This window comes from Pecten maximus, chromosome 9, assembly GCF_902652985.1.
Source record: "Pecten maximus chromosome 9, xPecMax1.1, whole genome shotgun sequence".
In the NCBI taxonomy this organism is placed as follows: domain Eukaryota; kingdom Metazoa; phylum Mollusca; class Bivalvia; order Pectinida; family Pectinidae; genus Pecten; species Pecten maximus.
The window spans coordinates 17,506,543-17,650,721 of NC_047023.1; the positions used below are offsets into that span (position 1 = coordinate 17,506,543).

The 144,179-nt window shown below is 36.0% G+C and overlaps 3 protein-coding genes across 5 annotated transcripts; 1 reads left to right on the plus strand and 2 right to left on the minus strand.

Moving 5' to 3' along the window:
- Positions 1 to 1,707: 1,707 nt before the first annotated feature.
- LOC117334232 (scavenger receptor cysteine-rich type 1 protein M160-like) lies at positions 1,708 to 60,546 on the minus strand. 2 transcript variants are annotated; one of them, XM_033893727.1, is made up of 33 exons: positions 60,097 to 60,546; positions 38,894 to 39,048; positions 38,024 to 38,189; positions 35,528 to 35,863; positions 28,501 to 28,815; positions 27,483 to 27,806; positions 26,596 to 26,910; positions 26,075 to 26,227; positions 24,821 to 24,985; positions 24,284 to 24,440; positions 23,613 to 23,773; positions 21,091 to 21,417; positions 20,300 to 20,611; positions 19,575 to 19,898; positions 18,976 to 19,287; positions 18,200 to 18,517; positions 17,058 to 17,450; positions 16,312 to 16,629; positions 15,266 to 15,589; positions 14,492 to 14,794; positions 13,999 to 14,112; positions 13,099 to 13,305; positions 12,555 to 12,710; positions 11,631 to 11,804; positions 10,798 to 11,118; positions 9,989 to 10,327; positions 9,124 to 9,453; positions 8,442 to 8,783; positions 7,725 to 8,039; positions 7,090 to 7,419; positions 6,140 to 6,490; positions 5,081 to 5,395; positions 1,708 to 4,511 (listed from the first exon to the last, which is right to left on the minus strand). In XM_033893727.1, exons 1-33 carry the CDS (start codon positions 60,179 to 60,181, stop codon positions 4,087 to 4,089), a joined length of 8,982 nt encoding a protein of 2,993 aa, XP_033749618.1. In that variant the 5' UTR covers positions 60,182 to 60,546; the 3' UTR covers positions 1,708 to 4,086. The 2 variants fall into 2 exon arrangements, with proteins under 2 accessions (XP_033749618.1, XP_033749619.1); XM_033893728.1 differs by lacking the exons at positions 28,501 to 28,815; positions 35,528 to 35,863; positions 38,024 to 38,189; positions 38,894 to 39,048; positions 60,097 to 60,546 and having other exon boundaries at positions 26,596 to 26,906; positions 27,483 to 27,573.
- Positions 60,547 to 76,773: 16,227 nt separating this feature from the next.
- LOC117333909 (piggyBac transposable element-derived protein 4-like) lies at positions 76,774 to 79,217 on the minus strand. The gene is made up of 3 exons (XM_033893326.1): positions 78,806 to 79,217; positions 77,593 to 78,132; positions 76,774 to 76,806 (listed from the first exon to the last, which is right to left on the minus strand). The coding sequence occupies exons 1-3, from the start codon at positions 78,878 to 78,880 to the stop codon at positions 76,774 to 76,776; spliced, it is 648 nt and encodes a 215-aa protein (XP_033749217.1). The 5' UTR covers positions 78,881 to 79,217.
- Positions 79,218 to 121,314: 42,097 nt separating this feature from the next.
- Positions 121,315 to 132,689, plus strand: LOC117334489 (ankyrin repeat domain-containing protein 50-like). 2 transcript variants are annotated; one of them, XM_033894144.1, is made up of 2 exons: positions 121,315 to 121,419; positions 128,519 to 132,689. In XM_033894144.1, exon 2 carries the CDS (start codon positions 128,523 to 128,525, stop codon positions 130,587 to 130,589), a length of 2,067 nt encoding a protein of 688 aa, XP_033750035.1. In that variant the 5' UTR covers positions 121,315 to 121,419; positions 128,519 to 128,522; the 3' UTR covers positions 130,590 to 132,689. The 2 variants fall into 2 exon arrangements, with proteins under 2 accessions (XP_033750035.1, XP_033750036.1); XM_033894145.1 differs by having other exon boundaries at positions 121,364 to 121,419; positions 128,523 to 132,689.
- Positions 132,690 to 144,179: the final 11,490 nt, after the last annotated feature.

Consider the following 144,179-nt stretch of genomic DNA (forward strand, 5'->3'; position numbering starts at 1 on the left):
ATGTCTGTAGTTGTTGTCATAGAAAGATCTTTTGCTTTCGTATTTTGGACCAAGTCATTAATGCGAGCTTCTCCATTAGTGCTTACATTTGTGTTTTCCAACCATGCAAGTTTATTCCATTAAGGATATAACTACACAACACATTGCTTATTAATATCGCACGAGAGGTTGGCGACCCAGTTGCTTTATATAATGCTGGCAGATGTCGAAGGTTTTAAAATCTCCGTTTCAGGAGATTTGGGTACAAGCATACTCTTTTTTGCGACGCACCAGGAACAGGACATGAGCTAGGCCAGCTAGAGAACTGCTTTTTTAATTTCTTAAATAGGCTGTAACCTCCTTTCCAGCCTCTCAATCCTTATATATGTCAACTTCACCACTAACCATGTCTGTTATAGAATCAACTGCTGCGATCTTAGACACTATGTTCCGAGCTAACTCTTAAACTGATTTGATACACTTTATCAATTAAAAACTTTAATCCATATCCAAACCCATGCAGTTGTCTAAAGTGGTTTCTTCATTCAAGGAACCATTGGTGTAAGGTAAATAACACAGAAAACTGCTATGCACTTTTCACTTGATAAAACCACACAGACCCGATGGCTCTAATCCCCACAAGGGATTAAACGGCCGTCTAAATCTGCATTAGGTAAAATCATGATATGTTGTACTTCTCTGAAAGAATACGACTATAAATTTAGCTCGACGAAGTCCGGTGGAGCTGTTGCTATAACCATGGACAGGCATTGGCGTCATCTGTAGAGAGCTAGACCCCCCCCCAAAAAAAAACAAACGGTGTTGTGTCAATACTAATGAGGATGGAGCTTAGGTACTTGACATGCATGTCCTTGTGACAAGACATTTCAATCGGTACTACATCTGCGAACCTGCTGACTTGACCATGACCTTTGACCTGCTTTTGAAAAACCAATGTCACTTAGCGAGCTACATGTATGTTGCCTTCTTGTTTTTGCAAAGGGAGAGGGAATCCAATTTTGCAGCAAATTCTTTAAAATCCTTCTTCTGTAGGAATGAAAGAATTTTGTCTAAGGCATCCTATTTGGTCAAAGGCATCCTTGGGTGAAAGGGAACACATTTTGTATAAGCGTCTTCATGGAGACTAAGGGGAGGGGCTAATAGGGAAAAAAGTGCAAATGATTCAAACCTTTCTGTTTCAATGGCAGGATTCTGTCAAAAATCGGTCTGAACCTTTCTTGGGTTAAGAAAAATTGATTTTGCATAAAAGGATGGTTGGGGTCTGGGGCCCAAAAGGGGAAATTTATTTAATTCTTTAAAATCTTTATTTTATAGGAATAACAGCATTTTTTCTGACTTCCATGTCAGAGATTTGAGTGCCCTTTAGCAACCACTCTGTCTGTCTGTCCTCTAATCCATCTGTCTGTCTTTCCATCCACAAATTTCTTTGATTTAAGCATTAGTATTTATTGACCGATTTACATGAATCAGATAAAGAAAAACAGATACTAACTTACTAAGGTAAAAAATCGAGACCATTAGCCAAAGTGTGTATATTAACACTGATGAATATTTTAATGGTAGGAATTAAACAAAGATTCACAATTGGTCAAAGGTCAAGGTCATTTTGGTCCAAAGGGAATTGTTTTGCCACAATCACTGAAATATCCAGTTGAATGATGCAGGCCTTCTGGGCCTCTTGTTGGAAACAAACCATAAGAAAATACAAACATTTGGAAATGTATTCAAGTATTTATTATGATATAAAACATACACATTTAATGAAGGAATGTTTCGTTGTGTCAAGTGCATGTTAAAAGAATGCATAAATTGTCTATGAGCTTTGCCCCCACAAAAGTATCTTTTGACACCTCCTTTATTTCATCTCCCATAAGCAAGTCTGGATGTCTCCATTTCATGTAACTACTATTTTATGCCTTTCATATCTTTAGTTCATTGACCTACTAACTTGTTTTTGAATAAAGAAAAATCAATTTAATTGCAAAAATTCAGTTTTGAAATTAATCAAAAATAACAAATTTGAATTGAAATTTATTGTAAACTGTAAAGCAAAAGAGACATAACAGTAAGTGCATCAAATGTTATATCAACACAGAGTATTGAATTTAGCAGCTAACCAATTACTCAAGAGACAGGATAATATTTTGGACATTCCATGCATTATCAAAGCATTAGTCATTTTCTAAACTCACATCTAGCTGCAGAATCTAAATGTTATAATAGACATTAGTTTACACATTCTGTCTAACTTGATATGTCAAAGATCATAGTAATTCTATATCAACTTCCTTAAAATTGTTAAATACATTTAAGCTATTAACAATCATTTTGGAAGGCCTAACTCAAAAAGTTTATATATAGCGTTGTATTCTGTACCTGCAACTAAAGCAAAAGCTAACTTTTCATCAGCATTCTAAAATGAACAATTACAACTCTGCTATATTTGTTCAGATGTGTTGGTCAATTTGCAATTGTCTTGACTTGTAAATTCACTGACTTGTATACACTAACACTGGGTATTTACGGTGTAACACTTAGTGTAATAAACATACCAGTGTTCTCACTGCAGAGGTAAATATCAGTGGTGCATAGTTTGGCATATACAATATACTTATTTAGGAAAACTGACCTTTCATGGCTGATATTGAAATTCACTGTGTGCAACTCAAAAAAAATTTAATCTGCAGAAAATATCACAAATTATACATAAATGCAAAGTTAGTTTTGGTGTGAACAGAATAATTTCATGTTAAGCTTGGAAATTTCTTGGATCTCTGCAAGTCCGAGGCCTGATAACTGAATCAAAGCTACTGATCACAGTATTAGGGTAAGCACCAGCTTTACTACACCATCACATTTTGTAGGCACATAAATGATTCAAGCTGAGAACATTTCTTGCAAGTATTATTACATGAACATATATTTTTTTTTATAAAAAAAGAAGAAATGGTCTTTTGTTAGTTACCAGGAAAAAAGTGAACGGAATATTCAGAAACAATAACCAATGCTGCAATAAAGTAATTAAACAGAATGGAAATGTATGGAGCCATTCTACTCTATGGTTGGATTAAAACCTGAACTTCCAACAATATCACAGAAGTATAGTATAAAAAGCTCTTTATATTTTTTTACCACAATTTATGTACATTTAATCCTAATGACAGAAATTCATTCATAATCGTTCATCATTCATCTTTCACTCCAAGTTATATACCACATAACTATCAACACCTGTGTGAAAATAGAAATCAAGCATGTTGAAAATATTGAACATTTAAACCTTTCACACTGTGTAATCTATACATGAACAGAATTATCATTCCCTCCCCCAAGTCATTGGTTGGAAGGAGGAGGAGTATGTGTAAAAGAATTAGTAGCACAATTTGTATGAAATCTTGGATCCTCATTTTATGAAGCATTCCAAGACTGGACACGTTCAATATTGTAAGTTCTTCAAAAGAAGGCCCATACCTGTCTATTATTCTTCTGAAAATGGAATGTAGGGATTTGTAGAATTGTGGGATAAGATATTTCATTTGAACAGAATGATGGCCCTTCAAACCTTCCAAATCCTGACCAAATAACATTACTATAGCCCCATCAAAACTCCAACATAGTAACCCTAAATCCTTCGAAGCGACTACAGGTATTATATCTTAATGGACAGGTGAGTCATGTCACAGAGCATCTATCAGTAGTTGTTACTGCTATAATGATCCATACAATAAATGATTCAACTTTCACAGCATTGACACATATTGCAGCCTTATAAACTGACACTTTAATATACACTGAATAGTTATCTATCAAATTGATGAAAAATAAAGTTTTCTTTCAAGATATAAAAATATAATATACTTCTCATTACTCCTTCAAATTAATGTAATTGAACAAGCACAGCAAGCATAGCTTGTTGGTAATATAAAGGCAGCTTTGGACTGGGCCTACAGTCGTAGACCCTTTGAACGGTGACCTTTGCAGGAACCTTGATCAATGGCTGTTTCAGTGACCACTGACTATCACGGACCGAGGTATCTGCTGGACATGGCGGGCTAAGGATATGTAATATATATGTTGTTGTTGGGCCTACATCACCGACTCCCCACCTCCTTGGTGCTCTATAGAAATGTCACCCATGTTGGCATAATCTGGCATATTGTCATAGTTTGGATTACTCATACCCTTGACAGGGGTTGCACTAGCCTCCTTACTGCCATTTTGTATTGATGGCTTAGCTTTTGTAAAACGGGCTTTTAGTTTTGAAAATGTCACCTGTCCTTCCCCCGATGCTGATGCTGATGAACTTGCTGCTGCCTGCGATCCAGGCTCCATTGTTTCATTGTCTACAAGAACTTTCTTGATTTCCCCGCGAGGCTGGACTTGTCTATAGAAGAAGAAGCCCAGGCCCGCCACAAACAGAAGGAGTAAGACAATGACAGGTATTGTTATGGCTAAAGCCAGGTTCTCGTCCGAGGAGAGTACGGAAACAAGTGGCTTACTCGTCACAGAACCTGAAACACAGACATACACGCTGATTAGACATTGATATTTACTTTTCACAGACACTATAACACCAACAAATATGTAACACAATCATTTTTGGAAAACAAACATTGCTGTGATCATGATATATATAGCATAAATAACTAACATCTCTATGACTTAAATCCTATTTTATATAAACAATATAGTATTTTATGGGGACCGCTAGAGTAAAAGGTCAAATTAATGCCACATCAGGTGAAATCTGGTTTATGGTTTCATCCCATCATAGAATGGTTTGTATTTTATTATAGGAAGCCAAGATCAAGGACCATCCGAAGCTGTCAAAAGTTTTTTCCTATGGCAAAACACTTTTCCCAAATAGTTCTAAACAGCATGAAACAGGCTTTCTGTTATACATTTTTGAGGTAGCCACCAGCTACTACGAGGAGAATTTGCCTCAAAATAACACTGGTTGTTGATGAGGTGATAATACATTGTCAAATTATCAAAACAAACTCATTACCAAAATTAAGGTAGCCTGTGATTTGACCATGTTGTAATTTACTGGAAGTGATTAAAGAGACACTAAACTTACCGTTACAAATAACACTAGCATCCTCTGCATGATTACAGTTCTCAACATTAAATCCATTATGTTTGCAGTCTGTGATTTTAGTTTCATTTCCAAAACAACCAAGGTTGTCCATCCAAATGGGTCCATCACCACGACCAAAGTTTGCCATTTTCTTGGCATATCCTTGGGCAAATCCAAGTTGACGACATATGACAGTGGCATCTTTATCATCAAAGTAATCGTCACACACTGTGCCCCACTGTTCAGGTCCAGTAAGGTATACTTCAACACGTCCATAATTATCCCCTCCATCAGCCAGTCGTATCCCCGTCACATCTGTTAGAACATTTTTACAATTTTATAAACTTATAAATTTATAAACAAGACCTGAGCGTGTATATTTTGTTATCTTTTCTAATCGACAAATATGCATTGCCTCACAGAACAATTTTACAATTTTAAGATTAGCCAATCTAGTTCCCAAATACATGAAACCTGTGTACATTTACATCTTGTCAAATCTGACTGATAATAGCCAGTCCCACCATGAAAAATTTAAACCTGTGAATTAGCCAGTTAAATTCATTATGAAAACTTCATCAAACCTGGTATTTTGACATATTTCTTAATCTGACATGTTAATAGTTTCCCCAGAGTGAGAATTTTAGCAGTTCTACTGTGAACACATCAAAACTGTGTATATCAATATCCTGTATAATCTGACTAATATATTGTACTGGGAGGTTTAATAGCCATTTGCACTGAAAACTTTGATTTTTGACATTTTGACTATTAAATCTGACTGATGTACTTTGTCTCTCAATGAGAAATTTGGTGATTCAACTGTGAAAATCTCCAGTAAATCTTTTTGTTCATATTTTTTATTGTCAATTTTTAGTTGGAATTAATTTTATTTCAATATCAGTATGCTCAGTTTTTTGTGAAAACTTCCAACTACATCAAACCTGTGTACCCGTGTATATCAACATCCTGTTTAATCTTACTTATCTGTTGTGTTCCCTTTCAGATCTGACACATTACATCAGTATAATCATCAGACACTTATATATATATATTTACCTATATCCTTGTTGTAGCACTGAGCAGCTGCGTCGTGTGCTCTACGCCGACAGAGTCGTTCGTATGTGCTCTCTGTCTTTCCAGAGACGTTGAATCCAGAATGACTGCAAGTGAAGAGACTGTCCTCTTTGCCAGTACAAGACACTCGTGTAAACCAGACTGGTCCTTCGCTGCGGCCGTAGCGACCACCAGCCACTTCTATGCCACTACGGTATGACATACTACGACACAGGACGTTGGCGTCATGTGTGTCCCACAGGAAGTTACATACACCGCCCCAATTCCCCTCGTACTGTATTTCCACGCGTCCTTGACTTGGGTCCTTGCCACCATTCAGGCGGTACTGGATTCCTACCCAACAGTTCAACAATATTATCATTATTATGTTTATATTATATTTACCCTATATCAGCTTTAACAGGATGCCTGCCTTACATTGTAAAATGCTGAAAACTGTATCTTAACAGTACTTACTTAATTCTACAGGTATAAAATGCTTCCTTTATTCTGGGGCCATTTCATTCTTGCTCAAGTAAAATCAAAATACAAATTTGCTATGCATAGTGAAAACTCTCTCCAGCAACAGTCGGAATGTATAATCAACTGTGTTTGTTTCTATAATGAATTTACCCTACATATACAGGATTAAAATAGTGGTGAGGTTACAAATGTGGAGAGCATTTTTGGTTGAAATTTTGGATGTAAGATTATTCAATACTGTTTTATACTTGTCAATTAAAGTCGCAGAAGTAAATCAATGATGAATTCTGTTGAATTCAGAAATTCATGAATGATACAATTTCATTATTTAAAATGAGACAATATTACTCTTTTTAAAAAGAGTTTGAATTTGGTATAACTCATTACAAAGGCTACATGTAAGAACTATGATGTATTAGTGGATGACCACCATAATAAAAATAGCTACCTGAATGAAAGCTGCTACTAACCTGTCTCTGCTTTGTAACACAGCACCCCAGCTTTGTTACTGTAATAGTCACAGCTCTCTTTCTGTCCCACTCTTAAAAAGTCACATTTGTCCAGACTCGCCTCGTTACCAATGCACTTCAGTTTACTCATAAGTATTGGGTATTTTGTTTTACTGGCTTTGGCAAGGTAAGGTTGGCCGCCTTTGTAGCCTAGTTTTTTACAAACCATGGTTGCCTCCCTTTCGTCGAAGTCTTTCAGACATACACTGCCCCAAATTCCTTTCAGTTTAACCAAAATTTCTCCATGTTGAATACTGTGATCATGGTCAGAGGCTATCTTCACTTCAAAATCTGATAAAAAGAGAGAAAACAAACAGAATTTCAGTTTTTTTCTATCACGCTGTAAAAACTTTATGAGAGTAAAAAATGTTTTCTGCAAATTACAAACATTCCATTTTTTTTAATCTTACTTGAAGTTTTCATTAATACATCTAAATTACATTTATCAAGATAGCAATGAAATAGCAAAAACTATTTTGGACTTATCTGCTGAACTAATTAAAAAAAATTACTAATTGCATGTGAAATTGATTACAGTGGACTAATTACCTGTGTTATAACAATGGACTGGTTGCTACAGTAAACAGACTAATTACCTGTGTTAACAATGGACTGGTTGCTACAGTAAACAGATGCATAAGTTTTCTTCTGACAGCGCTTGGTTGGAATGAAACTACAGTCAAAGAAACTTCCTTCACGGCCCCCACAGTTAACATTGGAGATTCCGATGGGATCAGACACATTTCCGAATGATGATCCAGGTACAGAGACTCCGTCCCGATATCCTAATGTCCTACACACAACCTGGGCATCATCATTGTCAAATGTGTCGTCACAAATATGGAGCCATTTCTTATCTCTGTATATCTGTACTGCTCCCATAGTAGCATTGGCTCCTAGATTCAAACGAACTGAAGCAAAAAAAAATTAACCAAGAATTTAAATTTCTTTTTTAATTAATTGTCTTCAGAAGCAATCTCAAATAATTTAAGTTTTCAATTTTTCACATTCAGATTCAGTTTTTCCCTATGAATATATTGTAGGTACAAATACATAGAATACTTCAAATTTTGATATTAACATCTATTATGATGACTAAATGAGGTTACACTGTATAATTAAGTGTAACATTCAAAATACATTTTACACTTACGTGTATTGATTACAGTTTAATAGAAAGACTAAATGCCTAACACCCACTGAAGAGTTAATGGGCTGGCCTCCTGAGCTTATTACAGGATAAATTACAATATTATTTTGACGTTAGTAAGTATAATTACCTGGTTTGAATTGATTAATATATGGTGACTTACTTTTATCTACACAGAATACTGATGCATCATCTTTGTGTGAGCTGCAAGTTTTCCAATCAGATGTAGAAGTGACAACATCCTCACTGAAGCCCTGGTGTGGGCAGGTATGTAGATTTTCCTCGGTACCGTCACACCGTAGGTGGCTGATCCAGATAGGTCCTTCTCCCATCCCATAATATGCATTACCAACCGCATACCCATCTGAGAAATTCATTGCACGGCAGAATACTGCAGCCTCGCGGTTGTCCCATGATGCATCACACACAGTGCCCCATAAGCCATTGAATGCCATCTCTACACGGCCTTGTCCTGGCTTTGGTCCAGTGATTCGGTACTTTATACCTTTCAGATTAACAGGTTTTATAATCACAATTAGGGTTTTCACACACAAATATATTATAAAGACAATGACATTCATAAGCATGACATTGTTATCTCTGTATTTTATTTTTTCAATTTTGTTTTGTTAATTTAATAAAGATTTTCGAAGCTCTCTGTGGGTAAATAACTTAATTTGGATTCACAGTTATATACAAGTTATTGGAAGAGTTAGATATATAATAATGAAAATTAATTCCCATAATGCTTCATAATGCATATTCAATTTTGCATAATTATAAATTAAAACAGCATTAACTTTTGAGTCAGGCAATATGTTAAAATGAAAATCCCCAAAACTCACCACTATCATTGTAACAGACAACTGCAGCCATATGCTCCTTCGTCCCGTTAGACATGGAATGACGACTTTTATACGGGCAATCTAACAGGGACTTTTCATTGCCCGTACAGTTAAAGCTACTTAGGAAGAAAGGTGATACTGTTTCAAAACGACTTTTAGCATATGGGTGAGCAAATCCATATTTGAAGCCAGCTGAGCGACAGAAAACTCGAGCCTCTTTATCATCCCAGAGAGAGGCCATAATGCGACCCTCTTTCCCGTACTGATGAACAGCAATCTGTCCTCGATGAACGGCTCCATTTTCAGTCTTAGCAATTTTGATTTTGATATCTGAAATAAAAAAAATGGAAGTATGTAATCATTTAATTATTGACAGCATACCAATACACATATTTTTACTAAGAAAACAATACTTAGATATTGATCATCTATTCCAATATAAAGTGTATCCTTAACAATTTTACCTGATTTTGTGTGTATATTTCAATAACTAGGAAACATCTGAAAAACATGTATGGACTACAGTATTAGCTTTGATGGAAATTTTTATAAAACCAAAGTCTTAACTAAGAAAAATAGTTGATCTAAGGTCTAAGGTCTGGTTGAGGTTAAAGATCTGGGTCAAATGTTTGATCTTTTAACAGACACAAAAATGTTCATGCAAGAAAATAATGTCTAATAATAAGCAAACCCATATCATGAATATTGCAGTTCAGTACAAATCAGTGTTTCGCAGTAAACCCATACTCAAATTTGAGTCTTATTTTATGTAATGCCTCCCATGGCTAATAGCAGAACAATTACAGAAAACACTTTTCACTATGAAGCCAAAAGCCCTGAATTCTGAGTTCCATCTTAAGCATACCTCCATTCCTGATAGATGTGTTGTCATAGTCGGTCTGGTTCAGACAAATGACAGAGGCATACGTGTCATAGCGGCCACACGACGACGGTTTCAGACAGTCCTCTATGGAGTTTTCGTCTCCATTACAGGTCAGTGAGTGGTTGACCAGGACTTCTTGATATCCTGTGATGTAGGCTGAACAGCAGACTGCACGTCCATCTACAAATCCAAGCTCCTGGCAGACCTTGCGGGCCGAGACATCAGTGAAATCCTTGTCACAGATGAAGTTCCATGTATTGTTGTAGTAATACAGAACAGGGCCATCCTTTACATCTGTACCAACGCCGGAGTCCAGTTTTACTGAAAACATAAGCATTTATATTTTATAGTTAAACATTTAGATTGGTTTATTTTGTTTAATGTCCTATTTACAGCCAAGGTCATTTAAGGATGCATGGTTAGTAAAAGGTAACTGCCCCACATGGCGCGACCCAGATGTGGAGGGCTAGTGATAAATTGTTTAGACACCTTAACCACTCGGCCACCACAGCCCCATATAGCGAAACAAACACCAAAACTATATATAGATTTATATATGATAGATTTATATAATGTAACTACATTGTAAATTGTAAACTTCTATAAGTTTTCAATACTGCACACCATTACTACTGATATTGGTGGTTTCTTTTTGGCCGTATAATGTACAGATAAGTCCAGTTCAGTACAAATCATCAAGTAGGGCTAAACTCCTTATCTAGTTTTTCTTTGAAAGTCATTGTGCTTTTTTGAATCCTTCATATATGCATAATCATTTCTTAAGTATTTACCTGTATTATAACAGTGCACCACTGCGTCCTTGTCATGTGACCAACAACTGCCCGATTCTGCTACTTTCCAGCCTTCGTGAGCACACTCGAGGGGTGATTTCTCATTCCCATTACAGTGCATGTCTGGTTCGTACACCCTCCCTGTTGTTATACGATACTTGTCAGTATTATATGGAAATCCAGCAGCAAATCCAAAATAGCGACAGAATGCTGTGGCATCCGCTTTGTCCCAGTAACGGTCGCACATCGTCCCCCATACTCCATCAACAGAGATCTCTATACGGCCTGCAGCCCTTGAACCATTGATACGGAAATTAACACCTGGAAAAAAAGTTTAAGTTTAGAATCTGGTTTATTTTTTAAGATATAAACTCCATACAAGAGGCCTAGATGACCTGCATTGCTCACTTGGTCATTTCAGCAATTCAATATTAACACTCAACCTTTGATATCCAAACTTTATTTCCCCTATGGGTCCCTGTTCTTTTGGCCCCAGAACAAGACATAACCAAACCCTAGATAGATAAGACCTTCTATTTAAATACCGAGACCCTAAAAACAATTTTATGTCAAAATCCTTTATGCAGTACACATGGAGATGAAATTTAATCTTACTTTTATTTACACATAACTGACACAAGTCTATTTCAGTTTTTAAATGATTGAAATTCTCCAGGTTATGATCCATGTTACAAACAAACAGGAGTTATCTTAATACACGAAATTAGGAAAGTCTGTAACATCCTCTATTCTATTATATGTTGACAGTGTATTTAGTGTCCTTCCATGCATGATATATACTTTTATCAGAAAACTTAAGAACACTGTTTTACCTCGGTTTGAGTAGCAGAGAATTCCTGCTTCTTTCCTTGAGTTGCACTGTTTGACCTGGCCGAGGGTGAAGTTAGCACAGTCTTTGAGGAAGTACTCCGATCCATTACAGTTAACAGAGGAAGCCCAGATGGGATTTCCCTTCCCAAACAGCACCTTGTGTTGGTAGGCAATCCCTGTGTGAAAGGAAAGCAAGCTTTACTAGTTTTATAGGATCAACAGATCTTTATCCAAGGTACAGTAACTCCTAATTATTCTGTCGGAGAGCTGGGTACTGGAGTAGATGTAGCTTACTTCAATAAATGGTACTGCTTGAATTAAAATAAATTCTTTTGGTGGTCCCTGTTTGACAAATCTGGAGTCCTCCCATTGGGTAAATGTTTTACTGGAATAGACCTCACCATAGGTGTTATACAATTGGCACTTGAATGGAGATTTTGTCTTTGCATAATATATGTTCTGAACCCAATTTCTCCATTTAAGGATAGACTTTCTCATATCCTCAATACCTATATATTGATTATTTACTGACTGTTTTTCTATCCTCTTACCCTGGGTAGGGAACAGAATCAACAATGGCAAAGAAATAGCATATTAAATAAACAATTGAGATTCTAGATCACAGTAGTAATTTATACAGTATAATTTAGTGAGCATGAACAATTATATGCATATATTATACATTCCCCAATACATGTATTTGTAAATTCCTCAATTTTTTTTTATTTAAAAAATTCCTCTGCAATTGATGTAGCTTACAAGTTAATGGTACTGCTTGAATTAAATCCATTATTGGTAAATTTCCCAATTTTTTTATGGGAGATGTATGAGAATGATTTTCATTTTAGCATGGCTTTTTTCACAAATCTCATCTAAAATGGAAAATAATATCCTCTATATAATCCAAGGTTATACTACTGAATTACCTTTGCTGTATCCCAGTTCTCTACAGACTACAGTGGCGTCGTTGTCGTCCCAGTCATCAGCACAGATACGACCACTGATGTTGAGGAACTTCAGCTCCACTGAACCTGAATTACTAGACCTTGCTTTACTAGAACCTTGAATACCGAGACTGTAATCTGTAATAAAAACAAAAATATATTTGAAGTTCACAGTAAAAATGCTCACTTTTTTGAACAGCTAAATAAAGGAAAATTAATATTATCAAGCCATTAAATAAATTCCTTTCAAAATGGCCTTCAGTTGACACATTCCAATATTATTTTCATCATCATAAAAAGAATTCAAATTCTGTGTACAATATATCTTATTCTATCCATGCAATTAAAAACTTGCTTTCCAAAAAATTGTTATCAGTATGATAAATTGCATTGTCCAAGAAATGAATGAGTGCATGTGTTTATAGCCCCAACTTTTCTTTCAATTGAAGAAATTGACGTTTGCTGTCCTACCATTGACACTCAAGAATGACCCTAAAAATGTAAAATAAAGAAAATAATAACTTACTGGAGGATAAAGACCCATTATAACAGGCCACAGCAGCATAGTCTACTGAACAGGATCCGTATGGATTGTCGGATTTACAATCCTGGAGTTTTGTTTCATTTCCATAACACTGGATTCTCTCAGCCAGACTCTGTGAGTAAAGGTAGCCATAGGCTCCACAGCAGATAGACAGTCCATTCTCAAATCCCAATTGTTGGCAAGTCACTCCTAAGGAACATTATATACTGGTTATAATAAGGTATTACATAATTCTATATACTTGGTAAGAAAGCATCCTGTCTCACAACATTTTTTGTTTTAACATTTCATAATTAGTCTACTGTATAACATGAACCATTCGTGTGTAGTTACCTCCATGGTTTGGAGCTTTCAAATTATTTTGTGGGTACAAACTTTTGTAGCTAGCCTATTTAATAATTATAATATAACAAGATTACATGCAACAATATTTGTTGCTCTTTTATTTGTGCTTCCATAGCAACCACGAAAACAGTGAAAGTTTTTTCACAGCGCAGTACATTTCATGCCATAAAGTATTACGTCACAGAAATTAAGAATAATGAAATTGCTTCCCAAAACTTTGGCCTCTTGACAATGCCTCCCAGTAAGTATTTCCCCTTAAATTTAGATCATTAGAACTTTAAATATATTCAAACTTTATTACAAATTCCTCCTTTTTAAGTAAGGAATGAACACCCCTTTGATAGTCATCTCTCTTACCTCCTTCTAATGACAAATAGCACGACTATTAGTAGTTTGTGAAAAATGATCCGAAATCCTAGTGTGAATCACAATAAGCAGTACAAACCAAGGGGGGTAACTCTTGTCTTAAAACAATCAATATGAAACACAATGCTCACAGGCTATACACATAACAAATAAATAGTAATCTTTTCTTACGAAGGTTTGCTGGCCGGTCCCAATCATGATTACAAACAACGCCCCATTTGTCTATCTTATCCATGTAGACTTGTACAATGCCATGACTGATCATATCCCCTTTCTCCAACCGCACTGTAACATAAAACTCCTTAAATCAATAAAAATCACAAAAATCATAAAAATGTTCAAACAAAATATACTGTCAGAATCAATCCTTTAAAATCACTAAAATTTAAAAAAGAAATTGAAATAGTCAAAATATAAAATGAAAACTTCAAATAAAAAACCTTCGAATTTTTTTTTAAATTTTTTTAATTAATTTCACCTGTTCAATTATTCAAACTTTTATACACATAAATATGGTAATTGCACAAGTGTTGACAAAGTCTAAGATTTCAAAGATACATAACTTATAAGATAAAATCTATTATAGTTGTCTGTTTTTGAAACATCATTTTTATAATCATAAGGGATAGTGGTTAAACCATAACAGTGTATCACCAATCCTTACCAGAATCTGTACACAGGACTGTGGCATCATAACATGAAGCATAGTCAGGGTCCCAGTTTACTTTACACTCCAGCAAAGACTTTTCATTTCCAGTACAGCTCACGTAATCCATCCATACATGCCCCTCTCCTTTCTCAGTCTTGCTCTTTCCAACCTTCCCATCAACAAATTTCATTTGTTTACAGAAGACGGAAGCATCGTTGTCACTCCAGCCCCGCCCACAGACACGCCCCCACTCACCATTGTATTTCACCATCACTGAGCCACGGTTTTTCTTACCCTTGATACGGAAGGACACACCCTCTGAAAGGTACAGAAATTGTTTTAAAACATCTGTATTGTGATGGAGCTTGAGGAAAAAAATTAAGAGATGTTGGTGATAGATTAATATAACCTCTGAAAGGTACAGAAATTGTTTTAAAACATCTGTATTGTGATGGAGCTTGAGGAAACAAATTAAGAGATGTTGGTGATAGATTAATATAACAAGACCCAAATTTTCATTTTAACTAGACTGTCAAGATTAAAGTAAGTTTCATAAATATCCCACAAACTGAAACATGGTCAACTTCTTTTTCATACACACCAAAGAGACATTATTTTTGACAAATTCACCTTCATCACTTTTACTTAAGGTGGAATGAGTAAATTTCTTATTGAAGTGCTAAGTATGAATCACTACAGTATAATTTTATCAGGTTCATAACCCAATAATCTCATGATCCCAACAAGAGGCCCATAAATCCAAACACAAAATGTGTAATACAAAAATACCTTTGTTACTGTAGCATAAAACACCAGCAGTTTCTCTGTAGAATACAATTTTAGACGAGCAACCTAAATCATCACCAAGGAGCTTGTACTGGCAGTGGTCAAGTCTTTTCTCATTTCCCACGCAGTCAAAACGTCCTACCGCCACTGGGGTCTTCAGGATGGTGGTGCCGCGGTAAGACATGCCCCCAGAAAATCCAAGTTGGGCACATGTGACATTAGCATCCTTGTCGTCCCAGTCTTTACGACAAATCGGCCCCCAGAATCCGTATAAGTTTGCTTCCAGTGAACCATAGTATTTATTACCATCAATCCTAATCTGCATAGCTGAAATGGCATACACATAATTTGATATAACAAAATGAAATTAGAATGGTCATTGTTTTTAATAAGCTAGACTTCTCAACATTCTTTTCCCTATGAAATGTTTTCACAGATTATCGATAATGAACATGACGATACATATGTTGTTCAATCAAAATTCTCATACAAGAAAAAAATATATATGTAAATGATTGTTCACTCCTCAAACGACAGGGAAATATCAATGTAAAATGCAAATCATAATTCTCACTCAAAATCCTTAAGATTTTTACTAATATTTGTCAGTGCTTAAAGTGACAATGTAAAAATGTAAATTTTACAATATCATTTGATATATTAATTATAAAGAAATATAAACAATATCATTTATCTAATTTTCATTGTAGACTGTCTTGTGAAAATCTCAATATTTTGACTGTAATGTATATTAACAACAAAGAATAAAGACTTAATAACAAAACCATAATTCCAACTAAAAATTGACAAAACAAGGGCAAAATATAAACAAAAATATAGACTTGCATGGAGACACTTGAAAAAGTCCAAGGAGAATAAGACCAGGGCCGGCTGTTCAAAAGGTGATTAGGCTGATCAACTTTGGAACAACTGGGCCATGGTGCTAAAAGGGGAATTTATTACGTAACAGAGAGCTTGTCCTGTGGAACTGTACAGTGGAAGCGCTATTAAATAATATTTGTACTGTATCTTTCCTTATGGCTAATTACCTGTTGCTGGGAGTATGGCCTTCGCCGAGCAGTATATAGACACATAATTCTTGGATGGACATTCTGTTATATTGTAGTTACAGTTGTCCAGTTTAGTCTCATGACCCATACAACGGACGTTGCTGATTGTTATGTTTGAGGAGGCGATTTGACCTAGAGCTGAACAGCACTGCTTACGACCAAATTTGTATCCCAACTGTCGGCAAACAATGGTGGCCGACACATCTGTGAAGCCGTCATCACAGACACTGCGGAAAGATTTGTTAGCGTAGAGTTCCAGTCGTCCGTAGAAAACATCGTTGGAATCCACAAGTCGAACTGAAATATCAATAAACTCCCACAGTCAGTTATAAAAAGACTAGCTAATGTTGAATATATTCCTGGATATAGTCATGTACTACAGTAACTATATAGGATATAGGATCTATATCATCTCAAGGATGGTTGCTGCTTTGTGATATCAGATACAGAATGAAACATTAAATGATATAAAGAAATAATAATTTATTAAAATAAATTAAGACACTGATCAATTCTTAAATAGATTTATACTATGGGAAGATTCTTATTTGAAGATAAATATGTAATTGTGTATCAGCAATTGCCTTGCAAATACATGTTGTCGAACACTTTGCTCATGTTGACTCAAATGACCCAAACATTTATTTTGCAATCTATAATATCATGTTACTCAAACAGGTTCAACAATATAAACAGAATTTTATTCTGATAATTCTCAATCATACCTGTATCGTAACACTGGACGCCTGCATCTGTATGATGTGTTGTACAGCCAAATTGTCTGATGACTAGAGATCGACTGACAAGCGACCGTCGATAAAAAGGATCTGAATTTTCTCCCCGAGTATAACGACTATTAAAATTCATAGGACAATGGAATATTGAGTCTTCATCTCCTTTACACCTCATGTGGCCGATCCAGATTGGCCCGGAGCCACTGCCGTAGTGACCGTAGTTAAGGGCTCGGCCACTAGAGTGGTTCAACATGCGACAGAGGACGGAGGCATCCTTGTCATCCCAATAGGAAGCTCCGCAAACAGAACCCCATTCTCCATTGATGGAAATCTCTACACGGCCAGATAAACTGTTAGATCCGTTCACAAGGCGAATAGGTACATCTGTTCATACAAAACAGAAAGTAATTAATACAGTGTATATCACATCTGTTCCATTAAACATGTGTTCTTAATTCATCTTGACTCCAATAATATGTATAATCCAGAATGAAGACTATAAACTGTGTCCATATCTGAATGTCCAACCAGCGTGTATGTATATATAGTTTAAGTTTGATCACTTCCAAGTTTAACTCCTGAACTGAATCTTAGAGGCTGAAAGGTTGACCAAAGAATCAATCATGGTTGTATAACATGAAACATGTATATAGGCATCTTTTTATGTCCAGAAAAAAATAGACAGTTGTAAAGTGGGAATTTCAATCAGTTAATGTTGTGTACCAAGTCCCCTGCCTTTTTCATTTATGAGGACCAATCAACCTGTTTGTCAATTTCCTGCCTTTTTCATTTATGAGGACCAATCAACCTGTTTGTCAATTTTGAAACGTAAGATTTCTGGTATAATACTAATATTAATGGACCTGCTGACATTAATAATAACCTCAAAGTCTTTGCCAAAGCCTGACAAAAGTTACTGCATGGGTCCATCCTTAACATGTATTAAATGAACAACTTTGGTCCAACTATTTAGACTGTGATAAACAATAACGGCCCTGATGAGTGGGGTCAGACCCCAAGTCTTATCAAGGTAGAATAATATTGACTTAATGAAACTCTGTAATTGTTATATTTAACTGTGTAATATTACTGAAGTCCAACCTGCCCTATATGATACCAGTTAGGAGACTTACTTGAGTCAGAGGTACAGTACACAGCAGCTTTGGTGTTGAGGGAACAATTGCGTACATCTCCCCAGCGTAGATTTCCACACCGAGCGAGATATCCCTCTGAACTGGAGCAATTCAGATTGGACAGCCAAGGAAGGCTCTTCCTGGGTCCAGAATTAAACTCATGTCTGTAGTAGGAAAATCCATCCCGATAGTTCATTTCCCGACACAAAACCTTCGCATCACGGTCGTCAAACCCTTCTGGGCATATTGTTCCCCAAACATCCAGATGGCGAACCTCTACTGCCCCCATAACTCCTTCAGTCAGACGCAGGTCATATTCTGTGAAAAAATGTAACACATTATGAAATACATAGTTGTTTTAAAAAAACTTGTAATTTTCAGTTGATCATATAAATAAAGGTAAAATGTATCATAATTAAAAAAAAAAATCTTCAACACTAGCAGTGATATTTAAGACGAACAAAATCCAGGAACAAAATTATGTATTTTAAGTACTTGTCCAGATTCTAATTCTGATAATAGAATGTAAAATAGATAGGTTGTTATTGAAAGAATTGTAGTGAAAAATAAATATATCTCTTGACTGATTCTAAAACTGACAATTATAAAGAACAAACTTTCTCCATCCTCACAAGTTTAAGGAATTTCATGATTAAGATTTTATGTCAAAGGGTAAAACATCTTTAAAATTGGTATTTTATCTAAATTTTAATGATTAAAAGAAAAATGGTGTATTTTTCTATAAGTTTAGGGGCCAGAAGCCTTGTAAGTTTTACCTCCACTTGACGCGGTGTTGGAGCAGGCAACTGAAGCGTATTTGCCGCTGGGACACACGTCCAAACGATAGCTGTATTTACATTGCATGATGGACGCCTCTTGCCCGTTACACTGGACATTGTTGATGGCAATCTTGTATTTGCTCATGTTCCCAAACACAGAACAGCAGATACTGATACCGTTTTGATAGCCAAGCATTCGACAGGCAACCTGGGCATCAACATCGTCGAAGTCGTCGGCGCACACCAACACATACTCGTTATCCTGCCACACCTCTACAGCACCAAATGTGATGTTTGGCTCCAATCTCACTGTAGGACAAACAGGTTTATTAAAGTCAACAACATATAAACAGACTCTTTGTATTAGAAGTACATACTTGCATATCAAGTTACTATGACATCAGCATCATTTCTGTAAATTTTTAACAGTAAAACAATTGCTAAATACCTTTGTTAAATAGAAGTTTGAAAGGATTTTGTTACATATTGTTTTCAAATTCTATGTTGATTTTTCTGTAAGTTTACAAAAGCTAACAAATGTTTGAAACCCAAATATTCTAATTTGTTCTTTTTATAATGAACTTGAAATCTACTACCTTTTCCTGTACAGTAGACACTGGCATCATATCTGTGAGTTCGACACGATGTGTGTGTGACGTTCCACCCTGTACTGCCACACCCCCAGACTGCCTTCTCATCCCCAGTACAGTGGACATAGTACAGCCACGACGGCCCCGTCCCCGGGGGAAATGTCCCAGATGATAGAGCCACACCGTCCACAAAACCAAATTGTCGACAAACTACCTTGGCATTATCGTTGTTCCAGAATGAGTCACAGATTGTACCCCATTCGCCATTGTAGGCCATCTCTACACGCCCGCTGTACTGGTTATCAGAACCTGCCAGACGTAGCTGAAATCCTATGGAGAACAGGAAACATCAATGTCAATGTAAGCAAAACTGAATTCCTTTTTAAATTTTGCTTCTACATTATTTTGTCAAAATTCCTCAGGTAAATGTCTTGTAAATTTTACTAAAATACCATTCTGAAGTCATTTTCTAAACTAACTTTTGCAGAAAGTAAAAAGTAAAAATTTGAATTTTTCATACATGTTCCAATGGTTTTTCACACAGAAAAAAATGCACTAATAAGAGTAAAATGAGCAGAGGCTAACATAGAAATACTCCCTACTACCTCATAAATAAAATATATCTGCCCAGGGTTCATGAGATGATATCTTTTACACCAGCTATTTTTCTAAGATTCAAAATTATGTACAGCTTACAATATGATTATTCAAATACAGAGAGTTAACCTTACCAGAGTTTCTGTAACAAAACACTCGAGCTGCCAGACGGTTGGATCGACAGGATTTTTGAGCAGCAGTCTCATTGTAGGGACATTGGTTGATGTTGGTTTCATTGCCAAGACAGTTGACATTGGACATCCATATAGGTGTCCGTGAGCTGTAGTATCGTGATCCAAACATTGCCCCACCCCGATAACCCATCTGTCGACAAACCACCATGGCGTCCGTCTCTGTCCAACCGTCAGCACAGATGGTGCCGTTTATACCATGCTTTTCTACTAAAACCGTTGCAGGGAAGTCACCAGCTGGGATAATCTTAACATCTGTTAAATAGAGTTATATAATTATATCAACAGTTTTTCAAAATATCCTATATTGATTTAACAGATACATAATACATGTACCTGCATTTTAATACATGAATTTTTTTTAAGATTTTCAAGCAAACACAAACAGATACTTTAAACTTAATGATACAATGAGCACTTGTCACAATGACTGAAACACAATATACAGTATTAAGCCATCTATTTTCGAAGCTCTAAGAAAATGATTGTAACAAAATGTCAGAATTACACTAGTCTAATAATGATTTGATATTATGTAATAACCCCAACACCAACTTTGAGTCACCATTTACTTGTAAGCCCTTCGAGCTCATTACAAGATAAATACGGTAAAAAATATACTGAATATACAAATACCAAGGAATTGTTAAAAGTGAACCTGGTGCTTTGTAGACATTAGGGAATCAGGGGTCTACATTTAGTGTGTAAATATCTTGATTCAGTAAAATATTTACCATTATTTTCGACAGGGTTTTTAGAACACAGGACACTGGCATAGTTATAGGATCTCTTCGGACATGTGCCTTCTGTGAACTGACACTTAGAAATGGTCTGTTCATCTCCTGTACAGTTGAGCTGGAGGATGGAGTCTAGATAATACTTGGAGCCAAAAGCACCGGGCATCAGTGGTTTGCTGTAGGGAAAGCCAAGCTCTTTACACACAACCTTGGCATCACTCTTGCCAAACTGGTCCGCGCACACTGTGATCCATTTACCATCGTTGTACATTTCAACCCGTCCAGTTGTAGCATGGTCCTGGCTCTCACCGTTACTGATTCTCACTGAAACATGATGCAGGTGTTTTTGGTGATCATTTTTTTACATCATAAATTTGATTTTTAGACATCAAGTGGTTTCAAATTTGGCAATTGATCTACTAGATGATAGAAAATAAAGTTGTTGAAATGCATGGTTAGATTACATTGGTTTAAGCTTGCCTATAAAATGACGTCTTCAATTAACAAACAAAAAGTAACCATGTTATAGAAAGTGATCAAAATTGCTTGCTAGGATTATTGCCCTGAGGATGACAACATTATCTTGAGATTGGGTCTCCTTGTAGTACCTTGTGGTTACCTCACTGTACAACATACAGAAGCTCTTCGTCACATGCTATCCAGTGGAATGAGGTAAACTGTTCTTTCAAAGACCAAAACCTTGACAGCCCAGGAAGCTTATACATGTATCTTCTCAGCTTCCTGAGAAATATGAATCACCTGGTTAGGGATCATACCAGACACCTGGGATCATCATTAGTGTAGGGATCAGACCACACACCTGAGATCATCACCTGGGTAGGGATTGAACCACACACCTGGGATCATCACCTGGGTAGGGAACAAACCACACACCTGGGATCATCACCTGGGTAGAGATTGAAACACACACCTCGGATCATCACCTGGGTAGGGATCAGACCACACACCTGGGATCATCACCTAGGTAGGGATTGAACCACACACCTGGGATCATCACCTGGGTAGGGAACAAACCACACACCTGGGATCATCACATGGGTAGGGATTGAACCACACACCTGGGATCATCACCTGGGTAGGGAACAAACCACACACCTGGGATCATCACCTGGGTAGGGATTGAACCACACACCTGGGATCATCACCTGGGTAGGGATTGAACCACACACCTGGGATCATCACCTGGGTAGGGATCAGACCACACACCTGGGATCATCACTTGGGTAGGGATTGAACCACACACCTGGGATCATCACCGGAGTAGGGAACAAACCACACACCTTGGATCATCACCTGGGTAGGGATTGAACCACACACCTGGGATCATCACCTGGGTAGGGATTGAACCACACACCTAGGATCATCACCTGGGTAGGGATTGAACCACACACCTAGGATCATCACCTGGGTAGGGATCAGACCACACACCTGGGATCATCACCGGAGTAGGGATTGAACCAAACACCTGGGATCATCACCTGGGTAGGGATCAGACCACACACCTGGGATCATCACATGGGTAGGGATCAGACCACACACCTGGGATCATCACCTGGGTAGGGATTGAACCACACACCTGGGATCATCACCTGGGTAGGGATTGAACCACACACCTGGGATCATCACCTGGGTAGGGAACGAACCACACACCTGGGATCATCACCTGGGTAGGGATTGAACCACACACCTGGGATCATCACCTGGGTAGGGATTGAACCACACACCTAGGATCATCACCTGGGTAGGGATTGAACCACACACCTAGGATCATCACCTGGGTAGGGATTGAACCACACACCTGGGATCATCACCTGGGTAGGGATTGAACCACACACCTGGGATCATCACCTGGGTAGGGATCAGACCACACACCTAGGATCATCACCTGGGTAGGGATCAGACCACACACCTGGGATCATCACCTGGGTAGGGATCAGACCACACACCTGGGATCATCACCTGGGTAGGGATCAGACCACACACCTGGGATCATCACCTGGGTAGGGATTGGACCACACACCTGAGATCATCACCTGGGTAGGGATTAAACCACACACCTAGAATCATCACCTGGGTAGGGATTGAACCACACACCTGGGATCATCACCTGGGTAGGGATTGAACCACACACCTGGGATCATCACCTGGGTAGGGATTAAACCACACACCTAGGATCATCACCTGGGTAGGGATTAAACCACACACCTAGGATCATCACCTGGGTAGGGATTGAACCACACCTGGGATCATCACCTGGGTAGGGATTGAACCACACCTGGGATCATCATCTGAGGTTGTTTAGTCTGATGCTCTACTGATGAGCTATTGTGGTTTTCTCAGGACAAAAGTCAGAAAAGTTAGATACAAGTGTATTCAACTTTGTGAATTTTATTTCAGAGACGTAATTTTAGCCAAATTTTGGTGATCTAGATGTTGATTGCTGATTCACCGAAATTGAAATATTGTCATCTTCATAGTCATACAGTAAGATTACTTACCATTATTGTAACAGAAGACACCAGCATTGTGGTTTGGATTATTACATCGTGATTCTATTCCTCTCTTCCAGCCTGGATTCTTACACATGAATATACTCTTCTCCGCACCAAAACAATTCATAGATGTCAGGAACTTTGGCATTGGTGGTCCTGCTAAACCTCTGAAACAAAAGATAAGGAAAAGTATGAAATATCTTAATTCATAAACAAACTAATTTTGAAGGTTCTACCTGTATGTAGGAGCAATGCATCCAGACCAACAAGGTTTCACCATCTGCAGAAAGTGAAGTGTCTAGACTAATAGAGTCTTTCATCCCCTTTTTGGTGAGTCAAATGGTTCTCAACACAATGGGGAAGATTCATAATTTTTGCATTAGGCTCCACGTCGGAGCATGTGATCGATAAACAAGGATTTGGAGAATGTAACAACCTCTGAGTCGGTAGATGCAAAGAATTACAACAGTTTTTGCTGATGAAGCGGTTGCAATGTAGATTGCAGTTGCATTATTGTAACTGACCTATGCTTATAGAGACTTTTCAGCTATATATTCCGGTGTAGGATCTCTATCACAACAGCACTTTAGTGTCTTTTTCCCAGTCAGTTTGTATATACAGATTAGTCCCTCAGTAAACAACTGTTGTGGTACAGTATATAAGTAAATTAGCTATACCTCCTGTATTCACCATCTCGGAATCCTAGTTGCTTGCAGGCCACTGTGGCATCATAACGGGACCACCCAATGTCACAGATAGACCCACGTTGATCGTCCATCACAATCTCCAACCGACCGAAGTTGTCAAGTCCCCCAACCAAGTGTAACTTAGGAGCTGTGGGTAAAACAGACTTAAGCTTTAAGAAAAACATGACATTGTACACCAAATTCAAAATATATCATTCTTACTATATATTCAAGGCAAATTTAACTATTGTACATATGACAATTATTATGATTTGTATGCAGATCTCTGATTGTTGAAGAACATGTCCCCATCCCCACCCTATCACACTCCACACACCCCTTACCCAACTCCCCATAAAACATGTCCCCATCCCCACCCTATCACACTCCACACACCCCTTACCCAACTCCCCATAAAACTAACTCTGTTATAGGCCAATCAATAATGTTAGATTAACTTCAACTATACTTTATACCTTTTGTGTTTTGTTTTTCATTTGTTTCTGTTATTACACCTGTAGGACTTACGCGTGTTCTTGTAACACAGGACACCAGCGGCCCCGGAGTACTGAGAGTCACATTCGTCCCCGCCAATGGAACAGTTGAACAAAGATGATTCGTTGCCTATGCAGTTGACTTGTCCCATGAAGAAAGGTCCACTACCTGAGGGTGTCTCTTGGAATGCCACACCACCTAAAATTGGATTCTAACGGTAAAATACTCAACAATGATGGTTATGAAGGATTTTTACACAATAAAATTTTACTTTGAATTCCTTCATTACACTTAAGCTATATTTGAATATACATAATTATGTATATATTATAATTATACATTTAAAATCATAATATGATTTAGAGTTTTATATACGGTTATATCACAGCAACATAGCCATCTGAAAGCGGTTCACAAATTATCATCCATGGTTATTGGCCTTTTACCAACCAGCAAATGTCTTTCTCAACTCCCTGGGAGCATACAGCCGGAGCTGCCATACCGGCGCTAACAGCATACATAAAACATTTCTCGGACTTCCCTACCCATACTCATTTACAGCTGAGTCAACTGGAACACAACGGAGTAAAGTAGGAAAGTATCTTGTTCAAGGATACAACACACCGCTCATGCGGTGACTCGAGCTAGTGAACCTTCGATCACATAGCCCTGTATATCTACCCTTAGATCACCGTGCCTCTGTATATAATCAACAATATTTATCCCAGAGTTATTTAGGTGCTCATCATTGACCTTCTTTGTTGGTTTTAAATTAAAATTTTAGTTTTTTTCTCTTTTTTACTGTTATATATGTTTTAAAATTGAGTTATTGATAATTAGACTAGTAACAATTAAGCTATGTCAAAATTCAAAATGGTCATTGTTGGAAATATTGTACATCTGATCAAGTTATAAAAGTAGCACAGACAACTAGGATCCATATTGAAAATGTCCCTTAAGTTTAAAGAAGAACCCATGTGTAATTCTTGAGAAATAACAGAAACAATATCCAAATGTCAGAATAGAAAATGATAGCCGGTAGTCATTTTGATAATCTGATTAAGTTTGAAATGCTGTATGCAGAACAGTTAAGGACTCATACAAGTACTCATTAAAGTTTCAAGAAGTTTCCTTCCTTCAATAGTTGCTGCGAAATATCAGAAACAAATTTCAAATAGCAAAACTAAAATGGCGAGTGTCGGCCATCTCCAAGTTCAAGATGTGGACTGAAGATGATGATTGACTAGGAACAGAATCTGACACTTGACTTATGTATAGTCCACATACCCCTGAACTTGAGTGAACGGCAGACAACATCAGCATCCTTGTCATCCCAGGAGGTAGGACAGATACGTCCCCAGATGCCATACTGTTTGATACCAACACGACCTGATTGTGACGGTGAGCTCCCAGAACTGTTCTCTAGCCGCATCTCACTAGCTGTAATAGTATACACAGGATAATTACTATACATGGCTATTAATAAGTTATATTTTACCAGATAAAGTATATCAATTTAAATTCATGTAAAGAATTAAATGCAAATTCAGTCTAGTAGTTTTTTTGTCATGTTTAAAATCTTAATACTTGGAAACAAATCATAAAATAATATACATGTATCATGAAAATACTCAATAATTTTTGGAATTCTGTATATTCAGAAGAGACAGTGCTTAAAATCCTGTTATGATCTCTTTGAATTCTGTATACTAGAGATACTTAAGCTTCAATATCACAGCATCAGGATGATGATAACCTTGCATGATGAAATGATGTTTCTTTGAAAGTTTACAAACATTTCCACTTACAGACACTTAGAGAACCATTATAACACGATACAGCAGCGTATCCTAGGTAGTTATCCCTCTGACATCCTCGGAACCGGTCATATCCACAATCCTCTATCTTTGTTTCATTTCCTGTACAGTTCAGGTTTGGCCAGGTATAGCGGCCGTAAAAAGTACCAAACGAGCCCGGTGGAAGGGCTCGCCCACTTAGAAATCCTAATTGTGTACAGATGACCATTGCATCCTTGTTGTCGAACCCCTCTCCACATAATACTGACCAGAACTGATCCATGACCTTCACAACTCCGTAGGAATGATCTCCCCGCGACAACCTCACTGGGGGAAAAGATACTCAAAATATTAAGAATCAAAAAGAATTAAACAAGCAGATGTTGGCTTATGAAATTTCTTGTTTCTTAAAGAACACTAGTGAAATATATATGTCTTTTTCTCCATAATGAAATGATCACATTAGACAGGCTGTCAGAATACAAATGGTTTATTAGGGGGTTCTTCACAATAAAATGGTCAGATTAGACAGGATGTCAGAATATAACAGTTTTTGCTGGTCTGTATAATATTTTCATTTCAAATGGGTTTAATAAGTAAAACTCTGGATTTGTATTACAAGTTTTAGCATATTTCTTGAATGATGTGAAATAATGAGTTCAGTGCAATCAAACCTGTCTATAAGGGCCACTCAAGGGAGCAGAGTAGAGTGGCCTTTATATGCAGCTTGTCTCTATTTATCATAGCCAAGCTGGGAACTACAACATAACAGTACAGATGGAGGTTTAATTACTGTGAAATATATTAGTACTTTGAGAATTGAAACAAACTACTTTCACAGAGAGATATCTGTTATATAGAGATGGCCTTTACAAAGTTGTAGTGATAATGAAGTTTACCATTTTTATAACAGATGACGGAGGCATCACGAGAATGGTCGGAACAGTCACTGTTGTTGTATACTTTCCAGCCGTGATTCCTACACTGAAGTATAGACTTCTCCTGTCCGTAACATCCCAATCCACTCATCATGATTGGACCTGTGCCTTTACCGTAGTAGGAGTCAGATATCGGTTCTCCATCCGCAAATTTCATAGATTTACACAACACTCTGGCATCACTGGATGACCATGATTTATCGCACACAGTTCCCGTAACACCATCATATGTAATTTGTACACGTCCAAAATAACTTCCACCTCCCGCCAAACTGACAGACACACCTGGGATAGCATAAAATGATACTCTTAAAACACTCTATTCTACATTGGCCAGTTTAATTTTGGGCATTTTACACCAAATTAAATGTACTATTTTGTAATTGCAACATTAGAATACAATGGTTAGAAAGAGATTAATTGTTCTCATACCTTGGACAAGTATATATACATCCTTTATCTCGTGTGAGATAATTAAATCTTTCACCCTTTGGGAGTGAGACGAGGAATCTCAACCGAGAGTATTTGACAGCTTAAGAATATTACACTGTGGGCTGAGATCTCTCTGTCTAACGAGGGGGGATGGATTATCATTGTTTGTTTGCCCTGTTCATTTCCCTCTTTTGTTTCTCAGATTTGTAAAAGTGTGGAAACACTTGTCCAGGGTAAGAGAAACTGATATGTCTCACAATACGGATGAAATCAGATGATTCACCACCCATCGCATATCATCAAACTGAAGATCCTTAAGATTCATTGATGTAAACAATTATAAAAATTTGTAATGACAGCACAACCAATTACATCACATGAATTATTATGTCATTATTTAGTTGTCATTATGTAACATACACACGGAGAGCCAACTAATACTTCATATATTACGCAGACATGTAATATTTCAGATATCTTTATAATATGTAGGTTAATCTATTGACTTTTAATTACTGATTTTACAGGATTAGGTAGCATGACTCACTTTTGTTAAAACAGAGGGCGTATGCTGCGCGACATGAATGCATCGGCCGACCCCAGGAGTCCGACTCGCCCACACAAGACTCCAGACTGGATTCTTTCCCACTACAGTTCAGCTGTGTTATCCAAATAGGACGGAGAGTTTCATTTACAGTCCCATAAGCTTTCCCATCCACAAATCCTCGCTCTCGACAAACAACCCTTGCAGCAAGGTCATTCCATTCTGTCCCTGTGGAACAAACTTGACCCCAAACACCATGCTTGCGGACGTTCACCTCTCCCCAGTGTCTAGATCCATTCAACAGATCTACACTAAAAGCTGAAAAACAATAAAAAAAATTCATATGAAAAATCTGTTTTGTCAAAGTGTAAAAGGTTAATAGCCCTGGCATGGCTCAATCTAAGCAGAAAATGCATTTAAGAAATAGTTTAATATGTAACACTCGAGACAGGGCTTTTTAGTCTATATGAATTGTGCTGCAGTGAAAAAAATAAGCCCAAGGGACATAAGAAGTGTGTATATGATGATAACACAGGCCATAAGTTATTACATAACAAGGCATGCTCTCGTTTTGAGAATATTGAAAAATACGAAAGTAAATTTATAAGTGGTCAATAATTTAGGAAGTTGATCATATCTGGCAGATTGTGAAATTGTTATAAATCAAAGTCCAAAATTGAATGTAAACAAAATTGTTGAATAAATTTTCCAATCTGTCATGCAAAATATCAGCACCCTCTCTTTTAGAGTGACAAAAAATGTCATAAAATAACAGAATTAAAGAAACTGCTGAAAATATCAGCATAAAAATGCAGGCACACAAAACTCATTACGAAACTGTATTTGTAAAGAAATAAGTGACAACTGGAGACACGGAGATCAGCTGTCAGCATAACACAATTATCATTGACTGAAGATTGATATTACGTTGTGTTGAATTAAGCCCTGGAGGATCACTCATACAATTGATATTACTCTCTATGTTGAAGTAAGCCCATGAGAAACGGTTATAGACTTTCTTACCAGGATAACCTTGTCACTTAACACCCAGTTCTGTCTTTATCTGATAAAACTGTTATTACTTTTTTCTGATCAATACTTTTACAAGACTTGCATGGTCCTTAGGTAATTATATAAATAGGCGGTGTGTCTGGTGTGGACCTTTCAGCAGTATAATGTTATGTTTTCTCTAATGTCTATTACATATTGGGAGAACTTTACGCTTGTAGTATTAAATTGTAGATGAAAACATTAGAATGAGGAGGAGTAGAAGGAACAGTGGTATGACAAGGAAGAGAAGTATTCTGTAAAAGTGGAAATGTTCGCGGTGGGAAATGTCTGCTTATTTCATGATCATTAAATCTCCACAAAAATATCCATAACACATGAATATTTCCACAAAATCCAAGACACAAGTTTATGGCGGTAAATCATGCTGGCTTCAAGTGTTGTGTCGCCCGTTTGTATAATGTTGTCATGGTCAGTCAAGTGTTTGAGATACAGAGTCCTATACTAATTTGAAAAGTGATAAGTAAGGAGATTCAGGACAGTAGATCTATAGAAAAGGAAAAATCTAAATGTTATTAATAATGACTGTTAAATATACCTTTCTAATACAGTACTAGAGTGAAGTACTAGTGTACATGATTTAATTGGTGTGTTATAGACATATAATATTCTCTTTAGGTATTTCATTCAAAATGCTTCATTAATGATTACACACTTTATGTACTATGATTTATATTCCGTTATATACTATACACTAAAAATAATTATAGTAAACTTGACAGAGACATTGCAGCGAGGAAATATAGTTTCAGCATGACAGAGAGCTGGAAAATATCCACACTGCAAATAGTTTGGAAGCTGACTTAAGGTAGTTTAAATGTGCAAAAATATCCACTTTTACAGTATCAAGAAATGAATAAGGAGCAAAGGGATCAGGGACAGCAAAAAACCAGGAGCATGGAGTGATAGGGCAGCAGACAGCTTCAGGAGAAGGAAATAGGACTGCAGGAGGGACAGTCACATGGGGTAAACAAACAGGAAGTGGGAAACAAAAGGGCCAGAGGTGGAGAGAGGCAGAGAGAGCAAAAGATAATTAAGGAGCAGGAGGAAGAAATGGTAGGGTATTAAGAGTAGTAGATAAAGGAACAGGAGATGGAAAAAGAGGAAAAACAGTAGGAGATATGAGGACAGTAGATACAGGAACAGGAAGTGGAACAGGAGGATGAACCAGAAGGAGATGTGAGGACAGTAGATACAGGAACAGGAGGAAGAAACAGTAGGAGATGTGAGGACAGTAGATACAGGAACAGGAGGTAGAAACAGTAGGAGATGTGAGGACAGTAGATACAGGAACAGGAAGTGGAACAGGAGGAAGAAACAGAAGGAGATGTGAGGACAGTAGATACAGGAACAGGAGGTAGAAACAGTAGGAGATGTGAGGACAGTAGATACAGGAACAGGAGGTAGAAACAGTAGGAGATGTTAGGACAGTAGATACAGGAACAGGAGGATGAAACAGTAGGAGATGTGAGGACAGTAGATACAGGAACAGGAGGTAGAAACAGTAGGAGATGTTAGGACAGTAGATACAGGAACAGGAGGTAGAAACAGAAGGAGATGTGAGGACAGTAGATACAGGAACAGGAGGAAGAAACAGTAGGAGATGTGAGGACAGTAGATACAGGAACAGGAGGTAGAAACAGTAGGAGATGTGAGTACAGTAGATACAGGAACAGGAGGTAGAAACAGTAGGAGATGTGAGGACAGTAGATACAGGAACAGGAGGTAGAAACAGTAGGATAGGAGATGTGGAGGGACAGTTAGATACAGGAACAGGAGGTAGATAGAAGAAACAGTAGGAGATGTGAGGACAGTAGATACCAGGATACAGGAGGAAAGGAAGAAGAAGAAACCGTAGGAGATGTGTAGGACAGGTAGATACAGGAACAGGAGGTGTAGAACAGTAGGAGATGTGAGGAGACAGTAGATACAGGAAACAGGAGGTATGGAACCGTAGGGAGATATGTGAGGACAAGTAGATACAGGAACAGGAGGTGTAGAAACAGTAGGAGATGTGAGGGACAGTAGATACAGGAACAGGAGGAAGAAACAGAGGAGAGTGAGACAGTAGACAGGAACAGGGTTAGAACAGTAGGAGATGTAGACAGTAGATCCAGGAACAGGAGGTGGAACAGTAGAGATGTGAGGACAGTAGATACAGGAACAGGAGGTAGAAACAGAAGGAGATGTGAGGACAGTAGATACAGGAACAGGAGGTAGAAACAGTAGGAGATGTGAGGACAGTAGATACAGGAACAGGAGGTAGAAACAGTAGGAGATGGGAGGACAGTAGATACAGGAACAGGAGGTGGAACAGGAGGATGAAACAGGAGGATATGTGAGGACAGTAGATACAGGAACAGGAGGAAGAAACAGTAGGAGATGTGAGGACAGTAGATACAGGAACAGGAGGATGAAACAGTAGGAGATGTGAGGACAGTAGATACAGGAACAGGAGGTAGAAACAGTAGGAGATGTGAGGACAGTAGATACAGGAACAGGAAGAAGAAACAGTAGGATCTGTGAGTACAGTAGATACAGGAACAGGAGGTAGAAACAGTAGCAGATGTGAGGACAGTAGATACAGGAACAGGAGGAAGAGATAGCTACAGGCTGATGTTAACTAGACAGGAGTTTGGCTATAGACAGGTTGTAGTAATAATGACAGACGAAAAACAAAGACCTGTGTGGCAGTTATAGCAAAGGTGTTATGTACAGAGAAATATGTGCTTTTACTCAAGAAATAATCAAAGTTTGAACAAAGGATTACTTTATAATAGATCAGGATCTCTAAGTTCTTCAGACATCGGCAGATTATCCTACATTACCCACATCTTAAACATTTATAAGCATCTCAGAACTATAATCATTATAATGAATGTGTACGTGATGTCATATGCTATGTGTCATCAATCTTTCTGGCCATTATATCTGCAAATAAATTTGAACTTGATTTAATTATGATAAAGGAAATATCAATTATTCAAAGTTTATGTTCATGATTTAAACATTATCATTTTAGGATTGATTGTCAATTTTGTTGCTTGCATGGACTGATGAAGGGAAGTGAACCTCGTGCAAAATATAGTGCCATACACGTTTTGATTATTACGATGTTGATACACATAGATACAATATTTTCAAGGTAAAATATTCATTTATAACAAATATCTATGATATTGTATAATAAAAACTTAGCAATACCCATATAAATAAGAATTTAAAGTGCAGTGTTGACGGTATATTATGTGTGTGATTTGGTCACTCGAGACGCAGGGAATCGGTTAAAAAAATGAGCACAAGGTTCACGTGACGACAGTTCAGTGAAATATCACAACATTAAAAACAGTGTTTATATACTCTCTAAAGCCTTGGAAAAAAATCGATTTTGTAAGGTTTTATAATTTGAATGAATGTTGGATTTTTAGTCTTTTGATTATTTATAGATGTCATATGCTACTCAAAATTTAACGCTGAACCCCTGTGACCGTATGTGATGCAGTCTAATAGCCGGGACATTCAGAGCTCAAGAAAAAGTGTAACAATGTGGATTTTAGTCGCAGGTTAGCTGGTGATGTACATGGTGTTCTTGAAATATTGGATTTCATTGTTGCACTGGCGTTTTGGAATGTAAATTCTGATAATAGTAAGTAAAGAAACATTGATTTGAAAATTGGCGGTATTCGACAGCCGAAAACTTGTGTCCTCCATATGTTTAGATTGAGTCAAATTACGACAATAATGTGTCTCTGTTCTCGATATAGCATACTTCTGCTACCGGTCTGTTTTGTGTTGTTAAATAGTGTTTAAATTGAGGTTTATTTTCTGTGACCACTGAAATGGTATTAAGCATGGCATTCGAGATACAGCTAATGTTAGACCTATGGCGCTATGTAGGTCATGAGCTCGGTGCTATCGAGAGTGTCAGTGTTCTGTCAGAATCTGTTTTCTAAACTGTCTGCATTATACTGGCATTTTTATTAGCACATAAAGCGGCTATTCCACTTGTGTTCATATACGTTTATAACAATGTTACACAATTCACAAAATGAAAGTGCATTCAAGACTGAGGCGGTACAGAACTCGATCGCCATTGTAAACTCAGTGAATGTATTCACACGCCGGCAAGAAAGTGATTCATCTCTCAGTTCAGAAGCACGCGACCCAAAATCTTCAACAGGAAACGAAGTGATCTGAGTTTACTATGTTCATTGAGGCGGAGCGAAGTGAAAATGTAAATATAGACCTTTAAGTGTAGGCATTTAATCTTGATATAAAAACTTGGGAATTATCAAATCTATTTACAAGAAAGGGTTAGCAATGGAACATTAGTGTTGTTAACTGATTGATCGCCACATTTTATTAGATTGAGAGTCTCTCATCAGAAATGGATTGTCACCCTTTGATAAATACTTGATACCTTTCCTTAGTGACTAATTATCACACTTGAAAAGTAATAGATTGTAACCCTTGACCAGAAGTGGATTATCACCCTCGCTAAGTAATAGATTGTAACCCTTGATTAGAAGTGGATTATCACCCTCGCTAAGTGATAGATTGTAACCCTTGACCAGAAGTGGATTATCACCCTCGCTAAGTAATAGATTGTAACCCTTGACTAGAAGTGGATTATCACCCTTGCTAGGTGATAGATTGTAACCCTTGATTAGAAGTGGATTATCACCCTCGCTAAGTAATAGATTGTAACCCTTGACTAGAAGTGGATTATCACCCTCGCTAAGTAATAGATTGTAACCCTTGATTAGAAGTGGATTATCACCCTCGTTAAGTAATAGATTGTAACCCTTGATTAGAAGTGGATTATCACCCTTGCTAAGTAATAGATTGTAACCCTTGATTAGAAGTGGATTATCACCCTCGCTAAGTAATAGATTGTAACCCTTGATTAGAAGTGGATTATCACCCTTGCTAAGTAATAGATTGTAACCCTTGACCAGAAGTGGATTATCACCCTCGCTAAGTAATAGATTGTAACCCTTGACCAGAAGTGGATTATCACCCTCGCTAAGTAATAGATTGTAACCCTTGACCAGAAGTGGATTATCACCCTCGCTAAGTAATAGATTGTAACCCTTGATTAGAAGTGGATTATCAGTCTTTGTTTTTTCTGCTTATGAATGCCAACTGAAAGTAATTGTAGTCATTTAACTAGAGACTTGTTTTTGTGAACAAATACACACATCTTCCCTTGTTCCTTCCTGAGCATTTAATATTTTTTGCACTCAATTGACCTTTGACCTAAAAATGAAGGTTTCAATGACCCTATTATAGCATACTGAACATTACCTGTAGGTAATGCATACATTTATCAAGCTTCATCAAAATATCTAAATGTTCAAAATGTATGTCCCAGATAATTTTGAAATAGAACACCAGCAAGAAATTAGTAGCAGTAGTTTAATACAATGTCGCCCTCATTCAAGGTCATTTGCTGCAATGACCCAGTGACAGAACACTGCATGTCATCTGTGGGTGATATTAGGTATACACTAACTTTCATTAAGATATTTTCAAAATAGGTGATGCAAATATACTGCAAGTTTCATCAAGATATCTTCAATGGTTTATACGTTAAGACCCAGACAAGGATTGATCAGAAGAATCAATACTAAATACAATATGTATCTGTTCATTTAAAGGGGAAATATGAAAATGCCAAAAAAAAAAAAAAAAAATACAAATCTCCATTAGCACAGCAGAGGAAGTTAGAGCAAGTGCAGGTACTGAAAACTTTTCCTCATTTTTTTTTATAATTTCTGTAGTTTTTACAAAGGTCAACAAGAGAAAAAGGCTATAAACCTTCTATGCAGTCACAAAAATAAAGGGGTGGTGAGGTTAATGGAAACACAGGTATTTTAGGCATATCTTGTTTTTATAAAAAGAAAGAAATAGTTACCCATGGCTAGTAGAAATAGTTTTAACAGGTGAGCTGCATACTTACACATATCAACATCACTTTTGGATTTATTATAACAAATGGCCGCTGCTCTGTTCATGGTGTTGCATTTTGTCGTGATTGGAGCATGTGTACAGTTGAGTAACTCTTTCTCTGAACCGCGACATTTAAAGCGAGTTAAAGCTTTGTTTGCTAATGAGTCTGTGGACATTTTTCCCAGCTTGGAGCCACGGAGGTACATGGCATCTTTGTAGCCAAGCTGTCTACACACAACTTTGGCATCCGAATAACCCCACTCATCGTCACACACCTGTACCCAGCCATCATCCAGGCGTACTTCAACGGTTCCAACATCAGTTCGGCCTCGTGACTGTAACCTCACTACAACAGAAAAGGTTTCATATACATTTAACAATTTTTTGGAACATTTCATTTTATTTTGCTGTGTCCTTCTACCATGGAAATATATATAGAAGACATTTTAAACTCATTAATAAATATCCCATAGGACAAAGCACAGAGGAAAATCTGAAAATCGAAAACCCCATTCTAGTCCAAATTATGCTATGGCATATCAAAAGCAGGATTTCTGTTGAACATTTTTTAGACATGAAATTTCTGTCACAAAATGTCTGCCTGCCACCTTCACAGTCAGAAAATCTATTGGGGTTGGGAGTTGGGGTGGAGGATAGGGGGGGGGGGGGGGGGGGGGGGCTGTGTATGAAGGGCCATCCCATTGATAAGGTTGATATTGTCATACAGGATATTGCTATAAAATGATATATATTTTGTTGGTATATTAATACTGTTTTTGCATAAATTTAAGCAGTGAACTGCCTGAATGGCTGTTACAAGTCTTTATACTCGTTATAAAAGACATAGCTTTGCATATAAAATAGGTTGTTTGACACATTTGTAAATTTCTTTTACTTATAAAAGCAGAATGACATATTATTGCAGGAGTGTTAAGGCAAATGTAAAAAGGTGACAGAATTCCAACGTCTCATGTCCACCACTTTCCTGTTTGTATGACAGGTGTATTTCCCCACAGACTGACTAAATCGTTCCTCTGACAACAAACAAATATCAAAGGCTGATCTCTGTGGCGAGCATGTTCCAACACATGTTAACGCGTCAATAACTGTCAGACAACAACATGTCAGAAAGGACAGGTGTACAGTATATATATATTGTATTTTGTGTTTGTATATCATGTGTGTATCATCTCTGTCTGTTTGTGACTCTGAGGCCAAGACATGTAGTTCATAACCTGAGTTTGTTTTAAATAGATTTGGTTCCGGTTGGTTCCGGATTGTTTTCTGTGTATTTATTCAATTGTAATTTGGTTGATAAAAATGACATAATTACTGTACACAGGGTGTTAATTGAAAAAGTGAAAATCTGAAGATGCAATGTACCAATAATTACATCTTAATTTACACTAGCTATATAGTCTAGTTTTACATTGTATAACTAGCAGTGAATTTTTTTTATTAACAAAAATATTGTGACTTCTCACACCAAAAAATCAGTGACTTCTCACCCAAAGATCAGTCAGGAAGGCTTAGATGATTAATATTTTCAAAAAATATAATTTTCTAAAAATAAAACAAACAATCTTTACTCGGAAACATCAATATTCACCAACAAAATTACAGCAGGGAGGAAAGAATATTTAGTGCCTGTCCAATGAGAAAATCAATACAAATACAAAAACTGATTGTCTAATCAAAATATCACTGAGAAAGAACAATTTCACACCATAGCAAACTGAATGCCGCTTAAATTAGCAAAACACAACTGTTTATTATGATTATAAAGCTAACCAAGTTTTAAAGAGATCAGTTGAAAAATGGACAAACATGTTTATGCTGGAAGGACAGATGGATAGATAATACCACAGGTGCCTGTGATAATACCATACCATAATACTCCCATCAAATTTTGACAGGTGTATAAAAAGTGCTGCATTGATTGAGGTACAGATATGTATTTAAAATTGCAATAATTTTGTTTTTGAATTATCTGTTACAGCAAGTTTAGATGTCAATCTGGCAAAAATATAACTTTTCTTAACTTTCTCACTTTTCGTTTTTTTTTTTTGCTTTTTTGTAGAAAAATGATTAAATAATATTCAATGGACACAAACTAAAAGTGAGCTAATTTAATTGGTCACTTTTGCCTTACTGATAGATAACGTGCTATATACATATGTGACTACATACACCTTGTCTAACTTGATAGACCTATACTGTCATACATACATGTACCGTATGTGGTTTCCTCATTTAACACAATGTTAATTACTTCTAATTTCTGGCTGACTCACTCTCGCTTCTAAGTCAGTTATTGTTTTGCATAATAAGAAAAGACCTAATTTGAATAACAACCCCAAGGCTACTTGTGCATTACTACATACATGAAGAATTGTACATCACATTATGTGTAATTCTGATGATGGATTCTTAAATAACGTCCATCCTCCATGTATTTTCCTTGGAGAAATGTTTCCCTTGTAAGGCATTCAACCTTGACTCTCACCTGATTTGTCGTAACAGGAGACACCAGCATCTTCATAATGTCGACAATTGTTAACACCCCAGCCATTGTGTTGACAGTCAGCTAGTGATCGCTCTGATCCTGTACACTGTACGTTGTCAAGATAGATGGCACCTGTGCCCTCTCCAAACGGGGAGTTGGAATGTGACTACAATTACATGCATGTAGATATCGTGTTTTTATTTAATATACAAAGGAATAGACCAAAAATGGCCAGGCTGAATAATACATCAAAATCACTTTTCAGGAAATAACATTCAACTCACTCTCTACTACAATGAAATGGTATACTTTTTCTATGGCCATATCTCATTATCTTAGCCAAGAAACACATGCTACCTTGTGCAAATCGAATACAACTGTATTTAGACTTATCTTACAATTGTATTTAGAGTTATTTTATAAACACTCATCAACTATTAACCTACCATTTATAGCATAACTATTCACAACATACTTTATATATCCATATATATACATGGTTTGCTAGAGTTTGAAATTTGGACAAAATTGTTAAGAGTCATTTCTGGACCAAAATTAGCTGGATACACTGGAGAATGTCCAAACCACATATCTAATACAAATGCCAAAGGTTGCATTAACACATTTCCACATAGTGACATGAACCAAAACTTTAACTTTGCATTTATAATGACATGAATTCTGATACAGAGTGACTAAGTTTATAGACCTGGGGCAATAAATTAACTCTGACTCAAAGTAGGGTTTGGGTTTATACATTTGTAGGAGGACAACAGAATAATGTTTGTTAGCATTATCTGAAATACATTGTGTATATATATGTCAGTGGGCTTATTACCAGATTGTAATATAATTATCTTCACAACTCACTGTTCCCCACTGGTGTCCAAGCTGTCGACACACAACCTGTGCATCTTGGTCGGACCATAGGTCATCACAAACAGTACCCCAGTCAGTGCCATTGCGAGACACTTCAACACGACCTGTTGTTGTTCCATCACCGCCCTGCAGTCTCACGTGGATAGCTGAAAACAAGCAGGATGATTTTTTTGAAATTAGTATATCATCACAGAAAATTAATTTTGGAATGATTGATTTTGGAATGTTGGATAAGATCAATTTAGATGTTTCTTTTTATTCATCTACATGTACCTGGTAATGTTTTCTATTAAATAAACTAGTGATGGAAAAGCAGTGATGGGGGGACTAGGATTGGTAAATTTCAAATGATCTTTTATAAATAATAGGCCTATGTGCCAGTGTGTGGCTTCTTTTAAATTCTTCCAGCAGAACTTAAAAATAGATTTTCAAGGTGGCTGTCATAGAACCCCTTCAGAAGTATTTGACTTCGAAGTTAAGAATTAAAATGAGAGAAGGCAATGGCATACAAACTTAATAAGTTAAGGGCAATTTTCTCTAAATATAGTGTCAAAACTAATCCATTTTTCTCAGCATAGTGGCCACAATTAACATTAAATTGATGTCATCCTAGTCTGAATTTCTTCCAATTCTTCATCTCTTTATGACAGACAGAGACAAAAAAAGTAAATTCTGGTTAGATGGTCAGAATCCTATAGCTACACACTATAATAAACTTAACAGCTAGACTAAATGTTTCTAACTTTCTAACCATTATCAGGGCAACCAGTATACACTTTAGAGTTCTGACTCCCCAGTATCATATTTGACTCTTTGGTTTGAAAGTACATGTCTATTTATGTTTTGACCCTTCAGATTTATGATATTGCTAAATTTCAAGGGTCAACTAGTACTGGATGCCCTTATTATTTACTTTTGGCCTCTTTCACAGTTGATAGTATCTCCTCCATCATCAAGCCATCAGTTAATTAAGCAGAGACCTGTCAGATTGTCAGTGAGAAAAGTCCTAAATTGCTTTGCACCTCAAATTGTTGTCATTATACTATTTAATACAGTTGCCATGTCTTCAGCTTGCTAAAGGTCTCTGGCTAATTTTTGGGTTTGATGATACCTGTCACAATTAAGTTTCTTGCTTTGTTATCCTCTAAACATATTGTTGGTGTATAGTTGTCCTATACCTATATGCAGAGACAGTTCTTTTTCAAATATCCAGTAATAGCAGAGAACTATATAAATATCAATTTCTGGCTTTGTCTCAGGTTAAAGACGCCATAGTTACCCATCATTTTTTAACCGAAGACCCAGACCTTGACACAAATCAGATGATCAGACTACAATTAATTATTTCACCAATAAATCACAAATACATATTTCAAGCCTCTACTGATAATACTGTATGCACAATGTAGCTTTATGAAAGGTAGCCCAATTGATCTTTTGATCTGGTCCCGACACCAGACTTGTTAAGGTATTCTGACAGATAGCTGGCATGGTCTACAAGACATGTCAGAATGCCTCAAGTCTGGCTTCAAGGCCAGAGGAAAATCATGCAATATATAATACAGTACATATTAGAAGATACCTACTAGAGGTGTAGATGCAATTTTATTTGATTCTAAAATATGAAAAGAACAAAAACACATTGTCTAGGAATTAAGAAGACACGGTATGTTATTTGTAGAAGAGGAGATCCTGTGTGAAATGAATGAGACAACTATGTGTCAAATATATCGCAGGGTCCGATTACTCCAAAAATGTTGGGTGGGTTGCACGACGTGAAATGTCTAGCAAAAGACAACCGCATGTAGACCTTTAGCTAGCTGAAGCACAGGACCAAGTCACTACCGTTTCGTTTTGTAAACATTTGTCTGTCTACCCCATGCCTCACAATCTGTGACAGGGTATGAGGCATAGGGTAAACAGGCATATCAAGTGTGACTGAAGGAGGGTCCGATTGGTATCGACCTGTTTTTTTTGAAAGATGTATGCTGTACAGTACATATTTTCCCACGTATGCCAGGAGAAAATTCACACCGTATGTAGCCAATTTACGTTATCTACTAATCTTGTGATTATTGGTTTGTGTTACTAGCAATAGTTTATCATTTCTCTCCTACACCAGGACAGATATCACACTGTATGATACCGCTCACCGTTCTTTTCTAGTCCGGAAGCTAGATGCCATCGAGTAAATTAGCTTCCGGTAAGACTAACGGTGACTGTTTTCCGGAATATTAACTTTTTATACAAGGTTATCGTTCCTTTAAAAAAAACCTTGTAAATAACTACGCTATGATCTAAACAATGAGCCTAATCAATCTGCGAATTTTCTAATATTTGAGTACGATTGAACGTTTAAATTTCAACTGAAAATTCCATTTCCATCGATGTATACAACTCAGTCAAATCGAAGATTGAGTCGACTAATTAGTGAAATACCAAATATATTTATAACGTTTAATTGAATCATAAAATAGGTAAATATTTCAACGCACAGAGACTTGGCACAAGCTCCCAATCCACGGTAAATATAACTTATAAATTGGTTGTAAATTTGTGACAAGTCTGTGTGTCGTAACAAGATCTGACTAATTGTTCAAATAATAATACACAGTCACTTATGTATTGTTTTATTTCCCCTCTATTGTGTTCGAGAGAAAATAAATACGCTGATTTCCAAACTACCTATTAGTATTGATTTTACAACAAAAAGCATGACATATTATGTATACTGTCAGTCTTCCAGCTGGCGTGTGAACAATTCACCGGGGCATACAAAAATGTACACAATATTTCTTCACTCAATGGTCAAAACTTGATTATGTTCTATACATGTACACTCTGCATGATGACCTATATTCACCCTTATTACCAAACTCATATTTTATTGTATATATGTATTATCACATCTACACTAGATAACTATAATTAGCTGTATTACATATCGTACGTGTTACTGTTACCGTAAGGCGTACGAAGTTGTGAATGAGAGGTCTAGCCGACACTGATTATTCCTGACACAGGGACCTCTGCATTTTTTATGATAACTTTTATTTGATAACTATGGTTATATCCATTCAAATAAGGCGTAATGATGTTGGTGTTAATTATTGCGTGTCTGCTCTCATAACCAAATTACTGCACCAGCTTTATCTTAAAAAATACAACAATCGGGCGAAAATTACCGAAGGTTCCCGATCGCAATTGGCGGTAAATTACCGCATATCCTTAGGTCATGAAATTAATGCTTTAAGATCATGTACTTTTGATCTTTTTATCGTATGGGAAGGGACTTGAGAAAACGTAACTTGCACGCGCTACAGCTAATTACACATAATACTCACAGGCATGTGATGTGCTTATGTGACTTTTTTCCTATCTCATCGTCCATATGATCATGCACATTTCAATTTAACCATACATGTATGCACTAACTAAATTGTGGCCATTATCTTTACAGACAGTGGAACAAAAGGCAGTTACTATGATATTTCAGAATGGATTATCGTCAGCTCTTCCCATATTTGATGGTTGGTCTTCAGGCGCAGTAGTAACAAATCCACCTTTTACCAAAGAGTCCAAGGTTCACTTGCCCGAGTGATATGCTGACCATCAGAGTTTAAACTCAGGCGATATAGTTCCGTTTTTATTATTTATTTCCGACAAGAATATTGCTTCTCAATGCCCAAAAATGAAAGACAACGACGGCAGCCAAGGGCAACGTGCACTATGCACCCCCCCCCCCCCCCCCCCCCCCCGTAAACACGTAAAGATGTACAGGAATACTGTATAATATATAAATACGCGGAATCGATAGAGTAGACGCAAAGTTGTTTAAAACAAGACCAAATTTGAGGGTTTGCATATAGCCTACATGTGCGTCACGCATTAGCTCAGCGCCAGAACGGAAACTCTCCCTTTTACTATTGGGTAATATCCCGGTTGAAGTCTAGGAAGTTAGTTTGTTTCTGTTTCGATTAGGCGGAATGTGCGTGTTTTTGTAAAGACGTTTTGTCACAAGGCATTAAACTCACCATAATCAATTTCCACAGAGATCATTTCCAATTACGTGGTTATCTACCAAACAATACAGGTACATGTAAGTTGGGCACCGAGCAATACATGGTCGTTTTGAAATTGTCTGTTGAGTTCGTATATTGTTTTCCATCCCTGAGATATTGTATGTACGCTGTCATTGTGTCGACTCTCAGAATGGATTGTGTTTTTAATCTAACAGCTAGCGATAGTAAACCGTGATAGATAAACGGAGTGTGCTCTATGGATCAAGGACTACCCCCCCCCCCACCCCACCCCACTCCGCACCCCCCGCACCCCCCCCCCCCTCCCCCGCAGCCCTTCTCGTAAAAGAAAAAAGAAGTTATTTCGCACACTTTTTCCTATTTTTCATATCGTACATAATCTTAAGCAAGAACAACATCCTTTACCACAATGTCAATCGGGAATGTTCGTGTCTTTCTGTAAAGTAAAGGTCTGCGAATAGTGCCGACGTAGCAAATCAGGGTCTTGGCACGAATTCCCACCCACTGTATGTACACAAATAATAACCATATTTATATGGACCGTGGACTGGGAATTTCTGCCATGTCCCTGTGTCGAACTATGTAAGATATCTCATATAAATTGTAGAACATAAGATATCTTATATGATAAATTAGATATAAGATATCTTATAAACTTTAAATGAAATATCTTTAAAGCATATATGATTTCTTATAAACAAACATGATAACTTATATAATAAATATGTTATATAACTGGTTAAGTACTGGATCAACATTGCTCCATGAATATGCGTGATCCTTCCACGGATAGCTTTCTCGCTCGTGAATCCAAAACTGCAAGCATTGAATTAATTAATTGCCTCTTTAAAACGTTCATAGACTACAAAAACAATCAACTGAAATAAATAATCAATAAAAAAAAATCCACGCTAACACAGAACATGTCCATTACTCACACGACCCCTCCAAGATATACGACAGCCTGTATTGAGAACATCTTGTTTTTTCCGGCATCATAAATGTTTATGAATGTCAAGACTACGCTTCTGCGCTTTCCGAGAAACTACACTTGTCGAGAATGTTTGGGTAAACAATTAAAAAGCGAATCCCACCATTTAGTGGATATCGTTAATCTTCATCATGGCATTGGTAACCCAGCGTTGCGGATTTATCTGGGGGAATACTCGCTTGATATTTTCTATTAAATTTAAATTTCTTAAATGTAAGCGATAAATCTTTCAACAAAAAATCCCAGAGTAAGTTCGATTTGTTTTGACAAAAACTGGTACACGGTATTCGTTTCTGACATTCACCGAGTAATGCATCGAAGGAAGATTACTTGTTGAACAAAGGAAAGTCTGATGGCTACACTGTATTTGTGGAGAACCGTTTAAAAATATATTAGTTGCATCTGAATATGGCGTTACGCCAAAAATGAGGATTTGCAAGTGGAAATATCTGCTTTGTAAACACATTATTGGACCAGAAACATTATTGAACCAGAAACGTGTACGTAGTATCTGGTTTTTGTTTTTGTTTTTATTTATTTATTTACTTTTTACATGCTGCAATGCTTTACGCATTACGACTCCGGATTGTTTGACACGGAATCGTTTAAAGATTTACAATGCGGAATACTAACTAATGACCGCCGAATCGCGCCCCACACACGCCAGAGATCACCTACTTGTATGAAAATAGCCTGAAAAAATAAATAAAATGAAGATGATTGACCGGAAATAGTGCCTATAGACATCATGTGTCATATATCGATCATTATTCTGCATTTCAGGGAGCAGACGTAGGGGGTGACGATGAATTGCTTTCTATAACCTTTATGTTGATAAAAGGTTGACCTTGACCGATTACACTGGTGCAACCATCGGGGAAACCTAGACCAAAAATATCAATCATTCGTATCTTCATCCTAATCTACATTTTCGGACCAAAGGGTACCCTCGACCTTCCAGGATTGTACAAAGGCACAGGGACCTGAGAAATTGTAACGGTCTACGCGTACTTGGACATTTCCTAGTGTACTAAACAAATACAGACTTTTGTTTCGGGTAATCCATGGTTTTATGAACCTGACCTGGACAACATTCCCCGAGGCCGAAGGCCGAGGGAGATATAGTTCAGGGTAGGACCTTAAAACCAGGAATGCCCGAAACTAAAGTCTGCATTTACTTTATCATATGATTTATTTTAATTAAAAAAAAAAACCCAAAAAAACTAAGAAAGTTCCTTCAAAATACCTCATCACATCACCGGGAGGTCAATATAACGTTTCGCCAGGTTCATGGAATGTTATATTAACCTCTGATAAAAATCCATCTCAGCACAGGTGAACGTCATAATTTCTATTTTTAGCAGGAATTAATATAAGATTCAACGAACCTGACAAAACATTCTATTGACTCCTCGGTGATGTCATGAGGTTCCAAGGAAATAATTGATGTCATGTGATCTCATTAGGACCAATAAGTTTCCCGTGCAAAAGGACATACAAGATGTACAACATTTCAATATTAATTGAAAGCTCGATACAACAGAGCCAAAATGCGACAAACTGTACCCTAATATGTTTCGTCCTTCTATGATAAGCCAGTAATGTTTAGGACCTGAAGTGTTGTAGATATCCCAATTGTGATTAATTATCATTTTATGTATACATATATTTTTATCTAAAGATAATTTTCTTGTAAAATATTTCTAAATGCAGAGTATCTTCAAGGTCGGTTGTTACTGTAGATATTAAAATGCAGTGTCATTTTGACAGATTTATTACATAACATTTGAATGAGATTGCTGTGATGTTCGTTGTCGCTCAGGATCTATATATACAATGAACAAAACTGTATCTGTGTTTTCATTCGATAACATTAATCATTAGACATTATTTTGACTATGATTCAAGCGACACACGATATTTACTTGGCAATGCATGTAATTAATCTGTGTTTTACATATATTAGAAGATTCTGACCACAAACCACGTGTTCACCACCACCGAGACTTGGTTTATGTACTGTACGTACAAATGTATACCAGCCAGTCCATTAATAATTTAAACTTGCCAACCGCTGTATACAGCACTACGTGCTTACACTGGTCAAAATAAAGCCACACGCCAATAGCTCATAAACCAAGCTTCCTTCCGATTTGACTGAAAGATTTTGTCTTTTGGGACCAAGTCATCGTAAAAATCGATGTCTCATAATTTCCTTCTGCTTTCTATATCTTAACTTAGGTTTGCATCCTTTCACCACTATGTCATCGGACGTTCTAGCCAAACCTCGTACAAGAGTAACATTTTTCTGTCAGAGTTATGTGTAATATAGACCCGTTATTAACTCGAAATGTTCTCTAACTCTTTATTACTTGAACTTACCGACAAGACGGACCACGATATACCAATCAAATTGTACTCCAGTGATAGCTACGCTTTTAGAATATCGTCTTATTATAAATGAAAGATATGCTCATATCCAAAATTTTCACTCTAATTTAACTTGGAAACAATTTCGTTGGGAAACCCTATCTTAGCGTGGACCAAATATCTTTAATGATATCTTTAATAATCAGCAAACTTTCATCAAATCCAGACACATATTTTGATTTCTCAAAGTCATTGTAGAAATGTGCACGCTTTCATTGTAACGATATAGTTTTCTATGTGTAAAAGCTGTAATAACTTGTGCCCAACCCTTCTTCAATGTTGATTGAGAATAAAAATGTTCGCACCAAGGGATAGCTAGGTCAGTCTGTAGGACACCTAATGGACCTAATAACAGGGGCATGACACGATCCAGAATCATGTATTTACCTACACTTAAAACTCCTACGTGTTTACGTACGTGTCAAGCCCCTGTGGTTTGCGGTGCGAAGGAAGCTGAGATATTGGACCGTCCTTTGCTGGTTTAGTGTTCTCTTTGGAGGGCAGCATGTAATGAACCTCATATATGTTGTTTAATGTGGTAGCCACCGTCTACTACCTTCTTAAAACGACACCGACTATTGAACAAGCGATAAAAACAACAAACAGACAAAACATAACATTTTACAGACGTCAAAATCCCCGACATCAGATTAATCAGAAGAGGTTAAGGAAACCCACTACGTTTTATCATGACGTCGGATGTAAGGTGACTGGTACCGCTAGGTCGATGACATTCGCATTCATCAGAATCAGTTGTCAGAACTAGGATGTGCGGAGAAACATGTGGTTGATGACCACATTTTAGATAAGTTGGTTAAAGCTAATGCCACTTTCAATGATATATGTATTTACTTGGTGACGATATCACGACTCATTTTCATTTACCTAGCATTAATATTTCTTAACAAATGATTTTTATTTATTTATTTATTTATTTATTTATTTATTTGCACGAAATTAATGAGTCTTCGAATGTACGACATTTTCCGAACACGTCTCTGTACTGAATGACTTCGAGACCTGGGCATGGCTTTGCGGTATGGTGTCCTTGGAGGACGGCACACAATGTTGGCATGTATTTATATGACAGTAGGTATAACACTTAAGTTATTGACCTTATCATGACGTTAACAGCGGTGTCCAGTTCTGCCAGGTAGCTGTGTATATCAAAAGCAGTACATATCTGTTATATAATAAAAATGATCATCACTGCTTCCTATATAGTATTCCCTGTTCTACACGTACTGGTCCGTATGATCGGACGTATTGTAGGCTTGTAATTGTCAATGAAAATAGACATACACGATAGAATATGCCACTCTGAAACATTTGGAACCTAACAAAGCTTTGTCGATTTCTCCTTTGTATTTCTGGTAACAACAATGACCAAGCTACGCTCCTCGTCGTAAAATACAGTTGATATACCTGTCAACGGTACCAGGATGTTACAGGTATAATACAGGTAAATTACAGATGTTCAACTAAAAAACAAACAAGATAATTACTTTGTCAATGAAGATGGCATTTGGGAATACGATTGCAAGTGTAAGTTTGAAGGGAAACATAAGGTCTTCACTTTGTAGAGAGTTTGGAGTGACCGCTATTTACATAAATCAATTATAATTCAGCTACATCACTAATATATCAATTGTTCTGTCGTGCAATGTTTACGTAATAACTTTGCACTTGTATTTTTATATTATATAAATGTACGCCCTTCATTTTCTGGTCAGATGACTTTGTCCCCCAAAAATACAAAGATGTTCTGGACAAGATAAGGAGAGTGGAGATCCCTTAGAAGGAGTTACAATAACGGGCGAATTTCGAAATTAGGTTCAATTTTGTAATTACAGAATGTCATTTTTTGGTAATAGACGCTTTCGCAACGACTAATCATACATAGATTTAGAGAACGTCAAAAAAAAAAAAAGAAAAAAAAAAGCAGAAAAGAGTAGGCAGGAAAGAAAGTTTATAAAAACAAGCAATATATTCTACAATGCATGATATCTGTTCTGTACTTCCTGCCTTTTGACAAAATTGTTACAAAAATATTGAACTGGTGACCTTTACTCTTTATTTTGTCAAATATTGTAATTTTGTATTTGTTTTGGAAAGGGCGTTGATAAGTTGCAAAAACTTGTGCCCAATCCCTATGTACGTTTTGACAATAAAATATGTTTGAATCAATGAAGATATATCATTATAACGTTCCAAAGTGTTACAACTGGGGCATCGGATCAATGCTTTCAATGTTTCATAAATAGATGGCAATGAAGGTAACCCCCGATTCTAGAGGGGTCTCCAGAATAATAGTATCCTACCATATGGGTTACAAGAGGCCTTTTCCCCTGATTCCCATGTCCCGTAAACAAGGACATCGATGGAACCAATACGATCATGCTTGGGACTTACAATCAGATGCCTCTTACGATATCCAGACTACAGGTACATATTTATATTTTTGTCTCAGCACCAGCCTGTCTTGATTGGTATCTATGGTCGATTTAAATGACAGAACTTATTAGACAAGCGCCATATTTCGCCCTGTTTATGTCTTTGTTTTGTCATCAAAATGTAAATATATTCAAGTATATGTTCAAATCTAAGTCATATGTAAATTTTGATGAAATATTTGGTGTACTACAGTATATCTTCCTTGTCACACTGACTTCTAAAACGTGATGAGACAGTTGAGTAACGAAATCAATGATGGCCGTGCATAAAAGTAAAGTGTTTTTGTATGACATTTTTGGTCACCGCCTCTGTTCTATCATGTTTGTTTTATCTGTTGATAATTGAGATTGTGTATTATAATATACAAATTGTAATAGTTTTGAACACATATTATTGTGTTATTATCTAAGATATCCAGTGTTGTGCTGGATCTAGCCATTTCATAAATGACAACCACTCTCAATTTTGATGTTATTTGTTTATGTATGAAACATCTTTGGAAAAATAAACTAAGCCGGTGTATTTTGCATGTTTGGACTTTGCATATCGAACACAATGGTAATCATACATCTTGTGCTGATCGATGGATTGAGATATGACAGTCGATTATCCAGCCTATTTAACTAATACCACCGGAGGTGACCAGTAGCCCAAGGTGATGTAAGATTATCGTAAATTATCACATTGGCTTATTGTATTATGTATATAACGAGCTAAACTGTCAACGACATCGACAGTAAGGTACGAGTTGTTTTTAATTGTATATACACCTACAATATAGCTACTATCAAGATGGTATCGTGTTTGTAAACATTATCATTAATTATGTTACGAAAGCCCACAGGACTTGTTATATAGAATTACAAGTGGTTTTTTTTAACTAAGGGTACTTGTACTCGAGGAAGACAACTGTTGTTTGTCACTCGGGAAACGTTTTTCAGATAAAAAAATAGAAAAAAAAAATTAAACTAAAAAAAAACACCCCAAAAAACAAAAAAAGAAGGAAACAAAAACAAAAACAACTCACCCTCAATAATACTAAGGACAAAAGTAAAATAGAACATATCAATCTCTATATGAAAGGTATGTAGCTCCTTCTCTCTATACAGACATCTCATGTTTCATGACTGCTGTGCTTTCACCCTTAAGAATTACGACGTTCAGATATTGTTTCCTTATTTTAATAGTAAGAGACATATGGATGCGTTTTCCGTGAAACTTCTCATAACCTGCTTTGATATACATATTATATACAGGAAGATTGTTGGTGATACGTCTCACTTGAATAGTACTTAATGCATGACGTAATTATATAGTTTTCTTTTACAGTGATACATGACTGTTAAATATACTGTAGTATTGGGAAGGAGGTCTGGCAATATAAAAAATAAGGTACATGTACGAATGAAAGAGAATAATAAACTGACATTTGAAGCATAAAAAATTATAAAATATATCTTAGAAACTAAATTTTAAAGTAGAATTTTGTACAGAACATTTCTGGAATAATAAATTGCCATACCGAACAGTTTAAACTTTTTCTATATAATATCGATTTGTATTTTTTAAAACAATGTTTTCTTTTACATCTACCATTCTAAATAATACCTCGACTGAAGGCAATGTTTATATACAAACCCTCAACTACAATAGGCCCTTTTTCCTTACTTATGTATTGTATATACCCACAGTATTGTTGTATCTCTACTCATCGTAGATATCATACTGCAGGTCACTTATATTTCGCGTAGGATTTATTTTCACATTAATACGTAAGGAGAATCAATCGCGATTTCAAATCCTTCGCGATTATTTGTATGAAAATAACACCTTAGAATGACGACCATGCTATCGGTTACCGATATAGGGGTTCAAAATCATTTCTAGATCAACATTCGTAAAATCAAGTATTTGCGAATAAGCCCGAAGAGGTAAGTTCGCGATATTAAATATTCGCGAAATCTAAGAGAATTACAGCAGTAAGGCCTTGGTCACTAGGGGAATTATTACAGGTATTGTTGAATTTCCCTCCAGACTACGATGGATATATAAATATAACACTTTGATTAGACAACAGACCTAGATTCTATGTTAGCCTTCTCCAAACAAGTGATGAGTTGTATATTATAAAATTGTTTGACGACTATAAATATTACTTAAATTCGGACGGCACCAACTAACGAATCAAAATAAATGTTGTCCGCTGTAAAGAAAAGATTTGAGGGGTTGTCAGTCGACAAATACCTCCCACTAGATTTCTCTTCTGATTTCCTAATAAAAACGACGTTGCCAGAGGGCATATACATACATACTTATAAAATCTTCCAAGTGAATCCATCTTCGAGATTACCTATATATTTTAACCTGTTGTTTTACGAAGACAATAAAAAAGTGATACATTGTCTTATTATTAGGCACTTCCTCCTAAGACCGAGGTACACTTGTACACATATTGAGAAAAAAAGTTGATCTATGATTCAATTCTCCGCTGACAGGCATATCTAGACACATTTCTGTTTTTAGTTTTTGTTTCAACTTTCTATGAGATAAACAATGTACAGTGTGTCATATATATACCAAACATTTACTCCCAAGTGTACAGAAAAACCCCAAATTTTCATAAATAACATACGTGGTTGCTAACAGCCCTTGACTGTTGTTAGTACAAATTGAGAAGACCTAAACGCAACTTGCACTTGTATACTACGTCATTGTGGTAAAAACAATAACCATTATATCGCTTTCCCTCTAACCTCCCAAGCTCTATGCGTTGAACGAGTTTCACATAAACACGCGGCCTTTCTTGTATGATTACTCACTCTAAAGAAACACCGTAAATGGAAATTTGCATGATTTAAAACTCGTGAATGTGATGTGATTATACCGATTCCAAATTTATTATACATTGCATTACAGATTCCATTCACCGTCAATATTACCGTTCAGTAAAAACAATTTGTCACACGTACAATTAACGTAATCCTTGTTACTGTTGGAATAGAGTGACGTCATATATAAATGACGTCATGCTGTTCTGCATGGCGTCACGCTCTAGTATATGTAGTGGATAATGCGTCTTCTATCAATTATCCATAAAAAGAATAAAACATTAAAAAAGTTATTGTTAGCATGTTTCTCGACTTATCTGACAGATAGAATATAACAATCATGTTTATAAGTAATATTGAAAACGTCAAACTCGTTGATTAATTTGAAATGAAACTCTTCATAATCCTATTTCATATGAAACTTGTCATATCTTAATTAAATGAAACTCATCATAATCTCAAGTCATATGAAACTCGCCATAATAAATCGTATGAAACTTGTCATAATCGCTATTCGCATGGAACTCGTCACAATCTCAAATCATATGAAACTCGTCATAATCTCGATTCGCATGAAACTCGTCACAATCTCAAAACATAGGAAACTCGCTATAATCTAAAATAGTATAAAACTCTTGATAAATACGAAATTTTCATATTAAACTCAGCACTACTTGTGTGAACTACGTAGATTAACACTTATTTTAGGAATAGTTCGTGTATGATTGATGGCAAGTTTAACGTGTTTATGAAAGGAAGGTTTGTTTTCCAAGAAAAATAATTATACCATAGCATTTGTCTTGGCAGTCCTCCAAATATCCCCGATATTAATTATATACACTATTGATGCATGCGTCGGTTCCACTTGTATATGCTGTGCATTTGGGCGTGTTGGTGACGTGTGGTAATATGATCTGAAAGTGGTTTTATACGTTATCACCTATTTTGGGAATTTATAGCTCTGACAGGATTAAAGACATCATATGACGACTATGTAATCTCTTACTTCCTCCAGTCTAAAAATAGAAATAAGCGTTACAAAACAAATTAATGAACCTCATACAGAACTCGTTCTTCTGTCAAAAGATCCTGTTGGAAAGATATCTAATTTTGGGAGAATTGTCTGTAAAATCAGTTCTAATTAAACTATCATTCTGGAATTAAGAGTGATTTTAATGTGATTTGGGACGTTGTCACTGAAAAAAATAACATGCTATAAACCAAACGTGGCCTTTTTTATTATTATTTTTTCCCCACTAAATACTTTGATGTATATTGGTCCTCCATATCACTCACACCGGCCATTGTTGTATCAGATTTTCTCAGACCAAATCTAAAAAAAGTAATATCATTACCCTTTCAAAATAAGTATATAGCCCTTTACAAGCATTCTAGATGCTCAAAACTGACTTTAATCCTTTCAAATGAATGACGCCATGTCGTGTTGTAAAACAATTTGAAAGAATCTATACAATTACATAATAACCTTTAAAAATGTTCCTTCGGTTGGAAATGGATTAATTCATTATGGAGTTATTCATCACTTCTCAACAACAAATCTATAAAATGGTCGTGTTAGCTCCCTCTATAATGCATATTAGGCATCTCTTGATTACTCGAGAGAATCTTAAAATAAACTGCTTCTCTTTTGTTGAAGAGATGTCAGACAGTGCCCTTTCGGCGAATATGAATAAAACTCTTATTTGGAATATTGTCTTCTAATTGCAAGCTTGTTGATATAGTTGAGCCATTACCTTAAATTAAGAATTTAAAAGAAATCTATATATGCATATCATTTCGCCTCATTTGTGATTATGATGTCTGGCTTTAATCAATTGTTGACATGTCTACCTTACCCAAATCAAGAAGTCAAATTAAGTTTCTGTTTAGTGGAATGTGCACAGCTCGTAGAAGTCAACACCACGAAACAAAGGTGAAAACAATACCATTCTATTTTAGGAAGCACTCATAAAACATTGTACACAATTGCAATTAAAAAATGTCTCTATAATGTTTGAATTCCCTCGATAAGTCTGTTACATCCAGATAAATAAATTATTCAATATAATCTATGGATTGTATCAAAGACACACTAGAACACCTTTTACAACAAAATGAGAGTTAGACAAATGCGAGCCAAAAATGAATTAAACTGTATTATACAGTTTTCGTCCTTCTAGGACTCGTCAGTGATGCTAAAGGTTAAATCTGTTGATACCTCGATGTAAACGGAAATACCACAACAAAGGTGAAACCACAACAAAGGTGAACAAAAAGTAAATATCTGGATACAGAGGTACAACATCCCCATATTCCAATTAGTTTCATAATTTTTCATCATTGGGTTTCAACTGACATTCCGATGAAATGTTCCATTGTAACAGTATCTACAAGTCAGGTTGAGATAGGTTCGATTTCTGAGGGTTGAGAATATGTAAAATGAGCCAATTCAAGCTTAATTTACAGGACAAAGCAACAGCTCGTAGAGTTATGAACACGTTGTGAAAGCCATGCAGACGGAATCAGTGTTCTGGTATGGCTGGCTCTGCGTATAGCACACATCATCTGTGAAATCAGGAAGTCTTGTAGACTGTAGCCGGGACTAGGTTAACGTGCCAAATTTTGACAGATACAGAGTCCCCATAGTCGATATCAGATCATATTCATAGACGTGTTCAGTGCGGATGGAAGTGAAGAGATTCCCGATAGAACAATGTTGATTGATCGACAGGAAGCGTGTATTCAGAGACAGCTCCTGGTGCTGATGCTGGAGTTGTGAAGCAGGAAATGTTGTTATGTTACCATAGGGGAAAGGACTCGCTTCTATTCATATGAAGCTTGGTTATACAGCTAAGTAAAGCTTCGGAATAATGCTTAGTCATTCGCCATGTTAGGAAAATCAGACTAGATCTTGAAGAAAACAAAAAAATATTGACTATTGTATAATAATTAAGAAGAACATATCCACTATTATATTTAGTATACTGTGAATATTGGGGTGAACACGAACTACAGTTTAATACACTTTAACCTGTGAGCTTGTGCTTTAGACGTCTTTGCTCAAGTTTGATGTAATTTGTGAACCCTGGATTCCTGATTACAAATGCATCCCAAATATCACCATTCTTTGCACAATTACTACATCGACAGAAATTGAATTATAGCTTCATCCTAACATCAATAAATGATTGCTTACATTATGGTTTTATGCATGAAAACATTAGAATTGTGGAAATAACCAAGTTAAAACGAGACGTTAACATCAATAACACTTTGCATGAAATAATGAGTTATACAAGTATTCCATATTGAATTTAAATTGAATTTGTCATGATGGCATTCGCACATATCTAAGTGAGAATGTCGCTGAGATCAAATGAACCATTCGTACTGGTATTTGGCCATGTTTTGATTTAAGAAGTTACAAATCCTATATTTCCACTTCTTATTGTAGTCCTTCCACATGTCGTACAGTAAAACTGGTTTTGAACAAACTTACATGTGTCCAGAGAATAAAGTTCTTTATATCCGAAATTCGCTATAATTCGGTATTTTGATTTACATGTATTTCGTAAAAAGCAGACATTAGTATCAAGACTGCTGATCCTAAGAAAATTTTGCTATTTATAAATTTTATTCTTTCAATGTTTGCTCCATAAAGTTTAATAAGACAATAAAAACAATATTTTAAACCAATTTACTTACTTTCCTAATGTATAATACTTATCATTCTGATATAGATAAACGAAATGTCGTACATGTAGTTATGTGTCGAAAGATATAAAAATGCTTTTTGATCAAACTTTCATTTAAATAGATATGTATTTGGAAGCAACGTTGATATTTGATGGAATCTGATTACTCCATGCTGTATATCCTCACGGTTTCGTTTGTTTCGTTGAATATTGTAAAATAAATCTGTCTAACGAAATGATAACACTAGGGCTGAAAACGAAAGATCGCACTTTCAATAATTGCCGAGTCCACCTGACCACTACAGTCACTCGGAGACCACTCGTGAATTTCCGGCTAAGACTGGGGTGTGGTGTTATCTTATGCATTTATTGCTACCGTTGGTGCGCGCTACAATTACGCAAGCGGAGAGTCGGTGCCCGCACAAATGATATACTAGACATAGATTAGTAATCATGATATCATTGTAAAATAGTAATATTAAAATTTCTGTATAATGATACCTGTAGTCTTATGGTTTCGTTGTAGCTACTTCAGTTTATACTTTTATGACCTTATTTGGTTTTGATCATATAACAAAACCGTCGCAGTAGAAGAGGTGCACTTACCTATATGAAAACCTACTTTAATTATTATTTTCATTATTTTGTCAGAGCTCCATGTTTATATTTCAAAGGAAAATGCATGAATTATGCATTTCTTTTGTTTTGCCCTAGTTTAATTGATTTTGAACTCGAAGAACTGTCATGTTTATGCATTGACATTCCCTAAATACCGTCTACTGCTATAAAATTTGCAGATATAATTGATTGTTTACCGATTTACCACCTAAATCGTACATATATAAGGCCATTTGCTACCATTGTATGACCAAGCTGTATATGGAAATAGCAGTGATTCAAAGGCGCGATACATCAACTAGAAATAAATAAAATGCTTTATTCTGGGATGCTAAGGTACATATAATACACATAATAATGACATGAAGATGATTTATGTAGAGTTTGAGAGGTTTATATATCCATCATCTATTCTTTGTCATATTGGAAGGCACGTATTGCAAGCAGGTGGATGACCTTGTACAAAATTCTTTTCTTCTGTTTTTGTTTTATAAAATCATACTGACGAATACGAAATTTAATATGCTTTCAAGAGTTATTTTGCAGAATACATAATCTTTTATTGAGTTATACAGAGTAATTTTATTTGAATAATATAAACCTAACTAAAAAGTTGAATAAATGTCGACAAACTATGAATCATATTCTTTTTTTTACAAATGAAGCAATGTCAATATGTTATAAATAAATACAAGTAATTCAATAATGATAGTTACACATAGAAATAGAACTGGATACTTGAGATATCGATTCCAAACTAAACACGATAATTCCAAAATAAACACGATAATTAGCATAGAACGTCCTAAATTCCATCACTGATATACAGTTAAATATATAAACTTTCTCAGTTATTAAATAGGATTAATCCACCGCTATATCACAGCAAATCAGCCGTCTCAAATCGGTTTAGAAACTATTGGAACGTGTTTGTAAACAAGACAATCCTAAAAAAGTATCCCCTTTCCTCATTTGGACCAGTTTTAGGATTTGACACACAGCTGAATATGACCTTTAAGTAGGAATTCTTTAATAAGGTATGTTTCGAAGAAATAGAATTATCAATATAAAATGACAGATCACCCAAAGCAGCGCAGAACTGAAAAATCAAATTATGATTTATGTTGTTTAGTCTTTAACATTTATTTTAAAACGTCAGATATGAATACAGATCACATGTCTTAATAAATCATTCTTTGGTCAATTTGATTAAACGTTAAGCGTTCTAAATACGAACCACAGACGGAAATGAAAATAATTCATAAAAAGACCACATACAAAATGTCATCTTGATAAATTACACAAATGATAAAAAAAAAAATCTAGAAAAATAGGTGAATGATAATAAGGAGCTCCCACGAATGTATGACGTCACAAAGTTACAAACAGAACAGATAAATAATTCCCTATCATACACCGAGTTTGATCTTTGACATTGTTTACTTATTACCTCTTAGAGCATCCGTCATTTCTTAAATCTCAAAGAAACTACGGAGAGGCTTAACGAGCGCTAAATTGATATATTGCTCTTAGGTTGGCTATGGACGGTAGCCCAAGCCAGACGGTTTAAATGGCCGACGGCGGTTTGGATTTGACAGTCTAAAACAAGAAACGTCGATCACCGCATACTGTTTCAGGGCCCCTCTCGTTTACTGCCGGCGTTGTCAGTATGTACACAGACTTATTACGATGTTCCTAGTTTGTTCTGAAGACCGTTCAGATAATATTTTATATGGGAATACGTTTCAGGAATATTAATCAACAATATTAATTTTATCGTTGTAGCTGCTCTCAACGTAAAGGTCAATTAACAAACACATTCCTACATGGTTGTCAAATAAAAACTACAAAAAAACCCCAAACTATTTGTCTCCTTTGTATACACTGATAAAAATGCATTAATTTATCACAGGCAGTTAAAGGTGTCAAGCGTTAATCTTGTTTATTTCTATGAAATGCATAAGTATTACACAGTAAAATAGGTAAGTAACATCATGTATATCGTCTGGCGTCGGGAATATGTAAAATATGTTTTTCTGTAACATGGTATTAATTTATTCGAAATAGGATAGCGCTTGGGGCATCATACATATAACATATCCAACAGTTAGATCAATACACGTCATGATTAATTCAGAAATAGAAAACCATTAATTTCAATATAGTTACATATACATATAATTGTGACACAATTTATAAAACAAACAAATTACTCCATGTACACAATTAGCGATATTGATTAAAAGCTATGAAGCCTGATCTATTTAATTATGTAATACAATTTCCTGTTTGATATACAACAGGAGACTGCTAAAAGAATATTCTGTACCAAATATGTTAATCATAGAACAAAACAAAGAACGTAGTTAGGGTCTTCTGCAAGAGTTGTTTCAATGTACTCTGAAGAAATTATATGTCGTCCTGAACAACAGTCTGTAAATGTCATCAGTTGACGCCCCAGTGACTTCTCGTAAAATGTAAAATATTAGATACCAAATCAAGCAATAGAATTTCTGGAATTAAGGATGCTGATATGGCTGCAAACACAGCGCTTAGACCTACACTTCATACAGCGATATAAAACTGCCTAACGATTTAAAACTGTTTATAGCAAACTTATTACAAAGGAGTAGGAAAAACCAGTGGTCTGAAACAATAAACAAAATGTGGGAATGGCATCCTAATGTGGGTACATGTGTTAAAATAGAGCGAATCGCCGAGAGGAAAATATACTCTCGCGTTTGCGCATTGTACATGCGTATATCATACAAAGTAGCGTTTTATGAAATGAAGATTTTTCCTGTGATCAACCTTTTACTGTCAGAAATTCTATGATTGAAATTATTTTTCAACATCAAATAGACTCGAGACTTGTTGGTTTGTAATACGCGATTTCTATTGTGAGTTGGAAGTGTTTCTTTTTGTAAGCTTTTTTTTTACCATTATTAGGTCCTAACCGATTCTAATTGTTGACAGATCGTATTTTAACAGTACTTAATCATTGGTGGAATTTACTCGATCAAACAGATGACGTCATGATGAGCAGTGCACGAGACCTTACACTTCCCACGCAGCATACTCTGTAAGCATGAACCAACCCCCATAGATGGCACCAACAAAATATATTGATATCGGCTATGTTGTATCTTTTATCTTCTAAATCCGGAAAAATACTTTATTTCAATATTCTTTCAATATATTTCAAGAAGTCATAAAATTCGACATTCCTTTATATTTTGTTTATAAATATTGAAATATATATAACCAGAATAAGGAGATTTAACATTAATATCTTACTCTGAAAGGAGATCTAATATTTTAAACTACTTGGATAACGAGACACATAAAATATTATAATATAACCTCGTACATTCCATTAGCAATACAGTTGTCAACACTGTTGTACTGTAGGCAAGATAGTGACCTCAGCATGAGGTCATCCCAAGTCTACCTGATTAAGACTTAATGAATACATATGTGATACATTGGTGTGTTCTATTTGGCAAAATATAGAAAACTTAATAAATTGTGTTCTAATCGACAATTACATAGTAGTTTCGCTAATCCTTAAGTCATGTGCCAATAAAATTGTAGCACGATGTTTGCATGGATACACAGTAGTAAAACATTCCTGGTGTCATTTCTAACGGCTAGCTCTTTCTCAGTGTTATCTGAAATAGCCAAACAACACGCTACTGTTGTAGCTGTAATTCCCAATACAAAGATAAAATGTTTGTTGAATTTCAAGTTTTCCCACTTTCACCAACACTAACCACAGAGACGACTTTCCCTTAAGAAGACTATTGACTTGCTCATCGCCACCAGACCCGTGTCATTTTAATTACACAATGTGATTCCACAGCAGGCGATTGTTTCCTCGTGTGCTGGTACCAAACGCAGCTTGCTGCAGCTTTCTTACTTCTTAACTTATCCATTTGTTTCCATACGCATTCATGGAAATTACAAAAGCGTACCATTCACTGTTCCTTCCAACAACTTTTTGGAAACATTCACCGACCATATTTAAGTGTTATATAATGATGTATAAAATCATATAATATGCATGTGATGCTATTTTTCTCCATTATAGTTTGAACGATTAAAATTTCATATCATGAGAGCTTTAAAGAATACTTACGTTCCGCAGCCGAACTGTGTTGTACGAGTCCCAGAAAGACGAGAATCAATCCGAGGTCGACAAGATGCCGGCCGACGTTCCACATAGTGTGGTATATCTGTGTAATTTACACAAACCCCTACTGCGCATACAACAATTAACTCCAAACTGCTACTCTAGACACATGTCACACAATCCAATAATAATGAAAAGTCGATATTTTCTGTCAATATCACACCGTTTCTGTAACGTAATCCAACTTTAAAACAATGTAAACTTTACAGGGACGAATGTTCTTTTAACGTCGCCGCCCCTATTCCTAATCGTCACGCGACACGTTGGTGGGACTGTAACACACAACGAAGGGCGGCCCACGTTGTCGTTGTGTGTAGGAAAAACGTAGTATGTAGATATAAAAATGTGTCCACAGCGAAGAATTTGTTACATAGATAATACGTCCCTATCTTTCCCTTCGAAAAACAATTAATTAAACAACAGCACCAATTTAACGTTAATATACCTTAACGGATCCGGTTCATACGACAAGATTAATTCAAATCAGCACAAAAACGTGTGTAGGTATGACGTCTGTTAATTTTGTGTCGGGCGAAAGATGGTACAGTGGTAAACGGCTCTATTGAATCCTAGCGTCCCTGGAAGCATTGCATGTTGTCATGTTTTTCTCCCTTTTTACATTTGCATCAAGTCCAATACAACTATCCAGTTATTGAATTTGTTTCATATTTTAGAATCACATCATCTGACAATGTGTCAGACAGATATAGATTTGGCAGCGTATGGAACGTATCCTGGAAGGAGTCTTCAATTTTTGATGTGTAAAAAGCCTTTGTTAGTTCTCAAATGCCACGCGTTTCTGTGTCTAGGAATATAGTGAATGCTGCTGCCAATGATATGTTTATGTATTAAGTCACATAATCCCGTGATTGAATGATTAATGATGACAATTAATCTTCAAAATATTCATGTAATATATTATTGACAAATTTAACCTTCGGCATATGTGTGTATAATGATATTACGAAAGAAAATATGAGAAAATATATGGCAGGGCAAAACTATGAAATGTCACATATTAATCATGCCGGTCGGGCAGTTTATAGGCCAGCGCTTCAGGTGTATTTCTCGGTACTCTATAGCACAGAACACAGTCATCGTCGACAGGGTTAGGATGCGCACGCACCTGTAAGGGCAAAAGAGAAGTCAATGTTGCGTAAAACAGCCGTTTTGCCAGGTGATTGATTACCCACAGCTAACACTGGTCGAGGTGACAGGTTTGCAATGGTGTTTCCTCGTCGAATTGCGATACCTTTGTAAAATACAACTATCAAGACAACAGGTGTAGGTTGGAGTAGCTTCATCAGTGATTTGTATATGTCTAATCTCTGAATGAAATTGTAATTTAATGATTCAAAATGATAATAAATATAAAAAAATGAAAGCTATTGTCAAAAGAAGGTAAAAGTCACATTAATGATAGGTAATGAGCAAATGAATGAGTTGAAGCGTATCTTTAATAATGGAGACAAATCTTTCCTTGACATTTAAAACAAGTAATATAGAAGTCAAATATCGACAGAAACCTTAACACGTGACTTGATGGATAGATGAAAGCAGCAGTTCATAATTTGAACTTTTAATAAAATAATCGTAATATTTAAATCTAACTTTATAGAAAATGAAACATTAACATTATCCCACAGGTACTAATATCTTATTTAAGAGAAAACAATAAAACGAAAAATATAATGCATGTCTCTTGCTAGAAAGTACAAGACAAGATGCAGATAAATTGCGAATCGTTTTCTCAAATAAATGTATTGTACATATTAAATTATGCAATGTTCACATGATGTAACATATGAGTATCTATGAATTTCGAAAAAGATTCCCAAAGGACGTTTTTCATGTACTGATAATTATGATTTAAAAAAAAAAAAACATTGTTAAGTGATTCTATAAAGTCGATTATGCAATTCAAATAATGTCATTATATTATTGTATAACGTATTTATTGCATTTTAAACTCATGACAAATGGCGAATATACCGCTAATGGTACTTTGGACTAAATTGGAATACGGGTGCTGACGTTTGGGCAATTTACTTGTAACATTACAACATATTTTGTGTGGTATTTGTGTGATTAAGTGTGTTTAGACTGGTCAAGTTACAACCCATACCAAGTTTTGTCATGCTGGCCAACTCACAACCCCCATCAAGTTTTATAAGGCTGATCAAGTCACAACCCATGTCATGTTTTGTATGGATGGCCAAATCACAACCCATACACAGTTTTGTAAGGCTGGTTAAGTCACAACCCCCATCAAGTTTTGTAAGGATGACCAAGTCACAAACCCATACAAATTTTGTAAGGCTGGGCAAGTCACAACCAATCCAAATTTTGTAAGGCAGGCAAAGTCACAACCTATACAAAGTTTTGTAAAGGTGACTAATATTTCCTACTGTAACATGTCAGCACCTAACACAACGAACGACGTAATTTTGTTGGTTTGATCAGAGTTCAATTGTAACTCTTATGATTTATGAAATTAAAGCACACCCCCATACATATTTACCATATTTTATGATACATTCGGAATTAGGACGTTTGACGTTACATATCATTAGAAAATGTCGAATATTGGTTGAAATTGAATAATGTGACAATATTGTTTTATAGTCAGTTTATAAAGACATGGATAATTTAATCATAGAAATTGTAATTGGCTTTGTCCAGTTAATAAATTGTTGTTGTCTTCTTTTTTTGTATTGTGTGGTTAACTCATTATGTTGATAAAGAAAGAGTATTTTAACTCTGCTTTAAGCTGAGTTTGATAGATATTCTTATTCAAGGAAGAAATGAATCTATTGAAAGGTCGTCTAAATGTTATTTATATAAAGTCATTGTAGAGAGCTTTACATTGCAATTTTACCTAACAAGGTCTATTCCTGAATCGTACTGTAAACTTACTTCGAAATTACGACTTTAATGCATAAGCTTTATATAGATTTAGACCGGTACCGTAATATCACAAGGGCGAATAGCATATGTCCGGGTGGCGGATTACCAATACAACATATTGGTAATCTTGGCGTATTTTTGCCTCTCACCTTTGCTTTTCATAGATGTATTGATAAGTTTTTATGTTAATTTTAATAAATAATATTAAGGCGACCCACAGAGGTGAGCCCAAATATTTTGCCAAACATTGGTGTCATTGTTTTCTGTATAAAGCAAACAGAGCTCTCAGCTTGGAAGTACATCTTGTCAGTTAAATTAGAAACAAGTTTTAAGAAGGGAGTGAGTCTATTCTTGGTAATGTGACACAGAGCAAAAATGTCGTTAATGTAACCAAAACCAAGTAGAGGACGAGATCCATTTTTTTCTTATTAACCCATTATATTTTGATTCGTAAAAGGCTCATTGAAAATATTATTGGAACCGCCCTCTTCATTCCAACTTATCCAATTGCTTTTTGTACGTAATAAAAAGAGCTGTGTAATCTTGGAACGTATTTGTAATCAAGCTGGTCAATAAAGTTGAGATTCCAACCTTTGGTATATCATAGATCAATATCAAATTTGTATGTGTTTATCGCCAGTTATACATATTGTTTTGTCCATCTCCTAACTTACATATTGTATATATGTTGTTGAAATGAATGTATCTACATGTATATTCCTATCACCAGTTACGCCTATTGTTTCCCCCTAACTTACATATTGTATATATGTTGTTGAAATTGACGTTTCCATGTACATACTTATGAGCCGTAAGGCTTCAATTTGAATAAACCATTGAAGTATTGAACAAATGTTTTGACCAATTTTGCTTGTCTTGATTTGTCTTTTGTATTTTCATTGTTTTGCTTCCATGACTCCGCCTATTACTAAGTTTCGATTCTATCACTATCTTTTTGGGTGGGCTAATGTGAAAATACTTAAAGGAATAATTGTTGTTACCATCACTTTGAGTGTTCATCGTATTCGCTTAATTGAATTGAAGAAAAAACTTTAGGAGTTTCCTCTATAAATAGACTGAATTTTATGTCTATATTTTGATTTCCACAATTTTGTCCCTAGTATTTCTGACGAGTCCTATAAGGACGAAATTATTTAAGATGGAAAATTTGTTCGTGTTTTAGCATAACCTGTGTTTGTTACTGACTCATTAAGTGTGGTTAAACACACAAGATATAAGGATTGGCACTTTTAAGTACTGTACGTTAATTACGTTGCACCATACTGTTGTTCTAAAACTCGTCAGTCATACTAAGGGCCTCGAGTGTTGATAAATTGAGGGTGACAGAGGAAACTCAAAATGGATCGGAAGATCATCTTATTGATATGTATAAACTATATAAATAAACAGCAATGCCTTTCTCCACTAATATTGTTTTCTATATATGCGGCATTCAATAAACATCATAAATGATATGTGATTTTGTATCATATTTAATGCATAACCAGATGAATTTTGTATATATAAAAAAAAAAGAAATCACAGCGCGGAACCATTTTGTTATTAAAAGATGTCATTACAAAGATTACAAGACAGTGAAAGCCAAAATGCTCCCAACATCAGCAATTTCTTAATGGAGTTTACAAAATTGATATTGTATATAATTGTTTCCTTCGACATTCACCAAATAGTTCACCTGTATGACAAGATTTATTGTTAACTAAGCACTAATGATCAATCGAATTAAAATTAGACTTGTAATATCCATTCCTCTACGATACTCAACGATACACCGCGTTACAATGTACTGCAGTGTATCGTAAAGGAGTGGTAATTACAAGTCTAATTTTAATTAGATTGCACTAATGATTACCTGTGGTATTCTGTTAAGCTCGTTTTATAGATATCGTGGTATCTAACGGGGAAAATGAGATATATTTTATCTCTCCCTCTCTCCTTAATTAACATTACAGATAATTACGACTGTTGAAATGCATATTGCGACTTAAGTGTCATCGACGAGCATGCAAGTGTTAGCGTGATAATGACATTTAATTTTTGTTATATATCCGTTTAATTTACATACTTTTGTTCCATTTTGTATATTCACATTTTAAAACAATGGTTTAAACAATTACTGTAAATTGAAATTAACTGATAAAGAAAATGTTTAAAAACATAGATGGAATGAATGAGAGATAGCTGGTGGGGAGTAGTGTTCTAAAACAAATGATAAACACGTCGTCAAAAGAAAACCAACGTAATTCTGGCTCAAATTCGATAAAACCAGCGAAAATATGAACAAAATAAAGACTTTTATTTAGCTCATTGAGGATCAAGAGGAGAATTGGACCATACAACTTTCTCATTGTCTACGGTGTATTGGCTACTGATCGTTATATGTATTAAAACATGTTTGAAGGAAGACATATTACGGTCCGCCAGGTTCGACAATGCGTTTGTGATTACGGTCTCCTAAAAGATATGTTTCCAGCGCCTCGTGCATTGATTGTTTTCGTGATACTCCGTGATGTTATTTAGACACGATATATTAAAATCGTTTTGGTATGGCACAGAAATATCGCTGTAGGCATCTTAAAGTATCAAAATAAGCAAAAAATTCGATTTCGGCGTCTGCCATTTTTGAAGACTGTAATATTTTACGGTCAGAGGCCAATATACAGTGATTTTCTTCATCATCCTGCATCTCTCGCAATTCTGTGTTGGTAGTTGATTTTGGCACATATATATTATAGTTTACGTAATCTGCTGTATTTCAAATATTCACCAATTCGCCACACAAATTAACTCTTCAAGCTATAGAAATGAATACTGTATACTTAAATCTATCAGAGGACGGTTCGTCAATCTCCTTGTGTCACATTGCCTACGAAATGTCGAGATATTGTGTTCAATTTCCTGAAAAAAAAATCTCAACTAAACTATGAAATTATCTTCGACGGCTTCTATTTTTTTTTTTTTTTTGATGATGAAACAAAATTGTGAAAATAGACACATTGAAAATATAGTTTATGAAATAAGTTGTTAGAGTATGTTTTCAATGACAAATAATCATTTTTTTGCTTTGGCTTCCACAGGTAAAGAAACTTTTACAGTACAGAGCTAACCATGAGGTATAAACTGTAAATAACGAGAACGCAATCCTAGCATGAAATCATCATTTGTTTTGATGATATTTTGCATTGAAATATGCGAGTCTTATGACAGGAAAGACTACCATATACATGTTACATTAGGTGACACACATGAACGACATGTCACCGTATTGTGTGACAGGCAAGGCGAAAACAAGGGTAAGAAATAAGGACGCCGTATGATATGACTGACATGACGACATGTTACATAACAACATGGTATTGATGACGTGACGCGGTACATGACAACATGGTATGGATGACGTGACGACATGGTACATGGCAACAGGGTATGGCTAACATGACGACACGGTACATGACGACATGGCATGCTGAAATGGGGAAACGTTACATGACAACATGGTATTGCTGACATGATGATATGTTATACTGACATGACGACATTGTAGACGACGTGACGACATTATACAATTATTGCCCTTGTTCCGGGTTGACATGAATATTTGACCACCCGAGAGGTGTCATGTCACCCGAGGGCGTAGCCCGAGGGTGACATGACACCTCAAGGGTGGGCAAATATTCATGTCAACTCGGAACAAGGGCAGTAATTGTTTTATTATACCGAAAAAAACATAAGTGAATTAATTTTGGTATCAATAAGTTTATTTATTACTATCAACAGTTTTTAAGAAAAGTTTTTAAGAGGTACCCCATCGTCTTTCTGGGCCCGGCATAAAATTCTCCCAGTTGAACTTTCAATGTATGGACGTCGAAGTTTTCACAATCCTTTGGTCTAGGCCTACCTGTTGCAGATAGGAAATGTCTAAAGGAATCCACGGCCACATTGATGACCCTTTTGGTGTTTTTAGAATCCTTTTCTTGCAATAATTTCGCCAATTCCTCCTCTGTTGGCAGACGATAGCGTCCGCCGGCAGCCATTGTTGTTGTCAAGCAGAATACTCGGAACTTCTCTGATTCGACTACTTTTGAAGACGTTACGGAAGAGAGTTCCGAGTTGGGGCTCACGAGAGGGTGACATAACGAATGTTTTTAATCACGTGACATGGTTTTCACTAATCAGAAGCTGTGATACAAGTCTGAGGTATAATAATATATACTGGCATGACGACACCGTATGGCTGTGACGACACCGTATGGCTGACATGACGACATTGTATGGCTGACATGACGACATTGTATGGCTGATATGACATTTTATGGCTGATATGACTACGTTGTATGGCTGATATGACGACAATGTATGCTGACATGACGACATTGTATGGCTGACATGACGACATTGTATGCTGACACGACATCGTATGGCTGACATGACTACATTGTATGACTGACATGACGACATGTTATCATGACATGACGACATTGTATGGCTGACATGACGACATTGTATGCTGACATGACGACATTGTAGACGACATGACGACATTGCATGGCTGACATGACGACATTGTATGGCTGACATGACGACATTGTATGGCTAATATGACGACATTGTATGGCTAACATGACGACATTGTATGACTGACATGACGACATGTTATCATGACATGACGACATTGTATGGCTGACATGACGACATTGTATGGCTGACATGACGACATTGTATACTGACATGACGACATTGTTGGCTGACATGACGACATTGTATGGCTAACATGACGACATTGTATGCTGACATGACGACAGTTTATGGCTAATATGACGACATTGTATGGCTAACATGACGATATTGTATGGCTAACATGACGACATTATATGGCTGACATGACGACATTGTATAGCTGACATGACGACATGTTATGGCCTTTAAAACATTCATAGAATTAATCATTTTTTAGAGGCGTCATTTTCAATTTATTTTTCCTGACGGGTTAAAAAACATCGAACCGACACCATTCCCACTATGGAACACTTTGTAATTTCTTAAATAATTTCCATATCGATTATATTCGTTAGGTTTAGTACTGAACGCATGGCGTTATTATCAAAAAGATCATTTCCATTTCATAAATATTTTATACATAGAACCGGGCAACAAACTATAAAATTGGCTAATTTCATTTTAAATTTCCCACAACACAAAATGTTCCTCTAGCTTTCTACGATAAATTGCCTGTATATATTGCTAAAGAACAAACTACACGTATGTTTCGAAAATTGAAATAATTTTGGACTACCAATTTTTTAATCGTGTTGCCTTGATAAGGTTGTAACTTTCAGTTTGTTTTGCCTATATATCATTGGTTAGAACAAATGTCCGATGGCGGCAAGTTGATGAATACTACCATGGGGAAGTGTTATGGCATCATGATCTTATTTAGAAATATTTTATTTCCTTTGTTTGATATGAAGTCAGACGTGTTCAATGCCTGTTGGAACGCCTGCTGGCTGGTGCCGTTGTCAACACCCTAGTGCTCATTTAGAGAATGTGAATTTATACGGATTTGACCGCGATTGCTGAGTGGTTAAGGTGTCCCGACACTTTATCACTAGACCTCCACCTCTGGGTTGCGAGTTCGAAACCTACGTGGGGCAGTTGCCTGATACTGACCGTAGGCCGGTGTTTTTTCTCCGGGTACTTCGGCTTTCCTACACCTCCAAAACCTGGCACGTCCTTAAATGACCCTGGCTGTTTGAAGCAGAACATCTAAAAAACTATTATGGAACACGTGGTCTTATTATTCTTTTTCAAGAATTTCCATGCAAATCTAGATTTTTGTTCAAAAGTTGTACATGTTTCATAATTTTTCAGCTAGAATAACAATATTTTCAGAATGTCGTTATTCTATATATAATTTTTTTAGAACTATGTACGTTTGATTTTTAAATAAGAAAAGTATTCAAGGGAGAGATTCCTTGTCTAAGCAAGCTAACGAGAGACTCGCGTCCCCACTGCTTACTTACCTAACACATTGTGTTATTTACATGTATTTACATTGCTGACTACCATCCCTGGATATTTCTCATAATTTGAGTGTTATCTGTCATTGTGATTAAAAGTATAAGGTCGGCCGAGTCGTGAAATTAAAGTTTGTGGAATGCAAGTTATCTACAGTAACTAATCAAGGATTTTCGTTTCGGTTTGTAATGTTCATGTAAATATTTGCGTTTTTAGCATTTTATTACAAGCAATTAATTAACTGCGTCTAATTAACAACCGTAAATGATATTCACATGTTTCTCGCGAGAAGCTATACTAGAAATACACATGTCTAATAAGTGACACATGTGAAACGTACATGTATATCTTAACAATTTAACACATGTGCTTTGTTAAAATGTGTATGAGTCACAGGATTACGTGTATGCTTACGACATCCGAACTGGTAATTTGATGATATATGGTAGAATTATATCCTATATTTATTGTTCACCCTAGACCAATTCCCGTTACCATTAAATAAGTTATGCCGCATGTAACTTATTTTTTCATGCACGTGTTTGCTACAAAATAACAACGTGGCCCAATACCGCAGTTGGAAATGGCGTCCGCCTTATACGTTGACGGATGGAATTAATTTAGCCGATTGGGCGTTTAAAGGTATGGGGTCACATGTCCGACCACGTAGTTTTCCTTCATTTATAAAACATGTACACTTAGAATAACAAACAGTTTTACATGTAAAACAGATAAACTTAAATGCATGTCATTTTATATATAAATCAAATATATTTAAGACAGCAAACATAAATATGTTAATCAGCATATATATCACATTCTGTTAGTCTCATATCGGATATAAACATGACGATATTTCATTCTTATTTTGTCGGGTCAAAAAAATGGAAGTTCGAAACAACGAATGGCTTAGATGGCGAAAAAACGAAAGTACGAAACCATAGAATGGCATAGATCATGCGCAAAGACTTAAGTACACATTTTCTTTCAGTTTCTGATTCACGATAATCTGTTAGGTATGTATCAAGTCCGAAAACTGTAAAAAGCTCAAAATGTAAACATTGATATATGTTTCTTCGTGAGTATGCGGCTTTAAGTACGAAACCATAGACTAGCACAGATCATGCGTAAAGACTTAAGTACGAAACCATAGAATGGCACAGATCATGCGTAAAGACAAGTACGAAACCAAAGAATGGCATAGATCATGCGTAAAGACAAGTACGAAACCATAGAATGGCATAGATCATGCGTAAAGACAAGCAAAAACCATAGAATGGCATACATCATGCGTAAAGACAAGTACGAAACCATAGAATGACATAGATCATGCGTAAAGATCGGTATGAAACCATAGAATGGCATAGATCATACGTAAAGACAAGTAGGAAACCATAGAATGACATAGATCATGCGTAAAGACAAGTACGAAACCATAGAATGACATAGATCATACATAAAGACTTAAGTACGAAACCATAGAATGGTATAGATCATGCGTAAAGACTGAAATACGAAACAATAGAATGGCATAGATCATGCGTAAAGATCGGTACGAAACCATAGAATGACATAGATTATGCGTAAAGACAAGTACGAAACCATAGAATGGCATAGATCATGCGTAACGACAAGTACGAAACAATAGAATGGCATAGATCATGCGTAAAGACAAGTAAGAAACCATAGAATGGCATAGATCATGCGTAAAGACAAATACGAAACCATAGAATGGCATAGATCATGCGTAAAGACAAATACGAAACCATAGAATGGCATAGATCATGCGTAACGACAAGTACGAAACCATAGAATGGCATAGATCATGCGTAAAGACAAATACGAAACCATAGAATGGCATAGATCATGCGTAAAGACAAATACGAAACCATAGAATGGCATAGATCATGCGTAAAGACAAGTACGAAACAATAGAATGGCATAGATCATGCGTAAACGCAAATACGAAACCATAGAATGACATAGATCATGCGTAAAGATCGGTACGAAACCATAGAATGACATAGATTATGCGTGAAGACAAGTACGAAACCATAGAATGGCATAGATCATGCGTAACGACAAGTACGAAACCATAGAATGGCATAGATCATGCGTAACAACAAGTACGAAACAATAGAATGGCATAGATCATGCGTAAAGACAAGTACGAAACAATAGAATGGCATAGATCATGCGTAAAGACAAGTACGAAACAATAGAATGGCATAGATCATGCGTAAAGACAAGTACGAAACAATAGAATGGCATAGATCATGCATAAAGACTTCAATACGAAACCATAGAAAGGCCCTGATCATGCGTAAAGACAAGTACGAAACCATAGAATGGCATAGATCATGCGTAAAAACAAGTACGAAACAATAGAATGGCATAGATCATGCGTAAAGACTGAAGTACGAAACAATAGAATGACATAGATCATGCGTAAAGACTGAAGTACGAAACAATAGAATGGCATAGATCATGCGTAAAGACTGAAATACGAAACCATAGAATGGCATAGATCATGCGTAATGACTGAAATACGAAACAATAGAATGGCATAGATCATGCGTAAAGACTGAAGTACGAAACCATAGAAAGGCATTGATCATGCGTAAAGACAAGTACGAAACCATAGAATGGCATAGATCATGCGTAAAGACTTAAGTACAAAACAATAGAATGGTATACATATTGTAGATCATGCGTAAAGACTGAAGTACGAAACAATAGAATGGCATAGATCATGCGTAAAGACTGAAGTACGAAACCATAGAATGGCATAGATCATGCGTAAAGACTGAAATACGAAACCATAGAAAAGCATAGATCATGCGTAAAGACTTAAGTACGAAACAATAGAACGACATAGATCATTTGTAAAGACGTAACAGATCGTCATGTTGATGCGAAAGAGAAAATTACGTAGACTAAAAAAGATGTTCAAAACGGATTATCATAACGGGACTAAAAGAAGAAAGTACAAAATAAGAAATAGCACCGTTCAGCCATCGTAGTTGTTATACGAGCGTACACGTCACACCGACATGCGCACTTAGATAGAAATTATCCCAGAGCTGTCATACAACAATCAAAATTAATTGATGTGAACAGCAAGCAAGCATACAGAATCCCCAGAGTAAAACTGATATGGTGTCAGTAATAGCAAGCGTCTTCTAACAAATTGATAAAAGTTTAATGAAATATAATAAAGAAAGGCAGTGCGTTTAACAGCTCCACAGTGAAATGGCGGAGAGAAGCGTAGTCTTGATACAGATAATGCACGGCAGGAAGGAAAATAACCAGGAAAAGGTAGTCGATAAGTGCGGGATTTTAGTCGGTTATATTCCGCAGTTCCAGCAGACGTACAGCATGCGACAGCATAAAGTAAAGTTGTTGCATTCTCCCAATAAATTCAATATTTGTTATATTACTGATTTCTATTTTTGTGTAGTTTAGTCGGTCTCACGCGCACGCGCGCTTTTATAGGCACAGATCCCCAGCAGATATCAACTAAAATGTCTGCCACTTCCTTGGAAACGCTGACCAGGAAGCTATATATTTATTACAGGGATTATCTCCAAACCCTTTCCTTTTTTTTTTTGCTTGTTAGTTTAATTTAATTAATTTTGTAAAGGAACTTGCATTATAAGTAATTCAAAATGGAAAGATTTTTTTCTCTCGGATTAAACAGGTATCTGCCTTATATACACCTCCAGTCGGGAAAAACTCTACAATATTTCGAAGAAAGTGGTAGCTTGACCACCATCGCAGTCAATCTGACAGGTCAAATATATACGGTTTGTAAGATTACAAGTACATTGTTGTTTACTTACGTTGACTAAAATTTTACCGTTTTTGTCTGAAAAAAATTACGTATGGATATTTCCAGTGTTATTTATGATAAATATTTGCGCCATCTTTAAAATAATGTTTGCGGTTGTCTCGCGGCTTGTCGACATGGCTGCCCGTCAAATGCAGACAGTTTGGTACACGGCGCCATTGTCTGTCTCGTTAGTGAAGAAATCAAGCACCGGATGTGACTTAATTTACCAACGATTCCCCGGGGTATGCAATGGCGAGGAATGTATCCTTCTGCACTGCGGTCCTGTCAATGCGGAGCGCAGGCCTGGTTGAGAGTACCGGAACTGAGGACAAATATATTTGTCTATTTCCTAATTGGTTATTGCAATGCTCTGGAATTTTGAAGGTATACCATCGTTGACAGTGGGTCGCTATTATAGTACATTCGTCGCATTAGCATTAGGAAAACGTGGTCGATAGATATTTTACCACCCATTTTGTGAGCTTATCTAATCTTGGTTTCAGAGACATCAACTATGGAATACGTCCTGCTCTTCAGATAGAAATGCTGATTAATGTTTTATTCAATTCAATTAAACACTAATCACGTTAATATGATGATCACACATACATAACTGTAGTTATTTGTTTTACTGGATCAGGCACGAGCGTGATGCTGCTGTTCGCGAATCGGCAACAGAACTCTGACGCATTTGTCTATTATTGAATTTGCTTAATTTTGCAATATCTACATCATTCTCAATATATATTCTACTTCTTTGATAATGTTACATATGTCTTGACGACACAGTCGATCGCATTGTTTTCTCTTATTGTTCGCCGTAAAATTCTGATAGATGTCCTTGACGACGACGACGACGACAATGATGATGACGATGACGACGACGACGACGATGATGATGATGATGATGATGATGATGATCGAAACAGAATCACGAATGATTCCCATGGAATAGTATGTACCGCAGCAAATACTTGTAATATTCAACTTTTATTTCTTATTCATTTTGAAAGAAAAGACGAAGAAGATAAAATGTGATATAAGCCTTCAATCATACAAATGTCGTGTAAAGATAAATTTGGGTCTAGTTTGTATTGCTAATGTCCTACAACTTATGGCCTCCACTGTGTATGTGGGATGAGTGTGTGTTGGTGGAAGGCTGTGGTATTGTTCGTGTTTGTCTCCTTGTGATAGCGAGGAACCGATGCCGACATAAACGAATCATATTGCCGAATACATAAAAAAAAAGTCCAGCAGGATACATCACCAGACACTGACAAAAAGTCGAATTCTAAGACAAACTGGATTTTTTTCATATGAAACATGATTTATGTTCATCGGGTTTTGCTGATGTATGGTTGGCACAGCATGTGTTCAATGAAAAATAATTTTTGTTGCTATATAAACAACGGATACATAACTTTTTTTATACAAGAATTGAGAAATAATTTAGAAAATTCTTCAAAGTGTATTATGTATAAGCATATTGTTGACCTGTTTGTTACACAGGTCTATCTCAGCAAGCCGCTGACTTTGAAAATAAATTATTAGCTAAATATATGTTGAGTGCACATTCGTTGAATGTTGAAACTGGTAGATACCAAATATAGTGTCCCTAGGTCTGAAAGGCTATGTATTCTTTGTGAAAATAATGAAGTTGAAGATGAAACTCATTTTTTATTGTTGTGTCCAACTTATTCAGAATTGAGAGTTAAATATATCAATCCATACTTTTACCGTCGACCATCGGTTTACAAAATTACGGAACTGTTCTCTAGCAAAAATGTTAAAACTTTAAGGAGTTTTGGGAGATATTTAATTAATGCTACGGCTAAGAGAAAATTACCTTAAATAGTTAAGCTATTGCTCATATCTGTCATCTTTATAACCTTATGTATTGTTTGTCTTGTTGTTAACAAGTACAGGATGCTTGTGAGTGCGGTTTTCAAATAATACCATTTCGATATAGATACTTCACGTATACCAAAGTAGCTCAAGATATAACAGAAACAGTTTCTTTGGTATCTTTGATCACAAATATCAAGAGAACATGTTTCCCTATACTTTCCTGAACGATGTATTTGTATATACTCATTGCGTATTTGTATATGGTTATTTTTTCCATGATGACATCATATTGTTATGACTCATTGAGCTGTAACTTCATTATGTTTTGAACTATCTGGCTTTGCTCTCCGCCATCTTGTAAAATGAAATATGTTGTAATAGGTATGTATATTATACTCCTTTATGCTGATACATACGGAATAAATAAAATTGTCGAATTGTCGACAAACCCGTCGTCCCACCTCCAAGACAGATAAAAATTAACAACCTTTGATGGTATTATTTTCGATTATTTTGATATCTTTTTTCATCGCATTGAAAGCTGCCAATAAAACAGAAAAAAATGAATGGTTTCACTTTGAATATTACATATCCTGTATCAGTAGAATATACCGATATTTTCGGTACTGGTGAAGTATTGGTGTTCTGTCCTACATGTGAATTATGTATTGGATGGGACTCGCGCTAAAAAAACCCCCAAAAACCCCAAAACACTTCGGCTTGCGATGAATATTTCATGTCCGTGGTGTGAGAGAGGGGAATTTCAAAAATATCGATGAAATTGTATTAAGATAGAAAACACGACGCTTTAACAATTGAACAATAACGTTGTACAAAATGTATCACAAGGGAGGTAGCTTCAGAAATTATTTTACCAGAAAAGTTGCACATTATGAAAATATGTTGAAAACATGGATTGAAATATTAGTTTGATGTTATAAATTTTAAAGATATTTCCAGACAGGCATTTACACATTGCACTAGTTCAGGCCATTGTATTCCGACGTTCGATATCCATACCGTGTAAAGTATAATCATTGTAACATTGACAGATGAATCAGATTAGTCAGATGTTTTCTGTTTTCAAAAGCTTACCTCTCTATATGCAGTATGCAGTCTCATTGTCACAAGTGAATCAAATAAAACATTGCGACTGATTCAAAACAACCTTTCTCTTCTAACATAGGATAGGAGTTGTCTTTCTTGCACTGTATGCAGAGAACACTAAGTTGATATTTGTCACGTGACAATAACGTCGTTATCTGTTACAATGGTAAGGACAATATTAGAATTGGCCCCAAAGAAAAACAACCCATCCTATCGTTATCCGTGGCGAAGGGGAAGATAATAGATAAAAGATAATAGGAATTGAAACGACAGAAACAATAACAAGAACTTTATGTAAAGTCTCTTATATATGTATATATGTATATACATTTACTTTTTAAAAAACTAATATACACTTTCATATTATGTGTAAGGATGATTTGAGAGAACGAATTCAGAATGAGCAAATGAAAGAACGAATGAAAATGAACATTGTAACAAAATTTGTAAGAAGCGTTCATAGTCTAATATCGGATGACGAACTTGGGTAGATTTTCGGCATGCGCAGGGAAATATCCCTCTATAATTAATTCATGGGTAGTGCCAACCATTCCTAGATGAATATTGCGGTTTTTTAAGGTTATGTGGTGTTTGGCAAATTTTTGGGGTAAGTTAACTAGAATCTATTTTGTATCGGTTTTTATTGCTATGAAACTTTTGAGACGAACTCTACTATGCAGACAGCAATCTTTGTTTTACGAATACTTTTGACCTAACTGATTGAATGAAACCGGCTGGAACATGGCGGGATATTTACATTAACCCTTAGGCTGCCATAGGGCCGATTTGGGCCGATCTGAATTTTTACGTTGACTGCCAACTGGGTCGATTGGGCCGATCTGGTTTTAACGAATTTTGACGTAACGTGCTGTATTGTTAATGACGTCATCAATTCATGTGCTCTCCGCACACTGGCGTGATGCACACTTGAAACAACATCATGTACATCTATTCAGCAGATGCGATGTCAAAGTTTGAACAGATGTATATACATAATATCATACCTCTTTAGAAAGCTAACAACTTCATTTCAAAACTAATTTAAACATTTTGCTATATTTTATAATGGTTTTCTGGTAAAACTTAGTAAAAGGTGACAACAAAATTGTGATTTTTCATGTTTGGTATAATTTCGATTATGCTTAATCAGAAACAAATTATAACAAATTAAATGTATTGAGAGATATAACAACAACTGTAGCGGGTAAACAGATAAATTTGTATCACTGTTCTATGCAATTGTGATGTCTTTGACAGTGCCTGTGCAGCCCCCTAAAACACCGAGTGCACCGAGTTCGACTTCGGCGGCGTCCTGTGCCTCTTCGTCGTGAACACACTACGCAATCCTTCTCTTTTCCTTCTGCAATAAGCTCAACGGTAACGCGCCGTGGAATCCTTACACGAACATGATTATGACCAGCCTCATTATTCCCTGCCAGAGATTCAATTACCAACTGAGTAAATCTCAATCTAGATTTTACCGGCTTGTCTGATGTGTTTTTGGTATACAGAATGTATGCGTTAAGCATGATACGTTGGAAAATATGAAGAATTAGTTACTTCCATACTTTTAATGTTTTTCTTTCTCCTGCATAGACGTCTACCATTGCATCAGATAAATCGACCCCGCCCATAAAACGATTGTACGCCGTCACAACCTGAGGTTTACCGTTATGGTTTGAACCCGGTAACAAAGTGCTTAATAATCTAACCGGCTTGTTAGCTTTTTCACCCCTGTGAGCCACACAAAGTATATCTCCCGACCTCATAAAAGTAGTCTGTCCTGGGTTTGGATTCGCTTCCTTCACTGTTTTGGGCATCGGCCTATTTTTCCGAAGTGTGCCGGTCAGATAAGTACCTTTGGACAATAATAACCTAGCAAGGTTTATCGAACAGAAAAAACTATCGCAGACTACATGATATCCTTTGTACAGCAATTCGCATGCGCGTAACAGGTACATAACAACGTTTGTTCCCTGTTGTTCACCTCTAGGTGTCGGGTCATACGTTTTACCGCGATATACAGACATGTTCATGACGTAACCACTACAAGCCTCTACAAGCACCCAAAATTTGATTCCGAACTTAGCAGCTTTACTAGGGATATACTGTTTCATTACACTTTTTCCTCTGCTAGCGACTAGGGATTCGTCAATGGAAAGTTCTCTCTGTGGCGTATAAAGTGCTTTGAATCGATTGTTGACAAAGGTCAATAGAGGTTTGAACCTCGAATCAGGGCTGTAACCAGGGTCCTGTAAAGAACAAATATAACAATCACAAATAAAACAAAGACAATTACACGGGCCTGAGAAGGGACAGGCTATGCTATACAGTCACACTGTCTCGGTGTTAACCATGCGAAAACATGAAGGAGTTGGTACCGAATCACCAATCCTACCATACAACGTAGGTGGTACTGCTACATATACGAATACCACAACGAGTCACCACGACATGCCATGGTTACAGGGACCCAGTTATATGTACCACTAAAACGATTCGCCAAAAGCCGACGACCACAGACGCGATGTATCGAAGAGAAAACGCAATGATCATTTCCTAATTATTTTTCCACGAATCAGGCTGCAACGAAAGTTTCACGAGGACACTACGGTTCATCGCATATTTACACCGATTTCCTGAAGGCCGACTCACTACGGATTAACCTGGTATATATACTCTGTTTGCTCCACAGCAGTTTACCAAGACTTAAAACTGACACAGTGTGACAGGGGTTTATTATTACCAGGAGACCATAATATAAGTGATATACTTTCCTGATACAAAGACAGTTACATAGATATTGATAAGGTGATCGGAGTTCGATTCTCTATAAATTTCATGATGATATATGAAACACGTGTTCATATAATATATGTTTTTATGTTAACGTGTTATGTTTTATGAAATGTAAACAATACACACCTCTCTGTTTCGTATTTTTCTGTAGTCCGTTATGTGAAGGAATTTAAGAATGATTTGGAATCTGTTTCGTGACATTATGCGCTGAAACCACGGAGTGTCCTAGCTTTTCAGAGACCGATTCCAGTATTCTGTTATTCTTGATTTTCTAACGACTCCCATATTGTATACCACCGACAAAAAACGTTGGAACTCTGGGATCCGCACTGGTTTCCATCTCTTAATCCTAGAGAATCTTGACGTGATATGAGTGCTGATGTAGTGGCGTGCATATCTGTGAAAATTTCCATTAAAACAATTTAAAACACTTATTTCAGTATTGTCTCTCTTTCTTAGGAAATTGAAAACAAAATATATTTGTACGTATTTAGTTCAAAGCATTTTAAGACATCCTACTCTAACTCAAAAATTGAAAACAAACGATCTACCTTTGTTGTTTTTTTCTCTCTTTATTATTTGTTATTTACCCCGTCTTTATTAGTGAACAGATCTATTCATCATAACCACAAATTATCGACAATTCTCCAAAAATGAAATCGGTATAGTCCTTATACATTAAAATATTATTGTATCTGTTCTCTAAACATAGCTCTATTGATTTTTATAATTTGACGTCCTTGATTTTTTTCAACAGATTTTGGCACGGTAACAGCTGGAGTACATGTCAAAGTTACACAAAACATACATAATACTTATGATACTGGATATGCTGGTCTCCTCACCTAACCCCATCAAGAAAATATTCCCTCTGTACTTCCATCGGAATTCAAAATTAACTTTAAAAGTATAAGAATGATGAATTATGTTTGTTTTTGACAATCAAAACATGTACGAAGCGATATCGGGACCGGGGATGGATGGTTTGGTCAGGTCACTATGGACAAGGTTTTATAGACCTACAATTATCATCTATCAGGGATACTCCCCTTCGTTTCACTCCATCAGTAGGCTTATAATTAGCAGTTTCTAAGATAATGGACCTACAGTGAATAAGTTTTAACCAGAACTTATCTACCCGCCAATACATCTAATTTATATCTCATGTATCTAACTTATAACAGATACAAAATATGGACAAAATTAAGTGTATGTACGCTCGATGTTTTTGATATTCGGTACATGTACTTCATTCATTTTTGACATGTTGGCAATGGAAAGCGTTATTTTTCAATAAATTTGCATTTAGAATATCTAAATGCAATTGAGTCGGCATTGCTTTTATACTTTAGGCCTCCGTTTTATTTATATGTGTCCCTACAACACAGTAACATCTTACCTATTTGTTTGTCTTACGAACTCTTTCATAAGGTTCACCGTGAAAATTATGGAAAAGTACTCGACAGGTGCTGCGTCACGTCGTGGCATATTCCTAAGTTCATTTGAAACAGGTGGAACACCATATCTCTCTGGCTCCGGAGGGAAAACCGTTACCCATGGTCTGTTTGCCATCTTGGATGTAAATGACGTCACATGTGAACGTCATTTAATTATGTATTACGTCATCGAATCATTAAATATCTGTAATTGACTAAGCCGATGTTCAAACAGTGTCTCAATCTCTGCATAATCGAGATCACGCCTGAAAGTGATATGCAAGATTGCATGACAATTGTAATTAAAAAAAGATGCCCAAGTCTAAATATTTCGTTTAAAGGCGAAGACAACATCACTGTTTTTTGGTTTTTTTTTGACAAAATAACCACGAAAAATCCTATTACGTGATCATTTACTATCTTTATTTATAGAATTTTTCAAGAAAATAATCACATTTGCAATCAATTAAAACAATTTTCCATTCGTGTCAGGTTTCCATAGAGATATGACATGACTTCCGTAGTAACTGTATCTATTTATCTAATGGTTTTCAATTGTACACTATACAAACTCATTGCTTGATACTTGACGTCATGGAGAATAGTAATTGACTTTATGCATTAACTGATGACGTCATAGAACAGCGACGTCATAATAGGAGATATTTCAAACCAGATGAAATCGTGGCAATTTAGTGAAAACCGAGGATTTAGCCGTGGCAGCGAAACATTCAACACGTCCGTCTTACGGAAATATCATATGTCATGGGTCTTGAACTCGATTGATCGGCTTTTTTTGGCGGGAAGCAGATGACGCCGCGCCATACATGTGTACTTACGCGCATATAGTCCGCCATTGTTTAGTATATTGATTAAAGAACTGCATACATTAAAGTTTGAAAGACGTCTAAATGCCATAGTTTGTCCTATACTTATTCCTGATGAATGAATTGAAAAAAAAATTTGAAATCTTGTTTTTTTGTGTGTACATATCAAATAGTGACTTTTTACATATACGATGATATCGCTACACCGTATTTTTCTATGTCAACAAGCACGTGTATTCAAGCCAAGTTAAAATCATGCCTACTTACATTATTGTGGTAGAAACAGGTCAAACGACTCGTGGTTGTTGATATTTCACTCGAGTTACAAAAGACACATGAAAAAAAAAAGTTGTCTGTAGTAACTTTTCAAAATAACTTACTCTAATAAAATAAGCACCCCCTCGTTGCGTACTCTACATATGTACATGTATATTTAGCACAAAAGATGGGCACCTTTATAACGTTAAGAACTATTAGAATTGTCAGCAGTCGTTTCATTCGGCGAATCATTTCCAATAGTTTATTCTTGCATTTACGTAAATACATCTATCCTTGTCCTATGGGGAACTGAAATTGAATTATTTAAATTGGCTTGGAAAGTGCGCCTAACGACATCATGTACTTACCGCGGGTTGGCAGACAATGCATTACTGTGAAAAGATTGAGAGATGTGGCTGTACGTGGTTTAAAGCGACATTTTATCAAGAAAAGCGAGGCCTCCAGCTGTAATTAATGTGTATATGCCGGTGCTGCTAGATCCAGAAGCGTGAAGTGCCAGCTTTTCTGGAGTTTGGCGAATGCAAAACGAGCAGATTATCTTCCCTATTTATACATGCATGAACTGTGAAATGTAATGTTAATTGCATTTATATCAAAAGTCCGTTCACATTAAAAACAATAACGTTGGTTTTAATTTCTTATTCATCTGTTATGAATTTAATGGACTTGATAAAATAAAATGAAGATAAATTTGAAATATTTTTTTTATAGAATATATCAACACAAGTTGTTGGATGATGTAGATCTAGTTGTAATTTGTAAAATTATGTATTTCACAACAATTAAAATTTTACCCATTGAGTATGTAGTTGAAAGCGAGACAATTACGGTGTTCTCATTTAAAACACTCGAAAAATATATTTTCCTTTCATACGTAGAGGGAGATAGCCCAAACATGTTAAACCTATGATTCTTACATTTAAATTTGTTTAAGAAATACAATGCAAGGGGCAATAGCGAAACAATAAAGACTGAAAAATAATTGTTTTTGTTTGTTTTGTTTTGTTTTGCTTTTTCTGTTTTTTGTTGTTGTTTTTACCAAAATTAAGCAATTGCATGAAGTTTATGTCGATGATGTCAGACATGGTTTTGGTGCTACCTAACTAATAACCATGTCTTCAGAAGACATATAAGGCAAGGAGAGAAAGTCCTCTAAGACGACGAGGCCCTCTGTGAACACGCAACTCAGAGGGAAACAATATTAAACAATTTAATGTTGGTACATCGCCGACAACTTATGTATACACAGCTACTCACAAAAATGGCACGAGTTGTATATAATTGCCTAATTAACATCAAGAAATGGAACCCACAGTATAGAAATATATCTAATTAACTATATATATCTAATTAACATCAAAAAACGGAACCCACAGTATATATATTTATTACCTTTTTACCAGTGAAATATCAAAAATTATTCATTCTATAAAAGTGATATTTTTCACTAGTGAAAAATATCACTTTTGCTGATTTGACCAATCAAATTAATGATTAGAAAATACCAAAATAATTGACCAATCAGAAAGCCCGACATATATGTCAGCACCTGGACAGGGGGAGCTACTATTTTTGTTTACAAATTATGCTGTAGGCCTAGTTAGCATACGGAGTAGGTTTTTCGTTGATAAAAAATGTAATAATCAGAATATCTAACAGTGTCTTCAGTAATACCAAATATATTTCACTCGTGTGGCTAATATTTTGATATTTTTCACTCGTGCTGCGCACTCGTGAAAAATATCAAAATATTAGCCTCACTCGTGAAATATATTTGGTATTACTGAAGACACTGTTAGATATCCTCTATATATCTAATTAACACCAACAAATAGAACCCACAGTATAGAAATATACCTACGTTTTTTTGTACATTGTAATTAACACCAACAAATGGTACCCACGGTATAGAAATATACCTAATTAACACCAACAAATGGTACCCTCAGTATAGATATATATCTTATAAACACCAACAAATAGAACCCACAGTATAGATATATATCTTATAAACACCAACAAATAGAACCCACAGTATAGATATATATCTTATAAACACCAACAAATAGAGCCCACAGTATAGATATACATATGTATATCTTATAAACACCAACAAATAGAACCCACAGTATAGATATATATCTTATAAACACCAACAAATAGAACCCACAGTATAGATATATATCTTATAAACACCAACAAATAGAACCCACAATATAGATATATATCTTATAAACACCAACAAATAGAACCCACAGTATAGATATATGTCTTATAAACACCAACAAATAGAACCCACAATATAGATATATGTCTTATAAACACCAACAAATAGAACCCACAGTATAGATATATGTCTTATAAACACCAACAAATAGAACCCACAATATAGATATATGTCTTATAAACACCAACAAATAGAACCCACAGTATAGATATATATCTTATAAACACCAACAAATAGAACCCACAGTATAGATATATATCTTATAAACACCAACAAATAGAACCCACAGTATAGATATATATCTTATAAACACCAACAAATAGAACCCACAGTATAGATATATATCTTATAAACACCAACAAATAGAACCCACAGTATAGATATATATCTTATAAACACCAACAAATAGAACCCACAGTATAGATATATATCTTATAAACACCAACAAATAGAACCCACAGTATAGATATATATCTTATAAACACCAACAAATAGAACCCACAGTATAGATATATATCTTATAAACACCAACAAATAGAACCCACAGTATAGATATATATCTTATAAACACCAACAAATAGAACCCACAGTATAGATATATATCTTATAAACACCAACAAATAGAACCCACAGTATAGATATATATCTTATAAACACCAACAAATAGAACCCACAGTATAGATATATACCTAATTAACACCAAAAAACGGAACCCACAGTATAGAAATATACTAATTATATTTACATTCTGTGTTGCATTTGTCTATATGTCGTTAGTAAACCAAACTGTATTCATGAGACTGTATACTACAATATACAGTGATTCGGTCTGTGTAAGAATATAGCTTCAGGTGTTGTAGGTTGAAACAATGGTCCCCAGTTACATTCGGCCTAGAGAGCTTTCGAATGCTAGCATTTATCTACATAAACCACCACAAAGAAATAAAGCAAGGCAAGTTATGAGAGTAAAATTTAATAATAGAAAAAATGAAGTCGACCGACTCGACACAAAATTATTATAATCTCTATTCCTGATCTATAGGAGGTAATCAAATTGTCAATGTCGTCACACACGGGCTCGTTGTCGAATTGTCAGAAATGCTAGACACGACAACATTGAAAATTTGAAAGTCAAGCATTTATAAAAAAAAATCTTGCGAAAAATCGGCAGTATCGACATGGTTTCTGGTTGTGTATGCATACTGAATTATAGTTATGTGGTTATTCACTGATGTCAAAGGCCTACCTTACTCCAAAACCGAGCCCCTGTGAAGTTGAACATCGTCTGCTAAGTTAGCGACACTGATGTGACCGGTTAGACTGGATTCTGTTTCGAACGAAATATCCTTGGAATCGTTTTCACCTACTGTCAAGACGACTTTCATTTAGAATTTAAGAGATGATGTTCCTCTGAAAATAACGTAAATCCAGTCGATAGAAACATAAGTGTTCCCGAGGAATCGAGTCTGTCCTGTGCAATACCCGTTCAACGCCGCATCACTTCTAAATGGTAACCGTTTATCATTGCGCCGAAAAACGGCTTTATTTTTAAACAATCAGAAATTATGCAATTGTGAACAATTTGAAGATATCTACAAACGTTTATAAAATATAATATAAAGCCAAATTTGTGCAAAAAACATTTCATGTGATTGCTATTAATAACGACATGAGGGACTATATTATTCCGTCTGGAAATTTCGGCTGTTCCGGTATTTGAACTTGATGACGTCAGTGATAGGGGAAGCGGCAAATTTAAACGCGTCTTAAGCTACAGCAAATAAAATAAAATTATGAATGTAAATATAAGCATTGAACTGTTACCAAATGGTAGTATACAGTCGATATGAATACAATTTGGGTGACAGATAAATATAATATTTACATTCTGTGTTGCATTTGCCTATATGTCGTTAGTAAACCAAATTGTATTCATGAGACTGTATACTACAATTTACAGTGATTCGGTCAGTGTAGGATACATCCCCAGGTGTTGTAGGTTAAAACAATGACCGCCAGCAAGACGACTTTCATTTAGAATTTAAGAGCTGATATTCTTCTGAAAATAACGTAAATCCAGTCGATAGAAAGTGTTTCTGAGGAATCGAGTCTGTCCTGTGCAATACCCGTTCAACGCCGCATCACTTCCAAATGTTAACCTATATCAGTGCGCAGAAAACGGGAACAATTTGACGATATCTACAAACGTACAGTATATGAAATATTAGGTAAAGCCAAATTTGTGCAAAAATATATGCGTCTGTTATTGATTACATGAGGGACTATATTATTCCTTCTGGAAATTTCGGCTTTTCCGATATTTGAACTTGATGACGTCAGTGATAGGGTAACCGGCAAATTTAAACGCGTCATAACCTACGGGAAATAAAAAAAATCTTTATGAATGTAAATATAAGCATTGAACTTTTACCAAATGGTACTATACAGTCGAATTGAATAGAATTTGGGTGACAGATAGATATTCCCGGGCGACATGAAATACTATCTGTCATCCAATTCTATTCATTTCGACTGTATACTACCATTTGGTAACAGTTCAATGCTTAAAACACCTACAATAGCAATAGCAATAGCAGTCAACGGCCTGTTATAAGTGTATATTCGCTTCTTGGCCTCCTGTTTAAGGTCAATGAAATTAATTTCAGCGCCTGCCCTTCTTGGTATTATCTCATTGTTTTATCATATCTAAACATTATATTAATAATCTATACACACAATGTACATATAATTGTTCCAATGGCAAACAAGTCGGATGTATACATGTGTACAATCATGTTTAGAGTTGTCCCTCCGACTGGTGTTTACACTAATCATATTTGCCGGGGAATCATTGGTTGCTTTGTTCAAACACTAGTATGTGTAACAAGACGGACAGAATTTGATATCCAGATCCTTCCAATGTTGGTTCAAATTACTCTTAAATGAGTTGATTGGTGAGTTGACTACATTTGCTGGCAGATTGTTCCAGTCTTCGACTACCATCACTTGAAATGAGTGTCTCCTGGTGTTTAAACAAACGACAAAGATGATAACAACGTCCTAAAATCACCACTATTTAAGACCGACGCCAAATATAGAGGCACAACAAGAAAAACATTCTTCGGGATGCAGTTAATTGTTTATCTTCTTTGAATCTAAAAGACGAAAACAGAAATTCAAACTTTTAAGTGTGGTAAAGCGTCAAACTTCACAATAGTCTCTTGTTTTTCAGTCGATCATGTGTACTCTTCGTCGGCGATGTCACATTGATTGTATAGGAATCCAAAAGAATTTTGGAATTTATGACCGACATAAAAAACATTTAGTATATGATGTTTTAACAGTAATGACGAAGGACATAAAACCAGATTATCTCTGTTAAAGAACTCAAAGAGTTGTCGAACCTAGATAATAATGATGTATGGCCAGTTAAAATGGAGTTATCTTTCTTGCAACACATATAGTGTACTTTCATATGTAAATCAAAATTAAAGCAGGGACTAAGGGAGTCATCGTTAATATCTGTTTCGAAACTCAAAGTATAATATAATTTAATTATCTACTTTCGGCGAACAAATAACACACAAAACATAGTCTGAAACATAATTTTTCTTACACACGTTTACACAATAACATTCTTACACCTTCCCTTGACAATTATTTGTAGAAGAAACCAATATGTCTTAAATTGTTTTACGAAATCATGTGCCTCATGTGAGAAGGAATTAATTCAATTTTCTACGAGCAAGTTCTTTTATCCCGATAAACAAGGGTTGCGTTAATCACTTTCAAGTACAGTAATTACCTAGGGTATCAATCTGTGGAGTTCATATTTGATAAATAATGGTTATAGAAACGTAAATTTTCAGCTTAACCGTTAACTGTTAGTTGTAAAATATCCTAATAATGGATAAGTAAATCTAGTCGCCTTGGCAAATGCATTTAAAGTTAGCCGTGTCGATCGAGGACAAAACGATACTCAGAAACCTGGCTTATTATAATTAATAATTTGATAAGCAATTGCATATTATACCTCTTATTTACTTTAATTAGGAAATATCCATATAAAGATATCTGATAAAATTGATGGACAGAGCAGATCATCAACACTATCGCAAGCAATTATCAACATGGCGGGCATGTCCAACGTCTGCTATCTAGAATCCTATGAAGGGCAAATCGGGTCTGCACGTACCGACGGATAGTGAGTGCAGATAACTTATACTCATCGCGCATTTAACACGTCTAAGTATAGATGTATGGTCCCGAATAATGTAGGGTGATGAAGACAATTAATTTGTCAGTTTGCTGGTCGCCAGTTTTTTCTATGTGATAATGAGAAATAGATTATCGTACTCGATAGTATGCCCTATGGTCTATTGATACAATACTTGTAGACCGCCATGACAGATGTTGTAGCAGAGAATGCTTACCAGTACACTGTAGCATTCCCACTTCAATGGTATTCATGTCAACGCATTATCCAACAGACAAACACGATATTAGCACCTTTCTAAGCGAATTGATAGTTGGATACAGTAGAGTCACAAGAATAATGAATCTGCATCACCATCCTACCGCTGTTCCGTCGTTCTAGCGCTTCTCAGTGATGATAAGGGCGTAAAGTGTTGCCTGTTAAGAAACGCCGAAACAGATTAATTTCAAAATCTGGTTCGAGAGTTGCAAAAGCCCCTTGTTCCAATCAATTTCATTATTTAATACTTAACATTTCAAGATAAATCATAATTGTTTATTCTGAACTGTGCCATAGTGCGACCCTTGCTTTGATTTCAAATATTTTTGTATTTCATTATAGTTTCGTTGATTTATGAGGGAAAATCATAAACTTGGTTTCTGGCCGATATGCTATTGATTTCCCTTCCTTATGAGTCGGTAGACCAAGATGTCCTGCACAGCTAGTTTGTTTCTTTTTAGCCAATGTTCAAATTTGATGACGAATTTTAGAACGTGAGATTACCAATGTAAGACCTAGATTTACATTGTGCATGAAACAGAAGACGCTTACCCCATTGAAATACATGGTCGGAATATTTGTCTTTTCTGGAGCCTCCGTTCAAAATATGCTTTTTTTTAACTTTTACCTTTTGTAAGCGATCTGGACTAAGACCTTCTGTTCTAAGCACGTGTCATTAATGTCTCCACGTTCTTGGATGAAGTGTCGAGGTCTCGAACAGTGATTCATGAGCTCACGCAGTCTTGACAGTGGTATTTCGCGATGTTGTGATCTGACTTGTCCTGACAGTATAACGGTCGAAATTTCTTTACTCTATCATTGTAGTTGTCCTCCAATCTACAGTTTAAATACCCCGTTTTCTTGTTCCGGAAAAACTAATGCTATATTTTATGTACTAAATAGATTTATAGATGTTATTCACCTGGAATTCTTTATATTTAGATATCAATATCATTTTCTAATTGTTAATTATACTCATCGCATGTAAACAAATTGTGAAATAAAGTAATTTAATTATTGTTTCTTTGGATATTGTACATAACTTGAATTATTACATTTTAAGTCTAAATCACGATTTTTAGCTACTTAAAAGCGACTTTGAACAGGTCTAATCATTCAGAAGAACTCGGCTCACAGTGGCTTTGTTAAAAAAAAAAAAAAAAAAAAAAAACCAACCGTGTGCGGTCTAGTTTGTCTGCCATTTATTTAATTTGATTTCGCATACATTTAAATCAAACGGAGAAAAGCGATGATTTCATCAAGACGCCCCGAGAGAATTAATAAAACTAATATTGATGTTGAAAAGCCTGGTTATTTCAAACGGCGGTGCTACATTTTTACCAGTCATCGCAACATTCAAGGTCGAACCACGAAGACTTATGTCTAGAAATAAACAAGTGGAAGAAAAGATGTAAGGAAGGAAGATTATTAGAAAAAAAAACAACAACTGAAGTAGCAAATTACAATATGGTCATTACAATGTAGTCCTTATACAATTGTATATTGCGAGGCGCAGATAAATACTTAAATTACATTGTCGGCAAGTGTAGTATTGAGTAAATATTCCAACCATCAAGTTGTGGGATACAACAATTGTCTCTGAAAGTTATAACCAGCGTATGCGTTATAACTTTTGCAAGTCGGGTTATGCGTTTACAACAACTGGCATCATAAAATGCAATCATGCTAAAAAAACCAAAATAAATTATTCTACCGTTAACGTAATTATCTAACAAAACACTCGAGGGAAAAGGAAAGACAATTGATAAAACGAACCGCAACAGGAGACAATGGAGACATGTCTTTGTATACAGAGTCCGTGGAACACCCTGATACAGAAAAGGTGTATGTCTTCCTTCACAAAATCGTTTAGTCTTAAGGAGACGGCGGAACAGATGTCATTTTATACAGAGCCCGTCGGCCACCCTGTGACAGAAAAGGCGTATACCATCACGAAATCGTCTTGTCTTAATACAACATTTGTTGGATCACTGTAAGACTGAAAAAGCGTATGCCCTCAAAAAGTCGTCTAGTCTTAGTGAACATTGAACTATCTGTTGAACATTCTGTGGCCTATACTTTACCTCCGAAATCACGATATCACGATATGGATAGAGAGGCATTTGTTTGCCTGTAGCCACAAGTTGGTATATCGCATATGGTTTATCAATACAATTCATACATGCCCGTACTTTGTCATAATGAACTAGGATAGTATCGAGTTATATATTGATATCAGTTTCCCAACGTTTTCAGCATTATGGCTCTGTCAATCGAGGTTCCACCAGCGAATGGCTCCAAAAAACACACAGAATGAAATCCATGGATTTCTTCCTGATCAATAACGTTTCGTTAACCTGAAAACAATAAAAGAAATCGATTCATATGTCTTAATTTAAATATTTTTAATACAAATTCTTATTTAAATGGAGCTTTAAAAGTCTTCAAAATTGCACAGGCTATATTTTGTTGTGCCTATCCAATTAAAAATGTAAAACAAACCACTACCCACAGTAGGATAAGACACATTTCGTGCCAAACAACGAGTAAACTAGCTGTATTATAAAGCTGTTTCGCCCGTCTAAGTCATGTCAGAATTGGCCAAGACACAAACTTGGAACTCTAGAGGGGGAAATGAACAAGGAAAATTAAAAAAAGAATGATAGCAATTGAATCCAAAGGAAAGATGTACAAACCCTAAAACTAGATAAAGTTGGTGTCACTTGAATAATGACATTTTTGATTTGTGAAGATTTGTACATTTTCTGAAGCGCTGCAACACATACATTATACAAATTTAAACATGGCATGCTGGTTTCGGTAAATCCTGAGGGATTAAGTAATCCGCCAGCAGAACTAAGCACGTGATAATATCAAAACATTGTACAAAGTGCATAAAAGACATACAAGTGATTCTTCATTTAAATAGTAAATATAGACCACTATTGTACATACAGCTGTGTCGTCTTTATAGGACTTGTGAGTGACTGGCCAGAGAAGTCATTTAAAAACACAGGACCTCTCAACACATCTACAATAAGGTTTAAACAGCCAACGGTAAATATTCTCCAGTATTGGGTTATCATCACTTTGTTGCAGTCTCTTTGTTCTGTTATTCAAAGTAATTAGTCAACTTGGAGCACACAACAATGCCGACAGGCTGACAACACATTTAACCTAGCTGCTTCTTCACGGCTAATTAATGTGTCACAGCCATAAAGATCGCCTCGAAACTTTTCTTTTTTTTTTTCATTAGAGAAGCAAAAGGAGAAAGTTTAAACAGTAACTTGAATTGAAAGTTTGATGGGAAGTACAAGGATAATAGAACTAGGTGCTCTGAACAGTTTGACCTTTCCGCGTTGTTGAAAAAACAACAACATTTTTTAACGTGCTTATATTCGCTTTCCAAACGAAGTGTAGGGATGCTATATCTAAATGATGGTTTTCAACCGTAACTGTAGTTTGAAGGTTTGTCATTGTGAACTAAACTAAAGTCAAACAACTTGAATCCATTTTTTACCATACAAGGATTAATGCAGCACGCGCCAACAATATGCACAATCTATTTAACATAACATGCGTTTTTATTAAATGAGTGATACACTTTCTAAATAAATGACAAAAAAAGTTTATTGTTTTGACATGCATTGATATATAGGACCTGTTGCAAACGATCTCCATTTAAAAAGCAAAATGCAATGTACATGGTTATATACGTTCAACAGTTACAGTCAATGTCATTTATTTAGCATAATGTTGATCAAAATTTTAATTTTACTATTACAACAGGGGAATTATCGGTATAAATTTAACTGAACGGGCCGGTTACCAAAGTTCTCCAAACTACCTCAACAGACGCTAAGGAAGCTTTAGACGCCGCACTGCTGTTCCGTAAGTCTTTATACTTCTTAAACCATGCAATAGAAATCGGGCAACATCTAAATGGTGACCAACACAAGGCCTTTATTTCTTGCCATGGCAACCAAGCTTTTCGAATTTGTTACCTTTCTTTTTGACCTCAAAACTCCCAATTTTCACAAAGAATTATTTTCAATGACAACCAATCATTTTAAAACTTATACCAATGTGTTCGGTATTCCCTTAAAACTCTCATACAAGAAAGTTTGGCCATATCAGAGTCCAAAGTCTCCAGAACAGGCTTTGGTGGCCGGTTCTTGGATTTCTGATCTACATAAAAATGGCTCGTTCAAATATAAAATCCCAATAGACCAAGGTGTTTAACATACCGAGTCATTTTCTTATATTTAATCAAGTAATGAAATAACACAAATTAACAGAAGATTAAATTATGCTGTGAAATGTATTGTCTTAGTACATCTTTACCCTTGCTATCTTGCCAATCTGCGAGGGCAAATTAAGTCTACTAATCAAATAATTACTTCATTATCATCACAAGAGCCATGCCATTTACATTCCGTGTGCTCCTCATAAAATCATTATATAACCATTAATGGTAGAGGAAAATTTTAGTGATCGGATATTTAACCTTTGGCGATAGAGAGAGGTGTTTTATGCTAACACGGTTATTGGGAAATTTACAGCTATTAGTAAAGTCAACAGAATTATTATGCTATCACTGGCAAGGTTCACGATATAAAAATCCACAACAAACAGCCCAAAGTTTGCATAATACTACATCATTACGTGCATTAAGACACCAGGTGGCCCGAAGGAACTTTCATGTGACGAGTTCAAACCACGTGTGCTAGTGCTTCTTGTGAACTGTAATTCTTTGTCATCATTCCCAACAGATGGAACAAGAGCACGCTATAAATGCAGTAACCATGTAAATAAATTACAATTTCATTTCCGGTTTGATCAACATATCGCTTTAATTTGAAGATTAGAACTATATTTCGCAATAATATTTTCACATTTCAGAGTAATATTTCGAGCCTTTAATCAAATGGTATTCCTTTGGGTTCTTCAATCGTTTTAGATGAATGCGTTATTTAATTACTGTTCAATCGATAAAAATCATACGATACCGACATGTAAACAGGCCGCAATTCTAACTTGGAAATAATAAGATTTAGTGAATTATGGGTCTTTTACACCTCCCTATCCAGATTTTGGCAATTATAAGGATCTATTGCGAGTTTTGTGTTTGACATATACAATGCTGAAATTTCAAATTTTGTTAGTTTTTTTGTCTGTTTTTTTTTTACTAACTATATTCTGTCGCGCGGGGATTCGGCTTAAAGAGTTGCTACGTTGAAGGAATTTGAAATCGGTACACACACATGTCTCACATTAAGTAACGTTTGTTATCATGTTAATCCTACTCTCGTAAGTTAATTTTCAATTTTCGCTCGAGTTGGATAAACACCATTAACAACTGTCATTTGTTGGGTAACCTCTATATACCTAGTCATTAACTATCGGAGTTGATCTTATATAATTCAAATCATCCTCCATATTCATATGAATATGCAATTATTTTTGAAGTTGCTGTTACATCATCAAAACATCCCCCTTATTTATATGTAGTCATAATGAAGTTGCTGTTACATCATTCAAACGGACACTGATTTTGATAATTTGTGTGTCGTTATTGATTAGGGTGGGTGATGTCAGTTATGTATATGTTGCCATTATGACGTCATAAACGGGGAATTATGGAAATTTTGTTCTCGACGTTTTTTAATATTTGAGGTATCAGTGTGGTTACGGTTATTAATTTGGGTACACTGACGTTAGGTCAACGACAGCATCTTTCTCATTTAGATAATTTCCATGCTGATATCATCATGTTCGTTCTTCGGAAGCACACATAAGATGTCAACAACACCATCTTTCAGATAATATTTTGTATGTTAACATTACACCTTTTTATATTATGTATATTTATAAGTTATGTATATTTTAACACTTGTTCAGACTTATTTTGATTTTCGCGACTTCGCTACTGGAATTCCACACCTTTAACCCATAAAATCGCTGATGAGTCTTAGAAGGACGAAATAACTGTATGATATATCTATATAAATGTTCTACTATTTGTTTTTGTGTCTTTTGGGCGCTGCTTTGTTGGAAAAAAATAATATGAATAATTATGAGACTGCTGATAATTGAGCCAAATATGTCAAAATGAAATATTATCAGCATCGCTAAAGCAGTCTTCTACATGGGATTTATAGTAGTAAAGGGTCGAACTCTCAAGTAAATAACGAAAAATGTCAATGTCATTTGGCACCGGAAATAGAAAAGCTGAGTCTGTTTTGCTAAGACTTGTTGATCTAGACTCGTTATACCTTGGATTTAAAAAATGGATATTGATTCTGTTAGGACGGAAAACAACAAATAATTCATCTAATATTAATAACACATCTCCCATATTTAGATATAGTCATTATCTATGACGTCACGTGCGATGTCGATTACATATTTCTCATTAAGTAGTTTTTCTATATTCACAAAGAAAAGTGTTTTTTCACCGAAAAACAAATTAGATCATCTTAATTTGACAATGATAAATAAGATGAGTTATACAAATTTTACCAGTTTCTTATATTTTTATGTAATCTGTCTTCTTGGCTTCTTCCCTGTTGGGAGACAACTTGTGTACTTGTTCATAGCTTCAGATGTCTTCGCGTTTGTCGTTTGTCACGAAGCTATACCTAGCGTGATTTATCATTTTCAGTGAAGTCTTACTATTTTAGTAATGCTTTCATGTAAACTTTAGTTTAAACTGTTTTTAAACTGTACTGTATGTACACTGTATTATAAGTCGATAAATAAATAAATAGGATTGAAAAACAAGTAATGAGGACTTATCTAATTCCGTCTCCTTATCACCGTGAAATGGTGATAGGTCAGCATTGTAACTTATTTTACATGGTAAACAGAGGTAGAAAAGGAACTCAGTGAAGGAGGATAAAAAAGGAGGGGCTACATCACGAATTGGAAGAAAATACTAAATACAACAAAAAAAAAAAAAAAAAAAAAAAATGCAATAACATCATTATTGGAATAAATGCATAATTATAGTGTAGTTGTTGGTATAATGAGGCTTAGTAACTCATTACAACCATTGACAGACTTATGAATACATTTCGCAAAGTCTATAATACTTGTTTACTTTCTATATAACATCAGGAACATCAAAGTATTCTGATATCAAATGACATTCTTAAGTGGCAATCTGTATCATTTATGATATTGATAAGACGATTAAAGACTGTATTTCAAGCTGAACAAAGGTAAATTATATATTTTTTATATTTAATGAAAAAGCGTACCAATTACGTAAAGGAAACCAAAAATATCAAAATTGTATTGCTATTGCATCTCAGGAGTTCCATACAGCAGTAGGTTGACATTGTACCCAAAAGGAGGACTCCTAAAACAGTGTTATCTTAATCGTTGGAAGTAAGGACAAAAAAGGTTTTCAGCACTTGCAGAATGGTTACAAATACACATGGGAATATCGACTAAGTTACGTAAACATAAATGATCATTCAGGGAACTACATTTTATCCTCTGTCGAGCGTGGTAAATTTAGCTGAATCTACTTTTGCAGTAAAAGTAACAGGATGAAGAAACGGATCACGCTAATTAACCTCCAGGGAGTTCTTAAGGTTAGTGACTCACGGATTTGGTTAACGTCGTCAGGAGGTGTATTCTATAAATCAACAGAGGAGGGTAAACATGTATCACTGTAGTTGTTAGTACGACATTTTACTTAGTATCATAAGAATGAAGGTAAGAATGACGAAAAGGAAGTATGTTTGTAGAATAGGAAGGACACTGACCCTGAATAACCTTTTAAAATCGTATTGTTTTGTGTTTTCTGTTCTTCATTCAATGAGAAAGTCCAAACCAGTTTCTAAATATAATATTTCATGGCTAGTTAATCTAATGGCCCGAGTTACAACTCTGGCTGCCTCTAACTGAATATTTTTTTCTAACAGTTTAAATAGCTTTTGCTTATCGTTATATTGTCCCGTATCACATCGCCATATTCTTACAAAAGTGTTATGAATGTAAATAAATAGTGTGAGTGATTTTTCTTTTAATAGAAAGCTTAAATTTTTCGAGGCTTTGTTAACATCCAATTTCCACTACACGAAACAAAGACGCCAAGGTGTTTGTGACATGCTACTTCTATAAGAGGGATGCAGTTATCATAGAGGGGTTGCATTGGTTTGTCATTTTGTCAACTAACTGTCATTGTCACAGTCTTGCTAGGGTTGGAATTTACAAGCCACCATTTGGACAAGTAATGTATTTTATTAAGGTTGTCGTGTTGTTCATGTGATTAGGCTAATCACTTGATTTGTGAACATCTCATTTCTCCTTTACTTTAAACCTGAGTGTGTTATATTTTTTAGGAAGTAGGAAGACACTGATGAGTGTTATAGTTTTACCTGAAATTTATCAGGATTTTAAAATTGTTGTTAAAATGTAATTAACCTTATCACCTTTCGAAAAACTGAGTCCAGCTCTTAGATACGGTGAATCCCCCTATAAGGTATAGAGACGTATCGTCGGCAAACAGCTGTATAATACAGCTGATATCTCCGAGAATGTCGTTTATTAAAATTACAAACAATTAACGTCCTAGAATTGAACCCCAGCAGTAACATGAGCTAAGTTTGGCTTTTTAGCTTTAATGACAACACGTTGACAATGATTACGTAAGTAGCTCGAAATAAGTCAAATAAATTATCTGTGATACCAAAATATTGAAGTTTAGAACAAATGCCACGACACCACACAGAAAACCATTAAGATTTCTTTCCTTTTATCTACGGCGGATATCAAATTGATTAATGGTGGAATACCCTTCTCTGAAGCCAGATTGATAAGATGAAAGAAGAGTTTTATCATTCAAATACTTGTATACATAACAATAATCACATGTTTCCGTCATTTTTCCTTAGATAGAAATAAGGGAAATATAACGGCGATTTCCGAGAACAGATGGATCGTCTTTCGTGTACACAGATGACACATTAACCCTCTTCCATGGTGAATGAAACTTACAAGGGATAAGAAAACGATTAGATATCGGCTGCTTCCTTGATTGGACGAGGGTATATAAGGTCAAAACCAATATTTTTTTGCAGTTCAGAGGGTGTTTTACGTCAAGAACATCGTGTCATTGTATAAAAATGTCAAAAAGAAAGTGATTATGGATTTTGTGTAGATCAGGAGGGTTTAAGACATTGGCTTTGCAGTCATGTATAAAGTTTGAACTCTCGTCATGTCGTCATGTATAAAGTTTGAACCCTCGTGATGTCGCCATGTATAAAGTTTGAACCCTCTTGATGTCGTCATGTATAAAGTTTGAACCCTCGTGATGTCGTCATGTATAAAGTTTGAAATCTCGTGATGTCGTCATGTATAAAGTTTGAAATCTCGTGATGTCGCAATGTATAAAGTTTGAACCCTCGTGATGTCGTCATGTATAAAGTTTGAACTCTCGTGAGGTCGTAATGTATAACGTTTGAACTCTCGTGATGTCGTCATGTTTAAAGTTTTAACTCTCGTGATTTCGTCATGTATAAAGTTTAAACCATCGTGATGTCGTCACGTATAAAGTTTGAACTCTCGTGATGTCATGTATTAAGTTTGAACTCTCGTGATGTCGTCATGTATAAAGTTTGAACTCTCGTGATGTCGTCATGTATAAAGTTTGAACTCTCGTGATGTCGTCATGAATAAAGTTTGAACTCTCGTGATGTTGTCATGTACAAAGTTTGAACTCTCGTGATGTCATGTATTAAGTTTAAACTCTCGTGATATCGTCATGTAGAAAGTTTGAACCCTCGTGATGTCGTCATGTATAAAGTTTGAAACCTCGTGATGTCGTCATGTATAAAGTTTGAACTCTCGTGATGTCGTAATGTATCAAGTTTGAACTCTCGTGATGTCATCATGTATAAAGTTTGAACTCTCGTGATGTCATAATGTATAAAATTTGAACTCTCGTGATGTCGTAATGTATAAAATTTGAACTCTCGTGATTTCGTCATGTATAAAGTTTGAACTCTCGTGATGTCGTCATGTATAAAGTTTGAACTCTCGTGAGGTCGTCATGTATAAAGTTTGAACTCTCGTGATGTTGTCATGTACAAAGTTTGAACTCTCGTGATGTCATGTATTAAGTTTGAACTCTCGTGATGTCGTCATGTAGAAAGTTTGAACCCTCGTGATGTCGTCATGTATAAAGTTTGAACCCTCGTGATGTCGTCATGTATAAAGTTTGAACTCTCGTGATGTCGTAATGTATCAAGTTTGAACTCTCGTGATGTCATCATGTATAAAGTTTGAACTCTCGTGATGTCATAATGTATAAAATTTGAACTCTCGTGATGTCGTAATGTATAAAATTTGAACTCTCGTGATTTCGTCATGTATAAAGTTTGAACCCTCGTGATGTCGTCATGTATACAGTTTGAGCCCTCGTGATGTCGTCATGTATAAAGTTTGAACTCTCGTGATGTCGTAATGTATAACGTTTGAACTCGCATGATGTCATGTATAAAGTTTGAACCCTAGTCATGTCGTCATGTATAAAGTTTGAACCCTCGCTAAGCAAAAATCATACAATTATCAGAAATATGAAGAATATCATATTATAGATTTACGATTGGTATTTCAGTACTTATTACGGGCTGTTTTTTGGAATTCAGTCGGTCCTCAGACTTCTGTGACTGTTAAGCTTTCCCGTGTAAATGCTTTCGTTTACAAACCAATTCCTTTTAATAAATCAACCATCCAAATAGCATCATTCTCCCCTAGAATTATATCTTTACCTGGGACACACTCGCTTTCAATATTAAGTATACAACATGTAATTGCTCTCTACTTTTGTCGTGTCATTTTTAATAATAATCGAAAACAAGCTCTAAAATCGTTTTGATTGGTTCGCGCGGTGACCTTTGACCGGGGCTATTTTGATTGGTTAACACTTGAAGGCCGCTTCACGATGCCTGGAAATAATAACGCATAAGAAGTAGTTCGCAGTTGTTTTGTTATTTACTAAGATATAGATATATAGATTTTTATAAATTTATCGCTTCGGAAGAATAAGCCTACTTATTATTTTGTCATGATCTGTAATAAATTATTATATTTTCATACATTTTCGAATCTGTCAAGGTCATATTCTGACACAACATCTGATATTGAGAAAAGAGCTTACGTTGACACAAAACTGGTGACTTCATTCTCAAAACTATGTTTTTATTGTGGTAGAAACAGGTCACACAAACTCGTGGATGTTGTATATGGTATATACATGTATTTCACTTTAGTTAGTTATTTTTCAAAAGTTACAAAAAACACTCGCTATAAGATCGTGTTTTTGAAAAATAACTAACTCGATTGAAAGAAATACCAAATACAACAACCACTCGTTGTGTAACCTCTATATATCCCCACAAACGTGACAACCAGTGTAAACACATTTATAATCAACATTAACATACCACGTGTAGGTACCTGACTTTACACACTAACATACACAATGTATAGGTGTCGTTTCTGTCCATGGTCACCAACTCTAATACAAAAAACAACCTACATAATTCGTGTTCGTCTCTACCCTATCAACGTCTATAATATAACACAATTCTTATATCTTAAAATCACCATTTGGTACAATATAAGTAACATTTCCCCTGAAACTCAGAGGCGTTGATGACCATGAAAAAAAACAAGGATACACATAAGCAATAGAAACATAGAAAGAAATATAAGTGTTGACACTTTTCGGTTTAAGGTTTTATCATTTGATAGCTATTACACGGCTAGGTTAATACATGGCAAAACAAAAGTATCAACGAACAATTCTTTACGTTGATATTTTGAACATAACGTCTATAAATATATTGCGTAATGTGAGGTTATAACACATAAAATAACACTTTCCAAGTGAAGAAAACATATATTTTCGCTAATGATCGTGAGAACAGTCTGTGGACGTGACCGGAGACGCGAGGATCCGGAATGTTCAGAATAACATGATCGTTCATATCATTGTCCCGACTTTGCTTTTGGTAATCCATTTTCTCTGTATTTGGTTACTTTTGGCGAGTTACCGTGCGTGGTAGAACAGGGTGTCAAGATATTTAGTTCAGTCTTCGTTTACTTAGATGATGCTTTTTTGAAGTTACTGCTATTCGTCAAGAGTTGAAACTTGGCCTTACTCGTCTTGACCCTTATGATAATTTGTCTTGGTTTTGAAAATGACCGACCTTTTCTACCGCGATGTGACCTCTCAACATCAGTGGTCGTAAAATGTATATTAACCGTCTTGCACTCATCGACCATAAGGGACGTACATGTATAGCGTCTCCTGACGACCCACACGTGATAATTGACCAGCAAGCTCAAAGCTGGTCCTAAATCCAGTATATGAGGAACTTCGGCAATTACGGAGAAACTCACAAACGGCCTCCTACAATACTGTTCGACATTGTCTATCATGAATTCAAGTTCGTTGTTTTCAGATTTCAACTTTTGCTTATAGTACACCGAGATGTCCCTCCGACCACAGGGACTTAAGAATTTGATTCAGTCTACGTGTACTTGGACCTTTTCTATTGTGTAAAGCATATTTTGAGACGTCTCGGGGCTAGATTAAAATTCGGTAAAAATTACACCTCTGGTGTTCGGATACTAGATTAAAATTCGGTAAGAATGATAATTTGTCTTGGCTTGGAAAATGACTTTTCCCAACGCGATGTGACCTCTCCACATCAGTGGTCGTAAAATTTATATTAGCCGTATTGCACTCATAGACCATAAGGGACGTACATGTATAGCGTCTCCTGACGACCCACACGTGATAATTGACCAACAAGCTCAGAGCTTTTCTAAAATCCAGCTTATGAGGAACTTCGACAATTACAAAGAAACTCACAAGCGGCCTTCTACCATACTGTTCGACATTGCCTATCATGAATTCAAGTTCGTTGTTTTCAGATTTCAACTTTTGCGTATAGGGAGCCTGTGTGTCATGTGACTAGTACACCGAGGCGTCCCTCCAACCACAGGGACTTGATAATTCGGTAAAAATGACACCCCCGGTGTAGACGAACACGAACACCGGGGGTGTCAGATTTACCAAATTTTAATCTAGCCCCCCCCCCCCCCCCCAACGCACACAAAAAAAAAACGTCTGGAAATGTGCTATACACACACTAGGGAAGGTCCAAATACACGTAGACTGTAACAAATTCTCCAGTCCCTGTGCTAGAAACCATAGTTGCTACACGTCAAATGCCCAAGTCAGAGATTGATAACGGGAATATGTTGCTACCAAGATGCGACATCATTTGTGACATTTTTTATTAGATTGCTGGGGGTATCAAAAGAACAATCTGTGTGCGGCGTAATGGGAGATGACGTAGATGACAATACAGAATTTGGGGCATCAATGATATACTGATAGCTTGTACTTGGGGATTGGTCCTAAGTTTGTTTTACTATCAGGTATATCTGAAAACGATGAATCACTTGTGTCTCTTTTACTCGGGTTATCTCGAGGAGGATTGGGGATACCGGCATGATACAAATAGGGAAATAGAAGTAGCAGTGCAAACACAATAACCAACCTAGTGACCTGTCTAAGAATGTGTGTGTGAAAACAAAACCGGTGCGCGCCAATCAACCGTGACCAGTCCACAATAGCGTGATACGTAAACACTCACACTGGTCTATATACGAACATAGTAAGGTGTATATTGCAAAGTATTGTCACCAATTACAAGTTCAATATTTCAATACCATATTGGTAAACGATATGCCTACATAACAAATGTCAGAGACAGCTTGGGAATAATGATGTGGTAAGTATTGTCGGAGCTAAAGAACACATTGCCGACACTTCCATGGGTAGGTAACTCCAAAAAAGTTTGATGGAAACATTTATGTTTAAATATAATTCAGATAAAATCAATTTGCTAGATAAATCTGGAAGCATACATGGTTGATGTTCATTTTGAAAAAAAATCCGTAAAACGCATTTGAGAGTTAAAATAATGTATTTTAATTTTTAGTATTTAGTATAAACTTTCTAAGTCTATACACGTGCTACATCTATACGACTACAATTATCCGAATACCTTGCACTGATATTGTCAATTGACATTTTCTTCAATGTTTCAAAAAAAAAAAAAAAAAACAAATACAATGTAATTGTAATCAAAAATGAAAATATTGTATAACAAATATTTTGTTACAGTTGTGAAATTAACAATATATCCTGGAACTACCTTTGTTTATGATAGTGCTTATTTCTTTGGAAATTCCAATATTCCAAAAATTCGAAACCTTCACTTTACAATTTGATTGAATTACAAATTATAAAGGATTTGTGCAGTCAAAAATGATGAACTGATTATAGGCAGGGAATACCTCTATTTGTGTAATAAAATATCCGGGTTCATTGCGACCGAGATAACGGGTATGCCGACGATATCCAGGTCAAATTTCCTGACCTTCTGATAATGCATATTTTCTGACCCGTAAACCGGAAGTGACGCAATTATAGTCCGTGGGTAAATGTCATGCTGCCATGTTTACATAGCTGATCGTTGGAGAGTGACGAGTTTTTATGCGCTGTTTGTGAGATTTAGTGGACGACTGTACTGTGTACACAGCTATATTCTTAAATGAGTGGACTTAGCAATATCAAATATGGTATTTTGTGCTGCTTTTGGCTGTTCTAATTGTCTGAAGAAGGGCAGTGGGATTTCATTTTTCAAATTCCCGAAGGATGCATCCCGGAGGAAAAGATGGGAACATTTTTGTAGACGAGCAGATTTTTCTGCTTCAGTTCATCACACGCTATGCAGTGAACATTTTTCCATGGACATGTTTGACTATCATCCAGAAAAAATTATGAACCTAGGAATGGAATGACAGTACCCCCAAATTGCTACGTAAACAAAGTTATAAAATCAAAACCTGGCCGATCGCTTGTATGAACATTTTTAAAAATGATAATCAAAAGCGATTTCCTACTGTAACTAAAAAAAATTGACTGCACAAATCCTTTAAGGAAGGACGAAACAGCCATATAATACAGTTTTGTTAAATTATCGGCATAAACGGTATACATGTACATGATTAAATTTATTTCAAAGTTATCCTTTAGAGACTAACTGATGATTTATGATATATATCACTTTTATTTTTTCAAGTATGTCTGAAAACTCGAAAGGTGCTCTAAGGAATGAAGTATGTCAATAAGACATATCTCTTGTGGCTGACATAATCCATTCATACGTGTTATTGCCAAACTGAGACCGATGTTACTTCAACCAAATGTGCCAAATGGAATGAAAAGAATCGCGAAAGCTGTCGTCTGTAGAGGAATTACAATCATTCAAGGTCGAATGTTCATGTCGGTTATGGAAACGGCGAGGGCATTTAATTATAGGGAATAGATCAGTCTAAATATGTATTGCGAAGACTTATTGATCTACAAGGTATATGTTAGGATATGAAGTAACCGACATTAATCCTGTTATAGGAATCACTATTATGTACAGCTAACAGTCAATTTAATTTTCCTCTTCAGTGGGCTGACGTGCACTTCTGACAAATAGAGCTATATAATAAATTAGTAGGTAAAATGGATGACCGCAGATTGAACGCTGGTATTGGGTAACCTGTCACACCAAAACGGATATATCTAAGTTCTCTGTTTCTTCTTAAATAATGTGAGCGTGCATTAAAACGTCAATGGATTTTGAATTTGTATTGCTATTTTATTTCAATATTTATGAAAATAGGCAATTTACATTCCCTTATTTTTTCCCCTCGAAACTGTCATGACTATCCTAGGAGGACAATTCTGTACCCAAACCATGCTGGAGCGAAAATTCATTTACCTGTCACCCGGAGCCGCAGCGGGTTCACAGGGTGCTCGCAGTGGTCCGCTCGACTCATTGCTTGATCAATTTATTTTTGATTATGTATGCAGATGATACCGTTTTGATTGCAGAGTCATTTCAGTAACTCCAAGAAATGTTAGATGTATTGTATATATATAATAAATATACAACTAAAATCATGATCTTTAGAAACGGAGGTAGACAGCGTGACTATGAAAAGTGGCTTTATAATAATGTAGATATTGAAGTAGTTGATAAATTCAATTATCTTGGAATATTATTCGATTACAATGGAAATTTAATTAAAAACTCAAATTCATGTTGCTAACCAAGGTAGTATAGCTTATTTTGCCATAAATAGTAAGTTGAAAAGTCATTCATTTGATATTAAGACACAATGTTTTGTGTTCGATACATATGTTAATAGTATATTAGGACATTCAAGTGAAATATGGCGACATCATGAAGCACCAGACGCAGAAAAAGTACATACCATTTTTTGTAAAAGTTTACTTGGAGACAATAAATCTACATGTAATTATTGTTTTTTGTATTTTGAGTTGGGCAGATTCCAATTATACATAACCAGGAAACTAAGAAGTTTTGACTAAAACTGAAAATTACTTCAAATCGTGAATTAAAAGCGTGTCTGGAACATAGAATTGAGTCGAATGACGACTGGATAATTAGTATTAAACATGAAATAGATAGAATAGAACTAATTAATCGCTGGTATGAAACTGCAGTTGATTGTTATACTTATAGTGAAATAGAAAATAATTAAGGATGTTTATCAACAAGAAATCAATAATATGATTAAGGATACATCACGAGGAGCAGTATATAAACATTGAAGTCGATACTTTTTGCTTACAATTTTATATAATTAAGCCTATTGATATTGTTTATAAAAAGTGTTTATCTAAAATAAGACTTTCGTCCCATAATCTTTATATAGAGTATGGCAGAAAATATGTTCCAGGGGCTTACAGATTGTGTACTTGCTGTATTTTAGAAGAAATTGAAGACGAGTATTATTTTTTATTGCAATGTCCATTTTACTTTTACAAAAATATATTAAGAATTATTATTACAGAAAGCCAAGCGTTTCAAATCAGTTAAATTATCAAGTGTAAACAATGTAAAAGAACTAAATAAAACTGGTAAATTTATTCATTAATCTTTTAGAAAAAGGACAGAGCAATCAAATACTAGAATATCATTTTGTTAAACTATTGAGATGCAAGGTTTTTTTTTTAGAAAGAGCTTACAATATCATGTTGATCACTCTCCGTTTTTTCATATTTTTCATGTAATTGTACTCTTGAATATTTATGTTAAATCATGTTGTTATTTTCACTTATGGGCCGATAGGTCCTAGGAATAAAATGAACTGAACGGAACACGGCGACAATCGTGCGATGACGGCGACATTAACTTTGAGCACTCTGTCCAGACTACAAAGTACATGTACACATGCTTAACTGTAGAAATAGTCTTCAGTACAGTGTGTGTATATATGCAAACAATTACCATACAGATCAGAACGGAATATCGACGACTAAAGTTATATGACGTCCTTGAACGCCAGTTTCGTTTTTAATCAATTATAGATGATCTTCTGTAAAGTCGTACTCGAAGACTTGGATTTAAAGTGTCAATTTTTACGCTATAAACGGACATGTTCATTGTCTTTGCCGTGACTGTAACGCATCAATCAATCCATCTTGCAGCTAACAAGGTCTCGCGATCGGTGAAAACACTTTTGCTGACTTTGCTACAGATGACACAGTTAATGTGAACTCCGAGAGGCCCACATAAAGGATAATGTGGCTAGCAACAGCTACATTCGAAAACACAAAAAATGTCTGTTTAAATAACTTTACGCTATATTTATGTTCGATAACACAATATTTCTGTGGCTGATAACGACAATTGCTAAGCGACAATGGTAGCCAAATGAAGATAGGACCCTCGACAGATTACGATTCATAACGATCTACAAATTATAATAATCAAGTCATTCTTGTGTCTGTGATTTTAAAGCATTAATGGAATGGAATGAAAACAAATTAGAAATAGTAATAACATAATTACCTGAACTCATACTCTGCGTCTGTATTGACAAACTGCGAGGTCTGAAATTTTGTATTGTCTCTATAATTTTTGTATTGTACATGTGCCTGTCGACTGTCGCTCAATGATCAAATATATTTATCCATGTGAGGTAACAAGCGAGTTTTGTTGTTGTTTACATCCCCTCCATTTATTTCATGAAGGCGCAGTGACATCAGCAATCGATTAAAACTTGATGCTGTTGCGATGTTTTATTGGACCGCCATTTTTAATCTGAGTTGTGACCGGAGCATGGAAATGTAAATAATCGTTATTGTGTGTCTTTGATGGCTATTTTTGTGAATTTAATGATAGATTCATAAAAAAAAGGTAAACACATGACATCGTAAATCATTTTAATGTAATGCAGCTATTTGCAATAATCAAAATTCTAATTTAGAAAATTTGACATTTTGTGCACTGTAAATTCGGCTTGTGAAGTTAAGGGGTTACATGGCGCCCGTCATGAGCTTCTCGTCGTGTCACCTCTAACATCGCGGAGTTCTTATGTATCAAGGTCAGCTTTGTTTTCCTTATCCCTACCTGATAGTTTGTTCAAGAGAGTCCACAGATAATTTGGATCATCTTTGGAGGCGTTTCTGATTTCATGTTCCACTGTGTTCAGGTATTGTTTGAAACGCTTATTTCTTTCTTATATTGTTTACTTTAAGATTTTAATTTTTTTCCTATTTGCTTCATTTTTATTTTTTAACCCTGCTGTATTCCTTTTTGGATGCATGGAATTCTTTCCTCAACTGGTCACATTTATTAGTGTACCGTGGTGGTTTTTTTCTTATCTTGCGTTTATCTTTCTTACTAAATACATTAGAGGCAGCCGTTGTAAAAATATATTGCACAAATTTTGTATGACAGTCTCTATTTCAGTTCGAGAAACTTGGTCAGTTTTTGTATTAGCTAATCAATCAAATACTTTATTTAATAGACCAATAATTGCATTTTGATTAATTGTTATAAAATCTTTAAAATTATTTTTAGAGTCATTCTTTCCATTTTACATAATCATCTTTTTCTGTTTCTGGATAATGAAAGTTTTGAGTACTGTTGTAGTTTTGCTGTTGACCCACAGATAATATATTCAATTTTACAATGAGCATATGAAAACAAGGGTGCAAAGTCTGAAATTTCAAATTCATTTATACAACGAAATATCTCCGAGGAGACCAAAAAACTATATGTTGAGTTATTGCATGTAGTTTTGCCAATATATTGGGGTTTTATAGCAATTTTTTCATTGACAATATACATATTATTTTTCTAAAAAAAAACAAACAATTAATTTGATTCCAAAATTATTCACTCTCGAATATCTTGCTGAAGGTATATGCAAATCATGTAATTTCTCAAAGTCATACATTACATCAAATAAATATTCATTGTGATCAATATTTAAAACACTTACATAATACAGATGCCATTGATGGTGCGTGGCACTGCCGATCCGTTGGAGTCATCAGCCGAGTCCATCCTTCGTTGAATGTTTCAACCCCTAGCTCGGAATACTCTCTGGATGGGGGTCCACAGTGGTGATCGTCACTGTGCTCCAACGGTTGGTTTCCAGGTATGCTCCTCTCTCTTCCTCAAAACCCAGCGTTCAGCTGCTTGGGCAAGCCTCTGTACTGCTCTTCTCCTTTCCAGGCCTGTCAGTCCCAGCGCACTGTGCGTCCTCTACACTGATTGTGCAGGGAAGCCCCTTCACCCAACCTCCACAAGGAAGTTCTATGTCTGCCATCCCTGCTCCCGACACTTCGCCAACAAGTCCTTATACTTGGCACGCTTCTTCTCGTTTGCTTGCTCACACCTCTTTTCCCATGGCACGGTCAGCTCTAGTAGCTTCCTTTCTCCACTAGACCACAGCACAATGTCTGGCCTAAGAGAGGTATGGACTATGTTCGGAAAGATTAACAAGACTTGTTTGCCCTGTTCAATAAAATATTGTTTCAATTGCGTCTTGGAATTGAAATATCCTATTAACACAACATGTGTATTTTCGTTCGAGAAACTAATCATTTCTCGCTCTAGCTCAGAAAAAAAAATCAACATTACTTAGAAGCTTCGGGTGGAATATACACATTTCAAAGCAGTATATTATAATTTTAGATTTAGTAGTGATTTCGACAAAAGTATCCATTGTACATATTCAGAACTACTCTTTTTATGCTGATTTTCTTTAAATTTTAGTCCGATGTTTTGCGTAATAAGATTATGCTTCAGGTAATTCAACAACATCAAATTCACCGGTTTTATTTATCAACAACAAAAAAAGACAATGAAAAGATTTGATAAGTTGTTCAAATTATGAAAGTAGGAGTTTTGATTTTAACCCAAAGACATTAAAAATGTAACTTTTAAAGTAGGTTTATCAAGTTCGTTTCGATAGGGGAAACCTCTTGTTTCGCATCCCTAGGCGTTGTTATGATGGGAGCGCTGAGCTGGGACGGACGAACCACCATGAATCCACTGGCTATGGACATTGGAAGCGAAAGAAGGTATATCGTGCTGTTGGCTGAACTTAGGGGCTATTCCATGGTGCTCAAGTGGTGATGGGGGAGAAGGCGCGTGATGGTCTTAAGGATGTCGGTATCCTTGAGGAGGGAGTGGAGGTGGTTGTTGCAGTCGACAATTAATATAAAGTTTCTCCTCCTTTAAACGTGAAGGCTGACCATGTCTTTCCGCTGCTTTCTTAACAAGGTGTATCAGGCTTTTCTCCGTTCGTTAATCTCTGGATGAAATTGTTCATACAAAGAGTATTGTTCTTTTTATCAGCCACAATATACCTTGGTCTACCATCATTACGTGGACGAAGTCGATGTTCTACTTGGACGGGGATTTCGTCGGGAATATCGAGAACATTACTAATGAATTCCTTAACCGGCTCGGTATCTTCAACATTGTTGCTTCCTCCATCTTGTAGCCCAATGAACAATAAATTATCCTTCATAGATCGGGTCTGCATCTGAAGCATGTCTTCTTTAACATTATATAGTTTATCACGGGTCCTTTGTCTCTTTCATTTTCATCTTATTTATTCGATCTTTCAAGATCAAAGTCAACTGCCTCAATTCTTTCATTGTGAATTTTGAGTTCTTTTCTTACCTCAGAAATGTCGTTTCCATTTTACCGAATTTTGATTTAATGTTCGATAATGTGTTCACAATCAAATCTAGTGTATCCAGTTTGGACAGTTTTTCGTAGATATCATCAAGGACAGTTTCTAGTTCTGGTCCATGATGTGATTATTGTGCAGTAGTGGGAGATTGGTACATCTGGGTTGAATTGTGTGAGGGCATCTGAGCTCCCGTACGCGTATACACAGAGCCTACCCGGTGTCACTGGGCTATTGTTTGTTACCTGTACAGGTGAGTTCGTGCTCGATATAGCACATCCTCATCACTCGACCGTTGCTCGTCGCTCCTGTAGGGTTTTGATCACACTATCACCTTCCCAGGACTGAACATGGAAATATAATATCGGCATGTCACACCACCAGCGATATTTCACACAAGTTTTCATTTGATGCACTTATGGAAATCATGCGTCTTAATTTACACAGAGACGTATATATCACATATGATATGTAAGTCATACGTCTCTCATTTACACTATAAGCAAATATATATAACAATTGATTTGTGATAATTCTTATATATATAGCTATATCGAATTACAAATGTCCACGTCTCAGAGCGAAAGAAAACCATGGCGACACTGTCAGGGGCAGGCCACTCTAAATATGTACATGTTTAATTAAATTAATATCTATATGTTTAAATGATAAATCCAGAAACATTGACCCCGATGGTATACCATGACGACTTATGTCCGATTGTTGTTTTTTCAGATAAAGTCAATTGAATAAATGGCAGATAAATGGTTGATATCAATTTTAAACAAAATTTATATAAAACGCATTTGAGAGTGAAAAAGTAATAAATGTGTATTTAAATTGATATTATTTAACATTTGCTTTAATTCATATAATGGAACATGTACTTTATATTATATTGTTTAACATGCACTTTGATTTATATTATTTAAAAAAATGGATATTTTATATTGAAATATTGAAGTACAAATATTTTTCACAGTTGTCAAATTACCAATATACCATTGAGCAACCTTTATTTATGATAGTGAATATTTTTTTAACATTAAAATTTTCCAAAACCTTCAATTTACAATTGATTAAATTATCAATGTAAATGGTTATTTTTTTTGACTTCTCAAGATCCTCCCTATTATTTCCCCTTAGCATGACTGTCAAGGAAAGACGAAACAGCTATATCATGCAATTTCATTACATATTCGGCATACATGGTATGCATTATTAAACTAATTTCAAATAAGTTATTCTTTAGAAGCGAACCGATTGTTTATGATATATATCACTTATTGCTTTCAACGAATGTCTGAAAACTCCAAACTCTGAAGTGCCATAAAAATGCAGTACGCCAATAAGACATATCTCTTATGGCTGACGTGATTATATGTGTTATTGCCAAACTGAAACGGATGTTACTTGAACCAAATGTGCCAAATGGAATGAAAAGAATCGCAAAAGCTGTCATCTGTAGAGGAATTACAATAATTCAAGGTCGAATGGTCATGCCAGTTATTGAAACGGCGAGTATAAATATGTATTGCTAAGACTTATTGATCTACAATTGTTAGGATATAAAGTGGTCGACAATAATCCGGTTATAGGAATCGTTATTATGTACAGCTAAAAGTCAATTTAATTTTCCTCGTCAATAGGCTAACGTGCACTTCTGACGAAGAGAGTCATATAATAAATCTATACGTATAATGGATGACCGCAGATTGAACGTCGGTATTGGGTAGCCTGCCACACCAAAACGGATATTCCAAAGTTCACTGTTTCCTCTCATATCATGTGAATGTGAATATAAACTCCAATGGTTTTAAGAATATGTATTGCTTTTCTATCTCAATATTTATGAAAATGGACTATTTACGTTCCCTCATATGCACCTTAAAAGTCACACAGTTTTCCTCTCGAAACTGTCATGACGTATCCATGTCTATGTAAACATAGTATCGGAATGTAACACCTAAAGAGACATTTCACACAAGTTTTTAGTTGACACTTTTATAGAAGTTGCACAAAAACACGTTTTTATGTTCCACTAGAAATCATACGCATTTATTTACGCTATAAGTAAACATATTTAACAGTTAATCTGTGGACATTTTTGAAGATTTAGCTAGATGGAATTATAAACGTCCACGTGGCCCTGATTATGTCATAGCATGTTTGATTTCAATTGGAACTCCTTAGCATTTTCTATATAAGCAGACGTAGGCGACCATGATGGCTGGTGGAGAAGGTGACAAGTTCCTGAAAATACTCAAATAACGCTTCCATTCATTGTCTTGTATTCTTAATTAAAATCTTGCACTGTGACCTGAAACGTACAGGTAACCAAGTCAATTAACAAAGCGCTGATGTGATGTGTTCCATCTTTTGAATGATGATACAACCAGGCGTCCTGCAATGTTCTGGACCCTCGGCAGGCTTTGGCTTATTTTGTTTCACACCCTATTAACAGCTAAGGTCATTTAAGGACGTGCCAGGTTTTGAAGGTGGAGCCGGTGTACCCGGAGAAAAACCACCGGCCTATGCTCAGTACCAGGCAACTACCCCAAGTGGGCTTCGAACTCGCGACCCAGAGGTGTCGGGACACCTTAACCACCGTCCACCGCGGCTGCAGGCGGACAACCAGTGTATCATATACATGTATGTGGTGATAAACTGCCAGATACATCCAATGTTACTGACCTGTTGAAAACTGACACAATAGTATTTAGCTGTGTCTCAATAATTCACAGAGCTATCAATGTGTACACCAATTAAGGTTCCTCACAGCTTAGATTGCCTCATTAGTTTGGCCATCAACCTTTAGCTGGAGACCTTAGTGTACTGACACTTATGGGAAAAGAAAATCAGTTTTACCCTTTCCTAATTACGCTTGGAGTTCATTCCGGCACTGGTGTCATTTAAACAGGCATCTGGACTTGGTGTTGTGTTACTCGAACAGTATGAACTTTTCCCCTCCGTCGAATTGGTTTATGAATTATGATACTATCGATCGAATACTTGACAAGCTCCCAGTAAAGTATGAGGGTATTTCCAGACCTTAGAGAATATGAAAATATGAACATACAACTATGAAGTTATGACACCCTGATCGGGTTACAGTTTATAGATGGAATATGAATATACAACTACGAAGTTATGACACCCTGATCGGGTTACAGTTTATAGATGGAATATGAATATACAACTACGAAGTTATAACACCCTGATCGGGTTACAGTTTATAGATGGAATATGAATATACAACTATGAAGTTATGACACCCTGATCGGGTTACAGTTTATAGATGGAATATGAATATACAACTATGAAGTTATGACACCCTGAACGGGTATACAACTACAGACCGTGTGGTATTACTGTTTAATTCTTGGTAGCGTGCAGTACCCATCACCAAAGTCCCGTCTTCTGTAATAAAAGTTCAGGAATGTATTATTTTACTGGAAAGGCAAGTGACATATACAACTTCTATAGTCAGCGGTCGCACCTTGCTCACTTTAATATGAATTAATTGTATTGATATACTTGAATCGTATTGTATCGAGCCACCAGATATAACCTCAGAAAAGAAAGAAGGCAATACATTTTCCTACAGGAATTTATTGTGCTCACCCAGATTTGTAAACTTTTGACTCGGATGGAGGTCACGCGGCCCGCTGATTGGCTGAAGGCCTTCGTTGACCCTTACAACAACAGAGTTGTTGCGCGAAGGAACTATATTACAGTTCCAGATAAATAACATTAAGAAACAATCATAAGTTATGCACAATTGCTTGATTCATATATGAAAACAATTACAAACATAAGAACGTGCCCTAAATCATGTCGGTAACTCTTTGAAGTATTTATTTAATTTCTTAAACTACAATGTAGCTGAAACATGACGCCGACTCTAATGTGACCATAAGTCATGACAGTTGACAGAGCTCTGCAGACGAACATTGACTATCGCGACTCACTAAAACGAATTATAAAGATGTGTATCAATGGAATCGACAAAACTTCTCGCAGTTACGACAAAACCTGTTCGTTCATCCATTATGTTACCTTAAATCTTGTTTTATACTCTAATACAGATTACATCTAAATATACAATTAATCTGCTATAAAAAGATCGAGACGTGATGCACTCGTACATAACATCTTCCCCTCTCTCATCTTAAATCAAACATTTCATTCGGACAGTGTAATAGTTAATAAAATGCCAGATAATCTCAGAATTAATATTTCCCTTAACTAGGCTAGTCTCTTCGACCCGATCTGCTGTTTGCACAGAAATAACATGCTACATCCAAGTTTTTGTTACATTAGAAGCTTACCTCTCAAACTCCTATACAGCATGATAATTAATAACCGCTATGCTTCAATTTTGAATGCTTTGCAGTACAAGAAGCGAAGCGAGTGTCAATGAATTCAAAACTTCAGGTTTCCAAGAACAATAGTTGATAGATATAGAAATAAAGTTTTAGTGACCCCTAAAAAATGTTTACAGTCTTGATTGTTGTTAAGTTGTTTACGTTGTTCAAAGTGGTGCATGCGGAGTGCTGTTTTTGTTTTCACTTAAAGGAAAAAAGTCTTGACTGTAACAATCTTTCCTTCTTACAAATTCCAAATATCTTTCTAAAATAATGATATGTTTACGATAATTTTGCTTTTCGAAACACCCTGCATAAACGAATCTACATGTACTTCATTTTCTGAATTTTCAATAAGTGATGCGATTATGGTATCGCCACCTCAGATGTCAGTATTCAGTAAATAAAGCAATAAAACTTTGTGGTGTCGGATGTGTATAATTTACTAGACAGCGTATTATTTCATGGAAAAAGTTCAGGAAGCATGTCTGTTCTGAATTTACCATAATCCGCAGCCTATTCGGATGTTGTATTGATACCGTCTTATTTCCTGTTGAGCAAATCCGGTTACATGTATGTAATGGTATGGCTTGTGCTTTCTGGCCCTCACGTGCCAAATTAGCAATAAGAGACCTATGGAGACTCTCCCAGTTTTCGTAAAGGAAGGTGTACGTGATGGTCAGTAAATTAATTTGTTTTGGATAGGGATTTCAACCAGACTTACAGAGCGGGTGGCGGTTAATTAAAAATGTCCAACTGAGTTTCCATTAACCGAGTGCTATGATTTAACAAGCTTTGACGTTCCTGGTACATCATTGTCACCGGATTCCTCAAGATATGGAGCACTGAACTCTGTCATCCGTTTTCCACTGACGGTGTGAATGGAAAACAAGGCAAATGATCTTACTTACCGGTAGTAATTAGAATTCCAAACTTCACTTGTCCAATTGAATTAAAATAATATAAAACTGATAAAGCCTAGCTTGTTCTCAAAGGTTTTATTATTACTAACAACTTTTTGTTAAAGATCAAGCGACTGCAAATTCATTTCAATTTCGAGACAAACAAGCTAAAATTAGCAATCAGTTCAATTCATTTTATTGACTTTGGGGCATACGATACCTTTTCGTGAGTGAGAGAGTAAAGATGAAGTAAAGCGGAGAACGAGTTATATAGATACAGTACATGTATAGTTCTTATAAGCTGCAAAAAAAGTTCCAATCCTGTTTGGCGTTGATTTAGCAATGCTTTCATTAAAACGGAAGACAGTCAGCAGGTCACCCAATCCGGCCAAATCATACTTTCGAAGAAAGCCAGCAGATCACACCACCAGGTCACATCATACTGCCGAAGACAGTCGACAGGTTACCCCATTCGGTCACATCATACTGCCGGAGACATCCAGCAGGTCACCCGACCAAGTCCAATTATACTGCTAAAGACAGCACCATCCTGACAATGGGCTAACCAGTCATCCCAGTTGCAGATCGCTAAGCAGGAGAGTTACCATTTTAGAGACTTGGCCAGGGACAAAATCCAATACCAAACATTCCTTTGCTCCCCTTATCTACTTTTACACTTCTAAACCTTAGCATCTTTACTGTGACCATTCTACCTAATAAAATGTATCATTATGAGATCCATATTAAAATAGTTTGTGTGGATTTAGAGATTGCCGGTTGGTAGACTCTATTGTTGGAATGTTGAGTTTCAGAAATTGCCATAAGCCGTCATAACCCTGTACACTAAGTCTACTTGATTTCTAACAACAACAGCACCCGTTCGGAATATGCAAACATATCTATATTATGTCAAAATTATCAATTATCCATTTTTATATAGCAGAACGAATGACGTCGTAACTTCAATTAATATTTGACCTGTATGCAATACAAAATTCGCCATTACGGAAATTTAAAACATCTCCATACAGTCATTTCGGTAATACACACTATATGGCATGTTTGAAGTTAAATTTTTACTTGCAATATTAATGGTTGCTTTGTAAAAATAATAATAATGAAGCGCCACATTTCAAAAAACAAGAAACAATGTAACAAGACTACAGGATGGTTCATAGACCTTTAATTTCTATAGGTAAGCTAACCTGTTTATGTAAACATAACATTTAATGAACACGTTCTTTTTATTCAATGCACATATTTCCCCCTACGTATATGTTTCGCCTGAAAACAACTTGGACTAGGTCGGAAATCAACTATATACAACACATACTGCTAACAATATAGTCCCATTAGTTCTCCTTTCACATTGCATCACATTTGAGATGAATGTTCTGTCGTATCGTAAGGGTGTTTGGTGTTGTCCTAAAGACCTGACATACAAAAAAAAAAAAAAAAAAAAAATGGAAAATTCATTTGTTACTCTAATTTTTCATTCTTAAAAACGAAATGAGTTTGTAAGGAATCGTGGCTGACTCCTCCTGGTGTCAGAACCGGCAGAGATTTTGTGCCAATGTACCTCCGATATTACAGTGAAATGGCACTATAACGTTATCCTTTGGTAGGTCCAATTCTGTTACATGTTATTGCATAAATGACATTATATTGTAACAAACGTGGAACCTTCCATACCATGAATTATGATTCTCTTGTCATTAAGGCATGCATTATGAAAGTATCATGAAACTTCAAAGCAATGTTAAAACAACGTTTTTAATGAGATCTTGTTCGAACTGGGATGAAATCAAATTCACTGGTACTAAAAATAGAACACCTATAGAGTAATTACTAAATGGTATGTTTGTTGCAATAATAGCTCGCGTGAACTTATTTTGATCTTATTTCTAGTTATGAAATATATATTGAAATCATGTGTCTTTTGTACTTCTACATTCAGATTTTGATATTTTTTTCCTCATTAGAGTTTGTGGTCATTAAACTCTTAAGGTCCATAGCATCACTGACGAGTACGATGATGTAGAAGGATGAAACAGCTGTTTGATGCAGTGCAATTCATTTTCGCTGTGCTTTATCTGTCAAACTTGTTTTTAATGTATATTCCTATGAGATCGTAGTTTTTATGGCTTGTTTAGAGCTGGCTGTATTGTCAAAGGAATTTATTAATTGATTAATTAATTTAATTTTCGTTCAGTCATCTCTACTACACAATGTACATTGTAAATCTGTATAATAAGTACAGCGTGCGGGCCCATTAGAGTGGTAAGTGCCAGTTAATGTAATTTTTCCGCGATTGCCGTAAAATCAATTAAGTTATAGACTATAAGTGTAAAACCTTGTAATGATGTTATAGATAGTTTATTGTATGTAATGTTCAAAATACGTTTTTCCGGAATAACCGCCATGAGTGTGTTTACTCTGAGTTTGCCTAACAAATTGTCATAAAATGCATCATACCGACTAATAACTCTCTTTCGCTGATTCTTTATGACTTCTCACCGATCAAAGTCTCCTATCATCTAAATTTGCGTCGTTCTAACATTAGACATTTAAGTTTTATCTTCCAGAATTCATTGCTGTCCCCTGTTTACGGCTCGCAAATGTACGACAAATCGTGACGTTACGTATTCTATCTTGGATAATGACGTCATATAACATGACGGGGAGCTTTATGCAAATCCTGATTTTCCCCATTGTCGTTTGTAAGTGGTGTTCTGATTGGTCAAATCAGAAAAAAAGTGATATTTTTTAATATCACTTTTATAGAATTATTAATTTCCCATATTTCACTGGTAAAAATGAAATAAAAAAAAACCAAATAGTTTACTTAAATGTCGAAACTTTTTGTGGAAGTTATGGTTATTTGAATGCGGCTTTATATCACCTGTTCGGTGCGATATATTACTCTTAATGGATACGAAATTATATCACAATTAGGTGATTGACCAATCAAATGGTTTACATTATCTTTCGCAGTATGATGACCTTTTGTATTTGCTTTGTTGCATGTGTAATGTCCTTTGCCATTTTATATACAGGATCTGTCATAAGTTTCCTTTCGTTAGATTGGTGATACGAGTTTTGAATTTTTCATTTTTGTGGGTCTCTGGCGAGCAAAAAAAAAAAAAAATGAAAAATTCTTAACGAATGACAGATTCTTTTTATCATATGACTTTTTTTATCGTTTCCCATCAAAAACTGATTTTCTCTTTGCCGCCGCATCATCTACAACTGATTTCATTGTTGCAACCAAATCAGTCAATACCTCGAAATAGTCTTACACAGTTGACTCTTGAAATTGATTCATTTGATCAAATACATACCTTACAACAAAGTTTGATACTTTTCCCCTTTAATTCATAAAAGATAAATTTAGTGATTTGAAAAAAGTGTAGAAAATGTTCAAGTTTGACAGTACCTGACGTCACTTGGCGCGAATATGGAGGATTCGTTACAGTAAAAGTTCATTCTTCGTCGCTGTCGGACACAACCATTGTGCGGCGCCTTTTCACAGTTTTAGATTTATCCTCATCCCCGAGGAAGTTTGTAGTGATGTCAAATATTCCGCCAAGAATGTTTCCACTAACCATTTTATTCATACTTCTGTGAAAGACGTTTTAGGACCATTTGTTGGCAGCGTTTTGGATTCTGTGAACGTATTTATTTTGTCGATGAATTTGTTAAAGTTTTTTGTGCAATCGTGTAATCGTTGTGTTGGAGAGATTCCTACTTGTTAACACTTTGCAAATTCCGATGTCCTAATTTAATCATCGTCATTCTAAAAGGCGTTGCAGTCGCCATTTAGAAGTAGGTCGTTCCCACGCGTATGAATACACTTCACACGGAAAAAGCCAATCAGCTTATCGGAAGGTGTTATTACAAGTGTGTAATTCAGACAATTTATGTAATGAATGTATAACACCGTATATCACAGTAGTCATATGATAAAGTATATCAACTAAAGTATTCCCTCGTTCGAGGGTAGTATACATGTTTTGTGTAAAGATAAAGCGAAAAAACAAAGGCACTGAAAAGTGTGTAGAGATTGCATAACTTACTGCCAGTAACTAAAGAAGCTTGCTCGCAGAGTATAATATACACGTCTCTGTTGCTCGATATCACCGCAAACTTGTGATGTTCTGTTTACTGTTTACTTCAGCTATATGAAGGTATGCGTTTTTGATGTGTTTAAGATGCCTACAACTTCTGTACTCGTGTTGAAAAATGGAAACGTGGCATTTCTTTGATTTGTCAAAGATTTACCTTTTGTATTTCGCTGCCTGCGATCGAAGCGTGAAATTTATACATTCGATATTTGCCAGTTTTTTTTTTAAAGAAGACACCATAGCTTTCGCTTTAAGAAGTTGGTTTGGTTTTTGATTGCGTAATGTCCTATCAACATCTATGGTCATTTAATGACAGTCTGTGTGTGAGATAGTAGAGATGCGTGCGTGAGGTGTGGGTATATGGTTTGGGAGGCTGTGGGGCCGCGGTGGCCGAGTGGTTAAGGTGTCCCGACACTTTATCACTAGCCCTCCACCTCTGGGTTGCGAGTTGCCAGGTACTGACCGTAGGCTTTCCGGCTTTCCTCCACCTCCAAAACCTGGCACGACCTTAAATGACCCTGGCTGTTAATAGGACGTTAAACAAAAACAAACCAAAGCTGCTTGTGATACTAGGAAACTGATGTCAACTTTATAGTGCTATCTCACTGAAGCATACTGCCGAATGCATCCAGTAGGACACCCCTATACTGCCAACGGATGAAAAAGGCATCCATCCTTAAATACTGAACGTCAAGCAGGAATAGCAACTACTATACTAATAAGTATGTCTCGTCACTGTCATCCGCCATTGGTTATAATGAGTAGGTAATTATAAGCTATGTACATTTGTATCGCATACGTTTTGCTTTGTCATCTATTGTCATGACCGGAGACTCGCATATCACACACAGTGTATAAGGCTCTGGTATGGCTATGATACAGTGTCGACATAAATATAAGTACTGTATGTGTTCGTCCTTCTACATATGTCGACCATCTATATAAAAAAGGGGCCGCGGCGGCCGAGTGGTTAAGGTGTCCCGACACTTTATCACTAGCCCTCCACCTCTGGGTTGCGAGTTCGAAACCTACGTGGGGCAGTTGTCAGGTACTGACCGTAGGCCGGTGGTTTTTCTCCGGATACTCCGGCTTTCCTCCACCTCCAAAACCTGGCACGTCCTTAAATGACCCTGGCTGTTAATAGGACGCTAAACAAAAACAAATCAAACTATATAAAAATATAAGAGACACGATCATGATAAGTCACTTTATTTCATTTTCATTTTACAGCTCTCGTAAGTGAAATCTTTCCCTAGAAATTCCAGGTTATGTCGACGCACAGGGCCACGTCACTATCGTATCGTTTTGTAAACTCTTAATACGTCAGGATATGAGTCGTAGGGTAGACATATTAAGAGTTTACAAAACGATACGATAGTGACGTGGTCCTGTGATCGACGGGGACGTTCGTGACTTATATTTTTAATTAATTGAGCTACCAATGGGGCGATGTATATGCTTTCTAACTCGAGACGCTTAACTAACTAATCAACAACAATGTCGACAATTAAATGATTTTACTTGATATTTTATGAAGTCAACAGCTTCTTTAAAATAGTAAGACCATCTGCTGTCATTATGAAATAATAATTGTTCTATAATATCTAATGTGCAATAAGCTAATAATATAATTATAATCGCCATATGTGACATCCTATTATCAAAACGTTAGGAGTTTTAATTGTGTGCCTATTAGAAAACGTGTATTCAGGTAGCTGTTGATGGGTCGGTTATTGTAGCGGTAAACACGTAATACAATTATGTACATTACAGTCTCTTATTGTCATGTTATGTTTTCATTAAGGTGATAAAGAACAGCTATATGTCTGTGTTATTTTTTCATAAACAGTTTATTGAAAAAAAAACCCACGACAGAATGAAATGCAACATATTCCTTGATGATGTCGTTTTAAATCTCTCTGGAAGGACTACATGTCATCCTTTATAAATACACGGTATTAAATTGTAAACAAGAACACTTCTATCACCATGGAGACTATTTCGATAATTCTATATTTCTATCTTAATTATAAGTAGCTATAAGAATTGAAAATGATAAAATGGCCCCTTTCATCATTGTTGCAAGTTGGTCGAGTGGCGCGGTGGTAACATATAAACGACTTTTACCGATATGCGATTCCCTGATCGGATGTGGAAAGGTATTGGGTCACCTCCCCGACCACGTGGGGTTTTCCCCGGTACTCCGGTTTCCTCCTACTGTAAGAAACCTCGCACGCTTCCATCCGAGCCAACAAGAGTGATTAATCAGTATAAGTTGATATGATTTGTTTCGAAAAATAAATGAAGTTTACAAACAGACTGGTACTAATTCGCATATTGCTGTATCTAAACAAAATTATTTCATTTCGTTTTCCCGTGTAATTTCTTATAAAGGTTTTGAAATAGTAAAAACCTCTTAGATGTTTATTTTGACGAAACTAGTTCCTCGATAAACGTTCCAATGAGAAACTTCTTCAATATATACAGAAAACTACCCGAACACCACCAACCGGTTATATATATACTTATGTTTCATTTAATTATTGACCGCTCATACCAAACATGAGATTATTGTATTGCCATTGAACGTCTCATAATGCATGTGGACGCCTGTCAACTACACTGTTACAGGGAAAGAAGTCGCTAGGGGTGGTCGCATATTTGGTCCGGGGAAGGATTTATATAAGGGTAAAATTTCACGTTACACCGGTCCAGCCAGATATTTCGCCTGTTCCTAGGCCTATAATTCACATTTGTGCTTTTTCATATGGCGCATTAGGATTAAATTGTAAACAAACAAAAAACAACAAAATAAAACCCCCCAAAATACAGTATTTTCACACGACTTGTTGTCCGGATATTGTTAGCCGGATATTTGTTTTACAGTTTAGTATCTCCCATATCTTGGAAATTCCTGTTCCAAAAATAGAATAGCTTCCCTGGCCGTACCACCTACCACCATGAACTAAGTTTCCATTTTATCAACAACGGTAGGTGATATATGTGTGTTTATCTATGTTTATCTGTCCTTTTCGATACGAACATTTCAAATGCAGGTATTGATATTATCTGTTATTGGAAATAATGATGAAATATTGAAGCCTGTACATGTGTAACACACGTCGCGTACGTCCTGTGTGTTCGCTTTTGTACAATGTAGTAATACAAAACGTCAGGCCTACCAGGCACAGCTACTGTACTACAAGTACACTGAATATCGGGTACCTCCCTCAATTACGCGAGGAGGGATGGAAAGTCAATGACTACAAGTGTTACCGGTAAACAAAAAACAGCCTCACCGGATAATGTGTCACGGATCTAACTGCTAGATATACTAAGGATCCATTGCTGGGTCACACAGAACATTGTATGTCTGTGATTATATAGCTATTACAGAGGGATATGAATCATCTGGTAATTTTAAAATTTGATATGAATATATTTACAATGACCACAGAAAGGACTGAGAGGCCAGCCCTCTCCATCCTACGCCCCCCCCCCCCCCCCCCCCAAAAAAAACAAAAAAACAGGGAAAGTTACATGTCATAATCAAATACTTTTCAGATATGGAAGAGTCGTATAATACTTTACCCGAAGTCCGAATTTCATTACCCTGGAATCCCTAATAATGTGGAGGGGATTTAGTACAACTAAGGTGCAATATTTGGTTACATTTTGTTTATAGTCACAACAAAATTATTTCAACTTAGATATACTTATCATATAAGTGCAGGTGAGGCAAGTACTGTCTTAATGAGTAAAATTAGCTTAAGTTTATTGTTGTTACCATGTAAAAACCTTTATGGGGCTTATAATAAAAAAAAAAGTAAGTAATTATTTCACTTCCTATTGGAACCTGATAATATTTCAGCTAATAATATGAAATAATAATAGGAAATATGTAAAATATTATATATAATAAACCGTACTTAACCTAGATAAATCTGTGATATAAGCAAACATATTTATTAATCAGTGTTAAGGTCAGAAGACCAGTGTTGACAATTTTGGGACTTTGTTTTGCTCACCTATTAAATTACCACAGGCGTCTGCATCTATAGAAGTATGTATAGACAAATCTATTAGCCCCTACTCCTACTGTATCGCAGTTGACCTTTCCTACTATTAACAGCATTTGATCCTACTCTACAGTATCTAGAAAAAATGGGTAAAATGGCCACTTCTGGCCTCGCCTAATAGCCCCTTGGGGTCATTCAGGGCTGATGTGTGCATGCTACCAAACTCCCACTCCATATCGATGATTCTAATCAAGTTTAAATTAATTCCAATGGAAATTAAAAGAATAATGCTAAAAAATGTGATTTACCTTTATCGACTATAGTAAAATTTACCCCACCCTAGGCGGACCGCCCTGGGGGAAACATTAAATCCCTGAAATTCATATCAATTGGTAAAGCACCTTCAGGCCTTTTGTATCAAGAATATTTGATTTTACCACATCTGGGTCTTGAGAAGAGGATATTTGAAGTTTCTGTCAATGTGACCCGTTTTTGCACTGCCCCTCAGGCCCCTGGAGATGAGGCACTGCCCCTCAGGCCCCTGGGAATGAGGCACCGCCCCTCAGGCTCCTGGGGATGAGGACCATATAATTCACACTTTTGCGTGACCTATGGCCATGGAAGGTTTCTGCAAAATTTCATCGAAATACGTTCAAGGATTTGGTGCAAGTATTGACATGCATCAGTTAACTTCTTTATCAATGTATTAAGGGATTACTATTTGGTTTGAGTGTACGGCCTATATATAGTAGTGCGAGGTATAGTGAATGCAATATAGATCCCGGTCGGTAAACCCACGATCCTTCTAATACTAGTGTGAGGTATAGTGATATGCTATATAAATCCAATTTGGTTAACCCACCTACTAATGCTATGGTGAGATGTAATGAAACAAAATACAAATAGATCCCAGTTGGTTAACCAATCCCCTAATACAAGTTTGAGGTATAGTGATATACAATATAGATCCCAGTTGGTTAACCCACCTCCTAATACTGGTGTGAGCTATAGTGATATACAATATAGATCCCAGTTGGTTAACCCACCTCCTAATACAAGTTTGAGGTATAGTGATATACAATATAGATCCCAGTTGGTTAACCCACCTCCTAATACTGGTGTGAGCTATAGTGATATATAATATAGATCCCAGTTGGTTAACCCACCTCCTAATACTGGTGTGAGGTATAGTGATATATAATATAGATCCCAGTTGGTTAACCCACCTCCTAATACTAGTGTGAGGTATAGTGATATACAGATTCCAGTTGGTTAACCCACCTCCTAATACTGGTGTGAGGTATAGTGATATACAATATAGATTCCAGTTGGTTAACCCACCTCCTAATACTGGTGTGAGGTATAGTGATGTACAATATAGATCCCAGTTGATTAACCCACCTCCTAATACTGGTGTGAGGTATATATAGTGATAAACTATATCAATCCCATTTGGTTAATCCACCTGCTAATGCTAGTGTGAGATATAAAGAAACAAAATACAAATAGATCCCAGGTGTTTAACCCACCTCCTAATACTGGTGTGAGGTATAGTGATATACAATATAGATCCCAGTTGGTTCACCCACCTCCTAATACTGGTGTGAGGTATAGTGATAAACTATATCAATCCCATTTGTTGAACCCACCTCCTAATACTGGTGTGAGGTATAGTGATATACAATATAGATCCCAGTTGGTTAACCCACCTCCTAATACTAGTGTGAGGTATAGTGATATACAATATAGATTCCAGTTGGTTAACCCACCTCCTAATACTGGTGTGAGGTATAGTGATATACAATATAGATTCCAGTTGGTTAACCCACCTCCTAATACTGGTGTGAGGTATAGTGATATACAATATAGATCCCAGTTGATTAACCCACCTCCTAATACTGGTGTGAGCTATAGTGATATACAATATAGATCCCAGTTGATTAACCCACCTCCTAATACTGGTGTGAGGTATAGTGATAAACTATATCAATCCCATTTGTTGAACCCACCTCCTAATACTAGTGTGAGGTATAGTGATATACAATATAGATTCCAGTTGGTTAACCCACCTCCTAATACTGGTGTGAGGTATAGTGATATACAATATAGATCCCAGTTGGTTAACCCACCTAATACAAGTTTGAGGTATAGTGATATACAATATAGATCCCAGTTGGTGAACCCACCTCCTAATACAAGTTTGAGGTATAGTGATATACAATATAGATTCCAGTTGGTTAACCCACCTCCTAATACTGGTGTGCGGTATAGTGATATACAATATAGATCCCAGTTGGTTAACCCACCTCCGAATACTGGTGTGAGGTACAGTGATATACAATATAGATTCCAGTTGGTTAACACACCTCCTAATACTGGTGTGAGGTATAGTGATATACAATATAGATCCAAGTTGATTAACCCACCTCCTAATACTGGTGTGAGGTATAGTGATATACAGTATAGATCCCAGTTGATTAACCCACCTCCTAATACTGGTGTGAGGTATAGTGATATACAATATAGATTCCAGTTGGTTAACCCACCTCCTAATACTGGTGTGAGATATAGTGATATACAATATAGATCCAAGTTGATTAACCCACCTCCTAATACTGGTGTGAGGTATAGTGATATACAATATAGATTCCAGTTGGTTAACACACCTCCTAATACTGGTGTGAGGTATAGTGATATACAATATAGATCCAAGTTGATTAACCCACCTCCTAATACTGGTGTGAGGTATAGTGATATACAGTATAGATCCCAGTTGATTAACCCACCTCCTAATACTGGTGTGAGGTATAGTGATATACAATATAGATTCCAGTTGATTAACCCACCTCCTAATACTGGTGTGAGGTATAGTGATAAACTATATAAATCCAATTTGGTTAATCCACCTGCTAATGCTAGTGTGAGATATAAAGAAACAAAATACAAATAGACCCCAGTTGGTTAACCCACCTCCTAATACTGGTGTGAGGTATAGTGATATACAATATAGATCCCAGTTGGTTAACCCACCTCCTAATACAAGTTTGAGGTATAGTGATATACAATATAGATCCCAGTTGGTTAACCCACCTCCTAATACTGGTGTGATGTATAGTGATATACAATATAGATCCCAGTTGGTTAACCCACCTCCTAATACTGGTGTGAGATATAGTGATATACAATATAGATCCAAGTTGATTAACCCACCTCCTAATACTGGTGTGAGGTATAGTGATATACAATATAGATTCCAGTTGGTTAACACACCTCCTAATACTGGTGTGAGGTATAGTGATATACAATATAGATCCAAGTTGATTAACCCACCTCCTAATACTGGTGTGAGGTATAGTGATATACAGTATAGATCCCAGTTGGTTAACCCACCTCCTAATACTGGTGTGAGGTATAGTGATATACAATATAGATCCCAGTTGGTTAACTCACCTCCTAATACTGGTGTGAGATATAGTGATATACAATATAGATCCAAGTTGATTAACCCACCTCCTAATACTGGTGTGAGGTATAGTGATATACAATATAGATTCCAGTTGGTTAACACACCTCCTAATACTGGTGTGAGGTATAGTGATATACAATATAGATCTAAGTTGATTAACCCACCTCCTAATACTGGTGTGAGGTATAGTGATATACAGTATAGATCCCAGTTGATTAACCCACCTCCTAATACTGGTGTGAGGTATAGTGATAAACTATATAAATCCAATTTGGTTAATCCACCTGCTAATGCTAGTGTGAGATATAAAGAAACAAAATACAAATAGACCCCAGTTGGTTAACCCACCTCCTAATACTGGTGTGAGGTATAGTGATATACAATATAGATCCCAGTTGGTTAACCCACCTCCTAATACTGGTGTGAGGTATAGTGATATACAATATAGATCCCAGTTGGTTAACCCACCTCCTAATACTGGTGTGAGGTATAGTGATATACAATATAGATCCCAGTTGGTGAGCCCACCCACTAATACTAGTTTAAGGTATATATATAATGATATACAATATAGATTCCAGTTGGTTAACCCACCTCCTAATACTGGTGTGAGGTATAGTGATAAACTATATAAATACAATTTGGTTAATCCACCTGCTAATGCTAGTGTGAGATATAAAGAAACAAAATACAAATAGACCCCAGTTGGTTAACCCACCTCCTAATACTGGTGTGAGGTATAGTGATATACAATATAGATCCCAGTTGGTTAACCCACCTCCTAATACTGGTGTGAGGTATAGTGATATACAATATAGATCCCAGTTGGTTAACCCACCTCCTAATACTGGTGTGAGGTATAGTGATATACAATATAGATCCCAGTTGGTGAGCCCACCCACTAATACTAGTTTAAGGTACATGTATATATATAATGATATGCAATATAGATTCCAGTTGTTGAACCAATCCCCCAATGCTTGAGTTAGGTATAGAGATATACAATAAAGATCACATTTTGTAAATTTGCTCCTAATGCTAATGTGAGGTATGGTGATATTCAATATAGATTCCAGCTGTTTAACCCACCTCGAAATGATAGTGTGAAATAAAGAGAAACAAAAAACAAATATATTCAAGATGGTGAACTCGCCCCCTAATTCTAGTGTGAGGTGTAGTGTATATATGCCAGTTTGTGATCATGAACTCGTCCCCTAATTCTAATGTGAGGTATAGTGTTGTGTTATATAATATATATCTACATAAACATGTAGTTAGTGAACTCGCCCCCGAATGCTAGTCATACACAAGTGATGCGAGCTTTTGTACCGTTGGCGCGGCCCTCCTGTTAATTTTGCAAACAAAATAGTTAAACAGATATACCGGTAGCAACATTGATAATAATAACGTTTCCGCATGTATTCGACTTAATTCGGTCATTCACCTATGACGATCGATAATGACCTTTATCAACAGACTGTCAGATACATGTATACAAATAAAGCAATATAAAACTATCAAAAACTAATTGATAAGACACTATTAAATATAGGTGCCAACATCAGTTTGGTACATTTCAACTTGTCTGTCCGCCACAATCACAACCACTTTGACACTGAAAGGAATTCAGGCATACTCATTTGATGAAGATGGTCATGGGGTGATAGAAAAATAAACATTGTCCAATGTTAATTACTGTAGTTGTTCGATTCCAACATAAAACAGCTTCTGTTTCCGGGATAGTGGTTCTCCTGGTGTGAATCGTGATCAATTTGTGTCGCACTAACTGTGTTGTATTTGTCGGTATTCAGAATTTCTCGACCCGATCCTTATGTCCAAGTCTTTCCACTCTTTTGTCACGCAAAGACGCAGCATGCGTAAACAGATTCCGGAAGGTTAAGGAATCTAGAAGGGAAGTAAAATAAATAGATAAATAAATAATAACTAGATATATAAATTTGTCTTAAATGTTAAAAACAAATGAGGCGATGTACAATGCTACTGTTGCGTACATTTTGTTCTACTTTCTACGTTTAACAACAACAGTACACTCTGTTAATTCTGTCTCCTGAACCACCAATATGATATCAAGAATACGTGTATATCTGCCATTATATTAACATAAGTCATTGGCTTCAAAAGATACGTTTTTATTTAAATTGACGTGTCGTCATAATTCTCAAGCTGAAACAAGTGTCAAGAAGGATATACATTACACTGGTTCAATTAAAGCTGTCTTTGGAAGGCCCTGGCTCCGGTATCTTCAAAGTTCATTAACGTATTATTTTCCATAAGAAAGCATTATTTGATTTACAGGGAAATAGATGTTAATTAAGGGACCCTTCTTCAAATGGTTTTGGAAAATTTCTTTGAAAAGAATAAGTCAAAGAATCCTTAATTCAAGGAATGTTGAAGAAACTGGGATCAGGTCATAGAAGAGTTTTAAACAGATGTCGTTTAAATCTATAATTTGATTTGCAAATAATGATTAAAAAAAAACCCAGAAAATATACTGTTACTGGTTAATATTCCGAAATATAATAAAGCAATATGTATAGTGGATTATATTTTACCTATGGCATAACTTCTGTTTACTTCTTTCAGAAAGATGGAAAAGCTCAAATCTAAAGCGACGAACATTGATCTGGCAAATGATGACAGGTCGCCATCTGAGATTAGCCTCCAAATAGATGATAGTCTTGACGTTGAGCCGTTCCATTACAAACCTTTTCGGAAATTGGACGGTGACGCAAAGAAATCGGCTGAGGAGAAGTTACATAGGTTACATTTATGGCACAAGACAGATTTTGTTTTGCTAATGTATGGTTTCATGAATAACAACAAAATAGACCTGAGTACAATTACAGAGAAAGACCTTGACTCAAGAGCAGATACTGTCAGTTGGTACGACTTTAAATCCATGAGTATATATTCTGGTGTGAACAAGCACGAATATACACGGAAAGAAGTTAATGAGGCAGCGGAGAGGTTAACATGCTACTACCCAGAACAAGGTATAGGACCGTTTACAGCAAAACATCCCGATGGCACTTACAGATTGATAGATCCAGAGCATATGGAATACACGATGCTTTATTACTATGGCCATTCAAACATGTGTATGCTTGTACGAGTTGTTCCCTGGCAAGCTATGTTTCTGAATATAATTCCGTGGGACATGGAACCAATTCATCAGCCAGTCGGGTTCAGACGAGACAGATTTGATCAGATGAAGATGGAGAACAGAGATTGTATGCTGGCATCGAAAAGGATGCTACAGGATATTTTAGGTGGATTTGTTAACGATATGGCGACATCCCCATTCTTCTACAGCCATAGATTTAAAAAAGAATTTTTCAAATTCATCAAAGAAGAAGGAGACCTGAATGAAGTATTTTTAGCTGTTGATAAATTCTCAAAGCCAGGGCAGCCGAAAACCTTCTTATACTGTATTGTTGCGAATGCCAAACCAAATATGAATTTCTTGGACCAGGTGCTGACGCGTTTCATGGAAAGTAAGCTGTCGGATAAAGAGAAGAATCTGCAATTAGTAGCAACCTGTGCTGCAGCCTGTCGTTGGGGTCATATTCTTATCTACGAGAAACTCTGTGGAATGATAAAAAAGCCAATATTTGAGATGCTAAGAAAAGCAGTTGTAGGAGGAAATGTCGATATCATGCACGGTATACTTCGTGACTACAACTGGAGCGAAAACGAGACCAGGGCAGCCATGGAATGGGCGTGCTTCCTGGGTTTGGATGGCATGGTGAGGGAGCTACAGAACTATGGTGTCCGGTTTTCAGACAGGTGTCTATACGACGCGGCGTATGGAGGAAATATGGGATTGTTCTTTGAAATCTGCAGCGGATGTGACTTGGAGATGGCGTTCAAAGGCGGCCAGACAGTTCTTCACGTCGCTGCTGAAAGAGGACACTTGAGCATTGTTGAATTTCTAGTTCACAGAGGAGGAGTAAATGTCAACACTGAAAACTCGAAACGTGAGACTGCTTTACATCTTGCATTGAAAAACGGTCATGTGGAAGTGGCCGATATATTGTTGGATGGAGATCCAAACACAGATATTCAAGATGCAAGCGGATCAACTCCACTCCACAAAGCATGTGCTTTGGGTAACATGAAACTTGTAGAAAGGATACTTGCCACTGGTTGTGCCACTAATCCACTGGACAACACTGGGAGGTCTGTTCTTCATAAGGCGGCATTTGGAGGTAGTTTGGATGTTGTGCATCGTCTCTGTCAGCTCGGAAACAAATTGGATGTATTGGATAAAAACGGAAGTTCGTCTGTGCACTATGCTTCCATTCAAGGTCATTTTCACATTGTCGAATATATTGTTAACGAATTCCCAGCTTTGATTGCACAGGGAAATGATAAAAGATGGAATCCAATTGCTTGTGCTGCATTTGGAGGTCATTTCGCCTTGTTAAACTTCTTGACAAGAAACCGGGCAGGCATTCTGGTGGTGACGAAGTCGGGAAAGAATGCGAAACAGCTGGCGGTTGAAGGATTGGCTTTAAAAGAATCAGACGTGGAGTATTATATGGAACAGTTTGCGGAGTATGTGTCGTTTGGAAGCAGTGCTAGTTTCAACCAAGTGATTGAACTACTTGCCGATGTGGAGCGGCAGATAGAATCCAAGGAGAGTGACTATTAATGCGTTAGCAAGAGTGACTATGAATGGTTCAGTTTGAGTGACCATTAATGCTTTTAGTAGGAGTGGCTATGAGTGCTTTGCTTTGTGAGATTCTTGAATTCTTATTTGGAGCTGGTGTATAAAAGCACAGTGAATGTCATCATATTATTTATTTGACGATGTCTGTGTTTATTAAGACGTCTTGCCTTGTGTACTTCGTTGAGAACAATGTATCCTCTTCGTGCTATTGCACGATATCAAGTTTTATTGTGACAAGCATTAATATTGTCGACATACCAATATAGGTTTCACGCTGGGATTTAGCTTATTTCTCACGGTCTGCCTGTGGAAGCTGGTCTCCTGGTGTTGATAGTTCATCTTATTTAGTCCTGCACCGTTGTATCGACCATGCCAGTATTTTTCCGGATTAGACGAACCTCTCCAGTGCTGAAAAATACGAAGATTGAAGTCAAAGGAATGTAAATACTGACATGACAATGATGATAAGGAGAAAGAAAATGCGACATTCTGCCTTCAGAACAGAATATAAAATCTTTTTTTATACAATATACTTTTTTTTCGACAATCGGTTGAAGAATTGTTACGACTGGTCACACATAGCGTTAGTATAATAGTATTATATAATACGAAACTGTTAAAACAACACGTGTACACTCAGTAGTTGACATGGAATGGCTGCTTCGGAAAGTAAATATATTTCAACACAGATCAGCCCGTTACTTAGGTTCCCGAGAAACAAACCGACACGGGTAGGGAACGTCGAACCACGCACCTCGGATCTTAACCTAAGATGGTGTGGCCTGCGTATAACCGACTGAGCTATCGCGGCCCCTTTTCTGAATATCGGAAGCAAAACCACTGTTTGAGAGTTTGTTGTCAGACTTTTGTTTTAAATCATATGTTTTGATAAACCCGCATGCCTAATTTCCCCAAAAGTTACTCACGGTAAATAATCCCGTTACTGCGTAATACACAATTAATCTAGATTATAATACGTCAATTCTTCAATAAAATATACAAATAAATTACGATAAGTTGCATTTGTAATTAGCATTTATGCGACTAAGCTTTACCTACACCAGCCATTGCAACACTACTTTGCTGGACACAGGGACTAATTGTTCAATTCTATCGAATAAGATGTTTTCAAAATGTGCAATGCTACCAACTTAAAAAGTTATCTTTTTTTTAATACATTTCTTGTTTCCAATAAGTACAGCTGCATTTAAATTGATGATTAATTCAAGTCTATCGTATTAGAGAAACTGGTGTGTTAGTATACATATATGTAAAGAAATATAATAACTTAACACAGTTTTTGTACGTATTCTTCAAAACGGAAACATGCCAGATAATAGCAGAATTCGGGAGAAGGGTCAATAGCGAAAATTAAAATTGTCTTCAGCTTTGTTTAGTGTGGTGTTTTTTGACACAATTCCTCAATGACTATCGAAGTGTCGAAAATAAGATAAATTACTGTACTCATGAACATACTTATATTTTCTACTGGACATTCCGCACTTAAATATCAATATACTATAAACGTGTTGTTGATTGTGATAGTTTCCTTCGTTGAGTTGAATGTTCAAACAACTACATCGTAAACATATGTCGAAATAAGGAATTTGCCTCTCAACGGCGATTACTGTAAATGTACTTATTTTAGCGCAGTCAAATTTTAGCGCAAACACAGAAAATTGTAAAATATGATTTATTAGCGTGGACGTGAATTATATATCATTACGTAGCCATACATCTTTGGAGCTACACCTTAAACATACTATTATCGCTATCTTGTCGCACAATGTGTATCAAGTGTCACCGGCGCAGAGGAAATATGTATTTCGAGAGCGTTATCTGTGTATTTCGAAGAAACGGTAATTGTCTGCAGATTGAGATGATGACAAAATAGAATTTTAAATTTCGTTTCCAAGAATAAATATGATAAGAATAGAGTATGCATTATAATTCAAATAAATATTTAATGATCCAAATTCAGTGTAACTGTATATTTTTCAGTTGTATCGATTGAGGAATGCAAGTTAGCAATTGCTGTGCATGTGTTAACTGTTTACTGTAACTAAATTGATTGGAATAGAACAAAAGTGTTTATTTATTTATTCTTTCATGAACAAATCGCATTTTAGACCCATTGATATTTTGAGCATTTCAATTAATGAAATATTGATTACACATGATATTAACAATTATATAGCAGGGCTTTCAGACACTTTTGATGGTGTTGTTTACTGACCCCCAAAATGGTTCTGGCATCAATGCTGTAAAATACATATGTATTTGACATGTCTTAACCTTTCACATGTCTACTGTAGCTGGTTATTATACTTCTTTGACTTTAAACATATTTTATTGCCAATTAGAATAAGACAATGGATTAGGCACACGTTTTTCTTTAACGTATTGACGGCCTCTCTCTTTTGACTTCTAAACGTCAAAAAAAAAAAAAAAAATGTGCAATGGAACGTCTGAATTTTGGGTAGAAAGTGTATAATAACAATAATTATATAGTTAAAAAGTGTGTTAATTTGCTTTGATATGAAAAAAGCGATATGATTTCAGCGTAAGCCATATTCAGTGTCCGATATCATTACATTTGTCATATTGAAACACGTGCTTCAGTAGTGCATGCATACAAACGTTCCGTAACGTGACCAAACCCTGACGACGCTGTAGATAGAGTTATTTAATTAATTTGAAAACCGAAAGCAATCAAATCTGATGTTTTCCTTAAAGAAATAACAAGACACCTACATCTACGATTGTATTCATTTCGTATAGTTTCCTGGTTTCATTTTTGTTCTATCTTCATAAAAAACATATCGTAGCATGTAGTTGTCGGCACCCTGTTTTAAACAGTCATTTATCTCTCAAAATGATGTTTTGTGTGGATTATCAATCATACATACCAATTGATAATTTGCACCTGTCATATATCGCATTGTTTTTCATTTACTCTGACGCTTTGAACAGATGATGCAAGCTAAGTTACATCTTCCGAACGGATCGCCTTCGGAAAACACGCTATCAGTCCTCCACAAAGCTGTAGAATTGCATGGCGAAAGCGCCGTTCATAATAAATCTTGATCATGTCTGGATGAAATATAGTATTGTTGCATAAATATTACCAACTGGATCTTTTGAACGGGATATTTATGTTCGTCCATGCTAAAAGTATCGCTTTAGGAAAGTGCATTTCAGTCATGCAGAAAGCTACATTACATTAAATTATTTTAATTGTGTGTTTGGAATTACTATCGGTGCGATAATAATGCGACATCTTGTAACAGACAGGCTAGTGTGGAGGCGAAAATCAGTAGATTTATCAACAGAAACGGATACATCATCCGTTGGTGTCTCATTGTCACCATTTCTCGTGAACTACGAGGACGTTGAACCCCGCAAAAACTTTTATGCATAAAATATCTATCATTATATGCAAGGTGCACGGGCAATTTAACGTGAACATTTCATTTTATCATGTGGTTTATGGTTTAGAGTTGATGTAATTCGCTGAATTATTTGTCAATAACATGTACAATTAACTTTCGCTCTTAGTTGCTCATAACTGATCTGTCATCTTTATCTGTGATTTTAATTCTCTATTTATTTTCAGCGAGTCGTTTATACGTAAAATAACGTAAAACAGTATAATAATGTGATAGTCCAAGGCGCGTTTGAATTTTGATAAAGGATTTTACAAAGTTCCCAAATGTAGCCCAAATATGTATTCTTAATTTTTCCAATATCCCCGTAAAGAAGACAATGTAGTCATTTTCAAATATTTTGCATCAAACGAAGTTTCGACCCTAACAGAAAGTCCTCGTTTTGTTTATGGTAGAGTGTTTTGCTCTGGGAATATTGGACAGCTTCAATATCGTTTGAACATATGTAAACAATCATTAAGGCTATTGATGCAATATTTGACGGATTTATCTAGTGTATGTATCTAGCCTCATGATTATCTTGTCGTCCGACTTTGAAGCAGTGTTATATAAACCTGCAGGAAGAGTTAAAACCAAGTAATGTTTTTTTTTTTTTTTAAATAATTTCACTGTATTAACTGAATATATTGCATAAATACTTGTTTACATGAATTATAGTTTCTTTACCAGAGCCTGAAGTTGAAATCCACGGCCTTTTATCGTTTAACTGAGACAATCATTTATAAACATTTTCCAAAATATCAATTAACATATCGGTTAAACCTTTTTTACATGAAACATCAGATTTTGATATAATTATTCCTATAACGGATTTGATTTTTAAATAACCTTTTATAGCACCTAAATGTGTCATAAGAAATACCGCAGAATAGCGATAATACTCGTTATACTGCCACGAAGCATTTTAAGTATCCTACATATGTACCCGCGGGAGTGTCGGTCCGTTTGGGTTTAGACCCGTTGACTGATAGGGTCCTCATATTCTAAATTTAGTTCTTTATGTTAAATACTTTTAATAAGCTGTACATAGTCTTTCAAATTGTTGCTGCAAACGTAGTTTCTTTGACCAAAAAACTTAACTGTTATGAGATTCATCCAAAAGCCAGTGAAACGATCAACGCATTTCACATGAACCTTTTCCATGTTGCTCAACCAAAGCACAATCGTACTTTAAGTGAATCCATATAATTAATTCATAACATACAGACATCGTACTTCAAACGAACATGTTCTATTTCTATATCAACATATACTAAAGGCAAATTTCCCGTTTAATGTCTTAAACAAATACACGTACAATGATATAAGTCGTGATTCGCGGATGTATCATTACTTACAGGCATGGTAAATAGAGGTATATTCGGCTCTTACAGACCCAGGTGATTCACCAGGAACACTATAAATATCTATGTTGGTAACTTAATCACAATTAACGGCTACTGGCAACATTACTAGTTGGGTTTCGATGACCTGTAAGTTTAACATTTTCCATTCTCTTCTGGCATATAACATTGTTCCAGCTGACTTTAAACGGCTTCCATCCAGTCCTCTATGACCCTCTGATCGTCTGTTGATGACCGATCGAAAACAAACTTATATTATCATTAGTTCTGGAACAACGGCCTAATTGTTATTCCAACATGTCGTTACATGGTTTCAGTTGACACTGATTGAGTGAAATAATTCATTATAAAGGTTATGTTTCATAAATAGTACAACCTTTGTTGACGTGCATTGCCATAGATAGGAGATAATATGTTGTAAAGTTGTGCCCATTTTGTTTTCATTATGATGCGTACGTATAAATGGGAGCGACTGTGATGATTAATTGCTGCAGAATTGAAAATTATAATGAATAGCGGCGGCTTTTGAATGCAAGTAATTACAATGGTTATCATTTGACTTCAATGTTTCATTTCCTAATGATAGCAGAAAATGGACAAAAATGAAGCTATTGGTATTCGATGCTTTTAGCTACTACACATTATAACAGAGAGTTGTGCTAAAAGGTATCTTTCGCTGTCTGTCATATTGTGCCTCTTTTCGTCTCGTAACGCCTTGTTACACAATGGTATCTCGTCACATATGCGCTGATGTTATATAAAGTCAATTTAGACGCATTCTAACCATACAGAATACTCTGATATGTTTCCTACTGTGAGTTGATGCTACAGATGTAATCCTACGTCAAGATTTGCTTAGTTCTGGAGATGTCAGTTTCATTACAGTCCTATACATATTACATGAACTATCACTAACTATTAAACGTCATTTCCAGGTTGCTACATGTGATACCAATTCTATCATTAGATAACGTTCCAGAATGTTTAAAACCATTTTGGTTCACGTCGGTGTAGGAATCGTGATGTTGATACTTTTAAAGTTTCTACGCTAGCATGAGCTTGAAAAAATGCAACAATCTGTCAACATGGTGTATAGACATAATGTATTTGTACAAAAGAAACAAAACCTTTTATGTAAAGTTTGATGCCACACAGTAGGCATACAAGGTTAGATTTACATGAAATATTTGTACAGGTCGACCATTTAATAGTTTACCTCCAGTACATATTTGAATATGATCTAAAATAGAAAGCATTTTAATATTATCCCAAAATATTCGTTTATAGTTGCAATTTTTCGATATAACCTCAATTTTGACCTTTAATGTAGCGTTCGCTCCTGTGATGAAGGCTTTGGGTTCTGCCCCCTGTTTGGTACTTGCCACTATGGCTTAACGCTCATAATTTTGGAAGTGAAGTGCTACGACTTGTTCGCCAAAGTATTATGTGACCCAGCGGGGGCCCGCTGGGACAAGCGTTGTAGGTAGGAAGTAAGAAATGTACCTGATGCATCCATGGAATGATTAGTAAGATAGATGAATTCTGAGATATTTTCTTTTCTCTCTAAACAACTTTCTTCTTCCTTGTATCTCGAATGTCTCACCTTTGAGACACTGCACACTCAATGTTCGGTGTTGAACATTATTAATATGTGACAAGGACACTGATCGACCTCGTTTATATTTGATTTCTAAACTTCTTAAGATTCCTCATAAACAATCTTTTATTGCTGGGTCGAGTGGTTGTTTAACTAAATCATTATCTAAACTTCCTTCTACCATTTTAGCTTAATTACAACATGTATATCAGTGCTGCAATATTGTTCTCTCAAGAAGTGGAATTAATTGAATGTGGATTTTGAAAAAAAAACCAAAAAAACACCAAAGAATCTATAACATCCGCTCTTAAAAGAACATGTATCCTATCCAAGCGTTTGATTTTCTACTCTTTACACTACCATTCCCAAATTGGAACGTATGCATTACACCCGAACTCTCATTTGAGATTGTGACTTAAACCGGACTTGACCTAGATTCTGTATGGCTGTTTTGGTCGATGGAACAGAAGACGATGCTCTTCCGGAACATCCAGAAATGTCTATGCAAATTCATATTTTTGTTCATAGTTTGCTCATCATTATTATGTCGGTTCTCTTTGGTAATTTAGATACAACTCGATTCCTAACATATTGTTGTTTCTAAATGAAAACAAAATACACCCAAATGGAGAAAATTATGGATCAAAATATTTAAGGAACATCAATAGTCGATGTTTTTTTAATTACCGAATTGAGAGAGTATTTCAATAGTTACAACAAAATCAGTGAAATCCCATTGTCATGTTTTCATTGAGTATTCACGTAGTTAGTGGTAGCAACGGAACATCTTCAAATTAGTTTTTTTTTCAAAATGGCACGGAAAGGAGCTAATAGTTAATATCGTAAATTTGCATCTTGTCGTGAGTTAATTTCCGCCTAAAATCTATCACGCTTCCAATATATCACTAATCCTCGACTAAAGATCGATATCATTGGTCCGGAATAAGGATGCGCATCCCTGACCTAGACTAAATAGCGGATGGTCGTCCCTCATCGCAGTGGGATAATTCCTAGGAAATTAGTTTGTATTAAGTTTAGGTCATCCGACCGGAAAGGTCTTAAACATCATTGGGGGAGGGCAATCAATTCTTTAATAAATGAGTCTGCTTCTACATCCCGGGATAAAGAGGCGGGCCCACAATTTGAAAATTCTGAAACACTATCTGTGCAATAAACGAGGCTGCATGGTTCGACCCCTTTGAGAGTGGGATGGGTCTTATTCGTTTTATCCGTACTAAATATATCACTAAGAATTGAAACAAATCATTTCTTCAAAAACTGAAGTGTGTTTGACCTCTAGGTACAAAACGAGTGTCCCGAAAGAGGATAATTTAGTCAAATATGACTGAATGCTTTTTAATGACTATACCGACTAGTAGTCGTCCACTGCTGAATATAACTATCGCCATGGAAACAGATGTTCCCGAGAGTCGTGCTGATATGAAAGATATTTAATACATGAAGTGCCAAATGCCAAGCGTGTATCCAATCCAGACAATAATGTTATAGACGGTTCTATCTCCGATGCATTACTTGAAAAAGTACACGCCATCATAAACAGAGCTATACTATTTATTCCTGGAAATGTCGACTTTGAAAACTTCACGTGGTGTTTACGTAAAATCGTCATCAGCAAATGAACTGGCGAGCCCTAACAGGTCATTTGCAACTTAAAAATGCAATCAACAAAGTCCAGGATACATTTCCATCTTCGGCTATAGGCATATGCGGAATCACTCCGATGATGAAATAAAAAAGGCAAATAAAACCGCTCCTAGCGTGAATACATATGCGGAAAAGATGTGTGACCGGAATGATTGTCCTTTTTTTTTGTCGTTCAACGAAAAGTTTCACGTAGTGTTTGCAATGTTTAAATTCCAATGATTCGGCGGGAACGGGGCGGGTGTCACACAATTTTGGTCTGTGGTGCAAAGCTGTTTCGACAACGTTAGCTTTAAACCAACAGTGCTTCCCCGAATGCATCTACCACCATACCCGCGCTCACGTGAAGAAAGAACAGTGACAAATCAGTCAAAGTAACGGTAGGCGAAAAAGATTGAAATAACTGTTGGTGTTCTTTATGTACAATAAGGTTGCCGGAAGGATTGTTTACATTCTAATTAAGTTAAGTCTCTTGTTTAAGGTCTAAAGCAAAATACAGTAAAAACATAGTAGTACGAATATATGCTGAAAGGGGAAAAACGCAATTACATATTGCCTGTTCAAGGGAAATAAAAATGTTATAAGATTGAAATAATTGTGTAATTCAAAGGTGGGAACCACTCTGTCGTCTGTGAAAATCCCATCTATGTACGCTTAGTATCCTTGTCAAAGTTCAGATTGAACATTTATGGGACAAGTTTACGGAAGGTGAACATAGGTCGAATCCTAAAATCAACGTCGCTGAGGATGAGGAATAGAACCGTATAACAATGAGGAGCACCATTATTGCATTTTAAAATATCTTTTTATTTCCCGCAGTAAACGTTTAATCGTTTTTAAGTTTGAATTATGGTTGCGTTATTTTATCGGTATTCTTAGTTAATCTTTTAAAATAGATTAATAACAAATATTAGAATGCCGTGTGTTAGGGCGCTCCTGTGCGAGGACAATATTTATATGATGCAATGTATTTACAGTACAGAAATCTTAACTATTTAGTTTTCTCTGCATTTAATGTGTTTGTGTGGGACATATGTATGTGTGTGTGTATAAATGTGTGATTAATGATTAATTACAGTAATTTTGAATATCTTTGATTGATACAAATTCAGTAAATTTAATTGATTGAGTGTATACAAGCCTTAGTATGTGTGTGTGTATGTGTGAGAAAGTTATGTATTGTACATTTTTTGATGAAAACACTGAATAAAAAGTAAATTATGTAACCGTTTTGTTTTCTGTAATTCTTTGTTGTGAGCTGACCGTTTAAAACCTGTGGACCACTTGTTATCATTGATATCATCGTCTCTATGAAGTTAATCTCGGTCATCATCTGCACTTCTTGTACTCGGAATATCGTCAATCACTGTCAGATGCCTATCTAAACCTGTGTTTATGCCTTGGGCTATTTCCTCTTTGTATACTTTTTGACGAGAGGTAATTTGACGTAGGAATCTGCTCATAATTGGGTTTATCTCCCGAGAAGTCTACTATATAAGGTTTTCCTTGCGTTACGGATAAAAGAACTAGTTGGCAAGCTATTCCACAACATGTAATATCTTCTTTATGCGGGTTTTTATCTCGTCTAACAGAAGGGCTACCGAGTATGTTCAAATGAATAGAATTAAACATTCTACATTCAGAATACATTACAAAATAAAACCAATGATATGGACATACGCTCAATGTTAATTGGGTCATAGGTGTAAACATGACATGTTAGTTATCATTTAGATCATGGTATTGGGCCTGTAGTATGCATTGATGTAGTGCTAACAAGTTTGTTAAAAGGAATGATATTGACCTACTTTCAAGGTTAGGGCAAACGATATAAAAAATGTAGATGCTAGATGTATGACATTTACAGTCGTCATAATTGAAGGGACTGGTATAACATATCGCAGTGCTCATACTCATGATTGTCTGGGGAAGCTGTCATTTATAATACTGTAATACCACAGTTAGACTTCAAGTCTGAATCAGATCCGTACAATAACCAAAGGAATAGTCCAATGGGACTAACACATGATTTGTTAACGTCAGCTTGTAATGCTTCGTTCAAACATTGCAGTTGTTCTCTTGTCTTTTGGAGTCTGATATCATGGTCGTTCAGGATTTTTTTTTTTTTTTTTCGTTTTCATATACCGTTTTCCCGAGGTGAATGTCTTGAGTAGTTGTAATCATGCTGGCCGATCAAGCTTACCAATGTTTGTCATGTTAAAAGGTTGTTTTGGTGTTATCACACGGTAAGCGTCTGGATGGTATATTCCTTCAGTACACCAATAGTTATCGTAGTAAGGAATTCATTCACTGATTGTCGTTCACATGATTCTTAAAGTGTGTGCTGACTTTTAAGAAATGATTTACTTGTTTTATTGACAAATAAAAAGGTTCCCTATAGTTACCGTAAAGCTGATCCACCGGACTTGGGTGTTTTGAATGATTTTGTTTCCTACATTACCATATGAAATTCAAATAAAACCTTTCGTGAAAAACTAGTGCTCGCGTGAAGCTTTCCATCATTGCATTGGCTTGCTATGGTTTTATTATAGGGTTGTGGAAGCCATTGATATATCTTTTTTGAAGAGGAAATAAGTCCAAGGTAGCTTGAAACCCTACACAGGGAGCGGGGTAAATGACAATATGATTGCTGTATCTCACTACATGTCGATAGAGGCGACACTATTTAATTTTGCTTTCTATTAGTTGTATCCTGTCCTCATATGACGCTGGGTGTGGCGATTACGTCAAATACATTAAAATGATTAAGTGAGAAAAAACGTTAGCTTCAAGCACCGTCAATTATCTTTATTTACTTACGGTTCGCTTTGTAGCTTTGTAGCTTTCTGGTTTTGAATGTTGAAAGCTTTATTCATATAAATATTATATCATAATTTTCTGTTGAGCACACGCAGGCTATCAGCGATTTTGTTCTGATTTTAGACCCTCAGGAAAATATCTGACTAACGGTCTATCTCTTAATGTTTTCGTCTGAAATTCTTTACTTGCTGCTGGCTATGTGCAAAGAACATTACTGGTATTTTAAACATTACAGTCCTTTCTTTTCTTGTAAATTACAGTTTGTATATAAAACATCTATGGTAAAACATACCCCAAACTGTCGTTAATAAGTTTTTGCAGTCGCGTGCAGACATAATATACATTAGCACCATTCATCGAAGTTCCGGTCTGAACGCCTGCCAAGGTAAACAGCACATACGTTTGGTGTTGCATGTATGCTAGTAATACCGTATAAGCCGCAGGTTATCGGCTTGTATTGGCAGTCTGTTAATGATTTTAAAATAACATTTTTTTCCGCTAACAATCCGTTGAAACAATAGCACGTCTTTAGGTTTAAGTCAGCCTTCTCTTATTTCTAATCCATGTGGTTGTTTGGGCCCCGTTGTAATGCTTCGTTTACACAATGGTACCGTTGACCAAGGAATCCCCGTTTACCGTAAACGTAATGTAAAGCGAGATTTTGGCAATTTTTCTCTGAATTCAAGTCTTGTATGTCTTATTAAGTTTTCTCACTGTCAATCATGATATCCGCTTCGGGCAATGAATTGAAGAAGGGTCGAGTCCCAGAGGCTTAAATGCGCACTACGGTTCGGTACGCGGTCTGCTACGAATGCCAGTACGTTCCCTCCCGGCTCGTTACGTTCATTCGGATGAAGGTATGACACGTTTTTCATGTTTTGACAAGGTTTACAACGGATGAAACGTGGACGCCGGGTAGCTTTGGTACACATTTGTGCCCATAGTATGAAAAGCAAAGCAATCCCACGCAATGGAGAATATCGACATAATGACGAAACCGTAATTCAAAATCGATTAAACGATGGCAAAAAAAGAACAAAAGATACATTGGCATGAAGACCAACGACAAAATACCCAGATGATCAGACCAGGTATTCCGAAAAGATAAATGTCTTCTGCTTCATCAAGGCAACCCACCATACCAATATAGGTCAAATCCGAGTAAAGTTGAAATTATCAAAGTGAGAACTAGGGACTGGTCATCAAAGGATGTCAACAAGCATCGGACACGTCTGACGTCATATCGCACAAGGAATCTCCTAATGATTATTTTAATATGAGATTATGATGTTTTCCGCAAAACTCCCCCTTGACATCCATTTACTTGCAATACCTTGTGTCAATTGCCGACATCTATCACGGAAACCGAGGTGATGGGAAATAGTCCTTGAATAAGTTTTCATTGGGCTTATAAATACCTTGTAAGGGAAGCAGGGATGTTGCTAAATATATAGAATATGTAATTATAGGGGAATTTAAATCATCACATTAATCATTTAACTTGCAAGTTGTAAACCGTTCATGCATGAATACTAAAGATGACGTAGATTTTGTATTTTCATGTCTGCTGATTCAATTCATATAATACAGTTTCTGCATCAGCAAGAAGGAAAGCAGGAAGGATAAATTAAGTTTCCCTGCTGCCGACACCGACTCTTAATTTACTCTTTCACAGATCGTGTGCGCCGTGTCAGATCAAAGTAGCCAGACCCGTTAGCCGTCAGATACCGGGACATACCATAATTGATCGCGACAAAATGGCTAACATGCACACTAGCTTGCCATGAAAATCGCGACAAAACGCGGAAAACCAAGACAAAATACGCGGCGAGGACCATAGAGGATGCCGAGGAATATTATGAGTCCCGTCTTAAAGTGTTGCTACGGCCTATTAGGTACACCAGGTCCCCTCCACTCTGCGCTGTGTAAACGGAGTACTACTTGTTACTCTTCATGGAGAGCTTATGTTTCTTGGCCATATGACCCAATTTCTTTAAAATAATGCTCGCGGGTGCAAATCATCCCATAACACAATGCTATAATCAGTATGATAAATTGTCCCTGTGGTGTACAAAAATTCATTTCAAAGTATTTGACGTTCGATAAATAATGTCACTAATGTTACCACAATTTACAAACGCTTCCTATGGTACCATTAGTAAATACTTCGACAATGCGGGAATGCAATTATCTTGCTTCAATTCGGGTCAATTGCATGTTGTGGATCTGTTAAGCATGTTTGCTTTTCTTTTGTAGTGTTTGAATTTCCTTAATGTCCCTACAATGACATGGTCATATGACGAGGGGTGTCTAGAGGGAACCAACAGAAGAAAGCGAAACGCAGATACAGTTTTTCGAAGTTCAAGATTTTAAAATGCACTTTAAAGTACCGCAGTAAGGCAGTAGAATTGATAAGAAAAAACAATTGTTTCCCTTATTATAGAATAATAACTCAAATACAGGTGAAATTTCTGTCTAATTCAATAAATACCATAGTAAAAAAGCCAATCAGAATCAAATCTTACCTCTGTTTGAAAACATACAGTTTGTAGATTACTTAAACAAATCAATATGCTCCCAATTGCGACTAATTCAAGAATTACGAGCATGAAATAAACCCAGTCATTGTCAGGTAATCGGTGTTCGGATTTGTGATTATAAGCACCTTATGTTTTCTTAAATCAAATTAGCAGAAACGGATTTC

Excerpts from the sequence above, each read along its gene's own strand:
- LOC117334232 (XM_033893727.1), bottom strand. The coding sequence starts at position 60,181 with ATGTGGAACGTCGGCCGGCATCTTGTCGACCTCGGATTGATTCTCGTC. Across the intron at positions 14,795-15,265 it reads TTTATGCTACAGTAACAAAG|AGGGTGTGTCCTTCCGTATC; the intron begins GTATTTTTGTAT and ends TGTACCTTTCAG. Across the intron at positions 13,306-13,998 it reads GGACCGGCCAGCAAACCTTC|GAGTGACTTGCCAACAATTG; the intron begins GTAAGAAAAGAT and ends AATGTTCCTTAG.
- LOC117333909 (XM_033893326.1), bottom strand. The coding sequence starts at position 78,880 with ATGTCACGAAACAGATTCCAAATCATTCTTAAATTCCTTCACATAACG. Across the intron at positions 78,133-78,805 it reads GAAAAATACGAAACAGAGAG|GACCCTGGTTACAGCCCTGA; the intron begins GTGTGTATTGTT and ends TGTTCTTTACAG. Across the intron at positions 76,807-77,592 it reads GTGAAAAAGCTAACAAGCCG|TGTGCATCACGCCAGTGTGC; the intron begins GTTAGATTATTA and ends TGTTGTTTCAAG.
- LOC117334489 (XM_033894144.1), top strand. The coding sequence starts at position 128,523 with ATGGAAAAGCTCAAATCTAAAGCGACGAACATTGATCTGGCAAATGAT.